Consider the following 135,134-nt stretch of genomic DNA (forward strand, 5'->3'; position numbering starts at 1 on the left):
CCTTGCCGCCTGGCCTTGGCCTTCCAAAGAGTGAGCACTGAGGTCACCGACCCAGCAGACTGCATCCACCTGCCACCCTCTCCACAGTGTTCGCCCAGACTTCCTCTTCAGGGAGGGGCATCTGGATCCCCTTTGCTGTATGCCTCCAGGAAAAGCATATGTTTTCTGTCATCCGGTTTGGTTTAGTTGATCTTATTTGTTCTAAAAAAAAGTTTTTTCTTTGCAATGTCCCATCTTTACAGCTAACTGTATTCATGATTTCTTCATTTACCGCGACTCCTTTATTTTTTTAATTTTAATTTCAATTGCAGTTAATTTAATATATCGTGCCATATTACTTGTCTGTGTTTATAATCATTTTTCAGTTTCAAACAAGTACTTTGTCTCTATATAGCTGCTCTATGCTTAATTCCTATAATCTTTTTAATCCAAGCCACCATCTCATGATGTTAAGACAGTTTTAATAACTAAGATTGTATTTCTTGTTTGTGGTTTGCCTTTTTCCCCTTTGTTAAATTGTTTAGTTACATATGGAAAATCCAAAGGAAAACTCCTTCTTTCATGTTTATTTTTATATAATTAAGGGTTTTATGTACATTGTGTATTAATTTTTTTATGTTTTACTAACTACTTCAAGCTTTATAATTGTCTTATTCTCTTTAACAACTGAAATAGAATAAGTTTAGGCGTATATGTTTTTGATAGAACACATGAGCGCTCTGAAGTTTTATGAGGTGTGATTATGTATTTGTCAACTTTTCAATTTGATTTATTTTTTTATATTATCTTATTAACTATTATCACAAGTCATGGTGGAAGGTTTTACATTTTTGAAATTTTAATTGTTAAAATCTTTTTTTTTACAATGTTAAAAGAATGTCATTTTAATGGATAGAATTGATGCTTTTCTAAGGAATAACTGCAGAGAAGTTAGGGTCTTAATTCAACTGTTTTGTTTTAATTGGAAGTTCTGATCTCTTTTTTTTTTTTTTTTTTATCACAGTGTGACCAGATTGGTACTGGTCATTATAACCACTGGTTTACAATAGACTCTGCATTACAAGAATCATTAATGATGAAAGTGGCAGTGTTGCCTGTTTATGAAGACTAGATGACTTTGGCTTTTCAACCCAAGGCATGAGTGCCTGGTTTAGGGGATGACCTGTTTTGGCTGATGTGGAAAATATCCAGGAATAGTGTGGGCTGACAATGGTAGCAAGTGCCTTTAGACTGGTAAAGCCTATCTGTCTCCAGCTGCCATTTCCAGACACTGGTCTGCACATAACAGCACTGCCAGGAGTCACAGGTTCCTGTGAAGGCAATGGTAGAATTTTGATTAAAGCCACTGTCTTAAATTCTTACTTATTATTAGACTTTGTTAGTTGGAAAAGAGAAAAACTATTCAGAAAATAAAGAGGTCTCAAATAGCTAGCAGCCAATCAATATAATTACCAAATAGATTCTTCTCATAGGAAACTACTGATAATGCCATTGACCGTTAGTCCATAAAGATGGCATTTATAAAGGCAAATTAAGGTTTCAGATATGATGAAATTTAGAAGCCATGTATTAGAATATACAGAATTATATGAAATTCCTAATTTCTATGGACACCACCAAAACAGCATTTCAGTGTGGATAGTTAAGAATAACAAGTGTCAGATAAACCAGAGATTAATAGCATACATTTTTGAGGAAGTTTGTTCTGCAAGTAATTTTGTTTATTCCCACTGAACAAGAACCCAATTTCTTATATTTATAACTTACTAATTGCATGGTCTACATTTTTATATGTAGAAAAATTTATAGTTTCTATGAATTAGAATTAAAAAAGGAACAGGAACTGTTTACCACATTCGTATCAGAGCCTTTCTCCTGAGTAATGAAGCAGATAATAGAACTGCCAATGTCAGGGTGGAGGTGGGCACAGCCTGAAGCTCCCATCACCTGCATCTGTAACATTTCTGGATTCTCATCTGTTTCTCCTAGAAAAACAGGTACAAAATAAGAAGTCCAAGAGATATAGCCTGCATTGTAACACTAACTAATGAGATGATATCATCATCACTTTAAATTATCTCTAAGTTTTAATGCCAAAAAACTTCATTTATTTTGTTATCACCTTCTTACTGCACATATTTATCCATTCTAATAATTTTCTTCACGTTTTAAATGCCATTCCAAATAATTTGCAATTTTATTTTCATTTGTAAAATATATTTCAAGTCATATCTAACTTCATTTTCTTAAGTATAAGTAAAAACAATGACCTATGTTTTTCATTATTATAAAGTTAGCACATTTAGGAAGCAGTCCATGTCTACTTTATTTACTAAACTTGACTGTACACAGAAAGATCTACCTTGTATCATTTTGCACATTTGAAATCTTATGTAGTCATTATCAAAACGATCATTTTATAAAACCAAAACAAATCCCAGAGAATATCTCTGAGTTTGATCAAAACCCAGACACTGAAAATAGAAGAATCACAGGATGATGGAATCCCTGGTTACACAGCCACATTTTCTTTTTACATTTCGGATCATGTTGTTAATCTAGTATTTACTAATGATTTCTTAGGGTCTCCTTGGATAGTAAGTAGCATGCAATTATAAAACTCCTGAAACCCTTGACTAAATTTTTTCACTGTTAATATAAGTCGATAGTTAAATACAAATTTTTCATGTTCCCATTAAAAATTAGTTGAGTTATGAAAAAAAATTAAAATTAATAATGGAGACAATATTGGCTAGAATTCTTACCTGAATTTTAACATCAAACAAATGGATCCCCCATCTCACATATTTTAGAACCACTGTCCTAATAAGCAAATTAACTACTGACCTGGTTTGAGAACTCTTGGCCCAGAAAGCCAGCATTCTGAGCTACTGAGGTTCTTCAGATGTCCCAATGGTGCTAAGAGCTGAATGGGAGTCTGGACCTCTTGAAGGAGCAGCAGTGCTAGATCATTTCTTGCTGCCCCACTCACCAACCGAAATCTCTCATGCAGTAGAATGTTAGACACCTTAATAACTCTCAGAGGTGCTCCAGGGTGCTTCAGGCCTAGTATTACAGCAGTGTCTTCAGGATTCCTAAGTGTGTAGTTAGAGACTAATTAGAATATATTCACTAGGATATATGAGGCCTTAACAGCCATCAGTATTAGGCTTTGTAATGTATTCCATTAGCTATGATGTATAAAGTTCCTACTTTACCTGTAGGGAAATCAGAACACTATGAAAACTCAAAATTCATACACAGTGGAACTAGGGAGGTATTAACTAAAGGAAATATCAATCAAACACGCTGAGGCAAATTTCTTGCCTAGCCTGATGCAAAGATTCTATAGAGATAAGAGATACTGTTCAGGCATAATATGAAGTGAATTAATTCAAAGAAGACTTCAACAAACTAATTTGAAAATACTTTAGCACAGTGTATTATATGAAGCAGGATGCAAACTTACATGTTCCTGACACAGTGGGCAGCAGTGAGAACCCAAGAGCTGCTAACAAGGGAACCACTGCAAATTTGACTGCCACAGCTGATGATCATGGCTTGCCAAGGCATGGCATATCGTAGAGAAATTCGATCTGCTAAAGCTGAGAATAAAAGTAAATTCAGTACAATCGTCATCTGTAGCCCATCTTTAAAGTTTTCATCCTTCCTATCCCTTCTAAACTTATCACGGTTACTAAAATTGACTTGCAAACACACAGTCTGTATTGTTACAAAGATGCTATTTCCCTAAAAGGAATAATTGCCTTATTGTTATGTTTCCAGATCAATCATTTCTTTATGGTCCAGTTTAATTACCTTTCATTTGTCAAACTATTGGGAACTATTATAGGTCTCTTCCCAAGGGGAATTCTTTTTCAGCTGTTAGTTTGCTTAGTTAGGAGTCATTAATATAGTAAGCAATAAAAAAAGAAGCAAAATTTTATTTGACCATTTATTGGAGAAATAAATTTAAAAATTTAAGTGGAACAGAAGGAACTGAGCTTAATTACTTTTTAAATATTCAGTGACACTTAGGAGGGGATGATGGTGGTATAGCAGGAAGACACTATAGTCACCCCATGCAATGAACACAACTATATAACCATCAAATTATCTGAAATGCAACATAATTTGATCTGAAGACTGAGAGAACAAATTATACAGCTAAAGAGACAGAAGCAGCCATATCAAAGAAGGCAGGAAGTGTGGAGATGTTGTTTGGGAGAGAAATGGCTCATGGCCACTGCAGTGGGTAGGGAGCAATGATGTAGAAGAAGGGTGACAGACAGACTAGCACACATAGCAGTGCACAAGGATAACAAACCCCATAGGAATTAGCTTGGAAAGTGAAAGGGGCTGAATTTTGTAGTTTTAAAGGTCAGTAGGCTTGGCTCTGGGAGAGCCCAGAGGCCTTGAGGCTGCTCCTAGAGAAAAGACAGGTAAACAGCCTGGGAACATACAGTGTGGAAACAGCAATCTGAAGAGCACCTGGGCCACACAGCAGAGAGGCTTCAGTTCAGAGAATGTCCCAGAGGCAGTGTTCATAGACAGACCATCTCCAGGAACAAAGGATCTAGAAAGTACCATTTATGTCCCCTGCCCCTCAGAATAAACACAGGGCCACCTGCGGTAACCAGTGCAGCATGGTTGCTTGCTACACAACTTTTTTACACCATGTTCCACCCCTTTGTGCCCTGGCAAGACTGCCCTTCTCAGTCAAATTTGCCTCAGTCTCAGTGTGGTGGATTTTTCACCAGGGTGGCCTTCCCATAACCCTAGTACAGACTCCTGCCTATGTCACATCTCCCAACCTGAGAGTTTTGTGAAGCCTTGCGTCCAGAGGCAGTGGTAACACATCTCATTTCACAAGCAGTCCAGAACACACCTAGTTAAAACCAACCACATTCAGGCCAGAGTTTAAACACTACCCAGAGCAGGTGAAGAGAGCCACTGTAAAAGACTGGCTGAAATGATAAAGTGGCCAGAATGAAACAAAAGAACAAAGGCAGCACACACTGGAAGCATGCCTGGAAGTGGCAGCATTTGGGGAACAGTAACACGATACAGCAGGTCACTACAGGACCTCTTCTTCCTAAGACCATTACTGTCCAAAGAGGAATTGTAGCTAACCTCCCTAACACAGAGAAATAGGCATGGAGACTTAGACAAAATAAAAAGATGGAGAAATCTGTCTTAAATGAAAGACCAAGATAAGGCCAAGGCCAGATGTCTAAGCAAAACTGCTATAAGTGGCATGCTTGATAGAGGATTCAAAATAATGGTCATAAGGATACTCACTGGATTGAGAAAAGACTGGAAGGCATCAGTGAGACTACTAACACAAAAAATAACATAGGAGATAAAGGGCTTAATAAATGAAATGAGAAACATTCTTGATGGCATGAAGAATAGAAGAAATGAGGAACAAATTAATGATCTAGGAGACAGAATAATGGAAAGTAATCAAGCTGAACAAAAGAGAGAAGAGAGAAGTACACAAAATGAGAATAAACTCAGTGACTCCATCAAATGTAATAACATTCATTTCATAGGAGCCAAGAAGTAGAGAGAAAAGGGGGCACAGAAATTATTTAAAGAGATAGTAACTGAAACTCCCCTAATCTGGAGAAGGAAACATATCCAGATGCACGAAGCACAGAAACCCCTCCACAAAATCAACAAAAGTAGACCCACACCAAGATTTAAACTTACACCAAGTAATTAATTTAATTTAATTCCACCAAGTAATTAAACTAGCAAAATACAGTGACAAGACAAAATTTTGAAAGCAGCAAAACAAAAGAAGACAGTTACATACAAGGAAAATGCATAAGGATAAGAGTGGATTTTCAGCAGGAAGGAGTGGCATGATATTTTTAAAGTGCTAAATGCGGAAAATCTGCAGCCAAGAATACTCTATCTAGCAAGGCTATCCTTCAGAACAGAAGGAAAGATAGTTTTCCAGGCAAAAGACAACTAAAGAAGTTGGTGACCAGTAAACCAGTTCTGCAAGAAATATTAAAAGGGGACTCTTTGAGTGGAAACAGGAGACCAAAAGTTATAGTAGGAAGGTAGGAAACATATGAGGAGTAAAAATTAACACTTCTATAAAATGTCATGCAAGGAACTCAGAAAATAAAAGGATTTAAAATATGACAGCATACGGGGACTGGGTGGCTCATTTGGTTAAGCCCCTTGATTTTGGTCTGGTTTATGATCTCAGGGTTTTGAGTTTGAGCCCAAGTCCAGCTCCATGTTGGGCATAGAGTCTGTTTAAGATTCTCTCTCTCCCTTTCCCCCATCCCTCCCCTCCCCTCTTGCTCACGCTTTCTCAAAAAATAAACAAATAGATAAATAAAGAGATAAATAACAGCAGATATTAAAATGAGAGGCGGAAAGGAGTAAAGAATGGTTTCAAGCTTAAATGACCATAAACTTAATATAGACTGCTACATGTAGAAGATATTATATACAAACCTAATGGTAACTACAAATCAAAGACACTAATAAATATGCAAAGAATAAAGAAAAAATAACCAGGTATATCACTAAAGAAAATCAGCAAACCATTAAAGAAAGACAAGAATGTATCAAAGAAAATCTTCATAAACAACCACAAAGCAAATACATTGATATGTATTTAACAATAATTATGTTGAATGTAAATGGAGTGAATATTCCAATCAGAAGACAAAGAGTGACACAATGGATGTGTCCATCCATGGGGAAGACCCAACTGTATGCTGTCTATAATAGACTCATTTGAGACCTAAAGACACCTGCAGATTGAAATGAGGGGATGGAAAAACATTTATCATGCAAATGGCTATAAGAAGAAAGCCGAAGTGGCAATACTTTTATTGTACAAACTAGACTTTAGATTTTTAAAAAAATTTTTATTTGACAGAGAGAGAGAGAGAGAGCACAAGCAGGGGGAGTGGCAGGCAGAGGCAGAGGGAGAAGCAGGCTCCCCACGGAGGAGGGGGAGCCCAATGTGGGACTCCATCCCAGGATCCTGGATCCCAGGATCATGACCTGAGCCGAAGGCAGTCGCCCAACCAACTGAGCCACCCAGGCACCCCAAACTGGACTTTTAAACAAAGACTATTAACAAAAGACAAAGAAGGGCACTATATAATCATAAAGGGGACAATCCAACAAGAAGATCTAAAACTTGTAAATATTTATACACCCAACATGGGAGAACCCAAATACATAAAGCAGTTAATAACATTAAGGAACTCATTGATAATAATGAAATAATAGTAGTGGACTTTAACACCACACTTACATCAATGGACAGATCATCCAAACAGAAAATCAACAAGGAAACAGGGCTTTAAATGACATAATGGACCAGATAAACTTAACATATATAATCATGACATTCCAACCTAAAAGAGCAAAGGACACATTCTTTTCAAGTGCATTTGGGTCATCCTCCAGAATAGATCACATGTAAGCCCACAAAACAGGCCTCAAGAAATTCAAGATGGAAGTCATACCATGCATCTTTTCTGACCACAATGCTATAAAATGAGAAATTAACCACAAGAAAAAAAAAATCTGGAAAGACCACAAATACATGGAAGTTAAACTAAATATAAGTAATGAATAAGTGAACCAGGAAATCAGAGAAGGAATAAAAAAGTACATGGAAATAAATGAAAATGAAAACACAACAGTCCAAAACTGTTGAGTTTCATCAAAAGTGGTCCTAAGAGGGAAGTACATAGCAATACATACCTAGTTCAACCAGCAAGAAAAGTCTCAAATAAGCTCACCTTACACCTAAAGGAGCTAGCGAAAGAACAATAAACAAAGCCTAAAACCAGGAGAAGGAAGGAAATTATAAACATGAAAACAGAAATAAATGATATAGAAACTAAAAACAACAACAGAACAGATCAATGAAACCAAGAGCTGGTTCTCGGAAAAATACTAATAAAATTGATAAGCCTCCAGGCAGATTTATCAAGAAGCAAAGAGGAAGGACTAAAATAAATAAAATTACAAATGAGAGAGAAATAACAACCAACACCACAAAAATACAAACAGATATACAGATAATTATAAGAAAATATGAGAAACTATATGCCAACAAACTGGACAACTTGGAAGCAATTGGTAAATTCCTAGAAAAAGGAACAGAAAATTTGAAAAGATTGATTACCAACCTATAAATTGAATCAGTAATAATAATGATAAAAAAAAAACTCCCAACAAACAAAAGTCCAGGATGAGATGGCTCCCCAGATGAATTCTACCAAACATTCAGAGTTAATACCTATTCTCAAACTATTCCTAAATACAGAAAAGGAAGGATCACTTCCAAATCCATTCTATGAGGAGAGAATTACTCTAAAATCAAAACCAGAGAAACGCTCCACTAAAAAAGACAATAGGCCAATATCTGATGAACACGGATGGAAAAATTCCTGAGAAAATACTAGCAAATCAAATAGAACAATACATTAAATAAATCATTCACCCACTCAAATCGGATTTATTTCTGAGTGGTAGGTGGTTCAATTATCACAAATCAATGTGATATACCATCAATAAAAGGATAAAACCATATGATTATTTCAAGAGACACAGGAAAAGCATTTGACAAAGTACAAATATCCATTCATGATAAAGATCCTCACCAAGGTAGATTTAGAAGGAACATACTGCAACATAATAAAGGCCATATATGAAAACCCCAGACACCATCAACCACAATGGCAAAAAACAGAGCTCTTTCCCTATTTAGGAAAAAAAAAATGATGTCCACTCTCACCACTGTTATTAATCATAGTATTAGAAGTCCTAGCCTCGGCAATCAGATAAGCACTAGAATCAAAGGCATCCAGTCAGCAAGAAAGAAGCAAAACTTTCACTACCTGCAGATGACGTGACACTATATACAGAAAACTGACATGACTCCAACAAAAATTCAGGTAGAACTGATAAAGTCAAGTCTCAGGATACAAAGTAAATGTGCAGAAATCTGTTACATTTCTATACACCAATTAATGAGCAGCAAAAAGAGAAATTAAGAAAGCAATCCCATTTACAGTTTTACCGAAAACAGTAAGATATCTAGGAATAAATGTAACCAGAGGTTTGAAAGACCTGTACTCTGAACTGTAAAACACGGATGAAAGAATTTGTAGAGCACACAAAAAATGATGAACATCCCACAGTCATGCACTGGAAGAAAAATTACTTGAAAATGTCTCTAACCCACAGCAATCTACAAATTTAATGTAATCCTATCAAAACACCACCAGGGTTTTTCATAGAGCTAGAAAAATCCAAAAATTTGTTTGGAACCACAGAAGAACTTTGTTTTTAAATTATTTTACGTATATATTTTTATTATTATGTTCAGTTAGCAAACATATACAGAAGAACTTTAATTGTCAAAGCAATGTTGAAAAAGAAAAGTTAAGCTGGAAGCAGTACATCTAGTCTTCAAGTTATATTACAAAGCTGTAGTGATCAATACAGTATGGTACTGGTACAGAATATACAGATACATAACACACAAAAATAGATCAATGAAACAGAATAGAAAATCCAGAAATAAACACACAATTTTGTGGTCAACTAATCTTTGACAAAGCAGAAAAGAATATCCAATGGCAAAAAGACAGTCTCTTCAACAAATGGTGTTGGGAAAACTGGACAGTCACATGCAGAAGAATGAAACTGGACCACTTTCTTACAGCATACACAAAAATAAACTCAAAATGGATTAAATGTGAAAGCTGAAACCATTAAAATCCTAGAAGAGAGCACCTATAGTAACTTCTCTTGACATCAGCCACAGCAACTTCTTACTAGACACATCTCCTGAGGCAAAGGAAACAAAAGCAAAATTTAACTATTGGGACTTCATCGGGATAAAAAGCTTCTGTACAGAAAAGGAAACAATCAACAAAACTAAAGGCAGCCTGCAGAATGGGGAAAGATATTTGTAAACAATGTATCTGATAAAAGGCTAGTATCGAAAATATAAAAAGCATTTGTTAAACTTAACACCCAAAAGCCCAAACCCCAGTTAGGAAATTTTCAGAAGATATGAACAGATATTTCTGCAAAGAAGACATCCAAATGGCCAACAGACACATGAAAAGATGCTCAACATCACTCATCATCAAGGAACTACAAATCAAAACCACCATGAGTTATCACCCCACACTAGTCAGAATGGCTAAAATTAAAAAAAAAGAAGAAACAACAGATGTTGGCAAGGATGCAGAGAGGAACCCTCTTGCACTGTTGGTGGGAATGAAAACTGGTGCAGCCACTCTGGAGAACAGTATGGAGGTTCCTCAAGACATTAAAATAAAACTGCACTATGACCCAGCAATTGCAGTACCAGGTATTGACCCTCAGAATAAACAATACTGATTCAGAGGGGTACATGCTCCCTGATGTTTATAGTAGCAATGTCCACAATAGCCAAGATATGGAAGCAGCCCATCGACAGATGAATGGATAAAGAAATGTGGTACATATATACTTTGGAATATTACTCAGTCATCAGAAAGGAATGAAATCTTGCCATTTGCAATGACAAGGATGGAACTAGAAGGTATTATTCTAAGCAAAATATGTCATTCAGAGAAAGACAAATACCATATAATTCACTCACATTTGAAATTAAAAAAAAAAAAGCGATGAGCAAAGGGGGAAAAAAAAGAGAGGCAAACCAAGAAACAGACTGTTAATTCTAGAGAACAAACTGATGGTTACCAAGGGGAACTCGGTGGAGGATGGGTGAAACAGGTGATGGGAATGAAGCAATGCACTTGTTGTGATGAGCACATGGTGTTGTATGGAAGTGCAGAATCGCTATATTGTACACCTGAAAGTAATATTACCATGTATGCTAACTGGAATTTAAATAACAACTTTAAGAAATTAAACCTTAGTGTGATGTGCAGTTGTTACTTTAAATATGATTTTCAGGTTTGCCACTTAGGAAAGTGAAGTTTAGAGTTTGTCATAAAAGTTTTGAGTTGAAGTAATACATATATAAATTGAAATATGGTAGAGATAAGAAGATAAGAAGTTCTTTGCTCAGATATTTCAAAGTCCTCATCACTTTGACAATTAACACAGTGTAATTCCCTGGATAGTCTAGATTCTGTCTTCACCTATTCTCTTCCCTTACTCTTTTTATACATCTTATCTCTACCATTATTTCAATTTATATATGTATTAACTACTATTACTTCAACTCAAAACTTTTGGGACAAACTCTAAAATTCACTTTCCTAAGTTGCAAACCTGAAAATCATATTTAAAGTAACAACTGCACATCACACTAAGGTTTAATTTTTTAAAGTTGTTATTTAAATTCCAGTTTGCATACATGGTAATATTACTTTCAGGTGTACAATATAGCGGTTCTACACTTCCATACAACACCATGTGCTCATCACAAGTGCTTTAGAGGGTAGGAATTGGGGGGATGGGTTATTAATACCCTGGTGGTGGGTATTAAGGAGAGCATAATGAAAGGAGCACTGGTTGTTATACACAAACAAGGAATCATGGAACACTACATCAAAAACTAATGATGTGATGTACAGTGATTGACATAACATAATGAAATAAATTTTTTTAAAAAAGCTTTAAAAAAGCACCCATTACTATGGATATGACAGTATGAACATGATAAATAGGTTTAATTCGGTGAAAATATAATATGGAGAAATATGATTTGTTAGAAATAAATTTCTAAGGAAAGAAAAGTGAGGTTGTCATTGATGATAGTATGACAGATTTCATAATAGTAAGGAAAAGAAAGATGGTCACAATGTAACAGATTTCAGTAGAGCATATTAGAGAAATTTTTATATATATTTCTACCAAGAAAGTATATTCTCAACTTAAAATTCTGACATAACTTTTGTTAAGATTCTGTGGTAGTAAAGACGTTCACGTGAGAAGAATAAAAAGTTTGAGTGTCTATGCTAACCTTGTTCCCTCTTTCTATACTGATAATGTGATTAAACCATTCTAGTTCTATGGGTATCACAGTAAATAAGAAAATTATTATAATCACGTCATCTGTATCAGAAAGAAATATTATGGCAGTTAAATAATACACCAAGGATGAAATACCTTTGGAAGTCATAAGGTTAATGATTCCTAATATTTGGTATTAAAAACTCATGCATTTCTCTGGGAAAAAACTCTCCCCCTCCTTTTCTATTTCCATTATCCTTTTCTCTTCATTTTTTTTTCATACCTCCCTGACTACCATTTTCTTGGGCCTTACTCTGAGGCTGTGGCAGAGAGATGAACTGTGGCCGAACAGAAGCAGGAGTGGCAGTAAAAGCTGAGTTGTTTGTAGAGGTAGAGACTGAAAGGGAGATGGAAGCAGAGGTAGTCATGGCCCCTTGCTGGGACCATGGTGCATGGCTGGGCCGTGTAACTCCCTGAAGCCAAAAAAGGAAAGGGCTCACTTGGCTGAAGACGTAGGGCTTTGTGCAATGTTCATCGAAGTGACTCAAAATTCCCACCTGCACCCATGTGTTCTTTTGTTGTAGATGGCATACCAGAGGTGCCCCTAAGTCACCCTGCAAGAAACAAAGAGCAAAATGCCCATGTACACTTTAAAGGAGGCTAGGAAGTAACTTCTGGTTTTGAAGAAGTAACTTTTGCTTTCCACACCCCTCAACTGTATCACCTTACAGCCAGTCTCGCCAAGAGCTTGCTTGGCTTCCACACAGAAAGTGAACTCATTCAGCTTGGGCCAAAACTGGGCACATGTGCTGACTTGCAGTATTTTTAGATGCCTTTTCTGCAGAATTCCAGGACTTCCTAGTGGAAAAGGGAGAACAGAGAGGATTTTAGTTTTACCCTAGTTAGAGGGAGAAATATGGCTGAAGGAAAAGATAATCACAAACCTTCTATTACATGAAAGCATACTACTCCTTCTTTTCAAATATATCATACTTATGCTCATGTAAATATGCTGCATTACTCACCTCTCATGAGGGACCAACTGGGTAGCCAGCAGTCATACAGCTGTATATTTTTCTCTTGCTCCAGGTTCTCCTCTAGACAGATAGGAAGCACCAAGGGTTGAAAATGTAGGGGCTGTTTCAGGAAGATCAGCCCAGGACCCAAAGGTCCCTTGGGACCTAGGTAGGGCATGGCACGGTGAATGCCTACAGTTTGAGCTTGAGCAGGCTCCTGAAGATCAGTAAGCCCCACTTGGACCAGGGCTAGTGCTTCTGAGTTTTTTCTGGGAGGGAAATTTATCAAGCATTTTATTATTACATATTTCAATGTGGAAAAGAACTCTAGAGATAACATGAATAAAATAAAGTCCAGGTGAGCATGAAAGTACTACTATTCCCTTCACTACTTCTGTCTTATTAGGAACACTATGCTTAGACACCTTCAGAAATGAGGAGGTAAGTTTTACAATGCAAACCATTTAATTGTTGAAAATTCCTAACTTGAATTATTAGGCATCCTAATATTTATCGTGAAAGTAAAATACACCAAATACACCAAATAGTGAAATACACCAAAAACTAATGATGTACTGTATGGTGACTAACATAACATAATAAAAAAAAAACACTTAGTGAAATACATTTTGGAAGTTAGGAGTTGAAATATTGTATAGTAATAATATAAATAACTTTGGACAGTTATTCCCTTTCTGGGGGCTTTGTTTTCCTTGTTTGTCCAAAGACTTACTTCACTATGCTAAAAGAAGAAATAAAACTATGCTCAAAAGGATATTTTTCAAAGAGTTATAATTCTTCTACAGATCCATATATTTAAGAGATAACATGGTTGAAGTCAGAAAGTGGAAAACTGTGAACCTTACTATTTAAACTTTCCATCATTTTATTATAGGTAAAATTATACAAAAATAGGGTATCTTTTAACAGTTCTATTGATTTGGATCCTGAAATTATCTCTGAAAAACAGGTAAAGCACCCATTTATGGATACTTGAGATATGACAAGATACAAGTAGAGATGCTTTCTCTTTAGTTAAGAAAATGTAACAGATGTGACTACTGCAAGAAGATACACAAAATTTGATTTCTGTAACAAAGAATATGTACCATCTTTAAAGAATCTTGAAAGGACATACTCAGACTTACATGAAATTTGCACATCTAGCTGAGGTAAGGATCCACTGTTCATTCAGTACAGAGCCAGCACAGAAATGGGAGAAAGAGAGTTGCACGGAAACCATCCAAGGAAATTCACCCACGTCTGCCTCCCAGCAGTTGGGACAGTGGGGCACAAGGCCAGGTCGTAATCCACACTCTGCAGAAGGAATCCATATTTTCAATAGGTGAAGGAAGTATTATTACCTCCTTTACCTGAACAGTTTGATTTCCTATTTTTTGACTTTATCAAAGTGCTTGTAAATTTTCAACTTTAGGAAAGTGCTTGGAAATATAAATTTTAACCCTATATAGTTGGGTATGGGAATAGAGATTGTCTGAATACACCTCTCTGAAAATAACATATGTCTATTCACTCCTCAAATAGAACAGTAAACCATTTCTAAGCACTAAAAGCATTTTTATAATATGCTCTGAAAGGAACTACACTTATAAAAAAACTGTTTCTAGCAAAATTGGTCTTCTCTGAATATGTACATATCTGTTAAGATTTTGTAATCCATTCCCCATTCTCTGATCTAAATAATGGTTTGAATTATGTCCTGCCCAAGTATGAGGGCATGACTTCTGACCTATAGAGAAACTCTTGTAATTAGGCTCTAACAAAGACCTTGGTGCTAAGGATAATAACTCAAATAGATGACTACACTGAACTTGCCTGTGGCTTCATGAGAAATAACAGCTGTCTTGAAGAGCCAGAAAGCCTGGACACTCCCTTTCCAGGCCACACCTAGGTGACACTCAGCCAAAGAAACGTTGAGTTGTGAATACTTGAGAGGATCTTGTTCAGGCTGATGAGACTTGGTTCCAGATTGAGACCCAGGCATCAGAGAAGGTTCTTTTCTTAAAAGGGTGGCTGGAGCAGCAAGCAGATATGAAAAAGTATGAGAAAGAATGTTCTCTTCAGTAAATTTTAAGGAAGACAGTTCCTTGACAGAGCTATCAGAAGAGGAGGCTAAGGCAGGAGAACAGGAGAGAAGGCTGCTGGAGAAAGAATGGAGCAAGAAGGGAAAATATAGAATAAAGGCAATATACCAGAAGAAATGACCAAATAGGAATGGGGCAATGCACATGGTGATGGGAGAGAACAAGGAATAAGAAAGGAAAATGATGGAGAGAGGGGGCTAAGAGATGTAGATGTTACATCAGGGCTTCCATTTGTTTTTGTAATTTGGAATTTGACAACCTTCGGGTAATGAAGTCTTTCAGGAAGCCAAGTACTTGCAAGGGGAAGAAAAGAAAGGGAATGTTTGTGAGCTCACTCAAACGGAGAGAATTGATTTGATATTGGCTTTCTGTTGTACCTATCTCAGTTGACAAAGCTATAAAATACTGATGTGGGGAAGGAATTATTTCTATTGGTTAAAAAAGGTACATGTTTAGACCAGGAACTGAAATGGCTAGTTAAGGGAGTTGCTCTATCTGGCTCAACCTCAGAAGGAACAAATGATATAATTCTATCGGCTTATAATGCCTGTCAGGTCTGATTTCTACTTCAGTATGGATCCATGTTCTGACTTTGTCATGTTTCTGAATAGCAAATGATGCAATCATACCAGTTTCAGGGTGGGCCCCGGATCTCACTGCTTGGGTTTCAGGATGGATCCAAGGGTGAAACATACCAACTTCAGGCTGCAACCCGGAGCTGAAGATCTGAGATTCGGAATTGGTCGATGGTCTGACTTTATTCATTGGAATGTAGAACCAAGATCTAAGTGCATCAGCATCTAGCTTCATCCAGGGTCTGACTGTTTGGATTTCTGAGTAGGGTTGATTCACAGTACCTCTTTGCTGAATCCAGGGGTGATTTATACCGTCAGCCTGACTCCAGGGACTGACAGATTGGGAGTCAGATTTAATCCAGGGTTGAAATGTATCACTGTGAGTCTGTAACCAAGATGTAATTGTATCAAGTTCCAATGAAGTTGGAGGTTTTACTACTTTGCCCTCTGTCTGGGTCCAAATTTGGATTGTTTCAGTTTCAGGTTGAGTCCATGATCTAATTGTATTGGCTTCAGGCTGGTTCCAAGGTTTTATTGAATCCAGTTTAGTCTGGAACCAGTGTCTTATTACTGTACCAGCTTCTAACTGGGTCAGGGGGTATATTTCTATATTTTCAGACTGGGTCCGTGATCTAATTGTAGCAGTTTCAACCTGAATCCAGGGTTGCACTGTACTGATTTCAAGCTTGGTCCAGGATCTGACTGTACTAGTTTCATACTGAGTCCAAGAGCTACTTATACCATTTTGGGTCCCAGAAGATGTCATTTGAGATTCAAGATGGGACCAAGGCCTAACTGCATCATTTTGAGTCAGGTACCAAAATGTGCCTGTATTTCTTTCAGTCCAGATACTGACTGACTGAGACCCAGGCTTGGTCCAGGGTGTGACTGTACTGCTTTTAGACTGGATCCAGAGGTTGAATATACTAGCTTCACTGTGAAACCATGGTCGCAAGGCATCACCTCCAGAAAGGGTCCAGGTTCTTACTTTGTCTTTTTCAGACTTATTCCAGGGGTGGGATATACCAGTTTTTGTTGGAATCCATGGTATGACTGTAGGAGTTTCATGTTGGGCCAAGGGCTCAAATCTATCAGTTTCAAACTGGGTCAAAGTTCTCACTGTTTGAAGTTTTGAGCAGGCCGAGGTACTTACTCTTTCTGTTTCAGTTTTAAACCAATATCGGCTAATATCAGTTTCAGATAGGGGTAAGAGTGTGGCTGCCTGTGACAAAGGCACTCTCCATGATACCAGTGTTTCAAATTCTGGCAAAGGCCATGTATTAACATTATTAATTCCAGGATGTGTCGACAGAAGAGATGCTTGATTTTCTCCTTGAATCAAGGATTGAGTAGAATCACTTTGAGGATGCAATGAAATACTGAATACACCAGCTTCAGGCAGTATCCATGATTTCTTAGACTCAGATATAAGTACAGTCCAAAATATGACCGTATCAGTTACACTCGGTATATAAGAATTTACTGCTTGATATTCAGACTGAGTCCAGGATATAATTGTGGACATTGCAGAATGTGTCCAGGATTTTACTAATGAATATTCATTATGAGTCCATATTTTCACTGTAGAAGCTTTAGTGTCTGTCAAAGGATTTAGAAGAGAGGAGGCCTGGGTCCATGTTGTGACGGTAGAAACAAGTGTCACTGTCCAGGGATTTACTGCTGGAAACACACCTTGGTTCCATGACATGACTCTGGAAGCAAGAGCCTCTGTCCAGGGATTTACTGCTGGAGGTACAGCTTGAGTCCATGATGTGACTCTGGGTGTATCAGTGTCTGTCCAGGGATTTACTGCTGGAGGTACAGCTTGGGTCCATGGAGTGACTCTGGATGCACCAGCCTCTGTCCAGGGATTTACTTCTGAAGGGATAGCTTGGGTCCATGGAGTGACTTTGGATGCATCAGCTTCTGTCCAGGGATTTATTCCTGGAGGTGCAGCTTGGGTCCATGGCATGACTCTGGATGCGCCGGCGTCTGTCCAGGGATTTCCTTCTGGAGATACAGCTTGGGTCCATGATGTGACTCTGGATGTACCAGCCTCTGTCCAGGGATTTATTGCTGGAGGAAGAGCTTTGCTCCATGATGTGACTCTGGATGCACCAGCCTCTGTCCAGGGATTTACTGCTGGAGGTACACCTTGTGTCCATGGAATGACTCTGGATGCACCAGTGCCTGTCCAGGGATTTACTACTGGAAGTACAGCTTGGGTCCCTGGAAAGACTCTGGAAGTGACAGCCTCTGTCCAGGTATTTACTGCTACTGGAAATACTACTTGGATCCATGGTATGTCTCTCAAAGTGACAGCTTCTGTCCCTGGATTTACTGCTACAGATATAGCTTGGGTCCATGATGTGACTCTGGAAGCAACAGCCTCTGTCCAGGGATTTACTGCTGGAAATTCAGCTTGGACCCATGGTGTGACTCTGGAAGTGATAATCTCTGTCCAGGGATTCACAGCAAGAGCCTGACCCTGAGTTAGGGCTGTGACTGTGTCACTCTCAAATTGTGTCCAAGTTTTAACCACTACAGATTGAATAAGGGTGAATTGTGGGAATATTTCAAAAGTAGACCAAGGAATTACTGTTTTGGCTTGGGTCCAAAATATATCTGATGAAGTTAATATCTGTGTCCAAGGTTTTGCTCTTGAAGATTCATCCAGGACCCACACTGTGACTGTATCTGCTACAGACTTTGTCCAGGGATTTAATGCTTGGGATTCGGCCTGAGGCCACAGGATAATTGTATCAGCTACAGCCTGTGTCAATGAACTTACTGCTGGATATTCAGCTTGTGTCCATGGCATGACTAAGGAAGCTACAGGCTCTATCCAAGGATTTACTTCTGGAGATTCAGTCTGAGTCCACAATATGACTATACTAGCCTCAGGCTCAACTGACTGTTTTAGGGCTGGAGATTTGTACTCTGATTCAGACTGTGTCCATGGATTTACTGCCAGAAATTGAACCTGAGTCCAAGTATTTACTGATGGAGATTTAGTCTGTGTCCATTCTGTGACTCTATAAGCTATAGGTTGTGTCCACTGATTTACAGCTAGAGATTCAGCCTGGGTCCATAATGGGACTATGGAAGCTATAGCTTCTGTCCTGGGAATTAAGGGTGGAGATTCAGACTGAGTCCACCTTTTGACGGTACCAGTTTCAGTGTCCAATGTTTTGGGCAACTGTTGTGTCCAAAGTTTTACTTCTGAAAATTGAGATTTGGTGCCTGGTGTGACTTTATCAAATTTAGTCTCTATCCAGGGCTTCATGGTTGGAAAAAATCCCATGGTCCATGGTATGGCTGTTTCAGAAACAGCCTCTGTCCAGGTATTTTCTTCTGGGGATTCATTCTGAGTCCATGGTATGACTGTGTTATTTTCAGTCTGTGTCCAGGTATTTACTGCAAGAGATTCATCCTGGATCCAAGGTGTGACTGTAACATTTTCAGGTTGTGTCCAGAGATTTGCCACTGGCAGTTCAGGCTGAGTCCACTGTGTGACTATACGAGACAAAGGATACATCAAGAGCCTTTGTCCTGGAAATTCAGTCTTTGCCCATGTTGTGACAGTATCAGCTAAAATATCTGTCCGGTGATTAATTGCTGAAGCTTCTCCCTGTTTTGAGAGTATAACTGCTTCGGTTTCAGACTGTGCCCAGGGATTAACTTCTGGAGTCTCAGCCTGTCCCCATGCCCATGGTGTTGATGTATCAGCTTCATTTTGTGCCCTGGGATTGATTATACCCACATCTGGCTGAATCCGACGTCTTATGTGAGATTCAGATTGTGTCCAGAATCTAACCTTATCACCTTCAAGCTCATCCCAGGGCCTTACAGTGTAAATGTCATGTTGTATCCAGGCTCTTAGCTTGTCTGCCACAGGTTGGTTCCAGGGCCTAACTATTTCTGTTTTGGACTGTATCCAGTGGTGGGCTACTTGGGATACTGGCTCTGTCCACATTGTGGGTGTCTCCACTTGAGTCTGGAACCAATGTCTGACACTGTCAGCCTCAGATTTAGTCCTAAGCCTGGGTATATCACCTTCAGGTTGGGTCCAGGAATGGGCTGTTTGAAATTCTGTCTCAATCCAAGGTTTGAATGTATGCATTTGAGTATACAACCAGGGTCTGACTCTATCAGCTTCAAGCTCAGACCAGGAAATGGTTGTCTGAGATTCAAGTTGGTTCCATGTTCTGAATGTATTGGTTTGTATTTGCAACCAAAGTCTAGCTATATCAGCTTCAGGCCCTGTCCAGGGTGTAATTGTATTAACTTTAAACTGCCTCCAGATTCTGAATGTCAATGCTTCAGGCTTCATCCATGGTTGGATGCTACTAGCTTTTGACTGAGTCCATGGTCTCACTATGTCAACTTCAGGCTGAGTCCAAGGGTAGAGTGTTTGCAAGTCTGGCTGAGACCTTGCTCTCATTTGATTAGACTGAGTCCAAAACCAGGATCTGGCTGTACCAGCTTTAGGCCTGTTCCCAAGTCTGAAGGTTTCAATTTCAGTGTGTGTCACGGATCTAATTATATGTGCTTCTGACTGGGTCCAATGTTTGTCTTTACCATTTTCAGTCTGGGCTCTAGGTCTGACTATTTGAAACTTAGGCTGAATCCAGCGTCTGATTCTTTCAGTTTTAATCTGTAACCATGGTCTGATTTCTGCTTTCAGCTGAGTCAGTGGTTTTCTTGCCTGGGTTTCTGGCTGGGTCCAGGTTTGGGTTATGGCAGCTTCAGGTTTACTCCAGGGCCTGGTTGTATCAGCTTTAGACTGAAAAAAAGGCTTAATTACATTTGTAATAATATGTGTCAAAAACCAGGTTGTATCTGCAGTTTGAATCTGGGGTTTGACCATAAAAGATTCACGTTTACTCCATGGACTTATTCTCTCCATTTGACTTGAGGCTTTGCTCAGACTGGTATTATATTGTGCCCAAGACTTAATAGTGTTTCTTGCAGATGGTATCCAAGTGAAAGGCATATTAAGTGCTGAAGAAGTCCACAATTGAGCTGACTTAGATTCAGGAAGAATCCAGTATTCATTAGTCTTTTCTGTAAGTTCTTGGGATCCATCTAAATTTAAGACTGACTGAAACCAGGGTTCCAACGTAAGAGTTACTGTAGGATACTGAGATCCATCTGCATTTAGCGTGGAATGAGTCCAGAATTCATTTTTATTAACTGTTAAAGGAACCCATGCATTCAAGTTATAAGTTACTGGTTTAAAAGCAGTGTGAACTCTACCGACTACATGGTGTATTTGGCTTCCAATATTCTCTTCACTTGATTGTATCTGCATCACTGTTCCAGTTTTATCAGGTACAGAATGTGTCCAAGGTCCAATGTCAGGGGTAATTTCTAGCCAGGGTCTAGCTAGAAGTTGACCATGGAAAGGAACCTTACTAGACTGAACTTGAAACTGTACAGTATTAACCCCAGAAAGAAGGTGGGATCCATCTATGCCACTTGAAAACAAAACCCAGGATATAGCAGAACTAACTAATGGTAGAGTATGAAGCCCAATGATACCAGCTAAAGGATTAACCCAGGGGTTTACTGAATTGGTCATCGTTTGGTATTGATATTTCATTGTATCTTTCTGAGGAAGGCCCCAGGGTATAGATTTATCAGGTGTTGGAGTCTTTGGGGGTCCAGAAAGAACCAAAGTTTCAGAAGTACCAGCTATTGGGGTATTCCAGGGCTCAGAAATATCAGAAGGATCCCGCTGTTTGGTAACAAGAGACGTCCAAGATTGTATCATTGGGAATTTGCTAGTTGAGGAGAGCTGACTAGCTTGAAGGTGTAATTGTCTACTGCCAGGAAAAGAGTCTCTATTATTTAAACGAAAAAATACTGGAGGAGGATTCCGGTGCTGTCTGTTCAGTGGGAAAGTGCCTAATCTTCTCTTCCGTGACTGTACAGAGAATCTGTGGGAGGTCAAAATGGCAGTACCCCTGCTCAGGCTAAGCCTGTCTTGTGGACGATGTTCTACCCCAGGAGTAAAATTGCAGGGTAGGGAAAAAATAGGATCCAGTGGCTTCTGAGATGTCTTGATAAGCCATTTCACCCAAGATAAATATGGGGCTGTCTTGATGACAAGAACAGGGTCATAACAGGCCATTGAGGATTCACTGACCAGGCCTACCAGTTCCCAGTGGTTGCCACAGAGGCAGAGAACAGGACTACCCTGCTGTACCTGAATGAGGAAAAAAGATAAGCCGTATTTATGTGGGACAAACGGGCAGACAAACATAAATCGTAAGAATATATTAAATATATGTAACATAAGTTATATGTAAATATATAATATATAAATTATAAAATGTATGGCTACACTTTTGTCATAAATAATATCTGTATATTATATACATATTATCAATAAATACATTGAAATAGATAAGATTTATATATTTTTCTGCATATATCCATATGACATGGTGAAAAATAATAAATGTTACCTGGTACATACTTCATAAAGCTCCAGAATAACTTACACACACATAATTGTAACTCCATTTAAAGGAGAAAAACTAAATTACAAAGGATATTTAGAGAAAACTCCCACGTTCTAAATAGCAATTACATATTCAACATTCTTTATTTGGATATCACTTATTCCCTTTGCTGAGTATTTCTAGGCAGGGCAAACTTACACAATCATATGTAATGACTGTGTTTATCCTTATCACTCCACGTCATTACTCTGGTTCAAGTTGTCCTCATTTATTTTCAAACCATCGTCATTTCTGCTATTCTCTCATACCCAAACTTATTCCATGCTTTGTTCCTCCTGGCAGGCAGGATGATACTCAGAGTAAAATCCAAAGGTGTTGTTAATTAGTTTCTGATCTCAGCTCAACATTTTTCCTTTGTTCATTTTGCTACCATCATATTTGTTTCATTCTTCACGGAAAATTTTCCACAGTAGTATCCTTTGCCTGGAATTGGCTTCCCTCGTGGGATTTACTTGGGTTGATTTCTCAAGGGCTGTAAGTTTTTGGTCAAATAGAACATTTTTAAAGATCTTCTGCATTTCTCCTATTTTAACAGCCCATCTTCATTATTTTCTTGGGAAACAATTGTTAGCTTTTGAGTAAGCTTCATGTGGATAAGGATAATTATATGCTTTTTTTAAACTGCTGCATCTTAGCATAGCACCAAATCATGTTTAGGCAATCAATATTTGATGAATGAATGATTCCTTATTGTTTTTGCAGTTCATGCCAGACCATTTTGTGGGAATAAATGTGAAGAGTACAAAGGTACTTTAATAGACTTTGTTGGTTAGATTTCTAAATAAATCTGGCTTCTTGAATTTAATTTTAAAAGCCATCTTTCATTCCACCTTCCAGAACAGGAAATATTTGATTCTTCTAAAATACATTTTTTTTTTTTTTTGCATTAAAATCTTTCTGTGACTCCAAGGACTTCTACAACTGAGTCCAGGCACCATTACTTCATAATTGGTCCAAAGCAATTTTCTTTTCTCTTTTTTTAAATATTTTTCTTAGCATCATGTGCCCCTTACAAATTTTACCACTCAAATATTTTCTATGCATTGAATGGTCATTACATTTGCACATCTTATTTCTATTATGAAGAGCTACTTTCCTCTCAAAATTTTAAGTATGCCCTTCTTCTATCCAAATGTAGATATAATTGTTATCTCCACTGTTCACAATAAAGATTTCTATAAGAACATTAACAAAATTATATTTTTACTAAATTACTGCACTACTCTCTCCTATCAAAACATAAACTCTGGTGACCGGGCCCAGAAAATCAGGATTTTCTAAGAACTGGGACCAGGCCTATTTCCTCTATGTACCCTATCAATTTGTAATCTACCACGCGGTGGTTACCTTGTCTTTCTTAATTTCAAATTTCTCAAATATTGGTTTCAACGCTTTGGTCTTTTGGGCTTGACAAAGTTTTGGCAATATGTTTATTAAGAAGAATTTGATATCACCCATATCCCTTTTCCACTACAAATTTTAACATCTTCCTTATTTGTAAATTTCAAACATTTTTATTTTTGCCTCTCACTTTTTTTGCCTTAAATTTCTTTGTAGCCATTTGTGACTTCTTAAATTTTATCTGTTACAAACTAAGTATTACTACATGTAGTATATAACACAAATATTACTACATATCTTCTAGGTTGAGCGTTGGGAAAAAAGTCATGATACTCTTTTAAAATATATATTGGTAGCAGGTACTCCTCATCTCTAACTCAGTTACAATATTTTTGTAGCTTCAGGATGGTGAGATAATAATTACACCTCATAACTGAAGACTTTTAAGTACTCAGTTTGTATTTGTAAAACTGACTTCTATTTGTATTCTAACAAACCAATCCAAGGATAACCTGTTCTTCCCATTGCCTCGAATATATTTTAGCAAATTTTCTAATTCTGAAATTTCATTGATGAAAATATTCCTGCTTTATTTGTGACCTTAAGAATAAATATATCTTTGAATATTTTTTGACATAATGTATGTATGATTATATAATCACATAAACATTACACCTGTGGATTGCATGTGAAAGTAAAGAAACTTTCTTTTTTATTAAGGGAGGAAGAGTCAACATGTTATCGAACGCTCTTAAATTCTTAAGTGTACAGTGTAAGATTGTTAACTATATACACTAGGTTGTTCAGCAGATCTCCAGCACTTATTCATCTTGCATAAATGAACTTGTATCCATTTTACATTTGACATATATTTTTACATCTCCCCCCAATGGTAACTCTGCCCTTATACAGTAAGTACCCAGCAGTCTCCTTGTGGCTGACTCCAGATGCATAAGTTGTTACTTTTAGTTAGGTGGATATATTGATGGTGGCAGAATGAGAGGTCCAGCAGCTTAACTGACAGCTTTTTGATACTGGTTCCAAAGTTATTGTGGTCTGAGGGAATAGAGATAGAAAGGACTATGAGATATGGGTTATTATATTCCTATGATTTACTACTAGGTTGGTACAACTTTCAATCTTTCAATCACAAAAAATTACTGAGATAACTCTGACTTCTCCTTTCCTTCCATCTAATCTCATACATACTTATTTCATACTTTCTTGTATTTTTTAGCTGTTCCTAAATCCTTCAGAATATTATAACCCATGATATTGTCACTTTTCCTTCTTTCCTCCATGTGAAGTGGAGTAATATGGCCTTAATTATTTACAAGATTTTTTAACATCCTATTTTATTTTTGCACTGTTTTGCTTTGTTTTTTTCTATATCATTATATGAGCTACATTTATGATATGACAGAACATGACACTTGAGCTTACTCTGATATTGGTATACCCTGCAGTGTCTGTACTGGCAGTTATAACAGCTCTTCCAGAAGATGTTATAAGTGTGATAAAGTGGTATTCCCCCCACCCTGATAGGGTACTGTAGCAGGATGACTCCTATGTCTCCTTTGACTGGATCCATTCCAACTTGTGGACCAAAACTGGGGTGCAGGCATATTGTATGGCCAAGTAAGATATCTTCTTGGTCAATGACTGCTGAAATGTCAGAGTCCAAATGTTTCCTAAAGGAATAGAAAAGTACAGAAGAGCATAATGAAATTAGACTGAGAAAAACATTTCATTAGCTTCATTTAACCTGAAATGTTAATGTAATCCAACAAATTTCTCTTAACATCCCTGTAAAATGATGCTCTACATTGCAATAGAATTTGACTTTTAGAACTCCAAGCTTCATTTTTAATATGTTATTTTCCAACAACAAAGTCCCTTGAATGCGTCACTAACCAATGCAAATAAAATTAATTTTGACAAAACAAATATAAAGTATATATGTAACTATGATCCCTTTATCGCGATTCTAGATGTACTTACAGTTTATTCAGACAGCTGGCTGTGGAGAGGATCCACCACTGACTCAGAATAATGCCCTGGCAGTTTTCAGTCAGGGACACTAGCCATGGGATGTTGCTGGGTGCTGTCAATGGGGCAACCGTTGGGGTCAATGAGCTTAACCACTGCTTTTGAGAATTGGGTACTAAAAGGCCAGATAGGGAGGAGAGGAGGTAAATATAACATGATAAACAACATCTTGCTGAATGATTATTGATATTTGTCATCCTAACTTTCATTTGTTGAAGATGTGAAATAAGAGAATATAGAGAAGAATGAGAAACATAAATAAAAGTGGCAAAATGTAAGACTAGATGAAAGACAAACATGATAAGAAGTAAGAAATGAAATAAACATCAAGGAGAAAAACAGAAGATATTTTAAAAAGTTAAGGAAAATAAAAAATATTTCCCCAGTAATAACACAAACAGAGGAGAAAAAAATCCCAATTATCTGTAACTTACCACCACAGCAGTGAAAAAACAGTCCCCAAAACTGATAGAAGCAAAGTGGAGATCTCATGTTGGCTCAAGTGGATGTGAATGCAAGATAGGGTTCTAGTCGAGTAGTTGCCAGGGTTGGGATTGAAATTATAGCATATAGAATGTCTGACATCATAATACCTACTTATGAGATAAGTGCCTTCTTCTATTATGTTCACCCAATAAGAAATGTTTCCCATATTTACTCAAGTTAAATGTAACTTAAATATTGAAACAAACTTTTATTTAGTTCAATATTGACTTTCATTTTTGGAGTGAGAAAATGAAATACCCCATTCCCACACTTTGTAAAGAATATAATCTCTCTGGCTTTACCATGTAGCTTTACGTACCTGCCACATATACATACTAATTAAAAGAATTAGTTCCACATGATCTAACACAGAAGTTGATGAAATACTAAACAATGATAGTTTAAAATAACTTACAAATCAGTATGAAAATGATAGAAACTACAATCGTAGAAAATTAACTCAAGAGCTACAAACACTTCTCTCTGATGACAATATTGGGCAAAGAGCAACAATTCAATAATATTTACCTACTCTCATATGGAGTGTGCCATAAGTTGAACACATAAATCTGAGGACAAGAAGCCTTGGCCTGCCTAAGTTTTTTAATTCAGTGGAGGAATATATTAGTTAAGGTTAGTTTCTGCTGGACTGGACAGAAAATATAAATCAATTATATAAGAATAAATATATATTTCATATGATAGGAGTCGTGAGATACCTGTGAAGTCAGCTTCATGAATTTATCTGAGTTCTTTCTATCTTTCTGGTCAGCAATTTTATTATTTGAATTCCATTCTGACAATGCCTAAAAAATGCTTTATCTCTACCATGTCCTTGTTCAAAACACCAATTAAAAACAGAGAAAAGAGGGCAAAGGCAAAATCTAATGTCTTCCATTTAAGTCTTTATTCCATTTTGAGTCTGTTTTTGTGTATGGTATAAGGAAATGGTCCAGTTTCATTCTTCTGCATGTGGCTGCCCAATTCCCCAACACCCTTTAGTGAAGAGACTGTCTTTTTTCCATTGAATATTCTTTCCTGTTTTGTCGAAGAATCGTTGACAACAGAGGTGAGGGTCCATTTCTGGGCTCTCTATCCTGTTCCATTGATCTATGTGTCTGTTTTTGTACCAATAGCATACTGTCTTGGTGACAGCTTTGTAATAGAGCTTGAAGTACGGAATTGTGATGCCGCCAGCTTTGCTTTTCTTTTTCAAGATCGCTTTGGCTACTTGGGAGCCTTTTCTGGTTCCATACAAATTTTAGGTTAGTTTGTTCTAGCTCTGTGAAGAGTGCTGGTGGTATTTTGATAGGGACTGCATTAAATGTGTATGTTGCTTTGGGAACTATGGGCCTTTTAATAATGGTTTTTATTCCTATCCATGAGCATGGAACATTTTTCCATTTATTGGTGTCCCTTTCAATTTTTTTCAGGAGTGTTCAACTTTTGCAGAGTACAGATCTTTTTCCTCTTTGATTAGGTTTATTCATAGGTATCTTATGTTTTTTGGTGTAATTGTAAATGGGATCAATTTCTTTTTTTAAATTTACTTTTTTATTATGTTCAGTTAGCCAACATATAGTACTCATTAGTTTCTGATGTAGTGTTCAATGATTCCTTAGATGCCTATAACGCCAAGTGCTCATCATACCTGCCCTCCTTAGTACTCTAGAGAAGAACACAAGCAGCAACCTCTTGAAACTTGGTCATATCACCTTCTTACTAGACACATTTCTGGGGGCAAGGGAAACAAAACCAAAATGAACTTTTGGGTCTTCATCAAGATACAAAGTTTCTGCACAATGAAGGAAACAATCAACAAGCCAAAAAGGTAACCAATGGAATGGGAGAGGATATTTACAAATGACATATCTGATAAAGGGTTAGTATCCAAAATCTATAAAGAAATGATCAAACTCAACACCCAGAAAATAAGAAATCCAGTTAAGAAATGGGCAGAAGACATGAACAGATATTTTTCCAAAGAAGACATCCAGACGGCCAACAGACACATGAAAAGAACCTCATCATCAGGGAAATACAAATGAAAACTACACTGAGATATCACCTTACACCTCTCAGAATGGCTAACACAAGAAACAGGTGTTGGTGATGATGCAGAGAAAGGGGAACCCTCTTACACTCTTTGTGGGAATGCAAACTGGTACAGCCACTCTGGAAAACAGTACGGAGTTTCCTTAAAAGGTTAAAAATAGAGCTACCTTATGACTTAGCAATTGCACCTCTAGGTACTTATCCGAAAGACATAAAAATACCAATTAACAGAGGCACATCCACCCCAATGTTTATAGCAGCATTAAATTCAAAAGCCTAACTATGGAAAGAGCCCTAATGTCCCCTGAGTAATGAATGGACAGGGAAGATGTGGTATACATACAATGGAATATTATCTGCCATCAAAAATAATGAATCTTGCCGTTTGCAATGATATAAATGGAACTCGAGGGTATTATGCTAAGCAAAATAAGTCAGTCATATGTGGAATTAAGAAACAAAACAGATGAACACAGGGGAAGGGAAAAAAGAGAGGGAGGCAAACATAGTAGTTAAACTATAGAGAACAAACTAGGGTTGTTGGAGGGGAGGTGGGCTGAGGATGAGCTAAAAGGGTGATGAATATTAAGAAGGGACTTGTGATCAACACTGGGTGTTATATGTAAGGGATGAATCACTTCCTGAAACCAATATTACACTGTATGTTAAATAACTAGAATTTAAATAAAAACTTAAAAAAAACTAATGTCTTCCAGCAGATGAAACTCAATAAGTCATCTTTTCCTGTATTTCCACAGCAACCCCACTGTTTGTTTTTCCTTCCCTCTTTCACTATTCTGTGAAAGGCACTACTGTAATAATTTAAGCTTTATGATAGCTCTCAAAATGTTTTAAAGATAATTTTTATATTAACAATTAGTAAAAATGAGAGCACAATGTTTAATAATGAATAATGGATAAATTGATTTTAAAATGCTATTAAACTAATGCTTACATTGAAATCTGCGTGATGAATACAATTAAGCAAACAAAATAGGACAAGGAATAGAGTGCCTACTGTTTGTTTAGATGCCTAAATGAGGAAATAAAACATGCAGTGTCCAAGACATTTAACGAAATCCAGTGTAAATGAGTAAAAATGAGAGTGGAAGCAACATAAAGCTACAGAGGAAGATATTTACCCAATATTAACAAATCTATAATTTGTTTGGTGTGTTTGCAGGTGCACGGGTATGTGTGTTTGTGAGGCCCTGTGTGCGTACCAGTGCGGAGGGACCCTGAGTGTTTATGTGTTGTGTGTGTGTGTTTGCATGCCGACGTATGTGTTGATGTGTGTGTCCAAGTGTGCATGCTTGAGTGCCACAGACCTTGTGAGTTGGTGGGTGTTGCCTGAGTGTGTGTTTGCACATGGATGGGTGTGTGTAGGGGTGACCATTTGCACATACCTGTGTGGAGACACCATGTGTGGTCCTATTTCATTTGTGTGTGTGTTTGCATGCGTGTGTATGTGTGTATGTGTGTGGCGATGTGTGAGTGCCTGTGTGCCGGTTACAGTGTGTGCTTCCCGGTGTTAGGTGTGTGTGTGTGTCATGTGCACGGCCGTGTGTGTTCCTGGCAATTGTGCATGCCTGTGTACTAGAGATCAAATGTGTTGGGTGTGTGTTTCCTGAGTGTCTTTTCCTGTTTGTGTGGCCAAGTGTGCATGCTTGTATGCGGGGACTATGTATTTGTTGTCTTTGATTCCCAGTGCACGTGAATGTGTGTGTGCATGCGAGCAGAAACCTGTCTGGCTGTCTGGGCAAGGCCATGGGTGTATGGTGTGTATGTGTGTTTTCAGGCACACCTCGGTGTGTGACTTTCTGCGGTGCTAGGTATGTATGGACATGTGCCAGAGACCTTTCAAGTGAGTGTTGAGTGTATGTGTGCTTGCATGCGCGAGGGTGTCTGTGTGTTTCTCTGTGTTTGCAGGCCGTTGGGTGTCTGTGTGTGTCTCTGTGTTTGCAGGCCCTGTGTGTGTGTGTGTGTGTGTGTGTGTGTGTGCGCACATCTGTAGCCACCTGTTCATGCCTCTGTGTTGGAGATTGTGTGCGTGTTTGGTGTGTGTGTATTGCATTAGCACGTGTGTGTGTGTTTGCGAGGTCATGTGAGCACACATGTGTCCCGAAAAAACGTATGGGTGTGTGTGATTTGCATGTATGTGTGTTAGCATGAGCTCATGTGTGGGTGTGCGTGTTTGAGGGTGCAGGATCAGAGGTGTATGCCTGTGTACTGAAGATTCTGTGTGTTTCTTGAGTGTCTGTGTGCTGTATGGACCGTGTGTGTGTGTCTGTGTGTGTGTGTCTGTGTGTGTGCGTGTCTGTGTGTGTATGTGTATGTTGTTCTGGGGCCAATTGTGTATTCTTCTGTACTGGAGACCGTTCGTGTATGTTGTGGGTATGGGGTTACATGTGCAAAAGTGTGTGTGTGTATTGGGAAGCTCACTGCACATGCCTGTGAACCAGAGACTTTGTGTCACGTGAGTGTGTGCGTGAGCACGTGCATATGTGTGTGTTGGAGCGGCTCAGTGTGCATTCCTCTGCGACACAGACCGTGTGTTTCTGTTACTTGTGCGTATCCTGAGTGCAGGAGTGTGTAAATGTGTCTGTGTGAGGGCCAATTGTGAATGCATGTGTGCCTAAGACCGTGTGTATTTGCTGTGCGTGTGTGTGTGTGACTTTTTGGGTGGAGGGGGGTGTGTGTGCTAGTGCCGGGCCAAGCATGTATGGCTGAGCTAGATACCGTTTGTGAGTGTTGCGCATGTGCTTGCGAGTGCAGCCGGGTGTGTTTGCACGGGCAAGTGTGCATGCCTGTGAGCAGGACACGTGTGTTTGTGTCTTATGTGATCTCAGTGTGTGTCCATGCACAGGTGTGTGTGGGAGTGGACATGTGCAGCCAACATGCATTCCTGCGGGTTGCAGATTGTGTATTTCTGCACATGTGTGTGTGAGAGAGAGAGTGGTGCCTGTCTGCATGGGTTTGTGTCTGTGCGTGTGTGCGGCCATCTTCTATCTGCTGTGTCAAGCCTGGGTGTGTGGGTGAGTGTCCTGTGTGTGTGTTTCCATGGGCTTGTGTCTGTGGTGCCTGTCTCTGTGTGTTTCCAGGCACAGGTGATTGTGAGTGTGAGCGGCCACTGGCACATACCTGTGTGTCGAGACTATATGCGTGTATGTTGTGTGTCCAAGCGTTTGCATGTGCACACGTGTGTATATGTGCGTGTGTAGGCCCCAGTCAGAAAAGGAGAGGGACTGCGGGATTTCCAGCTCTGCGGATTATGGAGAAAGGGGCAAGAGGCCGAGGGTAGCCATGTCCCTCCGGACACACAGGCCTCGTGTGCATTTGTGTTTCTTCAGGAATCTGTCTCCCCTCTCGAAGCCCAGATGCACAGGGCCCAAGGCAAGGAGGGAGGGGCTGGAGTTGTCAGGCGGGTGTTAGGCACACCACCCATCTGTGCTGATTGCACAGATGGTTTCAGGTGTGGGCAATAGCTAGGGGTTTCAGTCTCCTTCCTGGGCCGCACACCTCTTGTTGTGTGTGTGTGTGTGTGTGTGTGTGTGTGTGTGTGTATGTTGTTCTGGGGCCAATTGTGTATTCTTCTGTACTGGAGACCTCTCACCTTCCCGCCCCGACAAGGGCAATGCCAGAAGTCTGTCATTGCACAAATGTCACCTGGGACTGGGAGTGGACATGGACAGCATCCACATGAAGGGCGAACAGATAAAAACCAGGGTCCAAAGACCGTGGGTGCGCATATGAAATCCACTCTGGTGGAAACGTTTGGAGACCCAGTCGGGTACTGTACCTGTAGATATGTGCACGCTTCTCCCGCCTGAGACGGGGGGAGGGGGGCTGTGTGAGGAGCCCCTTCTTGTCGGTGATGCCTGGAGCCAGGCTTCCATTGGCACCGGACCCACGGCCCCAAGCCTACTTTGCAGGCTCGAAACCACACTTGGACATCTCTCACTACATTTGTCGGCCAGCTCTGGGGTTGTGATGGCCCGGCTTGATGTTCCACTCACGGTCTGACCCGGCGGACCCAGAGAGGGGAAGGCTAGGGAGGATGCATTCTCCTCTGCAGTCCAGACGAGTCGGGAACCCCTGCCCTGGGCATTCTTGCAGTTGGCAGAATGCAACGGAAGACAGTCCGTTGCTGGTGGTGGAGGCGTTTGTGCTGCCTGTCGCCTGGGAGCCGTCCTCAACTCCTTGCCGCCGGGCCTTCCAAAGAGTGGGCACTGAGGTCACCAGGGGGATGGATGGTGGACAGCATCCCTCTGCCGTCCTCTCCACAGGGATGTTGCAGACTTCCTCTTCATAGAGGGGCATCTGGGTCCCCTTTGCTGTATGCTCTTGGCTCCAGGAAAAGGCATGCGTCCCTCTGTCCCCCATGGCAAACACACTGTGTGTCTGTGAGACTGTGTGAGGGTGTGTTTGTGTGGGCACTCAACCTGGCACCTTTTCGAGGATCACCGGACTGGCTGCCGGTCCCAGAGGGGGAGATGACTTTGATTTCCTGGGAAAGGAGCTGCTCCGAGACTCATCTGCATCTTTCTTCCTGAAGCCTTTAGGTTCCAGAGGCCGTGTGGCCAGAGGGGTCAGAGAAAGAGCACCGGAAGCCAAAGTCAGAGAGGAGGACGGAGAGGAGAGCGTGAGGAAAGGACAGGCGGACCGGTGGACAGAGAGCTCTTCCTCGCTCGTCTCCTGACCAGCAAAGGACATGCACTGGGACAAACTGTAGCCGCACATTTCCCCCGAGCAGGCAGACGGTTTCGGGGCCTCTGTCTCCTGGAATCGCACGATGACTACTCCAGGGCCTGGGCTGACCATTTCCACGCACACTGGACCAGGCTTCCCGGTGGTGCACACAGTGTCCCGAGTCTCAGAGGAGTCTATTCGGGAAGGGCGAGGGACAGCTTCGCATTGTTGGTAGAAAATCCAGGCAGAGGGCGCGCCCGACGAGGCCGCGGCAGGGGCGTGGGCGGGGTGGTGGGGTGCGGATGGTGTTGGGGGGCGGCGTGGGGGTGCGAGGGTTGGGGTCGGTGCAGCTGGGACCCCGAGGCCACCCCCGAGGAGGCGCACCGGCGGGCTCCCTTGCTGGATGGCTGTCTCCCGTGGGGGCGAGAGGCGGGGCCGGCGGCGGCCACGCCCACCACCGTGAGACTACTTGGACCCGGGGGCCGGCCCGCGTCCTGGGCGTGGCTCAGGGACTCCATCCCGCCAGGGCCGCACGGGTGCCCCGGCCAGGTCGGCCCCTTGGACACCCGGCCCCAGGCCCTTGTGCGCATGCGTCCCAGAGTCCGGCAGCCTCGGGGAAGAGACCGTTATCGGTCGCCGCCCCTGGGCGCCGGACGGAGCCCCACCTGCCGAGCCGCTTGCGGAGGCCTGCGCTCACACCTCCAGCCTTTCCCTCGCAGCTGCCCCAGCGAGGCAGGGTCCGGGGGTAGCGAGGCGGGGTCCGGGGGAGGCGGGGCGGTCCCCAGAATCCTGAACCCGCCTCAGTCGGGGAAGGGGCCGGTCACGAGGTGTCTGTGCCCGGGGATAGAGGCCCCCGGGGCGCGCCGGGGGCGCTGAAGGCCCTAGGTGTGGGGATGGCCGACGAGGCTGTGCGGGAAGGGGAGGAGCGATGGGAGAGAGAGGATGCCATCCTGGTGGTGGAGCTGGTCCTAGTGGGGGCTGACCTGAGGTTGGTGCTGCAACTGGCCGTGTTGGAGGGGGAGGACGGAGAGGACGAGGAGGACACGGAGGAGGACACGGAGGAGGTAGACGAGGCTGACACGGAGGAGGAAGACGAGTCTAGGGAGGTTGAGGAGTCGGAGGAGGAGGGGGAGGGGGATGGTGAGGGAGAGGAGGCGGAGGAGGAGGGGGAGGGGGAGGAGGAGGAGGAGGAGGCTGACAAGGCTGTGGAGGAAGAGGGCGACGAGGCTGTAGTGGCTGAGCAGGAGCAGGGGGAGGAGGAGGAGGATGTGGACAGGGAGGAGGAGGGGGAGCCTGAGCATGCTGAGAAGGAGGAGGCTGAGGAGGCTGAGGAGGCTGAGCAGGAGCCAAGGGCGGAGGAGAAGCCCGAGGAAGAGGAGGAGGTGGAGGGGCCTGAAGAGGCTGAGCAAGAGGAGGGGGAGGAACAGGCTGAGGAGCAGGCTGTTGTGGAAGAGGCTGAGGTGGAGGAGGCTAAGGAGGAGCATGTTGGAGAGGAGGTGGCTGAGGCAGAGGAGGCTGGGGAGTGCGAGGAGCCTGAGGAGGGAGAGGAGGCTCAAGAGGCTGAGGAGGAGGCTGAGCACGAGGACCAGAGGGAGGAGGGCCAGAAGGAGGAAGAAGGGGCGCAGGAGCTGCAGGAGAAGCAGAAAGGGGAAGAACAGCCACAGGGGCGGCGGGGTCCGATCCCGTCCCCGCTCGAGGCTCTAGAGGCCTTGCAGTCAGAGCTGGAGCCCGAGAATAAACAAGCCAGCAGGTCCTCCTCTCGGCTCAGACTGAGCTATTGTCGGAGGCGGCAGCGTCACCTGGAACACCGAAGCGCCCTTATCCGGGGCATCCCTGGCTTCTGGGCCAAGGCTGTATCCTTGACGCTGTCATGGAGGAACCCGGATGTGGCCGGGCTAGAGCAAGAGGAACTGAAGGGAGGGGGCCGTTGAGTATCCAAATACATCGGTTGGAGAACCCCCCTCAACCCCAGCCACACCCCCGGCCGCGCCGCGGTGTGGGGGCCACGCTCATGCCCTGGTGATCCCGACAGCCTCAACATCCTCGTTCTGGTGGGGGTGGGGCCTGTGGGCCTCAGAGTGCTCTTGATGTCGCAAGAGGCACTGGAAGACCAGTGGGGGAGTAGGAGCAGAAGTCCAGCTGAGAATTAGGAATTAGGAGTCGCTGCAGGGCTTCTTCTCACAAAACAGCTGCAGGCAAAGCTCGGGTTCCCCTCGGGGTAACGCAGCAGGCCAGTGGCTGTGAGTGCCCACCTGCTCAGCCTGAGGAAGGAACGTGTGCTTGTCCGGAGATGAGCTAGTTGTGTCTGGCCGTCAGCACAGGAGGATGAGCTGGGGAGGGGGGTGTGGGGCGGGAGGGGTGGTCTCTCAGGATGCACAGCTTCCTGTGTGAGTGCCGAGATCTGCAGCATCCCCTGTGGGGACCCAGCGGGCCTTGACGCAGCCCGTGGGGAGGGAATGCAACCCGGGGAAGCAGACGGGAGGCCGTGCCCGGCCGCTGTCCAGACTTGCTCTGTTGTTGTAGCTCTTTCATCTCCAGCCCTCGGAGGGTCCTTGACTCACAGCAGTTTGTGAACCACCCCCAGATGTCAGCCGTGATCAGTAAGGAAGATGAAGGCCTCCTTGGCTACATGACGGATTTGAAGGTGTGGCGTGGCAGACTGAGACCGGGGCGGGGGACGGGAGTGGGGAGCGTGCTGAAGTGATCCATCTCTGAAGTCAGGACGGGGAGGTTCTGCTGGACAGAGATTTCACCCCCGTCTCCCCCACTCTGCCACCCGGCAGGTGGAGGATCTCAGGTTTCCCCGTGATTGCCGCCAGATCCTGCTCTTCTTTCGCAAGAACCCCTACTTCCGGAATGAAGTCATTGTGAAGGAGTATGTCCTCAGCGCTGCTGGTAAGAGGCCGCCGCCTGGATGGGCGGCCACAGGGACAGGAGGGGGGTCGAACCCGATTCTTTACCCGGTGCCTTCTCACATCCTTGTCTTCCGGCAGGGTACGGGCCTTTTCATTCCACTCCCATCCAGTGGCACCAGGATTATGAACAGGAGGCCTACAGTCGCAGGGACCACAACACCAGTCTTAACTTCTTCAACTGGTTCTCTGACCCCAGCTTTGCCAGCTCTAGCAGGATAGCCGAGGTGGGGCCCTGTGACAAAGAGCGGGAAGGACCCTGCTGGGCTCCCCGGCTGCTTGGGATGGGCCTCTGAGCCCTGCCCCGTTTCCCCTGCCAGATCATCATCGACGACCTGTGGCCCAACCCCCTGCAGTACTACATGAGGAAGAAGGCCCCAGGAGAGGGAACCGAGAGGAGGACAGGTGAGGGACCCAGGGTGTGGATGCCGAAATGTGCGCCATGGGGCTCCGTGGAACCATGGCTCCACCAATGGAGAACCTGAGGCTCAGAGGAACTCTCCAACGCAGGGGCCCCGGGTCAAAAGGGCATCACCGTCAGAGAGGGAGATTGGACAAGTGCAGTGCCAAACGGCTTCTGCCTGGGGAATCTTGAGGCAGGCGGGGCCAGGCAGCATCCATGAGCAGAGCTGGAGAGGCAAAGGCGGCTCGGCAGCTGCACTTGGGGGAATTGTCATTCCGGGGCCATGAGCCCCAACCTCAGGTCTCCTAGCACCGCCTTACACTTAGGCCCACCAAAGTTGCCTCCCGTCATGCTTGGCAGAGACGTGTGGGTATCCTGGCGCAAAGGCTCACCCCGCCGCCCCGTCACCTTTCTGTGTTGGTCTGGACACCACCGTTGAACCCTTCATTTCCATAGGCAGCTCCTTTCCTCCCGCCCCCAGGCACACCGAAAGCACTGGCCAGGGTGCACAGATTAGTTGAATACATGGGTGGAGGAAAGGTAAGGCGATCACAGTCAGCAGCAGGGAGTGGCATGGGAGAGGGACCGCCGTTCCCAGGGAGGGCCTTCAAACCCTGAAGCAACCTTACCTATGGCCCAGAGAAGGTACACACGGGTCTCCTCCTGAGTGCGTGTGTATCTGTCTGCGTCTCGGTGTGTCTGACCCTCCCAGGGAGCATCAAGAATTTGAGATGAATATGAGGGAGCATCGCACTTGACCGAAGCCAGTCCAGAAGCTTCAGATGCTCAGGCCAGTTCCTCTGCGCAGGAAGTAACCGAAGACTGGTGCGGGGGCGAAACATGGGGCAGATTGAGGCCCCAGGAGCCCTGGAAAAACATTGAAAGGTTGATAAACAAGGTCAAGTGTGCTTTGTGTGTGTGAACGCGCGTGTGCGCTGGCGCTCGGGTGTGCGCGCTCCCCTTTGGGGATGGGGGTCGGGGGAGGGCCTGAGCACATCGGCCTCATGTGGGTGTTTGACTTCTCTGCCTGGGCATTGCCGGCCCGTGGAATGGCTCGGCCTGTATGCTTGCCCAGAGGGCTAGGTCACACATGCGTGGGGACTGCATCCCAGGGGGCAGAGGTCCTTCCCCTGGAGGTGCGGGGGTGCTGGGCAGGGAGCGGAAATGAGACCAAGGCCCGCTCCCTGGGGCTCATCTCTTCCCTGGAGAAATGAGGACGTTCAAGGAAAGGGAGCGACGAGCCAGGGCCAATGTGTGTAGGACCCAGGTTCAGTGGATGGAGATGACAGTCGTCCAGGGATGCTCCCTGGTGGGTGACCTCAGACACATTCACTGCAAACGCCACGGGGGAGGCGGGGGGAGAACCCAAGGTTCATTACTCAGTTGAGCGGGCGCTGGAGCTCTTCCTGGGCCTAGGAATGCGCACAGGCTCTTGCTGACACGGTCAGCCTCTCAGAAGCAGCAACGATGATAGTGAGTGTGGGTCAGGCCTGATGGCGGGACGCTGGGAGAGGGGACAGAGTGAGGTGGGAAGGTAGGAAGGATGGCACTCTCAGTCGGGCACAGGAGCCAGGGCGAGCGTCTAATCTGTGGGGAAAGACACGCATACACACACACACACGCACAGATGCACACTCAGGGGCACAATCACTCACCCCCCATACGGACACACTCTTTCAGGCACTCCCACACACTGACACCCACACTCACTCTCACTCACCGCCCCACCCACACTCCTTCACTGACCCACATCCCCTGACATACGCCCACTCGGTCCCTCACTCAGGCACCCACTCACTCAGGCCCCTCCCCCAGAGGCTCCTTCAGTCACATGTCCTGACACTCACACACTGACGCACCCAAGCTCCCCCAGAATCCCTAGGCCCCTGTTTCCCTAGGGCCCTCGTTTGGGGTCCGCCAGAGTGCAGAGAGTCAGAGGGGAGGGGCGGGGGTAGCACGATTGGTAAGTGCAAGGGACGGGCCACTCACCCGTGTGCTTTCTGTCCCATGATGACTCTGGGGCTGATATCCCTTAGCCTTCTGTGCGTCGGTCCATGGAAAGACCTGGAGCATACAGAGCAGCTGTCTAACGCCACACCCAGGAGGCGGTGAGGTGAGCCACTGGGGTGGTCTTCCCCCAAGCGGACGTCTGCTTTCCTGAGATGCCTCTGCCTGGGGAAGCTGGCAGACGACCGAGTCCGCTGCCAGTAGAGTGGGGAGATGTGAGCGTTTGCCCCACGAGGCTCTTCTCCATCCCCAGCTAAAGTGGCTGCAAGGCAGCAGCCCTGAGGGTGACGGACGATACTAATATTCCTGCCCCCCACCGCGCCGCACCCTGTGAAGCTCCCCGCTCCACAACTTCCGGGAAGTACGGCGGCTCTTTCCCAGAGGAGGGTTTGGCAGTCAAACAGCACGGATGCTGCTTGTCCCTTTCAGTATGCAGGACAGATCGCCTATCCAGCGTCAGGTTGTGGATTTGATGATCTGTAGGACCTAGCCTTGCCCCTTCCAGGGTGGGAAGAGGCGCCTGAGGCTCTAGGAGGGAAGGCTTGGCTCTCTCAGACTACGGGGAGACTGGCCTTCTCAGCTTCTTGGTCTGTAAATGCCGGGGTACCCGCCAGCTGGCCATTGGCTCCGCTTGTGCAGGTCAGATGAAAGTGTGACCTCAAAATCCGCAGCGGGACCAGGATAGCTCCCATGTTGGCGCACGGTCTGAGGGTTGTCCTAGGCTGGGCCGTTTTGGTGGACCGCAGGGTGTTCCTCTACACTTGTGCGGTTTGCTCGGGTGTTGCTGAGGACGTAAAGATTGGGGGGAGAGTTGGGCATAGGGGCCCCCACCTCTCAGCATCTCTGGCCAGCGCTCGGGCAACGGCGTGACGTTGAGGCCCGGCCCGGAGAGAAGGGTGAGGCGGGGGTGGGGGGGCGGATGCTTTGGGAGATCAGGGAGCCCCAGATGTCAGGAGTCAATTGGATGCTGAGGGCGTCAGGGCCAGGGTCCCCAACAGGAAAGCGGGGAGCCGGGACAGCTCAGACAAAGCTGTGCTGGCGTCCCGTTTGACCGCTTGGATAAGACCATGAGAGCATCCTGTCTAGCAGGCTCTGCAGGGGTGACCTTTCCAGCACGACCCAAAACCAAGCCACTAACCATGACACATCCGTCGCCGTCACGAGCTGAGGCACTTAGTCTCGAGATGTCGGCCCACAAGACCCATCATCACGGTAGACGGGGGCGTGATCCAAGCCCTGATTGGCAACACTTTGGCAACAAATCCACAGGCGGTCCACACTCAAGGTCCTGGAAAGAGCTTATAAGAAACCCTAAGTCTGAACGGGAACCCAGCAGCCTTCTCAGGGACTTTTGTACTCTGGCTCAATAAACTTTCCCTGCTGCCCAGTGCTCTTCGTCTGGTCTACCTCTTCCTTCCTCGAAGCAGCGCGGCCAAGACCCCAGGCACTAAGGGAACAAAACTCCTGTAACCCAGAGTGCAGTCTGATCGGAGAGGACCGCCTCAGGAATTCATGAGCGTTCTGGCTCCATGGTTCTGAAGCACGTGCTTCAGTCCCTGGCCTCTCTGGGTCTTCGAGTTCTTCTCTGCGTAAAGGGTGGATCGCGGGCGTCCCACTTTGCCCGTGTTTCTGTGTCTTCCTGAGCGTGCCTTGCCTTGGTGTGTCTTGGCCTGGCTCTGCCTGTGCCGTCATGTCTCGGTTCTCGCATCCGCGCCTGAGCCCCGGACGGGCACACCTGCGCCCCCATAAGTGCCTTGGGCTTTGCGAGTCTCGCTGCTTTGCTCCAGCTGCCGGGCTGTTGACCTGACTTGGGTCTGTTGTGAGAGTTCCTGTCTCTGAGTCTGTCTGCCTGTGGATTGGACCCCGTTCCTTCCATTTCGGGATCGGAATCCTGGCCTCCTCAAAACAGGCAGGAGGGGTGGGGTGGGGGTGGTGCTTTACTAATCACTGGTGAGCCCTGTGTAGTCCTTTGCTGCCTGTAGCCTATTGGGCGCTGTGACACCTCCTTCAGTACAGATGAGCAGCCACGCACCGAACCACCAGTCAGCGAGCGGCAGGGATCAGAGTGGCCTCGCTTAGGGCGTAAGGTCACTCTTCTTACTCCGTCCACCCTCTTCCAACTGCTCTCTGGCCTCGGGCCTAAAAGGTCAGTCTCTTGCACGGAGCATAGACTTGGGCAGCTTTTCAAAGGCAGAACGTTCTGCTGTTGTGCACATTGAGCGGGTTGCTGCCTACCCTCTTTACTGACCAGGGCAGATTGGCGTCCGCTGATGCACTACTTGGTTTCTGCGTACCCCGCGACATTTCCCATCCTCAATGCCTCCGTTACTTCCTCCTCTGGTGTCTCATTCATGTTTTAGGTACATGTGAACACTGACATCTTTGACACCGCAGGATGGAGCTCTGCTCGGCCTAGGAGAAGTTTGAGTTGCAGTGTGTGTGAGGGAGGTACGCAGGGTCGCGTCAGGGACGTGCGGGTGTCCGTCACGTCCACGGGGTCCTTCCTGCCCCCTTCGTTCTGAAATCTCTCTGCAAACGCTTGGCTTATCCATACGCTAGGGACACAGCCAAGTACGGTTTCCTGCAGGCCTCGGGCACCTTGGGTCTGCAGAACTCCTGCACCTGGCCGACCTGAGTCTTCATACCCTCGGGCCGACACGTCCCCCTTGTGCCCTCCCCACAGCCCTCCCCCACCCTGTTCACCACGTAACCTCAACTTTCCCCTCTGGTTGCTTGCACACCTCGGACTTAACTTTCAGCTTCCGCATTCATGGGTGGTTCCATCCAGTAGGCCCCCTTCTGGGGCTGGCTTCTTTCACTTTAGCACAGTGCTTTACCGCATCTACGTTGAACGCACCTTTTCGGTGCTCTCCCCTCTCACATTGCAGCAAACACCTTAGCCGGGGGGGACCCAGGTCGGCCAATAATACGGACTTGGTTGGCGTAAGGCGCGAGGGGCCTGCTCCCGGCTGTCTGTCATGACTCCACGGAAGGGCATCAAACAGCATACAAGATACAGCTCTGTGCGTGCTCAGCTGAGGAATGCAGACGGATGCCTGCTTGGACGGATTTGTCTTTGGGGCCAGATAGGCAGCCCAGAGTACTTCCATACTCAAATCCTGCTCTGGTGTTTCTTATGCATGTACTCTACGGGGTGCCTTATTTCAGGCCAGCAGCTTGACTTAATGGACACATGGACGCGCTTCATTTCGGCAGGCCCGACTCTCCTTAGCATAGAGCCCCGCCTCCCACCTCCATCCCAGCCCCACCCCTCCGGACCCACGGGCTCATCCTCCCACTCCTTCTCCTTTTGTCTTGTGAACATTTTCTGGGTCATTGGTGCCGAACATCGCCTGCACGTTACAGTAGTTTATCTCTGAACCTGTCGAACGTATCACGTACCGTGTTCTGGCCTCCGTGCATCCGTAGGGGAAGCTGGCTCTTCCTCTCCCTGAGGCTCCCTGGTGTGTGATCGGTCAGTCCCAACTCTGTAGGCTGCCAAGAGACATGTCTCTGCCTCGCTGGTCCACTGGCCTGGGCATCTCTTGGGAGCGTGCCTTCCGCTAGGAGCGCACCGGGCTCCTTGGATGTGCAGAGTGAGTATTCTGGGCCAAAGTGCAAAGCCCTGTCACCTTAGGTCTTCGTGCAACTGCTGCGTGACTAACTCCCTCCCACCTGACTCTGGCGTTCCCGACTCGTGCCTGCCGGTGGTGGGCATGAGGGTTTCCCGCAGACCTCTGAGAAGCCTTCACTTCATTGCTTTGGGGCTTTGCCTCTCCATCTCACCCCGCATGACCTCGTGGGATCTGTCTGCAGGTCCACAGGTGCCTTCAGATCTCCTCTTGACGTCCAGGGAGGAATGTTTCCTTTCAGGCTGTAGGCTTTGCAATGTACAGAATTCAGCCTCCCTCCCTGCCTCCGGCCGTCCTCGCTTCCTCCCTCTCTCCCCCCCCCCCTCCCTGTCCCCATGCCTCCCTCCTCCTCTGCCCTCCTCTCTCCCTCGCACCCCCTCCTCTCACTCCCTGTTCCTCTCCCTGGGCCCACCCTCCCTCCTCCTCTCCTTCTCCGCGCTGCTCTGCGTTGTTATCCGTGCAGGGTCCCCCGTTTGCGTCGACAAGTAGAGTTTGAAACGGTGACGCGCTACCGCCCAGAACCGGGCACTTCACCCCAAGGGGGCTCCTCCGGCCTCTTTCCGGTCAAATACCCCCTCCTGCCACGGGCGGGCCGACCCATTTCTCTTATGGACGGGAGGCCCTCCCACGGTGCAACACCAACACCCTTAGCCTTGCCATCACCCACTGGGCCTTCCTCCAACCTCATGCATCGTGCATCGTACACATTCCAGAATGCCTCCCTGCAGCGGACCGGCATGAGGTGTGGGACTGTCACCAAGGACATGCTGAGTACCGGAGAAAGGGCAGGTTGTGCTGCAAGTACTCACTTTGCCATCTGCTCCCTGGGTGGCACTCCACTGAGTGAGAGACAGACCAAGGAAGAACTTGCAGCAGAGCTGGGGCAGCCAAGACAGCCAAAGCTCCTCAGCAAGGCGATTTAAAGCAGGCTCTGTGGACCATTATGCTGGAACTCGGACATCCCTGGCAGTTAGGGTGAGGCGGGAAGGCAGACACAGGGAAAGGGAGCGCGGAAGTCAGACAAGGAGGGAGAAAGCAAAGATGAAGGGCCCAGCAGAGGAAAGTATGATAGGAGCGAGAACTACCAGTGGCTTTAACGAAAGAACACACCCAGAGTTACTCTTTAGGCTTCGTGGGCGGCCCATTAGCATGCCACCGAGTCCCAATCGCGGACCTCACCGGGGCTGTGCCGGTGGTTGTGTAAGCACAGAGGTGACCTCGGACCTTGGCTCCTTGTTAATTTCAGGCCAAATATCTGTGTGTGGTTCCTCTCTTTGTAGGAGAGGCAGGCCGTTGGGGCGGGGAGGTCCCTGCGTTCGTGATCCTCCTGGGCAGCCTCCTGACACCCTCGCGCACCGGTCGGGGAAAAGGGGGAGTGCCATGTGGACAGCCATGTGGCGGTGGTAGGAGCACCGGCTGATGACTTCAGGGCTTCGCCCCGGCGTGACTAAGAAGGGGCCGGGTGAGGTTTCCGGGCGGCGGGCAGTCACCCTATTGAGCCGCTGGGTTTGAATTCCCCGGTGCCAGTAGCGTGTTCCCAGGGGAACTGATGAGAAGGTGAACACGAGGTTTGTGATAGCAGGGACCTCCCAGGAATGGCCTGGGAGGTGTCAGTGAAGAAAATGGGCAGGGACCCGTCACGGACGCCAAAGCTGAGCAGATGCACTTGCGCACTGGCTCCCACGGGGGCGAGGGGCGGGGCCAGGTGCTGCCACGCCCACCGCAGTGCATCTGGTGGGTTCCCGGGGCCGGTGAGCGTCCTGGGCGTGAGGCCGGGGTTCCTTCCCGCGAAGGCCACATGCGCCCCCCCGCCCCGCCACCCAGACGCCACCAATCCCCAAGGCTTTGTGCGCATGCGTTCCCCAGGCCCGAGGCCTCTGCTAGGTACGGGCCTCCAGCCGTGGGCGCCAGAGCTCCACCTGCCGGCCGCTTGTGGGAGCCGCGTGCTCGCCCCTCCAGCTCCTTCCCTCGGTGGCTGCGGTGGTTCGTTCCAGGGCCCCATGGAGAGCGAGGCGGGGTCCGGGGATGCCGGGGCTGCCCCGGCATCCTTGGACCAGCTTAGTCCGCTGCCGCTGAGGGGGTCGTGGGGAGGAGGGGGCCCGTGGGGAGGCAGATGCCTGGAGCGAGGCTGGGGTGCCAGAGGCCCTGGGGCGGGGGGCATGGCGGCAGAGGCTGTGCGGGAGGCTGAGAACCGGCACCGCAGAGGCGAGGCCGGCCCGGGGGAGAATTTGGTGGCCCTGGGGGAGGATATCATGGCGGCGGTGGGGGTCGTGGCGGTGGAAGACGAGGAGGTGGCACAAGCAGAGCAGGACGAGAAGCTGCAGGAGCTGCGGCAGAAGGGCCAGTGCTGGGTCCCGATCAAGCCGGGGACCCCACTGGCCGCGCTGGAGGTTGTTCAGTTAGCGCTGAGCTCTGTGGATGCCCAAGCTACCGGGGCCTACTTGCGGCCCAAGCGCAGGATGAATCAGAAGCGGAGTTCTCACCTGGCTCGCCGGAGGGACATCATATCCAGTGCATCCCAGGCCGTATCCTGCCTCCGGCTGGTGGGGCTCGGCTGCTGTGGAGGATCACCGAGAGGAGGGCAGCAGCATAGCCACGGCCACGGCCATGAGCGCTGGGGGAAGGGCTCTTCGCCCCCTTCCCTGGTGGGAGTGGGCCCACGATCCCTACAATGCACAGCAGAGGAAGCCGGGGCGTGGCAGGGTTGAGAACGCTGGGGCTGCGCCCTGTCCAGACCCTGTCTGTGCAGAAGCTGCGGGCGGAAGCTTTGGACTCCCAACAGCCTTGCAGGGTTCAGGGAACACGGGTCAACACGCTTCGACAAGTAGTGTGAAGCCCGCTTGGCTCAGAGTAGATATTGGAAGGAAACGTTTGCATGGGGCAGACGGAGAGGCTGCCCTCCCCCCTTCCCTGTCCTTCAGAGCCTGCGTGGTTTTCCAAATTTCCAAAGTTCAGGGCTGACCCACAATGTCGTCCGCTCTCGGGTTGCCAAGCCAGTCAGCCGGCCGCCTCGCTTCGGCCGCCCGCGGGAACCCAGACACGGCGCTGCCGGGATGCTGCAAACTCTGTCTCCACAGGCCCCACACAGCCAGGCCGGGACCCCAGGCCCAGGCGCCTACCCGCACCTTTCCTCCCTGCCTGTCGCTCCCTCTCTGTGTCCTCGCCCGCCCTCTCCCCCTGTCCTCTCTGCCCTCCCTCTTTGTCCCTTCCTCCCGGTGTGCGGTCTCTCTGTCCCTCTCTCTCTTTTGCTTTCCCCCTGCCCCCACCTACCGCTTTCCCTCCCTCCCTCGCTGACTCTGCCAGGACCACGCTTTGGGCCGTGGGTGCGCAGCCATGCTCCAGGTGACACGAGCGGCCCCCTCCTGGGCACAGGAGGCCCCTCAAAGTCACGGGGCTTCAGGCAAACACACAAGCAATCCCGGCCGTGACAGTGGGACGGGGCACACCCAGCCGTCCAAAGCAGTGACTGCCTGCAGGCCACACGCACAGGCCAGGGGGACGTGGGAACAGAGAGCAGTCAGGCCCTCGGCCTTGCCCTGTCGCGGGCAGGCAGCCTCAGAGGTGCTGGAAGCCAAGGGACTACCCAGGGTGAAGCAGGTGGGAAGAAAGTGCAGGTGCTGACGAGGTTGGGAGGGCGGCAGTGCTTGGCGTTTCTGCACTTTTGCAACTTCCGTCACTCCTCTCAGCCGGGAAGGTCCGGGTGGCTCCTGCCTCTCTTTCCGTAGCACGTGCCGGCGAGGCTCCTTGACCCAAGGCAGATCCTGAAACACCCCAAGATATCGGCCGTGACGGGTGACCAGGACAGAGACGTGCTCAGCTACATGACCAATTTGGAGGTCAGTCCTGGGAGACGGAGGCTGGGGGAGGACCGGTGGGCGTGGGGTTTGAGCAGGAGGGGGCCGGGCAACGTGGTTCAGTGCCGCAGCCAGGCAAACAGCTCGGGGCACCTAGAAGACACGTTCCCCCTTCCCGTCCTCTTTCTTCGGCGGGGCAGGTGGAGGTACTGGGCCATCCCAAATACCGCTTCAGTTTGATGTTTTCCATTGGAAGCAACCCCTACTTCCAGAACAAAGTGATCATTAGGGTGTATCGCCTTAGCATTGCCGGTGGGAGTGAGCTTGAGCTTCGAGGATGTTCGGGGCGGGCGGGGGGGGTGCACTTGGGAACGGGAGGGGTGGTGCGTGAGGTCTCCAGCATGGGGTGGACCAGGCCCAGGAGGGAGACCGGCTGGGAGGTTGAGAGGAAGAGAAGGCGAGAGGGCGTGGGTCCTAGGCCGTGGAGAGCCTCTCCTAAATTTTCCCTTCCTGCAGGATATAGGGCGTGTCGTTCCACACCTGTCCAGTGTTTTGGGACTATGAACATGGATCTGGCTGCCACAGGCACGACACCACCAGCCTTAACTTCTTCAACTGGTTGTGTGACCCCAGCGTCCCAGGTTCTAACAGGATCGCCGAGGCGGGGCCCCTGGCGGCCTTCGTCGGCCGGGCTGATGCCCGAGCCCCGGCTGCTTGGAACGGGGTCCAGGGCCTGTGCTCAGCTGGCCTGTTTCGCCTACCAGGTCGTCATCGAAGACCTGTGGCCCAATCCTCTGCTGTACTACCCGAGTTAGGAAGGCATCCGAAGGGAATGAACTGCGAGGAGTGCCTGTCGGTGAGAAGCCAGGGCTGCTGGGTCCTGACTTGTGTGTGTGGAAGTTGCCGTGGGACAGGCAGATTAGTGGTGGGGAAACTGAGGCTCAGAGGAGACTGGGCCCCAGCTCACCCAGGGAGCGGGTAGCAGGGTGAGAAGTGAACCTAGGGGAACTCAGCACACATCCAGGTGGGTGCGTCCATGCGGGCAAGTTCAGGCCCCCCATGCTGGCAGCCGGAACGTCCCAGGTCACACGGGAGAAGCAAGGTTTCTCCACCCCGTTATTCTGAACTGACACCTGTGCGCATCAGCCCCTTTCTCAGGACCCCGGCCTCTCGTTCAGTTGGGGATGTTCTGCCAGTCTTTTCGATTGGAGCTCCTTTTCCCAGCCCGCTCCTTGCCAAAATTCCCCCACTTCCCTCCATGTTCCGGACCCCCCCGTGGCTTCCCACGGCCTCATGGCCATTCTTGGGAATGGCACTGGGCCATGGGCTGGAGGCTCCTGAGTCTCTAGGTGAGGAGGAACAGGATCTCACGAGGACAGAGGACACCCTCATCCCGCCTTGGCTATCCTTGGCATTATGCAATTTCACGAATCCCTAACGTGTGTGTGTGTGTGTGTGTGTGTGTGTGTGTGTGCGCACGCGCGCGTGCGCCCAGGTCACGGTAGCTGTGTGGACGTGGACCACACAGAGATCAGAGTCTGACCAACCAGAAGATGTCAAGGAGATATTCACCACTGTGAACGATGGGAGGATGAGTTAGGTGGTGCTTTGCCTGCACAGGACAGAAATGGGGGAAAGGATCACGTGTGGCAGCTCTGGAGAGTATCCAGCACGTATCTGAACAGATGGCGAGAGACATAAGTTAAGAAGGGCTGTGCATCTGTGTGTGGGTTTGTCCTTGGAGCCAGGACAGGGCGAGGAGGCTATCTGCCTCATGAGACCCTCCAACCCCCGCCGTGTGGAATTGCCTATGTGGCGGTGATGTTCAGCATGGGCACAGGGCAGGCCAGGGCATGGCATGAGGACATCCGAGGCAGGCTCAAGAGGAGGGCGGAAAAGGCAGACCTCTGTTCATTAGTGTCTGATACTTCAGGGCAGGGCACACAGGTGGGGAATTGTCCTGGAGAGCAGGACCCTCGTGGCTTGGTGGCTCCTCGTCCCGCCCATTGACACCACTTAGGGAGCTTGGCCCAGTACCCTTGTTCCTGGAAGCATGCCCCGCACGGCTGTGATGCGTTCCCATGCATGCATCTGTCAGGAGCACTGCAAAACCCCTGTGTCCTGGGAGGACGAAGGAGGAGGCTGTCTCTCGTGGTCCCTGTGGACCCACGCTGTCCCGCGACGCAAAACCCGCCCACAGGGGACAGTTAGAAGGACGCATGAGGGAAGTCAGGTGTGAGTGGTGGAAGATAATGCGGCTTTGTGAGTGGGCTGTGTGAGGGAGGTCTGCGTTTGGCTGTCTGTGTGTGCGTGTGCGTGCATGTGTGTACTTGCACGTGCAGCCACCTGAGCATGCCTCTATGCCGGGGATCGTGTATGTTTGTGTGGTGTGTGTGAGTTTTAATGTGCACATGTGTGCATGGGAAGAGTGCATGCCTGTGGACCGGAGACCATGTGTCTTAGTGTGTGTATCGGGAGGGTGTTTTTGCAGGTGTACGGTTGTGTGTTTGCGAGGCCACGTGTGTGTGCTTTGTGTTGGGACCCTGGGTGTTTATGTGTTGTGTGGTTGCATGCCCATGTATGTGTTGGTGTGTGTGGCCAAGTGTACATGTTTGTGTGCCACAGACCTTGTGAGTTGGCGTGTGTTCCCTGAGTGTGTTTGCACACGAATAGGCGTGTGTGTGCGCGCGTGTACAGCCAAGTGCACATACCTGTGTCTGGGCACTGTGTGTGTTTCTATTTCATGTGTGTTTGCATGTGTGTGTATGTGTGTATGTGTGCGGCCATACGTGCATGCCTGTGTGCCGGTGATACAGTGTGTTTCCCAGGGTTGTGTGAGTGTGTGTTTGTGTGTGTTTCTTGTGCACCTTAATATGTGTTCCTATCAAGGCCTTGCCTGTGCACTGGAGATCATATGCGTTTGGTTTGTGTTTCCTGAGTGGCTCTTTGCCTGCACACAGTGGACTGTGTTTGTGGCCAAGTTGAATGCCTGTGTACGGGGACCATGTGTGTGTTGCGTGGTCCGTGGGTTTCCCAGGCATATGAATGTGTGTGTGCATGCTAGCAGAAATCTGCCTGGCTGTGTGTGCTAGTCCCTGGGTGTATGGTGTGTGCATGTGTTTTCAGGCGCACCTGGGTGTGTGACTTTCTGTGGGGCTTTGTATGTATGGACGTGTGCCAGGGACCTTCCGTGTGAGTGTTGAGTATTTGTGTGCTTTCATGTGTCTGTTGTGTGTCTGTGTGTTTGCAGGCCTTTGACTGATTGTGTGTGTGTGTGTGTGTGCGCACTTCTGTAGCCACCAGTTCATGCCTGTGTTGGAGATTGTGTGTGTGATTGGTGTGTGTGTGTGTGTGTTGCATTAGCATGTGTGTATTTGGGTGGTCATGTGTGCAGACCTGTGTGCCGAAAACATGCGTGGCTGTGTGTGCGTTGCTTATATATGTGTTGGCATGAGCGCGTGTGTGTATGTGTGTGTGTCTGTGGTTGCGGGACCAGCAGTGTATGCCTGTGTACTGAAGACCGTGTGTGTTCCTTGAGTCTCTGTGTGTTGTACGGGCTGTGTGTGTGTGTGTGTGTGTGTGTGTGTGTGTGTGTTTGTGTGTGTGTGTGTGTTCCCGGGGCCAATTGTGTATTCTTCTGTGCTGGAGGTTTGTGTATGTTGTGTGCATGGAATTACACGTGCAAAAGTGTGTGTGTGTGTGTTGGGTAGCTCAGCACACATGCCTGTGTGCCAGAGACTGTGTGGGGTGCATGTGTGCATGTTTGCATTAACACGTGCATGTGTGTATGTTGGTATGGCTCGTGCATTCCTGTGTGACGCAGACCGTGTGTATCTGTTCCCTGTGGGTATCCTGAGGGCAGGTGTGTGTGTGTGTGTGTCTGGGTGAGGGCCAGTTGTTTATGCATGTGTGCCTAAGACCATGTGTATTTGTTGCACCTGTGTCTATGGGAGTTCTTGGGCAGAGGGGGTTGTGTGTGTGTGTGCCAGGCCAAGCGTTTATGGCTATGCCAGAGACCTTGTGTGAGTGTTGTGTGTGTGTTTGCGAGTGCAGCTGTGTGTGTTTGCATGGGCAAGTGCGCATGGGTTTGTGCAGCACGTGTGTGGTTGTGTGTTATGTGATCTGAGTGTGTGTGCATGCACTGGTGTGAGTATAAGTGGGTGTGTGCAGCCACATGCATGCCTGTGGGCCTCAGATTGTGTGTGTGTGTGCACGCCTGTGTGAGAGAGAGAGAGAGAGTGGTGCCTGTCAGCATGGGTTTGTGTCTGCGTGCATGCGTGTGGCCATCTTCTTTCCCATGTGCTGAGCCCGGGTGTGTGGGTGTGTGTCATGTGTGTGTGTTTGCGTGTGCCTGTGTGTGTTGTGTCTCTGTGTGTTTCCAGGCATGTGTGTGTGTGTGTGTGTTTGTGTGTCCACAGGCGCATGCCTGTGTAGACCGTATGTGTGTGTGTTGCGTGTCTAAGTGTTTGCATGTGCACACGTGTGTATGAGTGCATGTGTAGGCCCCGGGCAGGAAAGGAGAGGTCCTGTGGGATTTCCAGCTCTGCCGATGATGGAGAAAGAGGCAAGAGGCCAAGTGCAGCCACGTCCCTCCAGACACACAGGTCTTGTTTGTATTCCGTGGTTATTCAGGGGTCTGTCTCCCCTCTCGATGAACAGACACACAGAGGTGAAGGCAAGGAGGATGCAGTGAGAGTTGGCAGGCGGGTGTGAGGCACACCACCCATCTGTGCTGCTTGCACGGATGGTCCCAGGTGTGGGAAATAGCTAGGGGTTTCCGTCTCCTTCCCAGGACGCACACCTCTTGTCATTGGCCCTTCTCACCTTCCCTCCCCGGCAAGGACAATGCCAGCGTCTGTCATTGAACAAATGTCACTCGGGAGTGCCAGTGGACTTGGACAGCATCCACATGAAGGGCGAACAGATGGAAAACATGGTCCAAGACCGTGGGGGCGCATATGAAATCCACTCTGGAGGAAACGTGTGGAGACCCGGTCGGGGACTAGGCCTGGATCTATGTGCATGCTTCCCCCAACTGAGACGGGGGGAGGGGGAGTACAAGGAGCCCCTGCTTGTCAGTGATGCCTGGATAGACTGGCTTGCATTGGTGCCAGACCAACGGCCCCAAGCCTACTTTGCTGGCTCAAAACCACTCGTGGGCATTCTCTCACCACATTTGTGGGCCAGCTCTGGGGACGTGATGGCCCGGCTTGATATTCTGCTCACGGTCTCACCCGGCTGGCCCGGAGCGGGGAAGTCGAGAGTGGATGCGTTCTCCTCTGCAGGCCAGATGACCCGGGAACCCCTTCCTGGGGCATTCATGCTGTTGGCAGAATGCAACACAAGATGCTCCATCTCTGGTGGTGAAGGCGTTCGTGCTGCCTGTCACCTGGGTGCCATGTTCAGCTCCTTGCCGCCTGACCTTGGCCTTCCAAAGAGTGAGCACTGAGGTCACCGACCCAGCAGACTGCATCCACCTGCCACCCTCTCCACAGTGTTCGCCCAGACTTCCTCTTCAGGGAGGGGCATCTGGATCCCCTTTGCTGTATGCCTCCAGGAAAAGCATATGTTTTCTGTCATCCGGTTTGGTTTAGTTGATCTTATTTGTTCTAAAAAAAAGTTTTTTCTTTGCAATGTCCCATCTTTACAGCTAACTGTATTCATGATTTCTTCATTTACCGCGACTCCTTTATTTTTTTAATTTTAATTTCAATTGCAGTTAATTTAATATATTGTGCCATATTACTTGTCTGTGTTTATAATCATTTTTCAGTTTCAAACAAGTACTTTGTCTCTATATAGCTGCTCTATGTTTAATTCCTATAATCTTTTTAATCCAAGCCACCATCTCATGATGTTAAGACAGTTTTAATAACTAAGATTGTATTTCTTGTTTGTGGTTTGCCTTTTTCCCCTTTGTTAACTTGTTTAGTTACATATGGAAAAATCCAAAGGAAAACTCCTTCTTTCATGTTTATTTTTATATAATTAAGGGTTTTATGTACATTGTGTATTAATTTTTTTATGTTTTACTAACTACTTCAAGCTTTATAATTGTCTTATTCTCTTTAACAACTGAAATAGAATAAGTTTAGGCGTATATGTTTTTGATAGAACACATGAGCGCTCTGAAGTTTTATGAGGTGTGATTATGTATTTGTCAACTTTTCAATGTGATTTATTTTTTTATATTATCTTATTAACTATTATCACAAGTCATGGTGGAAGGTTTTACATTTTTGAAATTTTAATTGTTAAAATATTTTTTTTTACAATGTTAAAAGACTGTCATTTTAATGGATAGAATTGATGCTTTTCTAAGGAATAACTGCAGAGAAGTTAGGGTCTTAATACAACTGTTTTGTTTTAATTGGAAGTTCTGATCTCTTTTTTTTTTTTTTTTATCACAGTGTGACCAGATTGGTACTGGTCATTATAACCACTGGTTTACAATAGACTCTGCATTACAAGAATCATTAATGATGAAAGTGGTAGTGTTGCCTGTTTATGAAGACTAGATGACTTTGGCTTTTCCACCCAAGGCATGAGTGCCTGGTTTAGGGGATGACCTGTTTTGGCTGATGTGGAAAATATCCAGGAATAGTGTGGGCTGACAATGGTAGCAAGTGCCTTTAGACTGGTAAAGCCTATCTGTCTCCAGCTGCCATTTCCAGACACTGGTCTGCACATAACAGCACTGCCAGGAGTCACAGGTTCCTGTGAAGGCAATGGTAGAATTTTGATTAAAGCCACTGTCTTAAATTCTTACTTATTATTAGACTTTGTTAGTTGGAAAAGAGAAAAACTATTCAGAAAATAAAGAGGTCTCAAATAGCTAGCAGCCAATCAATATAATTACCAAATAGATTCTTCTCATAGGAAACTACTGATAATGCCATTGACCGTTAGTCCATAAAGATGGCATTTATAAAGGCAAATTAAGGTTTCAGATATGATGAAATTTAGAAGCCATGTATTAGAATATACAGAATTATATGAAATTCCTAATTTCTATGGACACCACCAAAACAGCATTTCAGTGTGGATAGTTAAGAATAACAAGTGTCAGATAAACCAGAGATTAATAGCATACATTTTTGAGGAAGTTTGTTCTGTAAGTAATTTTGTTTATTCCCACTGAACAAAAACCCAATTTCTTATATTTATAACTTACTAATTGCATGGTCTACATTTTTATATGTAGAAAAATTTATAGTTTCTATGAATTAGAATTAAAAAATGAACAGGAACTGTTTACCACATTCGTATCAGAGCCTTTCTCCTGAGTAATGAAGCAGATAATAGAACTGCCAATGTCAGGGTGGAGGTGGGCACAGCCTGAAGCTCCCATCACCTGCATCTGTAACATTTCTGGATTCTCATCTGTTTCTCCTAGAAAAACAGGTATAAAATAAGAAGTCCAAGAGATATAGCCTGCATTGTAACACTAACTAATGAGATGATATCATCATCACTTTAAATTATCTCTAAGTTTTAATGCCAAAAAACTTCATTTATTTTGTTATCACCTTCTTACTGCACATATTTATCCATTCTAATAATTTTCTTCACGTTTTAAATGCCATTCCAAATAATTTGCAATTTTATTTTCATTTGTAAAATATATTTCAAGTCATATCTAACTTCATTTTCTTAAGTATAAGTAAAAACAATGACCTATGTTTTTCATTATTATAAAGTTAGCACATTTAGGAAGCAGTCCATGTCTACTTTATTTACTAAACTTGACTGTACACAGAAAGATCTACCTTGTATCATTTTGCACATTTGAAATCTTATGTAGTCATTATCAAAACTATCATTTTATAAAACCAAAACAAATCCCAGAGAATATCTCTTATTTTGATCAAAACCCAGACACTGAAAATAGAAGAATCACAGGATGATGGAATCCCTGGTTACACAGCCACATTTTCTTTTTACATTTCGGATCATGTTGTTAATCTAGTATTTACTAATGATTTCTTAGGGTCTCCTTGGATAGTAAGTAGCATGCAATTATAAAACTCCTGAAACCCTTGACTAAATTTTTTCACTGTTAATATAAGTCGATAGTTAAATACAAATTTTTCATGTTCCCATTAAAAATTAGTTGAGTTATGAAAAAAAATTAAAATTAATAATGGAGACAATATTGGCTAGAATTCTTACCTGAATTTTAACATCAAACAAATGGATCCCCCATCTCACATATTTTAGAACCACTGTCCTAATAAGCAAATTAACTACTGACCTGGTTTGAGAACTCTTGGCCCAGAAAGCCGGCATTCTGAGCTACTGAGGTTCTTCAGATGTCCCAATGGTGCTAAGAGCTGAATGGGAGTCTGGACCTCTTGAAGGAGCAGCAGTGCTAGATCATTTCTTGCTGCCCCACTCACCAACCGAAATCTCTCATGCAGTAGAATGTTAGACACCTTAATAACTCTCAGAGGTGCTCCAGGGTGCTTCAGGCCTAGTATTACAGCAGTGTCTTCAGGATTCCTAAGTGTGTAGTTAGAGACTAATTAGAATATATTCACTAGGATATATGAGGCCTTAACAGCCATCAGTATTAGGCTTTGTAATGTATTCCATTAGCTATGATGTATAAAGTTCCTACTTTACCTGTAGGGAAATCAGAACACTATGAAAACTCAAAATTCATACACAGTGGAACTAGGGAGGTATTAACTAAAGGAAATATCAATCAAACACGCTGAGGCAAATTTCTTGCCTAGCCTGATGCAAAGATTCTATAGAGATAAGAGATACTGTTCAGGCATAATATGAAGTGAATTAATTCAAAGAAGACTTCAACAAACTAATTTGAAAATACTTTAGCACAGTGTATTATATGAAGCAGGATGCAAACTTACATGTTCCTGACACAGTGGGCAGCAGTGAGAACCCAAGAGCTGCTAACAAGGGAACCACTGCAAATTTGACTGCCACAGCTGATGATCATGGCTTGCCAAGGCATGGCATATCGTAGAGAAATTCGATCTGCTAAAGCTGAGAATAAAAGTAAATTCAGTAGAATCGTCATCTGTAGCCCATCTTTAAAGTTTTTCATCCTTCCTATCCCTTCTAAACTTATCACGGTTACTAAAATTGACTTGCAAACACACAGTCTGTATTGTTACATATATGCTATTTCCCTAAAAGGAATAATTGCCTTATTGTTATGTTTCCAGATCAATCATTTCTTTATGGTCCAGTTTAATTACCTTTCATTTGTCAAACTATTGGGAACTATTATAGGTCTCTTCCCAAGGGGAATTCTTTTTCAGCTGTTAGTTTGCTTAGTTAGGAGTCATTAATATAGTAAGCAATAAAAAAAGAAGCAAAATTTTATTTGACCATTTATTGGAGAAATAAATTTAAAAATTTCAGTGGAACAGAAGGAACTGAGCTTAATTACTTTTTAAATATTCAGTGACACTTAGGAGGGGATGATGGTGGTATAGCAGGAAGACACTATAGTCACCCCATGCAATGAACACAACTATATAACCATCAAATTATCTGAAATGCAACATAATTTGATCTGAAGACTGAGAGAACATACATGTTCAGCTAAAGAGACAGAAGCAGCCATATCAAAGAAGGCAGGAAGTGTGGAGATGTTGTTTGGGAGAGAAATGGCTCATGGCCACTGCAGTGGGTAGGGAGCAATGATGTAGAAGAAGGGTGACAGACAGACTAGCACACATAGCAGTGCACAAGGATAACAAACCCCATAGGAATTAGCTTGGAAAGTGAAAGGGGCTGAATTTTGTAGTTTTAAAGGTCAGTAGGCTTGGCTCTGGGAGAGCCCAGAGGCCTTGAGGCTGCTCCTAGAGAAAAGACAGGTAAACAGCCTGGGAACATACAGTGTGGAAACAGCAATCTGAAGAGCACCTGGGCCACACAGCAGAGAGGCTTCAGTTCAGAGAATGTCCCAGAGGCAGTGTTCATAGACAGACCGTCTCCAGGAACAAAGGATCTAGAAAGTACCATTTATGTCCCCTGCCCCTCAGAATAAACACAGGGCCACCTGCGGTAACCAGTGCAGCATGGTTGCTTGCTACACAACTTTTTTACACCATGTTCCACCCCTTTGTGCCCTGGCAAGACTGCCCTTCTCAGTCAAATTTGCCTCAGTCTCAGTGTGGTGGATTTTTCACCAGGGTGGCCTTCCCATAACCCTAGTACAAACTCCTGCCTATGTCACATCTCCCAACCTGAGAGTTTTGTGAAGCCTTGCGTCCAGAGGCAGTGGTAACACATCTCATTTCACAAGCAGTCCAGAACACACCTAGTTAAAACCAACCACATTCAGGCCAGAGTTTAAACACTACCCAGAGCAGGTGAAGAGAGCCACTGTAAAAGACTGGCTGAAATGATAAAGTGGCCAGAATGAAACAAAAGAACAAAGGCAGCACACACTGGAAGCATGCCTGGAAGTGGCAGCATTTGGGGAACAGTAACACGATACAGCAGGTCACTACAGGACCTCTTCTTCCTAAGACCATTACTGTCCAAAGAGGAATTGTAGCTAACCTCCCTAACACAGAGAAATAGGCATGGAGACTTAGACAAAATAAAAAGATGGAGAAATCTGTCTTAAATGAAAGACCAAGATAAGGCCAAGGCCAGATGTCTAAGCAAAACTGCTATAAGTGGCATGCTTGATAGAGGATTCAAAATAATGGTCATAAGGATACTCACTGGATTGAGAAAAGACTGGAAGGCATCAGTGAGACTACTAACACAAAAAATAACATAGGAGATAAAGGGCTTAATAAATGAAATGAGAAACATTCTTGATGGCATGAAGAATAGAAGAAATGAGGAACAAATTAATGATCTAGGAGACAGAATAATGGAAAGTAATCAAGCTGAACAAAAGAGAGAAGAGAGAAGTACACAAAATGAGAATAAACTCAGTGACTCCATCAAATGTAATAACATTCATTTCATAGGAGCCAAGAAGTAGAGAGAAAAGGGGGCACAGAAATTATTTAAAGAGATAGTAACTGAAACTCCCCTAATCTGGAGAAGGAAACATATCCAGATGCACGAAGCACAGAAACCCCTCCACAAAATCAACAAAAGTAGACCCACACCAAGATTTAAACTTACACCAAGTAATTAATTTAATTTAATTCCACCAAGTAATTAAACTAGCAAAATACAGTGACAAGACAAAATTTTGAAAGCAGCAAAACAAAAGAAGGCAGTTACATACAAGGAAAATGCATAAGGATAAGAGTGGATTTTCAGCAGGAAGGAGTGGCATGATATTTTTAAAGTGCTAAATGCGGAAAATCTGCAGCCAAGAATACTCTATCTAGCAAGGCTATCCTTCAGAACAGAAGGAAAGATAGTTTTCCAGGCAAAAGACAACTAAAGAAGTTGGTGACCAGTAAACCAGTTCTGCAAGAAATATTAAAAGGGGACTCTTTGAGTGGAAACAGGAGACCAAAAGTTATAGTAGGAAGGTAGGAAACATATGAGGAGTAAAAATTAACACTTCTATAAAATGTCATGCAAGGAACTCAGAAAATAAAAGGATTTAAAATATGACAGCATACGGGGACTGGGTGGCTCATTTGGTTAAGCCCCTTGATTTTGGTCTGGTTTATGATCTCAGGGTTTTGAGTTTGAGCCCAAGTCCAGCTCCATGTTGGTCATAGAGTCTGTTTAAGATTCTCTCTCTCCCTTTCCCCCATCCCTCCCCTCCCCTCTTGCTCACGCTTTCTCAAAAAATAAACAAATAGATAAATAAAGAGATAAATAACAGCAGATATTAAAATGAGAGGCGGAAAGGAGTAAAGAATGGTTTCAAGCTTAAATGACCATAAACTTAATATAGACTGCTACATGTAGAAGATATTATATACAAACCTAATGGTAACTACAAATCAAAGACACTAATAAATATGCAAAGAATAAAGAAAAAATAACCAGGTATATCACTAAAGAAAATCAGCAAACCATTAAAGAAAGACAAGAATGTATCAAAGAAAATCTTCATAAACAACCACAAAGCAAATACATTGATATGTATTTAACAATAATTATGTTGAATGTAAATGGAGTGAATATTCCAATCAGAAGACAAAGAGTGACACAATGGATGTGTCCATCCATGGGGAAGACCCATCTGTATGCTGTCTATAATAGACTCATTTGAGACCTAAAGACACCTGCAGATTGAAATGAGGGGATGGAAAAACATTTATCATGCAAATGGCTATAAAAAGAAAGCCGAAGTGGCAATACTTTTATTGTACAAACTAGACTTTAGATTTTTAAAAAAATTTTTATTTGACAGAGAGAGAGAGAGAGAGCACAAGCAGGGGGAGTGGCAGGCAGAGGCAGAGGGAGAAGCAGGCTCCCCACGGAGGAGGGGGAGCCCAATGTGGGACTCCATCCCAGGATCCTGGATCCCAGGATCATGACCTGAGCCGAAGGCAGTCGCCCAACCAACTGAGCCACCCAGGCACCCCAAACTGGACTTTTAAACAAAGACTATTAACAAAAGACAAAGAAGGGCACTATATAATCATAAAAGGGACAATCCAACAAGAAGATCTAAAACTTGTAAATATTTCTACACCCAACATGGGAGAACCCAAATACATAAAGCAGTTAATAACATTAAGGAACTCATTGATAATAATGAAATAATAGTAGTGGACTTTAACACCACACTTACATCAATGGACAGATCATCCAAACAGAAAATCAACAAGGAAACAGGGCTTTAAATGACATAATGGACCAGATAAACTTAACATATATAATCATGACATTCCAACCTAAAAGAGCAAAGGACACATTCTTTTCAAGTGCATTTGGGTCATTCTCCAGAATAGATCACATGTAAGCCCACAAAACAGGCCTCAAGAAATTCAAGATGGAAGTCATACCATGCATCTTTTCTGACCACAATGCTATAAAATGAGAAATTAACCACAAGAAAAAAAAATCTGGAAAGACCACAAATACATGGAAGTTAAACTAAATATAAGTAATGAATAAGTGAACCAGGAAATCAGAGAAGGAATAAAAAAGTACATGGAAATAAATGAAAATGAAAACACAACAGTCCAAAACTGTTGAGTTTCATCAAAAGTGGTCCTAAGAGGGAAGTACATAGCAATACATACCTAGTTCAACCAGCAAGAAAAGTCTCAAATAAGCTCACCTTACACCTAAAGGAGCTAGCGAAAGAACAATAAACAAAGCCTAAAACCAGGAGAAGGAAGGAAATTATAAACATGAAAACAGAAATAAATGATATAGAAACTAAAAACAACAACAGAACAGATCAATGAAACCAAGAGCTGGTTCTTGGAAAAATACTAATAAAATTGATAAGCCTCCAGGCAGATTTATCAAGAAGCAAAGAGGAAGGACTAAAATAAATAAAATTACAAATGAGAGAGAAATAACAACCAACACCACAAAAATACAAACAGATATACAGATAATTATAAGAAAATATGAGAAACTATATGCCAACAAACTGGACAACTTGGAAGCAATTGGTAAATTCCTAGAAAAAGGAATAGAAAATTTGAAAAGATTGATTACCAACCTATAAATTGAATCAGTAATAATAATGATAAAAAAAACTCCCAACAAACAAAAGTCCAGGATGAGATGGCTCCCCAGATGAATTCTACCAAACATTCAGAGTTAATACCTATTCTCAAACTATTCCTAAATACAGAAAAGGAAGGATCACTTCCAAATCCATTCTATGAGGAGAGAATTACTCTAAAATCAAAACCAGAGAAACGCTCCACTAAAAAAGACAATAGGCCAATATCTGATGAACACGGATGGAAAAATTCCTGAGAAAATACTAGCAAATCAAATAGAACAATACATTAAATAAATCATTCACCCACTCAAATCGGATTTATTTCTGAGTGGTAGGTGGTTCAGTTATCACAAATCAATGTGATATACCATCAATAAAAGGATAAAACCATATGATTATTTCAAGAGACACAGAAAAAGCATTTGACAAAGTACAAATATCCATTCATGATAAAGATCCTCACCAAGGTAGATTTAGAAGGAACATACTGCAACATAATAAAGGCCATATATGAAAACCCCAGACACCATCAACCACAATGGCAAAAAACAGAGCTCTTTCCCTATTTAGGAAAAAAAAAATGATGTCCACTCTCACCACTGTTATTAATCATAGTATTAGAAGTCCTAGCCTCGGCAATCAGATAAGCACTAGAATCAAAGGCATCCAGTCAGCAAGAAAGAAGCAAAACTTTCACTACCTGCAGATGACGTGACACTATATACAGAAAACTGACATGACTCCAACAAAAATTCAGGTAGAACTGATAAAGTCAAGTCTCAGGATACAAAGTAAATGTGCAGAAATCTGTTACATTTCTATACACCAATTAATGAGCAGCAAAAAGAGAAATTAAGAAAGCAATCCCATTTACAGTTTTACCGAAAACAATAAGATATCTAGGAATAAATGTAACCAGAGGTTTGAAAGACCTGTACTCTGAACTGTAAAACACGGATGAAAGAATTTGTAGAGCACACAAAAAATGTTGAACATCCCACAGTCATGCACTGGAAGAAAAATTACTTGAAAAGGTCTCTAACCCACAGCAATCTACAAATTTAATGTAATCCTATCAAAACACCACCCGGGTTTTTCATAGAGCTAGAAAAATCCAAAAATTTGTTTGGAACCACAGAAGAACTTTGTTTTTAAATTATTTTACGTATATATTTTTATTATTATGTTCAGTTAGCGAACATATACAGAAGAACTTTAATTGTCAAAGCAATGTTGAAAAAGAAAAGTTAAGCTGGAAGCAGTACATCTAGTCTTCAAGTTATATTACAAAGCTGTAGTGATCAATACAGTGTGGTACTGGTACAGAATATACAGATACATAACACACAAAAATAGATCAATGAAACAGAATAGAAAATCCAGAAATAATTTTGTGGTCAACTAATCTTTGACAAAGCAGAAAAGAATATCCAATGGCAAAAAGACAGTCTCTTCAACAAATGGTGTTGGGAAAACTGGACAGTCACATGCAGAAGAATGAAACTGGACCACTTTCTTACAGCATACACAAAAATAAACTCAAAATGGATTAAATGTGAAAGCTGAAACCATTAAAATCCTAGAAGAGAGCACCTATAGTAACTTCTCTTGACATCAGCCACAGCAACTTCTTACTAGACACATCTCCTGAGGCAAAGGAAACAAAAGCAAAATTTAACTATTGGGACTTCATCGGGATAAAAAGCTTCTGTACAGAAAAGGAAACAATCAACAAAACTAAAGGCAGCCTGCAGAATGGGGAAAGATATTTGTAAACAATATATCTGATAAAAGGCTAGTATCGAAAATATAAAAAGCATTTGTTAAACTTAACACCCAAAAGCCCAAACCCCAGTTAGGAAATTTTCAGAAGATATGAACAGATATTCCTGCAAAGAAGACATCCAAATGGCCAACAGACACATGAAAAGATGCTCAACATCACTCATCATCAAGGAACGACAAATCAAAACCACCATGAGTTATCACCCCACACTAGTCAGAATGGCTAAAATTAAAAAAAAAAAAGAAGAAACAACAGATGTTGGCAAGGATGCAGAGAGGAACCCTCTTGCACTGTTGGTGGGAATGAAAACTGGTGCAGCCACTCTGGAGAACAGTATGGAGGTTCCTCAAGACATTAAAATAAAACTGCACTATGACCCAGCAATTGCAGTACCAGGTATTGACCCTCAGAATAAACAATAACGATTCAGAGGGGTACATGCTCCCTGATGTTTATAGTAGCAATGTCCACAATAGCCAATATATGGAAGCAGCCCATCGACAGATGAATGGATAAAGAAATGTGGTACATATATACTTTGGAATATTACTCAGTCATCAGAAAGGAATGAAATCTTGCCATTTGCAATGACAAGGATGGAACTAGAAGGTATTATTCTAAGCAAAATATGTCATTCAGAGAAAGACAAATACCATATAATTCACTCACATTTGAAATTAAAAAAAAAAAAAAAGAGATGAGCAAAGGGGGAAAAAAAAGAGAGGCAAACCAAGAAACAGAAATTCTATTCTCAAGAAATTCTAGAGAACAAACTGATGGTTACCAAGGGGAACTCGGTGGAGGACGGGTGAAACAGGTGATGGGAATGAAGCAATGCACTTGTTGTGATGAGCACATGGTGTTGTATGGAAGTGCAGAATCGCTATATTGTACACCTGAAAGTCATATTACCATGTATGCTAACTGGAATTTAAATAACAACTTTAAAAAATTAAACCTTAGTGTGATGTGCAGTTGTTACTTTAAATATGATTTTCAGGTTTGCCACTTAGGAAAGTGAAGTTTAGAGTTTGTCATAAAAGTTTTGAGTTGAAGTAATACATATATAAATTGAAATATGGTAGAGATAAGAAGATAAGAAGTTCTTTGCTCAGATATTTCAAAGTCCTCATCACTTTGACAATTAACACAGTGTAATTCCCTGGATAGTCTAGATTCTGTCTTCACCTATTCTCTTCCCTTACTCTTTTTATACATCTTATCTCTACCATTATTTCAATTTATATATGTATTAACTACTATTACTTCAACTCAAAACTTTTGGGACAAACTCTAAAATTCACTTTCCTAAGTTGCAAACCTGAAAATCATATTTAAAGTAACAACTGCACATCACACTAAGGTTTAATTTTTTAAAGTTGTTATTTAAATTCCAGTTTGCATACATGGTGATATTACTTTCAGGTGTACAATATAGCGGTTCTACACTTCCATACAACACCATGTGCTCATCACAAGTGCTTTAGAGGGTAGGAATTGGGGGGATGGGTTATTAATACCCTGGTGGTGGGTATTAAGGAGAGCATAATGAAAGGAGCACTGGTTGTTATACACAAACAATGAATCATGGAACACTACTTCAAAAACTAATGATGTGATGTACAGTGATTGACATAACATAATGAAATAAATTTTTTTAAAAAAGCTTTAAAAAAGCACCCATTACTATGGATAGGACAGTATGAACATGATAAATAAGTTTAATTAGGTGAAAATATAATATGGAGAAATATGATTTGTTAGAAATAATTTTCTAAGGAAAGAAAAGTGAGGTTGTCATTGATGATAGTATGACAGATTTCATAATAGTAAGGAAAAGAAAGATGGTCACAATGTAACAGATTTCAGTAGAGCATATTAGAGAAATTTATATATATATTTCTACCAAGAAAGTATATTCTCAACTTAAAATTCTGACATAACTTTTGTTAAGATTCTGTGGTAGTAAAGACGTTCACGTGAGAAGAATAAAAAGTTTGAGTGTCTATGCTAACCTTGTTCCCTCTTTCTATACTGATAATGTGATTAAACCATTCTAGTTCCATGGGTATCACAGTAAATAAGAAAATTATTATAATCACGTCATCTGTATCAGAAAGAAATATTATGGCAGTTAAATAATACACCAAGGATGAAATACCTTTGGAAGTCATAAGGTTAATGATTCCTAATATTTGGTATTAAAAACTCATGCATTTCTCTGGGAAAAAACTCTCCCCCTCCTTTTCTATTTCCATTATCCTTTTCTCTTCATTTTTTTTTCATACCTCCCTGACTACCATTTTCTTGGGCCTTACTCTGAGGCTGTGGCAGAGAGATGAACTGTGGCCGAACAGAAGCAGGAGTGGCAGTAAAAGCTGAGTTGTTTGTAGAGGTAGAGACTGAAAGGGAGATGGAAGCAGAGGTAGTCATGGCCCCTTGCTGGGACCATGGTGCATGGCTGGGCCGTGTAACTCCCTGAAGCCAAAAAAGGAAAGGGCTCACTTGGCTGAAGACGTAGGGCTTTGTGCAATGTTCATCGAAGTAACTCAAAATTCCCACCTGCACCCATGTGTTCTTTTGTTGTAGATGGCATACCAGAGGTGCCCCTAAGTCACCCTGCAAGAAACAAAGAGCAAAATGTCCATGTGCACTTTAAAGGAGGCTAGGAAGTAACTTCTGGTTTTGAAGAAGTAACTTTTGCTTTCCACACCCCTCAGCTGTATCACCTTACAGCCAGTCTCGCCAAGAGCTTGCTTGGCTTCCACACAGAAAGTGAACTCATTCAGCTTGGGCCAAAACTGGGCACATGTGCTGACTTGCAGTATTTTTAGATGCCTTTTCTGCAGAATTCCAGGACTTCCTAGTGGAAAAGGGAGAACAGAGAGGATTTTAGTTTTACCCTAGTTAGAGGGAGAAATATGGCTGAAGGAAAAGATAATCACAAACCTTCTATTACATGAAAGCATACTACTCCTTCTTTTCAAATATATCATACTTATGCTCATGTAAATATGCTGCATTACTCACCTCTCATGAGGGACCAACTGGGTAGCCAGCAGTCATACAGCTGTATATTTTTCTCTTGCTCCAGGTTCTCCTCTAGACAGATAGGAAGCACCAAGGGTTGAAAATGTAGGGGCTGTTTCAGGAAGATCAGCCCAGGACCCAAAGGTCCCTTGGGACCTAGGTAGGGCATGGCACGGGGAATGCCTACAGTTTGAGCTTGAGCAGGCTCCTGAAGATCAGTAAGCCCAACTTGGACCAGGGCTAGTGCTTCTGAGTTTTTTTCTGGGAGGGAAATTTATCAAGCATTTTATTATTACATATTTCAATGTGGAAAAGAACTCTAGAGTTAACATGAATAAAATAAAGTCCAGGTGAGCATTAAAGTACTACCATTCCCTTCACTACTCCTGTCTTATTAGGAACACTATGTTTAGACACCTTCAGAAATGAGGAGGTAAGTTTTACAATGCAAACCATTTAATTGTTGAAAATTCCTAACTTGAATTATTAGGCATCCTAATATTTATCGTGAAAGTAAAATACACCAAATACACCAAATAGTGAAATACACCAAAAACTAATGATGTACTGTATGGTGACTAACATAACATAATAAAAAAAAACACTTATTGAAATACATTTTGAAAGTTAGGAGTTGAAATATTGTATAGTAATAATATAAATAACTTTGGACAGTTATTCCCTTTCTGGGGGCTTTGTTTTCCTTGTTTGTCCAAAGACTTACTTCACTATGCTAAAAGAAGAAATAAAACTATGCTCAAAAGGATATTTTTCAAAGAGTTATAATTCTTCTACAGATCCATATATTTAAGAGATAACATGGTTGAAGTCAGAAAGTGGAAAACTGTGAACCTTACTATTTAAACTTTCCATCATTTTGTTATAGGTAAAATTATACAAAAATAGGGTATCTTTTAACAGTTCTATTGATTTGGATCCTGAAATTATCTCTGAAAAACAGGTAAAGCACCCATTTATGGATATTTGAGATATGACAAGATACAAGTAGAGATGCTTTCTCTTTAGTTAAGGGAATGTAACAGATGTGACTACTGCAAGAAGATACACAAAATTTGATTTCTGTAACAAAGAATATGCACCATCTTTAAAGAATCTTGAAATGACATACTCAGACTTACATGAAATTTGCACATCTAGCTGAGGTAAGGATCCACTGTTCATTCAATACAGAGCCAGCACAGAAATGGGAGAAAGAGAGTTGCACGGAAACCATCCAAGGAAATTCACCCATGTCTGCCTCCCAGCAGTTGGGACAGTGGGGCACAAGGCCAGGTGGTAATCCACACTCTGCAGAAGGAATCCATATTTTCAATAGGTGAAGGAAGTATTATTACCTCCTTTACCTGAACAGTTTGATTTCCTATTTTTTGACTTTATCAAAGTGCTTGTAAATTTTCAACTTTAGGAAAATGCTTGGAAATATAAATTTTAACCCTATATAGTTGGGTATGGGAATAGAGATTGTCTGAATACACCTCTCTGAAAATAACATATGTCTATTCACTCCTCAAATAGAAGAGTAAACCATTTCTAAGCACTAAAAGCATTTTTATAATATGCTCTGAAAGGAACTACACTTATAAAAAAACTGTTTCTAGCAAAATTGGTCTTCTCTGAATATGTACATATCTGTTAAGATTTTGTTATCCATTCCCCATTCTCTGATCTAAATAATGGTTTGAATTATGTCCTGCCCAAGTATGAGGGCATGACTTCTGACCTATAGAGAAACTCTTGTAATTAGGCTCTAACAAAGACCTTGGTGCTAAGGATAATAACTCAAATAGATGACTACCCTGAACTTGCCTGTGGCTTCATGAGAAATAACAGCTGTCTTGAAGAGCCAGAAAGCCTGGACACTCCCTTTCCAGGCCACACCTAGGTGACACTCAGCCAAAGAAACGTTGAGTTGTGAATACTTGAGAGGATCTTGTTCAGGCTGATGAGACTTGGTTCCAGATTGAGACCCAGGCATCAGAGAAGGTTCTTTTCTTAAAAGGGTGGCTGGAGCAGCAAGCAGATATGAAAAAGTATGAGAAAGAATGTTCTCTTCAGTAAATTTTAAGGAAGACAGTTCCTTGACAGAGCTATCAGAAGAGGAGGCTAAGGCAGGAGAACAGGAGAGAAGGCTGCTGGAGAAAGAATGGAGCAAGAAGGGAAAATATAGAATAAAGGCAATATACCAGAAGAAATGACCAAATAGGAATGGGGCAATGCACATGGTGATGGGAGAGAACAAGGAATAAGAAAGGAAAATGATGGAGAGAGGGGGCTAAGAGATGTAGATGTTACATCAGGGCTTCCATTTGTTTTTGTAATTTGGAATTTGACAACCTTCGGGTAATGAAGTCTTTCAGGAAGCCAAGTACTTGCAAGGGGAAGAAAAGAAAGGGAATGTTTGTGAGCTCACTCAAACGGAGAGAATTGATTTGATATTGGCTTTCTGTTGTACCTATCTCAGTTGACAAAGCTATAAAATACTGATGTGGGGAAGGAATTATTTCTATTGGTTAAAAAAGGTACATGTTTAGACCAGGAACTGAAATGGCTAGTTAAGGGAGTTGCTCTATCTGGCTCAACCTCAGAAGGAACAAATGATATAATTCTATCGGCTTATAATGCCTGTCAGGTCTGATTTCTACTTCAGTATGGATCCATGTTCTGACTTTGTCATGTTTATGAATAGCAAATGATGCAATCATACCAGTTTCAGGGTGGGCCCAGGATCTCACTGCTTGGGTTTCAGGATGGATCCAAGGGTGAAACATACCAACTTCAGGCTGCAACCCGGAGCTGAAGATCTGAGATTCGGAATTGGTCGATGGTCTGACTTTATTCATTGGAATGTAGAACCAAGATCTAAGTGCATCAGCATCTACCTTCATCCAGGGTCTGACTGTTTGGATTTCTGAGTAGGGTTGATTCACAGTACCTCTTTGCTGAATCCAGGGGTGATTTATACCGTCAGCCTGACTCCAGGGACTGACAGATTGGGAGTCAGATTTAATCCAGGGTTGAAATGTATCACTTTGAGTCTGTAACCAAGATGTAATTGTATCAAGTTCCAATGAAGTTGGAGGTTTTACTACTTTGCCCTCTGTCTGGGTCCAAATTTGGATTGTTTCAGTTTCAGGTTGAGTCCATGATCTAACTGTATTGGCTTCAGGCTGGTTCCAAGGTTTTATTGAATCCAGTTTAGTCTGGAACCAGTGTCTTATTACTGTACCAGCTTCTAACTGGGTCAGGGGGTATATTTCTATATTTTCAGACTGGGTCCGTGATCTAATTGTAGCAGTTTCAACCTGAATCCAGGGTTGCACTGTACTGATTTCAAGCTTGGTCCAGGATCTGACTGTACTAGTTTCATACTGAGTCCAAGAGCTACTTATACCATTTTGGGTCCCAGAAGATGTCATTTGAGATTCAAGATGGGACCAAGGCCTAACTGCATCATTTTGAGTCAGGTACCAAAATGTGCCTGTATTTCTTTCAGTCCAGATACTGACTGACTGAGACCCAGGCTTGGTCCAGGGTGTGACTGTACTGCTTTTAGACTGGATCCAGAGGTTGAATATACTAGCTTCACTGTGAATCCATGGTCGCAAGGCATCACCTCCAGAAAGGGTCCAGGTTCTTACTTTGTCTTTTTCAGACTTATTCCAGGGGTGGGATATACCAGTTTTTGTTGGAATCCATGGTATGACTGTAGGAGTTTCATGTTGGGCCAAGGGCTCAAATCTATCAGTTTCAAACTGGGTCAAAGTTCTCACTGTTTGAAGTTTTGAGCAGGCCGAGGTACTTACTCTTTCTGTTTCAGGTTTAAACCAATATCTGCTAATATCAGTTTCAGATAGGGGTAAGAGTGTGGCTGCTTGTGACAAAGGCACTCTCCATGATACCAGTGTTTCAAATTCTGGCAAAGGCCATGTATTAACATTATTAATTCCAGGATGTGTCGACAGAAGAGATGCTTGATTTTCTCCTTGAATCAAGGATTGAGTAGAATCACTTTGAGGATGCAATGAAATACTGAATACACCAGCTTCAGGCAGTATCCATGATTTCTTAGACTCAGATATAAGTACAGTCCAAAATATGACCGTATCAGTTACACTCGGTATATAAGAATTTACTGCTTGATATTCAGACTGAGTCCAGGATATAATTGTGGACATTGCAGAATGTGTCCAGGATTTTACTAATGAATATTCATTATGAGTCCATATTTTCACTGTAGAAGCTTTAGTGTCTGTCAAAGGATTTAGAAGAGAGGAGGCCTGGGTCCATGTTGTGACGGTAGAAACAAGTGTCACTGTCCAGGGATTTACTGCTGGAAACACACCTTGGTTCCATGACATGACTCTGGAAGCAAGAGCCTCTGTCCAGGGATTTACTGCTGGAGGTACAGCTTGAGTCCATGATGTGACTCTGGATGTATCAGTGTCTGTCCAGGGATTTACTGCTGGAGGTACAGCTTGGGTCCGTGGAGTGACTCTGGATGCACCAGCCTCTGTCCAGGGATTTACTTCTGAAGGGATAGCTTGGGTCCATGGAGTGACTTTGGATGCATCAGCTTCTGTCCAGGGATTTATTCCTGGAGGTGCAGCTTGGGTCCATGGCATGACTCTGGATGCACCGGCGTCTGTCCAGGGATTTCCTTCTGGAGATACAGCTTGGGTCCATGATGTGACTCTGGATGTACCAGCCTCTGTCCAGGGATTTATTGCTGGAGGAAGAGCTTTGTTCCATGATGTGACTCTGGATGCACCAGCCTCTGTCCAGGGATTTATTGCTGGAGGTACACCTTGTGTCCATGGAATGACTCTGGATGCACCAGTGTCTGTCCAGGGATTTACTACTGGAAGTACAGCTTGGGTCCCTGGAAAGACTCTGGAAGTGACAGCCTCTGTCCAGGTATTTACTGCTACTGGAAATACTACTTGGATCCATGGTATGTCTCTCAAAGTGACAGCTTCTGTCCCTGGATTTACTGCTACAGATATAGCTTGGGTCCATGATGTGACTCTGGAAGCAACAGCCTCTGTCCAGGGATTTACTGCTGGAAATTCAGCTTGGATCCATGGTGTGACGCTGGAAGTGATAATCTCTGTCCAGGGATTCACAGCAAGAGCCTGACCCTGAGTTAGGGCTGTGACTGTGTCACTCTCAAATTGTGTCCAAGTTTTAACCACTACAGATTGAATAAGGGTGAATTGTGGGAATATTTCAAAAGTAGACCAAGGAATTACTGTTTTGGCTTGGGTCCAAAATATATCTGATGAAGTTAATATCTGTGTCCAAGGTTTTGCTCTTGAAGATTCATCCAGGGCCCACACTGTGACTGTATCTGCTACAGACTTTGTCCAGGGATTTAATGCTTGGGATTCGGCCTGAGGCCACAGGATAATTGTATCAGCTACAGCCTGTGTCAATGAACTTACTGCTGGATATTCAGCTTGTGTCCATGGCATGACTAAGGAAGCTACAGGCTCTATCCAAGGATTTACTTCTGGAGATTCAGTCTGAGTCCACAATATGACTATACTAGCCTCATGCTCAACTGACTGTTTTAGGGCTGGAGATTTGTACTCTGATTCAGACTGTGTCCGTGGATTTACTGCCAGAAATTGAACCTGAGTCCAAGTATTTACTGATGGAGATTTAGTCTGTGTCCATTCTGTGACTCTATAAGCTATAGGTTGTGTCCACTGATTTACAGCTAGAGATTCAGCCTGGGTCCATAATGGGACTATGGAAGCTATAGCTTCTATCCTGGGAATTAAGGGTGGAGATTCAGACTGAGTCCACCTTTTGACGGTACCAGTTTCAGTGTCCAATGTTTTGGGCAACTGTTGTGTCCAAAGTTTTACTTCTGAAAATTGAGATTTGGTGCCTGGTGTGACTTTATCAAATTTAGTCTCTATCCAGGGCTTCATGGTTGGAAAAAATCCCATGGTCCATGGTATGGCTGTTTCAGAAACAGCCTCTGTCCAGGTATTTTCTTCTGGGGATTCATTCTGAGTCCATGGTATGACTGTGTTATTTTCAGTCTGTGTCCAGGTATTTACTGCAAGAGATTCATCCTGGATCCAAGGTGTGACTGTAACATTTTCAGGTTGTGTCCAGAGATTTGCCACTGGCAGTTCAGGCTGAGTCCACTGTGTGACTATACGAGACAAAGGATACATCAAGAGCCTTTGTCCTGGAAATTCAGTCTTTGCCCATGTTGTGACAGTATCAGCTAAAATATCTGTCCGGTGATTAATTGCTGAAGCTTCTCCCTGTTTTGAGAGTATAACTGCTTCGGTTTCAGACTGTGCCCAGGGATTAACTTCTGGAGTCTCAGCCTGTCCCCATGCCCATGGTGTTGATGTATCAGCTTCATTTCGTGCCCTGGGATTGATTATACCCACATCTGGCTGAATCCAACGTCTTATGTCAGATTCAGATTGTGTCCAGAATCTAACCTTATCACCTTCAAGCTCATCCCAGGGCCTTACAGTGTAAATGTCATGTTGTATCCAGGCTCTTAGCTTGTCTGCCACAGGTTGGTTCCAGGGCCTAACTATTTCTGTTTTGGACTGTATCCAGTGGTGGGCTACTTGGGATACTGGCTCTGTCCACATTGTGGGTGTCTCCACTTGAGTCTGGAACCAATGTCTGACATTGTCAGCCTCAGATTTAGTCCTAAGCCTGGGTATATCACCTTCAGGTTGGGTCCAGGAATGGGCTGTTTGAAATTCTGTCTCAATCCAAGGTTTGAATGTATGCATTTGAGTATACAACCAGGGTCTGACTCTATCAGCTTCAAGCTCAGACCAGGAAATGGTTGTCTGAGATTCAAGTTGGTTCCATGTTCTGAATGTATTGGTTTGTATTTGCAACCAAAGTCTAGCTATATCAGCTTCAGGCCCTGTCCAGGGTGTAATTGTATTAACTTTAAACTGCCTCCAGATTCTGAATGTCAATGCTTCAGGCTTCATCCATGGTTGGATGCTACTAGCTTTTGACTGAGTCCATGGTCTCACTATGTCAACCTCAGGCTGAGTCCAAGGGTAGAGTGTTTGCAAGTCTGGCTGAGACCTTGCTCTCATTTGATTAGACTGAGTCCAAAACCAGGATCTGGCTGTACCAGCTTTAGGCTTGTTCCCAAGTCTGAAGGTTTCAATTTCAGTGTGTGTCACGGATCTAATTATATGTGCTTCTGACTGGGTCCAATGTTTGTCTTTACCATTTTCAGTCTGGGCTCTAGGTCTGACTATTTGAAACTTAGGCTGAATCCAGCGTCTGATTCTTTCAGTTTTAATCTGTAACCATGGTCTGATTTCTGCTTTCAGCTGAGTCAGTGGTTTTCTTGCCTGGGTTTCTGGCTGGGTCCAGGTTTGGGTTATGGCAGCTTCAGGTTTACTCCAGGGCCTGGTTGTATCAGCTTTAGACTGAAAAAAAGGCTTAATTACATTTGTAATAATATGTGCCAAAAACCAGGTTGTATCTGCAGTTTGAATCTGGGGTTTGACCATAAAAGATTCACGTTTACTCCATGGACTTATTCTCTCCATTTGACTTGAGGCTTTGCTCAGACTGGTATTATATTGTGCCCAAGACTTAATAGTGTTGCTTGCAGATGGTATCCAAGTGAAAGGCATATTAAGTGCTGAAGAAGTCCACAGTTGAGCTGACTTAGATTCAGGAAGAATCCAGTATTCATTAGTCTTTTCTGTAAGTTCTTGGGATCCATCTAAATTTAAGACTGACTGAAACCAGGGTTCCAACGTAAGAGTTAATGTAGGATACTGAGATCCATCTGCATTTAGCGTGGAATGAGTCCAGAATTCATTTTTATTAACTGTTAAAGGAACCCATGCATTCAAGTTATAAGTTACTGGTTTAAAAGCAGTGTGAACTCTATCGACTACATGGTGTATTTGGCTTCCAATATTCTCTTCACTTGATTGTATCTGCATCACTGTTCCAGTTTTATCAGGTACAGAATGTGTCCAAGGTCCAATGTCAGGGGTAATTTCTAGCCAGGGTCTAGCTAGAAGTTGACCATGGAAAGGAACCTTACTAGACTGAACTTGAAACTGTACGGTATTAACCCCAGAAAGAAGGTGGGATCCATCTATGCCACTTGAAAACAAAACCCAGGATATAGCAGAACTAACTAATGGTAGAGTATGAAGCCCAATGATACCAGCTAAAGGATTAACCCAGGGGTTTACTGAATTGGTCATCGTTTGGTATTGATATTTCATTGTATCTTTCTGAGGAAGGCCCCAGGGTATAGATTTATCAGGTGTTGGAGTCTTTGGGGGTCCAGAAAGAACCAAAGTTTCAGAAGTACCAGCTATTGGGGTATTCCAGGGCTCAGAAATATCAGAAGGATCCCGCTGTTTGGTAACAAGAGACGTCCAAGATTGTATCATTGGGAATTTGCTAGTTGAGGAGAGCTGACTAGCTTGAAGGTGTAACTGTCTACTGCCAGGAAAAGAGTCTCTATTATTTAAACGAAAAAATACTGGAGGAGGATTCCGGTGCTGTCTGTTCAGTGGGAAAGTGCCTAATCTTCTCTTCCGTGACTGTACAGAGAGTCTGTGGGAGGTCAAAATGGCAGTACCCCTGCTCAGGCTAAGCCTGTCTTGTGGACGATGTTCTACCCCAGGAGTAAAATTGCAGGGTAGGGAAAAAATAGGATCCAGTGGCTTCTGAGATGTCTTGATAAGCCATTTCACCCAAGATAAATATGGGGCTGTCTTGATGACAAGAACAGGGTCATAACAGGCCATTGAGGATTCACTGACCAGGCCTACCAGTTCCCAGTGGTTGCCACAGAGGCAGAGAACAGGACTACCCTGCTGTACCTGAATGAGGAAAAAAGATAAGCCGTATTTATGTGGGACAAACGGGCAGACAAACATAAATCGTAAGAATATATTAAATATATGTAACATAAGTTATATGTAAATATATAATATATAAATTATAAAATGTATGGCTACACTTTTGTCATAAATAATATCTGTATATTATATACATATTATCAATAAATACATTGAAATAGATAAGATTTATATATTTTTCTGCATATATCCATATGACATGGTGAAAAATAATAAATGTTACCTGGTACATACTTCATAAAGCTCCAGAATAACTTACACACACATAATTGTAACTCCATTTAAAGGAGAAAAACTAAATTACAAAGGATATTTAGAGAAAACTCCCACGTTCTAAATAGCAATTACATATTCAACATTCTTTATTTGGATATCACTTATTCCCTTTGCTGAGTATTTCTAGGCAGGGCAAACTTACACAATCATATGTAATGACTGTGTTTATCCTTATCACTCCACGTCATTACTCTGGTTCAAGTTGTCCTCATTTATTTTCAAACCATCGTCATTTCTGCTATTCTCTCATACCCAAACTTATTCCATGCTTTGTTCCTCCTGGCAGGCAGGATGATACTCAGAGTAAAATCCAAAGGTGTTGTTAATTAGTTTCTGATCTCAGCTCAACATTTTTCCTTTGTTCATTTTGCTACCATCATATTTGTTTCATTCTTCACGGAAATTTTTCCACAGTAGTATCCTTTGCCTGGAATTGGCTTCCCTCATGGGATTTACTTGGGTTGATTTCTCAAGGGCTGTAAGTTTTTGGTCAAATAGAACATTTTTAAAGATCTTCTGCATTTCTCCTATTTTAACAGCCCATCTTCATTATTTTCTTGGGAAACAATTGTTAGCTTTTGAGTAAGCTTCATGTGGATAAGGATAATTATATGTTTTTTTTAAACTGCTGCATCTTAGTATAGCACCAAATCATGTTTAGGCAATCAATATTTGATGAATGAATGATTCCTTATTGTTTTTGCAGTTCATGCCAGACCATTTTGTGGGAATAAATGTGAAGAGTACAAAGGTACTTTAATAGACTTTGTTGGTTAGATTTCTAAATAAATCTGGCCTCTTGAATTTAATTTTAAAAGCCATCTTTCATTCCACCTTCCAGAACAGGAAATATTTGATTCTTCTAAAATACATTTTTTTTTTTTTTGCATTAAAATCTTTCTGTGACTCCAAGGACTTCTACAACTGAGTCCAGGCACCATTACTTCATAATTGGTCCAAAGCAATTTTCTTTTCTCTTTTTTTAAATATTTTTCTTAGCATCATGTGCCCCTTACAAATTTTACCACTCAAATATTTTCTATGCATTGAATGGTCATTACATTTGCACATCTTATTTCTATTATGAAGAGCTACTTTCCTCTCAAAATTTTAAGTATGCCCTTCTTCTATCCAAATGTAGATATAATTGTTATCTCCACTGTTCACAATAAAGATTTCTATAAGAACATTAACAAAATTATATTTTTACTAAATTACTGCACTACTCTCTCCTATCAAAACATAAACTCTGGTGACCGGGCCCAGAAAATCAGGATTTTCTAAGAACTGGGACCAGGCCTATTTCCTCTATGTACCCTATCAATTTGTAATCTACCACGCGGTGGTTACCTTGTCTTTCTTAATTTCAAATTTCTCAAATATTGGTTTCAACGCTTTGGTCTTTTGGGCTTGACAAAGTTTTGGCAATATGTTTATTAAGAAGAATTTGATATCACCCATATCCCTTTTCCACTACAAATTTTAACATCTTCCTTATTTGTAAATTTCAAACATTTTTATTTTTGCCTCTCACTTTTTTTGCCTTAAATTTCTTTGTAGCCATTTGTGACTTCTTAAATTTTATCTGTTACAAACTAAGTATTACTACATGTAGTATATAACACAAATATTACTACATATCTTCTAGGTTGAGCGTTGGGAAAAAAGTCATGATACTCTTTTAAAATATATATTGGTAGCAGGTACTCCTCATCTCTAACTCAGTTACAATATTTTTGTAGCTTCAGGATGGTGAGATAATAATTACACCTCATAACTGAAGACTTTTAAGTACTCAGTTTGTATTTGTAAAACTGACTTCCATTTGTATTCTAACAAACCAATCCAAGGATAACCTGTTCTTCCCATTGCCTCGAATATATTTTAGCAAATTTTCTAATTCTGAAATTTCATTGATGAAAATATTCCTGCTTTATTTGTGACCTTAAGAATAAATATATCTTTGAATATTTTTTGACATAATGTATGTATGATTATATAATCACATAAACATTACACCTGTGGATTGCATGTGAAAGTAAAGAAACTTTCTTTTTTATTAAGGGAGGAAGAGTCAACATGTTATCGAACGCTCTTAAATTTTTAAGTGTACAGTGTAAGATTGTTAACTATATACACTAGGTTGTTCAGCAGATCTCCAGCACTTATTCATCTTGCATAAATGAACTTGTATCCATTTTACATTTGACATATATTTTTACATCTCCCCCCAATGGTAACTCTGCCCTTATACAGTAAGTACCCAGCAGTCTCCTTGTGGCTGACTCCAGATGCATAAGTTGTTACTTTTAGTTAGGTGGATATATTGATGGTGGCAGAATGAGAGGTCCAGCAGCTTAACTGACAGCTTTTTGATACTGGTTCCAAAGTTATTGTGGTCTGAGGGAATAGAGATAGAAAGGACTATGAGATATGGGTTATTATATTCCTATGATTTACTACTAGGTTGGTACAACTTTCAATCTTTCAATCACAAAAAATTACTGAGATAACTCTGACTTCTCCTTTCCTTCCATCTAATCTCATACATACTTATTTCATACTTTCTTGTATTTTTTAGCTGTTCCTAAATCCCTCTTAATAGAACACAGAATATTATAACCCATGATATTGTCACTTTTCCTTCTTTCCTCCATGTGAAGTGGAGTAATATGGCCTTAATTATTTACAAGATTTTTTAACATCCTATTTTTGCACTGTTTTGCTTTGTTTTTTCTATATCATTATATGAGCTACATTTATGATATGACAGAACATGACACTTGAGCTTACTCTGATATTGGTATACCCTGCAGTGTCTGTACTGGCAGTTATAACAGCTCTTCCAGAAGATGTTATAAGTGTGATAAAGTGGTATTCCCCCCACCCTGATAGGGTACTGTAGCAGGATGACTCCTATGTCTCCTTTGACTGGATCCATTCCAACTTGTGGACCAAAACTGGGGTGCAGGCATATTGTATGGCCAAGTAAGATATCTTCTTGGTCAATGACTGCTGAAATGTCAGAGTCCAAATGTTTCCTAAAGGAATAGAAAAGTACAGAAGAGCATAATGAAATTAGACTGAGAAAAACATTTCATTAGCTTCATTTAACCTGAAATGTTAATGTAATCCAACAAATTTCTCTTAACATCCCTGTAAAATGATGCTCTACATTGCAATAGAATTTGACTTTTAGAACTCCAAGCTTCATTTTTAATATGTTATTTTCCAACAACAAAGTCCCTTGAATGCGTCACTAACCAATGCAAATAAAATTAATTTTGACAAAACAAATATAAAGTATATATGTAACTATGATCCCTTTATCGCGATTCTAGATGTACTTACAGTTTATTCAGACAGCTGGCTGTGGAGAGGATCCACCACTGACTCAGAATAATGCCCTGGCAGTTTTCAGCCAGGGACACTAGCCATGGGATGTTGCTGGATGCTGTCAATGGGGCAACCGTTGGGGTCAATGAGCTTAACCACTGCTTTTGAGAATTGGGTACTAAAAGGCCAGATAGGGAGGAGAGGAGGTAAATATAACATGATAAACAACATCTTGCTGAATGATTATTGATATTTGTCATCCTAACTTTCATTTGTTGAAGATGTGAAATAAGAGAATATAGAGAAGAATGAGAAACATAAATAAAAGTGGCAAAATGTAAGACTAGATGAAAGACAAACATGATAAGAAGTAAGAAATGAAATAAACATCAAGGAGAAAAACAGAAGATATTTTAAAAAGTTAAGGAAAATAAAAAATATTTCCCCAGTAATCACACAAACAGAGGAGAAAAAAATCCCAATTATCTGTAACTTACCACCACAGCAGTGAAAAAACAGTCCCCAAAACTGATAGAAGCAAAGTGGAGATCTCATGTTGGCTCAAGTGGATGTGAATGCAAGATAGGGTTCTAGTCGAGTAGTTGCCAGGGTTGGGATTGAAATTATAGCATATAGAATGTCTGACATCGTAATACCTACTTATGAGATAAGTGCCTTCTTCTATTATGTTCACCCAACAAGAAATGTTTCCCATATTTACTCAAGTTAAATGTAACTTAAATATTGAAACAAACTTTTATTTAGTTCAATATTGACTTTCATTTTTGGAGTGAGAAAATGAAATACCCCATTCCCACACTTTGTAAAGAATATAATCTCTCTGGCTTTACCATGTAGCTTTACGTACCTGCCACATATACATACTAATTAAAAGAATTAGTTCCACATGATCTAACACAGAAGTTGATGAAATACTAAACAATGATAGTTTAAAATAACTTACAAATCAGTATGAAAATGATAGAAACTACAATCGTAGAAAATTAACTCAAGAGCTACAAACACTTCTCTCTGATGACAATATTGGGCAAAGAGCAACAATTCAATAATATTTACCTACTCTCATATGGAGTGTGCCATAAGTTGAACACATAAATCTGAGGACAAGAAGCCTTGGCCTGCCTAAGTTTTTTAATTCAGTGGAGGAATATATTAGTTAAGGTTAGTTTCTGCTGGACTGGACAGAAAATATAAATCAATTATATAAGAATAAATATATATTTCATATGATAGGAGTCGTGAGATACCTGTGAAGTCAGCTTCATGAATTTATCTGAGTTCTTTCTATCTTTCTGGTCAGCAATTTTATTATTTGAATTCCATTCTGACAATGCCTAAAAAATGCTTTATCTCTACCATGTCCTTGTTCAAAACACCAATTAAAAACAGAGAAAAGAGGGCAAAGGCAAAATCTAATGTCTTCCATTTAAGTCTTTATTCCATTTTGAGTCTGTTTTTGTGTATGGTATAAGGAAATGGTCCAGTTTCATTCTTCTGCATGTGGCTGCCCAATTCCCCAACACCCTTTAGTGAAGAGACTGTCTTTTTTCCATTGAATATTCTTTCCTGTTTTGTCGAAGAATCGTTGACAACAGAGGTGAGGGTCCATTTCTGGGCTCTCTATCCTGTTCCATTGATCTATGTGTCTGTTTTTGTGCCAATAGCGTACTGTCTTGGTGACAGCTTTGTAATAGAGCTTGAAGTACGGAATTGTGATGCCGCCAGCTTTGCTTTTCTTTTTCAAGATCGCTTTGGCTACTTGGGAGCCTTTTCTGGTTCCATACAAATTTTAGGTTAGTTTGTTCTAGCTCTGTGAAGAGTGCTGGTGGTATTTTGATAGGGACTGCATTAAATGTGTATGTTGCTTTGGGAACTATGGGCCTTTTAATAATGGTTTTTATTCCTATCCATGAGCATGGAACATTTTTCCATTTATTGGTGTCCCTTTCAATTTTTTTCAGGAGTGTTCAACTTTTGCAGAGTACAGATCTTTTTCCTCTTTGATTAGGTTTATTCATGGGTATCTTATGTTTTTTGGTGTAATTGTAAATGGGATCAATTTCTTTTTTTAAATTTACTTTTTTATTATGTTCAGTTAGCCAACATATAGTACTCATTAGTTTCTGATGTAGTGTTCAATGATTCCTTAGATGCCTATAACGCCAAGTGCTCATCATACCTGCCCTCCTTAGTACTCTAGAGAAGAACACAAGCAGCAACCTCTTGAAACTTGGTCATATCACCTTCTTACTAGACACATTTCTGGGGGCAAGGGAAACAAAACCAAAATGAACTTTTGGGTCTTCATCAAGATACAAAGTTTCTGCACAATGAAGGAAACAATCAACAAGCCAAAAAGGTAACCAATGGAATGGGAGAGGATATTTACAAATGACATATCTGATAAAGGGTTAGTATCCAAAATCTATAAAGAAATGATCAAACTCAACACCCAGAAAATAAGAAATCCAGTTAAGAAATGGGCAGAAGACATGAACAGATATTTTTCCAAAGAAGACATCCAGACGGCCAACAGACACATGAAAAGAACCTCATCATCAGGGAAATACAAATGAAAACTACACTGAGATATCACCTTACACCTCTCAGAATGGCTAACACAAGAAACAGGTGTTGGTGATGATGCAGAGAAAGGGGAACCCTCTTACACTCTTTGTGGGAATGCAAACTGGTACAGCCACTCTGGAAAACAGTACGGAGTTTCCTTAAAAGGTTAAAAATAGAGCTACCTTATGACTTAGCAATTGCACCTCTAGGTACTTATCCGAAAGACATAAAAATACCAATTAACAGAGGCACATCCACCCCAATGTTTATAGCAGCATTAAATTCAAAAGCCTAACTATGGAAAGAGCCCTAATGTCCCCTGAGTAATGAATGGACAGGGAAGATGTGGTATACATACAATGGAATATTATCTGCCATCAAAAATAATGAATCTTGCCGTTTGCAATGATATAAATGGAACTCGAGGGTATTATGCTAAGCAAAATAAGTCAGTCATATGTGGAATTAAGAAACAAAACAGATGAACACAGGGGAAGGGAAAAAAGAGAGGGAGGCAAACATAGTAGTTAAACTATAGAGAACAAACTAGGGTTGTTGGAGGGGAGGTGGGCTGAGGATGAGCTAAAAGGGTGATGAATATTAAGAAGGGACTTGTGATCAACACTGGGTGTTATATGTAAGGGATGAATCACTTCCTGAAACCAATATTACACTCTATGTTAAATAACTAGAATTTAAATAAAAACTTAAAAAAAACTAATGTCTTCCAGCAGATGAAACTCAATAAGTCATCTTTTCCTGTATTTCCACAGCAACCCCACTGTTTGTTTTTCCTTCCCTCTTTCACTATTCTGTGAAAGGCACTACTGTAATAATTTAAGCTTTATGATAGCTCTCAAAATGTTTTAAAGATAACTTTTATATTAACAATTAGTAAAAATGAGAGCACAATGTTTAATAATGAATAATGGATAAATTGATTTTAAAATGCTATTAAACTAATGCTTACATTGAAATCTGCGTGAGGAATACAATTAAGCAAACAAAATAGGACAAGGAATAGAGTGCCTACTGTTTGTTTAGATGCCTAAATGAGGAAATAAAACATGCAGTGTCCAAGACATTTAACGAAATCCAGTGTAAATGAGTAAAAATGAGAGTGGAAGCAACATAAAGCTACAGAGGAAGATATTTACCCAATATTAACAAATCTATAATTTGTTTGGTGTGTTTGCAGGTGCCCGGGTATGTGTGTTTGTGAGGCCCTGTGTGCGTACCAGTGCGGAGGGACCCTGAGTGTTTATGTGTTGTGTGTGTGTGTTTGCATGCCGACGTATGTGTTGATGTGTGTGTCCAAGTGTGCATGCTTGAGTGCCACAGACCTTGTGAGTTGGTGGGTGTTGCCTGAGTGTGTGTTTGCACATGGATGGGTGTGTGTAGGGGTGACCATTTGCACATACCTGTGTGGAGACACCATGTGTGGTCCTATTTCATTTGTGTGTGTGTTTGCATGCGTGTGTATGTGTGTATGTGTGTGGCGATGTGTGAGTGCCTGTGTGCCGGTTACAGTGTGTGCTTCCCGGTGTTAGGTGTGTGTGTGTGTCATGTGCACGGCCGTGTGTGTTCCTGGCAATTGTGCATGCCTGTGTACTAGAGATCAAATGTGTTGGGTGTGTGTTTCCTGAGTGTCTTTTCCTGTTTGTGTGGCCAAGTGTGCATGCTTGTATGCGGGGACTATGTATTTGTTGTCTTTGATTCCCAGTGCACGTGAATGTGTGTGTGCATTGGAGCAGAAACCTGTCTGGCTGTCTGGGCAAGGCCATGGGTGTATGGTGTGTATGTGTGTTTTCAGGCACACCTCGGTGTGTGACTTTCTGCGGTGCTAGGTATGTATGGACATGTGCCAGAGACCTTTCAAGTGAGTGTTGAGTGTATGTGTGCTTGCATGCGCGAGGGTGTCTGTGTGTTTCTCTGTGTTTGCAGGCCGTTGGGTGTCTGTGTGTGTCTCTGTGTTTGCAGGCCCTGTGTGTGTGTGTGTGTGTGTGTGTGTGCGCACATCTGTAGCCACCTGTTCATGCCTCTGTGTTGGAGATTGTGTGCGTGTTTGGTGTGTGTGTATTGCATTAGCACGTGTGTGTGTGTTTGCGAGGTCATGTGAGCACACATGTGTCCCGAAAAAACGTATGGGTGTGTGTGATTTGCATGTATGTGTGTTAGCATGAGCTCATGTGTGGGTGTGCGTGTTTGAGGGTGCACGATCAGAGGTGTATGCCTGTGTGCTGAAGATTCTGTGTGTTTCTTGAGTGTCTGTGTGCTGTATGGACCGTGTGTGTGTGTCTGTGTGTGTGTGTGTCTGTGTGTGTGCGTGTCTGTGTGTGTGTGTGTGTATGTTGTTCTGGGGCCAATTGTGTATTCTTCTGTACTGGAGACCGTTCGTGTATGTTGTGGGTATGGGGTTACATGTGCAAAAGTGTGTGTGTGTATTGGGAAGCTCACTGCACATGCCTGTGAACCAGAGACTTTGTGTCACGTGAGTGTGTGCGTGTGCGTGAGCACGTGCATATGTGTGTGTTGGAGCGGCTCAGTGTGCATTCCTCTGCGACACAAAACGTGTGTTTCTGTTACTTGTGCGTATCCTGAGTGCAGGAGTGTGTAAATGTGTCTGTGTGAGGGCCAATTGTGAATGCATGTGTGCCTAAGACCGTGTGTATTTGCTGTGCGTGTGTGTGTGTGACTTTTTGGGTGGAGGGGGGTGTGTGTGCTAGTGCCGGGCCAAGCATGTATGGCTGAGCTAGATACCGTTTGTGAGTGTTGCGCATGTGCTTGCGAGTGCAGCCGGGTGTGTTTGCACGGGCAAGTGTGCATGCCTGTGAGCAGGACACGTGTGTTTGTGTCTTATGTGATCTCAGTGTGTGTCCATGCACAGGTGTGTGTGGGAGTGGACATGTGCAGCCAACATGCATTCCTGCGGGTTGCAGATTGTGTATTTCTGCACATGTGTGTGTGAGAGAGAGAGTGGTGCCTGTCTGCATGGGTTTGTGTCTGTGCGTGTGTGCGGCCATCTTCTATCTGCTGGGTCAAGCCCGGGTGTGTGGGTGAGTGTCCTGTGTGTGTGTTTCCATGGGCTTGTGTCTGTGGTGCCTGTCTCTGTGTGTTTCCAGGCACATGTGATTATGAGTGTGAGCGGCCAGTGGCACATACCTGTGTGTCGAGACTATATGCGTGTATGTTGTGTGTCCAAGCGTTTGCATGTGCACACGTGTGTATATGTGCGTGTGTAGGCCCCAGTCAGAAAAGGAGAGGGACTGCGGGATTTCCAGCTCTGCGGATTATGGAGAAAGGGGCAAGAGGCCGAGGGTAGCCATGTCCCTCCGGACACACAGGCCTCGTGTGCATTTGTGTTTCTTCAGGAATCTGTCTCCCCTCTCGATGCCCAGATGCACAGGGCCCAAGGCAAGGAGGGAGGGGCTGGAGTTGTCAGGCGGGTGTTAGGCACACCACCCATCCGTGCTGATTGCACAGATGGTTTCAGGTGTGGGCAATAGCTAGGGGTTTCAGTCTCCTTCCTGGGCCGCACACCTCTTGTTGTGTGTGTGTGTGTGTGTGTGTGTGTGTGTATGTTGTTCTGGGGCCAATTGTGTATTCTTCTGTACTGGAGACCTCTCACCTTCCCGCCCCGACAAGGGCAATGCCAGAAGTCTGTCATTGCACAAATGTCACCTGGGACTGGGAGTGGACATGGACAGCATCCACATGAAGGGCGAACAGATAAAAACTAGGGTCCAAAGACCATGGGTGCGCATATGAAATCCACTCTGGTGGAAACGTGTGGAGACCCAGTCGGGCACTGTACCTGTAGATATGTGCACGCTTCTCCCACCTGAGACGGGGGGAGGGGGGCTGTGTGAGGAGCCCCTTCTTGTCGGTGATGCCTGGAGCCAGGCTTCCATTGGCACCGGACCCACGGCCCCAAGCCTACTTTGCAGGCTCGAAACCACACTTGGACATCTCTCACTACATTTGTCGGCCAGCTCTGGGGTTGTGATGGCCCGGCTTGATGTTCCACTCACGGTCTGACCCGGCGGACCCAGAGAGGGGAAGGCTAGGGAGGATGCATTCTCCTCTGCAGTCCAGACGAGTCGGGAACCCCTGCCCTGGGCATTCTTGCAGTTGGCAGAATGCAACGGAAGACAGTCCGTTGCTGGTGGTGGAGGCGTTTGTGCTGCCTGTCGCCTGGGAGCCGTCCTCAACTCCTTGCCGCCGGGCCTTCCAAAGAGTGGGCACTGAGGTCACCAAACGGGCAGACAGCATCCACCTGGGGATGGATGGTGGACAACATCCCTCTGCCGTCCTCTCCACAGGGATGTTGCAGACTTCCTCTTCATAGAGGGGCATCTGGGTCCCCTTTGCTGTATGCTCTTGGCTCCAGGAAAAGGCATGCGTCCCTCTGTCCTTCATGGCAAACACACTGTGTGTCTGTGAGACTGTGTGAGGGTGTGTTTGTGTGGGCACTCAACCTGGCACCTTTTCGAGGATCACCGGACTGGCTGCCGGTCCCAGAGGGGGAGATGACTTTGATTTCCTGGGAAAGGAGCTGCTCCGAGACTCATCTGCATCTTTCTTCCTGAAGCCTTTAGGTTCCAGAGGCCGTGTGGCCAGAGGGGTCAGAGAAAGAGCACCGGAAGCCAAAGTCAGAGAGGAGGACGGAGAGGAGAGCGTGAGGAAAGGACAGGCGGACCGGTGGACAGAGAGCTCTTCCTCGCTCGTCTCCTGACCAGCAAAGGACATGCACTGGGACAAACTGTAGCCGCACATTTCCCCCGAGCAGGCAGACGGTTTCGGGGCCTCTGTCTCCTGGAATCGCACGATGACTACTCCAGGGCCTGGGCTGACCATTTCCACGCACACTGGACCAGGCTTCCCGGTGGTGCACACAGTGTCCCGAGTCTCAGAGGAGTCTATTCGGGAAGGGCGAGGGACAGCTTCGCATTGTTGGTAGAAAATCCAGGCAGAGGGCGCGCCCGACGAGGCCGCGGCAGGGGCGTGGGCGGGGTGGTGGGGTGCGGATGGTGTTGGGGGGCGGCGTGGGGGTGCGAGGGTTGGGGTCGGTGCAGCTGGGACCCCGAGGCCACCCCCGAGGAGGCGCACCGGCGGGCTCCCTTGCTGGATGGCTGTCTCCCGTGGGGGCGAGAGGCGGGGCCGGCGGCGGCCACGCCCACCACCGTGAGACTACTTGGACCCGGGGGCCGGCCCGCGTCCTGGGCGTGGCTCAGGGACTCCATCCCGCCAGGGCCGCACGGGTGCCCCGGCCAGGTCGGCCCCTTGGACACCCGGCCCCAGGCCCTTGTGCGCATGCGTCCCAGAGTCCGGCAGCCTCGGGGAAGAGACCGTTATCGGTCGCCGCCCCTGGGCGCCGGACGGAGCCCCACCTGCCGAGCCGCTTGCGGAGGCCTGCGCTCACACCTCCAGCCTTTCCCTCGCAGCTGCCCCAGCGAGGCAGGGTCCGGGGGTAGCGAGGTGGGGTCCGGGGGAGGCGGGGCGATCCCCAGAATCCTGAACCCGCCTCAGTCGGGGAAGGGGCCGGTCACGAGGTGTCTGTGCCCGGGGATAGAGGCCCCCGGGGCGAGCCGGGGGCGCAGAAGGCCCTAGGTGTGGGGATGGCCGACGAGGCTGTGCGGGAAGGGGAAGAGCGATGGGAGAGAGAGGATGCCATCCTGGTGGTGGAGCTGGTCCTAGTGGGGGCTGACCTGAGGTTGGTGCTGCAACTGGCCGTGTTGGAGGGGGAGGACGGAGAGGACGAGGAGGACACGGAGGAGGACACGGAGGAGGTAGACGAGGCTGACACGGAGGAGGAAGACGAGGCTAGGGAGGTTGAGGAGTCGGAGGAGGAGGGGGAGGGGGAGGGGGAGGAGGAGGAGGCTGACAAGGCTGTGGAGGAAGAGGGCGACGAGGCTGTAGTGGCTGAGCAGGAGCAGGGGGAGGAGGAGGAGGATGTGGACAGGGAGGAGGAGGGGGAGCCTGAGCATGCTGAGAAGGAGGAGGCTGAGGAGGCTGAGGAGGCTGAGCAGGAGCCAAGGGCGGAGGAGAAGCCCGAGGAAGAGGAGGAGGTGGAGGGGCCTGAAGAGGCTGAGCAAGAGGAGGGGGAGGAACAGGCTGAGGAGCAGGCTGTTGTGGAAGAGGCTGAGGTGGAGGAGGCTAAGGAGGAGCATGTTGGAGAGGAGGTGGCTGAGGCAGAGGAGGCTGGGGAGTGCGAGGAGCCTGAGGAGGGAGAGGAGGCTCAAGAGGCTGAGGAGGAGGCTGAGCACGAGGACCAGAGGGAGGAGGGCCAGAAGGAGGAAGAAGGGGCGCAGGAGCTGCAGGAGAAGCAGAAAGGGGAAGAACAGCCACAGGGGCGGCGGGGTCCGATCCCGTCCCCGCTCGAGGCTCTAGAGGCCTTGCAGTCAGAGCTGGAGCCCGAGAATAAACAAGCCAGCAGGTCCTCCTCTCGGCTCAGACTGAGCTATTGTCGGAGGCGGCAGCGTCACCTGGAACACCGAAGCGCCCTTATCCGGGGCATCCCTGGCTTCTGGGCCAAGGCTGTATCCTTGACGCTGTCATGGAGGAACCCGGATGTGGCCGGGCTAGAGCAAGAGGAACTGAAGGGAGGGGGCCGTTGAGTATCCAAATACATCGGTTGGAGAACCCCCCTCAACCCCAGCCACACCCCCGGCCGCGCCGCGGTGTGGGGGCCACGCTCATGCCCTGGTGATCCCGACAGCCTCAACATCCTCGTTCTGGTGGGGGTGGGGCCTGTGGGCCTCAGAGTGCTCTTGATGTCGCAAGAGGCACTGGAAGACCAGTGGGGGAGTAGGAGCAGAAGTCCAGCTGAGAATTAGGAATTAGGAGTCGCTGCAGGGCTTCTTCTCACAAAACAGCTGCAGGCAAAGCTCGGGTTCCCCTCGGGGTAACGCAGCAGGCCAGTGGCTGTGAGTGCCCACCTGCTCAGCCTGAGGCAGGAACGTGTGCTTGTCCGGAGATGAGCTAGTTGTGTCTGGCTGTCAGCACAGGAGGATGAGCTGGGGAGGGGGGTGTGGGGCGGGAGGGGTGGTCTCTCAGGATGCACAGCTTCCTGTGTGAGTGCCGAGATCTGCAGCATCCCCTGTGGGGACCCAGCGGGCCTTGACGCAGCCCGTGGGGAGGGAATGCAACCCGGGGAAGCAGACGGGAGGCCGTGCCCGGCCGCTGTCCAGACTTGCTCTGTTGTTGTAGCTCTTTCATCTCCAGCCCTCGGAGGGTCCTTGACTCACAGCAGTTTGTGAACCACCCCCAGATGTCAGCCGTGATCAGTAAGGAAGATGAAGGCCTCCTTGGCTACATGACGGATTTGAAGGTGTGGCGTGGCAGACTGAGACCGGGGCGGGGGACGGGAGTGGGGAGCGTGCTGAAGTGATCCATCTCTGAAGTCAGGACGGGGAGGTTCTGCTGGACAGAGATTTCACCCCCGTCTCCCCCACTCTGCCACCCGGCAGGTGGAGGATCTCAGGTTTCCCCGTGATTGCCGCCAGATCCTGCTCTTCTTTCGCAAGAACCCCTACTTCCGGAATGAAGTCATTGTGAAGGAGTATGTCCTCAGCGCTGCTGGTAAGAGGCCGCCGCCTGGATGGGCGGCCACAGGGACAGGAGGGGGGTCGAACCCGATTCTTTACCCGGTGCCTTCTCACATCCTTGTCTTCCGGCAGGGTACGGGCCTTTTCATTCCACTCCCATCCAGTGGCACCAGGATTATGAACAGGAGGCCTACAGTCGCAGGGACCACAACACCAGTCTTAACTTCTTCAACTGGTTCTCTGACCCCAGCTTTGCCAGCTCTAGCAGGATAGCCGAGGTGGGGCCCTGTGACAAAGAGCGGGAAGGACCCTGCTGGGCTCCCCGGCTGCTTGGGATGGGCCTCTGAGCCCTGCCCCGTTTCCCCTGCCAGATCATCATCGACGACCTGTGGCCCAACCCCCTGCAGTACTACATGAGGAAGAAGGCCCCAGGAGAGGGAACCGAGAGGAGGACAGGTGAGGGACCCAGGGTGTGGATGCCGAAATGTGCGCCATGGGGCTCCGTGGAACCATGGCTCCACCAATGGAGAACCTGAGGCTCAGAGGAACTCTCCAACGCAGGGGCCCCGGGTCAAAAGGGCATCACCGTCAGAGAGGGAGATTGGACAAGTGCAGTGCCAAACGGCTTCTGCCTGGGGAATCTTGAGGCAGGCGGGGCCAGGCAGCATCCATGAGCAGAGCTGGAGAGGCAAAGGCGGCTCGGCAGCTGCACTTGGGGGAATTGTCATTCCGGGGCCATGAGCCCCAACCTCAGGTCTCCTAGCACCGCCTTACACTTAGGCCCACCAAAGTTGCCTCCCGTCATGCTTGGCAGAGACGTGTGGGTATCCTGGCGCAAAGGCTCACCCCGCCGCCCCGTCACCTTTCTGTGTTGGTCTGGACACCACCGTTGAACCCTTCATTTCCATAGGCAGCTCCTTTCCTCCCGCCCCCAGGCACACCGAAAGCACTGGCCAGGGTGCACAGATTAGTTGAATACATGGGTGGAGGAAAGGTAAGGCGATCACAGTCAGCAGCAGGGAGTGGCATGGGAGAGGGACCGCCGTTCCCAGGGAGGGCCTTCAAACCCTGAAGCAACCTTACCTATGGCCCAGAGAAGGTACACACGGGTCTCCTCCTGAGTGCGTGTGTATCTGTCTGCGTCTCGGTGTGTCTGACCCTCCCAGGGAGCATCAAGAATTTGAGATGAATATGAGGGAGCATCGCACTTGACCGAAGCCAGTCCAGAAGCTTCAGATGCTCAGGCCAGTTCCTCTGCGCAGGAAGTAACCGAAGACTGGTGCGGGGGCGAAACATGGGGCAGATTGAGGCCCCAGGAGCCCTGGAAAAACATTGAAAGGTTGATAAACAAGGTCAAGTGTGCTTTGTGTGTGTGAACGCGCGTGTGCGCTGGCGCTCGGGTGTGCGCGCTCCCCTTTGGGGATGGGGGTCGGGGGAGGGCCTGAGCACATCGGCCTCATGTGGGTGTTTGACTTCTCTGCCTGGGCATTGCCGGCCCGTGGAATGGCTCGGCCTGTATGCTTGCCCAGAGGGCTAGGTCACACATGCGTGGGGACTGCATCCCAGGGGGCAGAGGTCCTTCCCCTGGAGGTGCGGGGGTGCTGGGCAGGGAGCGGAAATGAGACCAAGGCCCGCTCCCTGGGGCTCATCTCTTCCCTGGAGAAATGAGGACGTTCAAGGAAAGGGAGCGACGAGCCAGGGCCAATGTGTGTAGGACCCAGGTTCAGTGGATGGAGATGACAGTCGTCCAGGGATGCTCCCTGGTGGGTGACCTCAGACACATTCACTGCAAACGCCACGGGGGAGGCGGGGGGAGAACCCAAGGTTCATTACTCAGTTGAGCGGGCGCTGGAGCTCTTCCTGGGCCTAGGAATGCGCACAGGCTCTTGCTGACACGGTCAGCCTCTCAGAAGCAGCAACGATGATAGTGAGTGTGGGTCAGGCCTGATGGCGGGACGCTGGGAGAGGGGACAGAGTGAGGTGGGAAGGTAGGAAGGATGGCACTCTCAGTCGGGCACAGGAGCCAGGGCGAGCGTCTAATCTGTGGGGAAAGACACGCATACACACACACACACGCACAGATGCACACTCAGGGGCACAATCACTCACCCCCCATACGGACACACTCTTTCAGGCACTCCCACACACTGACACCCACACTCACTCTCACTCACCGCCCCACCCACACTCCTTCACTGACCCACATCCCCTGACATACGCCCACTCGGTCCCTCACTCAGGCACCCACTCACTCAGGCCCCTCCCCCACAGGCTCCTTCAGTCACATGTCCTGACACTCACACACTGACGCACCCAAGCTCCCCCAGAATCCCTAGGCCCCTGTTTCCCTAGGGCCCTCGTTTGGGGTCCGCCAGAGTGCAGAGAGTCAGAGGGGAGGGGCGGGGGTAGCACGATTGGTAAGTGCAAGGGACGGGCCACTCACCCGTGTGCTTTCTGTCCCATGATGACTCTGGGGCTGATATCCCTTAGCCTTCTGTGCGTCGGTCCATGGAAAGACCTGGAGCATACAGAGCAGCTGTCTAACGCCACACCCAGGAGGCGGTGAGGTGAGCCACTGGGGTGGTCTTCCCCCAAGCGGACGTCTGCTTTCCTGAGATGCCTCTGCCTGGGGAAGCTGGCAGACGACCGAGTCCGCTGCCAGTAGAGTGGGGAGATGTGAGCGTTTGCCCCACGAGGCTCTTCTCCATCCCCAGCTAAAGTGGCTGCAAGGCAGCAGCCCTGAGGGTGACGGACGATACTAATATTCCTGCCCCCCACCGCGCCGCACCCTGTGAAGCTCCCCGCTCCACAACTTCCGGGAAGTACGGCGGCTCTTTCCCAGAGGAGGGTTTGGCAGTCAAACAGCACGGATGCTGCTTGTCCCTTTCAGTATGCAGGACAGATCGCCTATCCAGCGTCAGGTTGTGGATTTGATGATCTGTAGGACCTAGCCTTGCCCCTTCCAGGGTGGGAAGAGGCGCCTGAGGCTCTAGGAGGGAAGGCTTGGCTCTCTCAGACTACGGGGAGACTGGCCTTCTCAGCTTCTTGGTCTGTAAATGCCGGGGTACCCGCCAGCTGGCCATTGGCTCCGCTTGTGCAGGTCAGATGAAAGTGTGACCTCAAAATCCGCAGCGGGACCAGGATAGCTCCCATGTTGGCGCACGGTCTGAGGGTTGTCCTAGGCTGGGCCGTTTTGGTGGACCGCAGGGTGTTCCTCTACACTTGTGCGGTTTGCTCGGGTGTTGCTGAGGACGTAAAGATTGGGGGGAGAGTTGGGCATAGGGGCCCCCACCTCTCAGCATCTCTGGCCAGCGCTCGGGCAACGGCGTGACGTTGAGGCCCGGCCCGGAGAGAAGGGTGAGGCGGGGGTGGGGGGGCGGATGCTTTGGGAGATCAGGGAGCCCCAGATGTCAGGAGTCAATTGGATGCTGAGGGCGTCAGGGCCAGGGTCCCCAACAGGAAAGCGGGGAGCCGGGACAGCTCAGACAAAACTGTGCTGGCGTCCCGTTTGACCGCTTGGATAAGACCATGAGAGCATCCTGTCTAGCAGGCTCTGCAGGGGTGACCTTTCCAGCACGACCCAAAACCAAGCCACTAACCATGACACATCCGTCGCCGTCACGAGCTGAGGCACTTAGTCTCGAGATGTCGGCCCACAAGACCCATCATCACGGTAGACGGGGGCGTGATCCAAGCCCTGATTGGCAACACTTTGGCAACAAATCCACAGGCGGTCCACACTCAAGGTCCTGGAAAGAGCTTATAAGAAACCCTAAGTCTGAACGGGAACCCAGCAGCCTTCTCAGGGACTTTTGTACTCTGGCTCAATAAACTTTCCCTGCTGCCCAGTGCTCTTCGTCTGGTCTACCTCTTCCTTCCTCGAAGCAGCGCGGCCAAGACCCCAGGCACTAAGGGAACAAAACTCCTGTAACCCAGAGTGCAGTCTGATCGGAGAGGACCGCCTCAGGAATTCATGAGCGTTCTGGCTCCATGGTTCTGAAGCACGTGCTTCAGTCCCTGGCCTCTCTGGGTCTTCGAGTTCTTCTCTGCGTAAAGGGTGGATCGCGGGCGTCCCACTTTGCCCGTGTTTCTGTGTCTTCCTGAGCGTGCCTTGCCTTGGTGTGTCTTGGCCTGGCTCTGCCTGTGCCGTCATGTCTCGGTTCTCGCATCCGCGCCTGAGCCCCGGACGGGCACACCTGCGCCCCCATAAGTGCCTTGGGCTTTGCGAGTCTCGCTGCTTTGCTCCAGCTGCCGGGCTGTTGACCTGACTTGGGTCTGTTGTGAGAGTTCCTGTCTCTGAGTCTGTCTGCCTGTGGATTGGACCCCGTTCCTTCCATTTCGGGATCGGAATCCTGGCCTCCTCAAAACGGGCAGGAGGGGTGGGGTGGGGGTGGTGCTTTACTAATCACTGGTGAGCCCTGTGTAGTCCTTTGCTGCCTGTAGCCTATTGGGCGCTGTGACACCTCCTTCAGTACAGATGAGCAGCCACGCACCGAACCACCAGTCAGCGAGCGGCAGGGATCAGAGTGGCCTCGCTTAGGGCGTAAGGTCACTCTTCTTACTCCGTCCACCCTCTTCCAACTGCTCTCTGGCCTCGGGCCTAAAAGGTCAGTCTCTTGCACGGAGCATAGACTTGGGCAGCTTTTCAAAGGCAGAACGTTCTGCTGTTGTGCACATTGAGCGGGTTGCTGCCTACCCTCTTTACTGACCAGGGCAGATTGGCGTCCGCTGATGCACTACTTGGTTTCTGCGTACCCTGCGACATTTCCCATCCTCAATGCCTCCGTTACTTCCTCCTCTGGTGTCTCATTCATGTTTTAGGTACATGTGAACACTGACATCTTTGACACCGCAGGATGGAGCTCTGCTCGGCCTAGGAGAAGTTTGAGTTGCAGTGTGTGTGAGGGAGGTACGCAGGGTCGCGTCAGGGACGTGCGGGTGTCCGTCACGTCCACGGGGTCCTTCCTGCCCCCTTCGTTCTGAAATCTCTCTGCAAACGCTTGGCTTATCCATACGCTAGGGACACAGCCAAGTACGGTTTCCTGCAGGCCTCGGGCACCTTGGGTCTGCAGAACTCCTGCACCTGGCCGACCTGAGTCTTCATACCCTCGGGCCGACACGTCCCCCTTGTGCCCTCCCCACAGCCCTCCCCCACCCTGTTCACCACGTAACCTCAACTTTCCCCTCTGGTTGCTTGCACACCTCGGACTTAACTTTCAGCTTCCGCATTCATGGGTGGTTCCATCCAGTAGGCCCCCTTCTGGGGCTGGCTTCTTTCACTTTAGCACAGTGCTTTACCGCATCTACGTTGAACGCACCTTTTCGGTGCTCTCCCCTCTCACATTGCAGCAAACACCTTAGCCGGGGGGGACCCAGGTCGGCCAATAATACGGACTTGGTTGGCGTAAGGCGCGAGGGGCCTGCTCCCGGCTGTCTGTCATGACTCCACGGAAGGGCATCAAACAGCATACAAGATACAGCTCTGTGCGTGCTCAGCTGAGGAATGCAGACGGATGCCTGCTTGGACGGATTTGTCTTTGGGGCCAGATAGGCAGCCCAGAGTACTTCCATACTCAAATCCTGCTCTGGTGTTTCTTATGCATGTACTCTACGGGGTGCCTTATTTCAGGCCAGCAGCTTGACTTAATGGACACATGGACGCGCTTCATTTCGGCAGGCCCGACTCTCCTTAGCATAGAGCCCCGCCTCCCACCTCCATCCCAGCCCCACCCCTCCGGACCCACGGGCTCATCCTCCCACTCCTTCTCCTTTTGTCTTGTGAACATTTTCTGGGTCATTGGTGCCGAACATCGCCTGCACGTTACAGTAGTTTATCTCTGAACCTGTCGAACGTATCACGTACCGTGTTCTGGCCTCCGTGCATCCGTAGGGGAAGCTGGCTCTTCCTCTCCCTGAGGCTCCCTGGTGTGTGATCGGTCAGTCCCAACTCTGTAGGCTGCCAAGAGACATGTCTCTGCCTCGCTGGTCCACTGGCCTGGGCATCTCTTGGGAGCGTGCCTTCCGCTAGGAGCGCACCGGGCTCCTTGGATGTGCAGAGTGAGTATTCTGGGCCAAAGTGCAAAGCCCTGTCACCTTAGGTCTTCGTGCAACTGCTGCGTGACTAACTCCCTCCCACCTGACTCTGGCGTTCCCGACTCGTGCCTGCCGGTGGTGGGCATGAGGGTTTCCCGCAGACCTCTGAGAAGCCTTCACTTCATTGCTTTGGGGCTTTGCCTCTCCATCTCACCCCGCATGACCTCGTGGGATCTGTCTGCAGGTCCACAGGTGCCTTCAGATCTCCTCTTGACGTCCAGGGAGGAATGTTTCCTTTCAGGCTGTAGGCTTTGCAATGTACAGAATTCAGCCTCCCTCCCTGCCTCCGGCCGTCCTCGCTTCCTCCCTCTCTCCCCCCCCCCCTCCCTGTCCCCATGCCTCCCTCCTCCTCTGCCCTCCTCTCTCCCTCGCACCCCCTCCTCTCACTCCCTGTTCCTCTCCCTGGGCCCACCCTCCCTCCTCCTCTCCTTCTCCGCGCTGCTCTGCGTTGTTATCCGTGCAGGGTCCCCCGTTTGCGTCGACAAGTAGAGTTTGAAACGGTGACGCGCTACCGCCCAGAACCGGGCACTTCACCCCAAGGGGGCTCCTCCGGCCTCTTTCCGGTCAAATACCCCCTCCTGCCACGGGCGGGCCGACCCATTTCTCTTATGGACGGGAGGCCCTCCCACGGTGCAACACCAACACCCTTAGCCTTGCCATCACCCACTGGGCCTTCCTCCAACCTCATGCATCGTGCATCGTACACATTCCAGAATGCCTCCCTGCAGCGGACCGGCATGAGGTGTGGGACTGTCACCAAGGACATGCTGAGTACCGGAGAAAGGGCAGGTTGTGCTGCAAGTACTCACTTTGCCATCTGCTCCCTGGGTGGCACTCCACTGAGTGAGAGACAGACCAAGGAAGAACTTGCAGCAGAGCTGGGGCAGCCAAGACAGCCAAAGCTCCTCAGCAAGGCGATTTAAAGCAGGCTCTGTGGACCATTATGCTGGAACTCGGACATCCCTGGCAGTTAGGGTGAGGCGGGAAGGCAGACACAGGGAAAGGGAGCGCGGAAGTCAGACAAGGAGGGAGAAAGCAAAGATGAAGGGCCCAGCAGAGGAAAGTATGATAGGAGCGAGAACTACCAGTGGCTTTAACGAAAGAACACACCCAGAGTTACTCTTTAGGCTTCGTGGGCGGCCCATTAGCATGCCACCGAGTCCCAATCGCGGACCTCACCGGGGCTGTGCCGGTGGTTGTGTAAGCACAGAGGTGACCTCGGACCTTGGCTCCTTGTTAATTTCAGGCCAAATATCTGTGTGTGGTTCCTCTCTTTGTAGGAGAGGCAGGCCGTTGGGGCGGGGAGGTCCCTGCGTTCGTGATCCTCCTGGGCAGCCTCCTGACACCCTCGCGCACCGGTCGGGGAAAAGGGGGAGTGCCATGTGGACAGCCATGTGGCGGTGGTAGGAGCACCGGCTGATGACTTCAGGGCTTCGCCCCGGCGTGACTAAGAAGGGGCCGGGTGAGGTTTCCGGGCGGCGGGCAGTCACCCTATTGAGCCGCTGGGTTTGAATTCCCCGGTGCCAGTAGCGTGTTCCCAGGGGAACTGATGAGAAGGTGAACACGAGGTTTGTGATAGCAGGGACCTCCCAGGAATGGCCTGGGAGGTGTCAGTGAAGAAAATGGGCAGGGACCCGTCACGGACGCCAAAGCTGAGCAGATGCACTTGCGCACTGGCTCCCACGGGGGCGAGGGGCGGGGCCAGGTGCTGCCACGCCCACCGCAGTGCATCTGGTGGGTTCCCGGGGCCGGTGAGCGTCCTGGGCGTGAGGCCGGGGTTCCTTCCCGCGAAGGCCACATGCGCCCCCCCGCCCCGCCACCCAGACGCCACCAATCCCCAAGGCTTTGTGCGCATGCGTTCCCCAGGCCCGAGGCCTCTGCTAGGTACGGGCCTCCAGCCGTGGGCGCCAGAGCTCCACCTGCCGGCCGCTTGTGGGAGCCGCGTGCTCGCCCCTCCAGCTCCTTCCCTCGGTGGCTGCGGTGGTTCGTTCCAGGGCCCCATGGAGAGCGAGGCGGGGTCCGGGGATGCCGGGGCTGCCCCGGCATCCTTGGACCAGCTTAGTCCGCTGCCGCTGAGGGGGTCGTGGGGAGGAGGGGGCCCGTGGGGAGGCAGATGCCTGGAGCGAGGCTGGGGTGCCAGAGGCCCTGGGGCGGGGGGCATGGCGGCAGAGGCTGTGCGGGAGGCTGAGAACCGGCACCGCAGAGGCGAGGCCGGCCCGGGGGAGAATTTGGTGGCCCTGGGGGAGGATATCATGGCGGCGGTGGGGGTCGTGGCGGTGGAAGACGAGGAGGTGGCACAAGCAGAGCAGGACGAGAAGCTGCAGGAGCTGCGGCAGAAGGGCCAGTGCTGGGTCCCGATCAAGCCGGGGACCCCACTGGCCGCGCTGGAGGTTGTTCAGTTAGCGCTGAGCTCTGTGGATGCCCAAGCTACCGGGGCCTACTTGCGGCCCAAGCGCAGGATGAATCAGAAGCGGAGTTCTCACCTGGCTCGCCGGAGGGACATCATATCCAGTGCATCCCAGGCCGTATCCTGCCTCCGGCTGGTGGGGCTCGGCTGCTGTGGAGGATCACCGAGAGGAGGGCAGCAGCATAGCCACGGCCACGGCCATGAGCGCTGGGGGAAGGGCTCTTCGCCCCCTTCCCTGGTGGGAGTGGGCCCACGATCCCTACAATGCACAGCAGAGGAAGCCGGGGCGTGGCAGGGTTGAGAACGCTGGGGCTGCGCCCTGTCCAGACCCTGTCTGTGCAGAAGCTGCGGGCGGAAGCTTTGGACTCCCAACAGCCTTGCAGGGTTCAGGGAACACGGGTCAACACGCTTCGACAAGTAGTGTGAAGCCCGCTTGGCTCAGAGTAGATATTGGAAGGAAACGTTTGCATGGGGCAGACGGAGAGGCTGCCCTCCCCCCTTCCCTGTCCTTCAGAGCCTGCGTGGTTTTCCAAATTTCCAAAGTTCAGGGCTGACCCACAATGTCGTCCGCTCTCGGGTTGCCAAGCCAGTCAGCCGGCCGCCTCGCTTCGGCCGCCCGCGGGAACCCAGACACGGCGCTGCCGGGATGCTGCAAACTCTGTCTCCACAGGCCCCACACAGCCAGGCCGGGACCCCAGGCCCAGGCGCCTACCCGCACCTTTCCTCCCTGCCTGTCGCTCCCTCTCTGTGTCCTCGCCCGCCCTCTCCCCCTGTCCTCTCTGCCCTCCCTCTTTGTCCCTTCCTCCCGGTGTGCGGTCTCTCTGTCCCTCTCTCTCTTTTGCTTTCCCCCTGCCCCCACCTACCGCTTTCCCTCCCTCCCTCGCTGACTCTGCCAGGACCACGCTTTGGGCCGTGGGTGCGCAGCCATGCTCCAGGTGACACGAGCGGCCCCCTCCTGGGCACAGGAGGCCCCTCAAAGTCACGGGGCTTCAGGCAAACACACAAGCAATCCCGGCCGTGACAGTGGGACGGGGCACACCCAGCCGTCCAAAGCAGTGACTGCCTGCAGGCCACACGCACAGGCCAGGGGGACGTGGGAACAGAGAGCAGTCAGGCCCTCGGCCTTGCCCTGTCGCGGGCAGGCAGCCTCAGAGGTGCTGGAAGCCAAGGGACTACCCAGGGTGAAGCAGGTGGGAAGAAAGTGCAGGTGCTGACGAGGTTGGGAGGGCGGCAGTGCTTGGCGTTTCTGCACTTTTGCAACTTCCGTCACTCCTCTCAGCCGGGAAGGTCCGGGTGGCTCCTGCCTCTCTTTCCGTAGCACGTGCCGGCGAGGCTCCTTGACCCAAGGCAGATCCTGAAACACCCCAAGATATCGGCCGTGACGGGTGACCAGGACAGAGACGTGCTCAGCTACATGACCAATTTGGAGGTCAGTCCTGGGAGACGGAGGCTGGGGGAGGACCGGTGGGCGTGGGGTTTGAGCAGGAGGGGGCCGGGCAACGTGGTTCAGTGCCGCAGCCAGGCAAACAGCTCGGGGCACCTAGAAGACACGTTCCCCCTTCCCGTCCTCTTTCTTCGGCGGGGCAGGTGGAGGTACTGGGCCATCCCAAATACCGCTTCAGTTTGATGTTTTCCATTGGAAGCAACCCCTACTTCCAGAACAAAGTGATCATTAGGGTGTATCGCCTTAGCATTGCCGGTGGGAGTGAGCTTGAGCTTCGAGGATGTTCGGGGCGGGCGGGGGGGGTGCACTTGGGAACGGGAGGGGTGGTGCGTGAGGTCTCCAGCATGGGGTGGACCAGGCCCAGGAGGGAGACCGGCTGGGAGGTTGAGAGGAAGAGAAGGCGAGAGGGCGTGGGTCCTAGGCCGTGGAGAGCCTCTCCTAAATTTTCCCTTCCTGCAGGATATAGGGCGTGTCGTTCCACACCTGTCCAGTGTTTTGGGACTATGAACATGGATCTGGCTGCCACAGGCACGACACCACCAGCCTTAACTTCTTCAACTGGTTGTGTGACCCCAGCGTCCCAGGTTCTAACAGGATCGCCGAGGCGGGGCCCCTGGCGGCCTTCGTCGGCCGGGCTGATGCCCGAGCCCCGGCTGCTTGGAACGGGGTCCAGGGCCTGTGCTCAGCTGGCCTGTTTCGCCTACCAGGTCGTCATCGAAGACCTGTGGCCCAATCCTCTGCTGTACTACCCGAGTTAGGAAGGCATCCGAAGGGAATGAACTGCGAGGAGTGCCTGTCGGTGAGAAGCCAGGGCTGCTGGGTCCTGACTTGTGTGTGTGGAAGTTGCCGTGGGACAGGCAGATTAGTGGTGGGGAAACTGAGGCTCAGAGGAGACTGGGCCCCAGCTCACCCAGGGAGCGGGTAGCAGGGTGAGAAGTGAACCTAGGGGAACTCAGCACACATCCAGGTGGGTGCGTCCATGCGGGCAAGTTCAGGCCCCCCATGCTGGCAGCCGGAACGTCCCAGGTCACACGGGAGAAGCAAGGTTTCTCCACCCCGTTATTCTGAACTGACACCTGTGCGCATCAGCCCCTTTCTCAGGACCCCGGCCTCTCGTTCAGTTGGGGATGTTCTGCCAGTCTTTTCGATTGGAGCTCCTTTTCCCAGCCCGCTCCTTGCCAAAATTCCCCCACTTCCCTCCATGTTCCGGACCCCCCCGTGGCTTCCCACGGCCTCATGGCCATTCTTGGGAATGGCACTGGGCCATGGGCTGGAGGCTCCTGAGTCTCTAGGTGAGGAGGAACAGGATCTCACGAGGACAGAGGACACCCTCATCCCGCCTTGGCTATCCTTGGCATTATGCAATTTCACGAATCCCTAACGTGTGTGTGTGTGTGTGTGTGTGTGTGTGTGTGTGCGCACGCGCGCGTGCGCCCAGGTCACGGTAGCTGTGTGGACGTGGACCACACAGAGATCAGAGTCTGACCAACCAGAAGATGTCAAGGAGATATTCACCACTGTGAACGATGGGAGGATGAGTTAGGTGGTGCTTTGCCTGCACAGGACAGAAATGGGGGAAAGGATCACGTGTGGCAGCTCTGGAGAGTATCCAGCACGTATCTGAACAGATGGCGAGAGACATAAGTTAAGAAGGGCTGTGCATCTGTGTGTGGGTTTGTCCTTGGAGCCAGGACAGGGCGAGGAGGCTATCTGCCTCATGAGACCCTCCAACCCCCGCCGTGTGGAATTGCCTATGTGGCGGTGATGTTCAGCATGGGCACAGGGCAGGCCAGGGCATGGCATGAGGACATCCGAGGCAGGCTCAAGAGGAGGGCGGAAAAGGCAGACCTCTGTTCATTAGTGTCTGATACTTCAGGGCAGGGCACACAGGTGGGGAATTGTCCTGGAGAGCAGGACCCTCGTGGCTTGGTGGCTCCTCGTCCCGCCCATTGACACCACTTAGGGAGCTTGGCCCAGTACCCTTGTTCCTGGAAGCATGCCCCGCACGGCTGTGATGCGTTCCCATGCATGCATCTGTCAGGAGCACTGCAAAACCCCTGTGTCCTGGGAGGACGAAGGAGGAGGCTGTCTCTCGTGGTCCCTGTGGACCCACGCTGTCCCGCGACGCAAAACCCGCCCACAGGGGACAGTTAGAAGGACGCATGAGGGAAGTCAGGTGTGAGTGGTGGAAGATAATGCGGCTTTGTGAGTGGGCTGTGTGAGGGAGGTCTGCGTTTGGCTGTCTGTGTGTGCGTGTGCGTGCATGTGTGTACTTGCACGTGCAGCCACCTGAGCATGCCTCTATGCCGGGGATCGTGTATGTTTGTGTGGTGTGTGTGAGTTTTAATGTGCACATGTGTGCATGGGAAGAGTGCATGCCTGTGGACCGGAGACCATGTGTCTTAGTGTGTGTATCGGGAGGGTGTTTTTGCAGGTGTACGGTTGTGTGTTTGCGAGGCCACGTGTGTGTGCTTTGTGTTGGGACCCTGGGTGTTTATGTGTTGTGTGGTTGCATGCCCATGTATGTGTTGGTGTGTGTGGCCAAGTGTACATGTTTGTGTGCCACAGACCTTGTGAGTTGGCGTGTGTTCCCTGAGTGTGTTTGCACACGAATAGGCGTGTGTGTGCGCGCGTGTACAGCCAAGTGCACATACCTGTGTCTGGGCACTGTGTGTGTTTCTATTTCATGTGTGTTTGCATGTGTGTGTATGTGTGTATGTGTGCGGCCATACGTGCATGCCTGTGTGCCGGTGATACAGTGTGTTTCCCAGGGTTGTGTGAGTGTGTGTTTGTGTGTGTTTCTTGTGCACCTTAATATGTGTTCCTATCAAGGCCTTGCCTGTGCACTGGAGATCATATGCGTTTGGTTTGTGTTTCCTGAGTGGCTCTTTGCCTGCACACAGTGGACTGTGTTTGTGGCCAAGTTGAATGCCTGTGTACGGGGACCATGTGTGTGTTGCGTGGTCCGTGGGTTTCCCAGGCATATGAATGTGTGTGTGCATGCTAGCAGAAATCTGCCTGGCTGTGTGTGCTAGTCCCTGGGTGTATGGTGTGTGCATGTGTTTTCAGGCGCACCTGGGTGTGTGACTTTCTGTGGGGCTTTGTATGTATGGACGTGTGCCAGGGACCTTCCGTGTGAGTGTTGAGTATTTGTGTGCTTTCATGTGTCTGTTGTGTGTCTGTGTGTTTGCAGGCCTTTGACTGATTGTGTGTGTGTGTGTGTGTGCGCACTTCTGTAGCCACCAGTTCATGCCTGTGTTGGAGATTGTGTGTGTGATTGGTGTGTGTGTGTGTGTGTTGCATTAGCATGTGTGTATTTGGGTGGTCATGTGTGCAGACCTGTGTGCCGAAAACATGCGTGGCTGTGTGTGCGTTGCTTATATATGTGTTGGCATGAGCGCGTGTGTGTATGTGTGTGTGTCTGTGGTTGCGGGACCAGCAGTGTATGCCTGTGTACTGAAGACCGTGTGTGTTCCTTGAGTCTCTGTGTGTTGTACGGGCTGTGTGTGTGTGTGTGTGTGTGTGTGTGTGTGTGTGTTGTGTGTGTGTGTGTGTTCCCGGGGCCAATTGTGTATTCTTCTGTGCTGGAGGTTTGTGTATGTTGTGTGCATGGAATTACACGTGCAAAAGTGTGTGTGTGTGTGTTGGGTAGCTCAGCACACATGCCTGTGTGCCAGAGACTGTGTGGGGTGCATGTGTGCATGTTTGCATTAACACGTGCATGTGTGTATGTTGGTATGGCTCGTGCATTCCTGTGTGACGCAGACCGTGTGTATCTGTTCCCTGTGGGTATCCTGAGGGCAGGTGTGTGTGTGTGTGTGTCTGGGTGAGGGCCAGTTGTTTATGCATGTGTGCCTAAGACCATGTGTATTTGTTGCACCTGTGTCTATGGGAGTTCTTGGGCAGAGGGGGTTGTGTGTGTGTGTGCCAGGCCAAGCGTTTATGGCTATGCCAGAGACCTTGTGTGAGTGTTGTGTGTGTGTTTGCGAGTGCAGCTGTGTGTGTTTGCATGGGCAAGTGCGCATGGGTTTGTGCAGCACGTGTGTGGTTGTGTGTTATGTGATCTGAGTGTGTGTGCATGCACTGGTGTGAGTATAAGTGGGTGTGTGCAGCCACATGCATGCCTGTGGGCCTCAGATTGTGTGTGTGTGTGCACGCCTGTGTGAGAGAGAGAGAGAGAGTGGTGCCTGTCAGCATGGGTTTGTGTCTGCGTGCATGCGTGTGGCCATCTTCTTTCCCATGTGCTGAGCCCGGGTGTGTGGGTGTGTGTCATGTGTGTGTGTTTGCGTGTGCCTGTGTGTGTTGTGTCTCTGTGTGTTTCCAGGCATGTGTGTGTGTGTGTGTGTTTGTGTGTCCACAGGCGCATGCCTGTGTAGACCGTATGTGTGTGTGTTGCGTGTCTAAGTGTTTGCATGTGCACACGTGTGTATGAGTGCATGTGTAGGCCCCGGGCAGGAAAGGAGAGGTCCTGTGGGATTTCCAGCTCTGCCGATGATGGAGAAAGAGGCAAGAGGCCAAGTGCAGCCACGTCCCTCCAGACACACAGGTCTTGTTTGTATTCCGTGGTTATTCAGGGGTCTGTCTCCCCTCTCGATGAACAGACACACAGAGGTGAAGGCAAGGAGGATGCAGTGAGAGTTGGCAGGCGGGTGTGAGGCACACCACCCATCTGTGCTGCTTGCACGGATGGTCCCAGGTGTGGGAAATAGCTAGGGGTTTCCGTCTCCTTCCCAGGACGCACACCTCTTGTCATTGGCCCTTCTCACCTTCCCTCCCCGGCAAGGACAATGCCAGCGTCTGTCATTGAACAAATGTCACTCGGGAGTGCCAGTGGACTTGGACAGCATCCACATGAAGGGCGAACAGATGGAAAACATGGTCCAAGACCGTGGGGGCGCATATGAAATCCACTCTGGAGGAAACGTGTGGAGACCCGGTCGGGGACTAGGCCTGGATCTATGTGCATGCTTCCCCCAACTGAGACGGGGGGAGGGGGAGTACAAGGAGCCCCTGCTTGTCAGTGATGCCTGGATAGACTGGCTTGCATTGGTGCCAGACCAACGGCCCCAAGCCTACTTTGCTGGCTCAAAACCACTCGTGGGCATTCTCTCACCACATTTGTGGGCCAGCTCTGGGGACGTGATGGCCCGGCTTGATATTCTGCTCACGGTCTCACCCGGCTGGCCCGGAGCGGGGAAGTCGAGAGTGGATGCGTTCTCCTCTGCAGGCCAGATGACCCGGGAACCCCTTCCTGGGGCATTCATGCTGTTGGCAGAATGCAACACAAGATGCTCCATCTCTGGTGGTGAAGGCGTTCGTGCTGCCTGTCACCTGGGTGCCATGTTCAGCTCCTTGCCGCCTGACCTTGGCCTTCCAAAGAGTGAGCACTGAGGTCACCGACCCAGCAGACTGCATCCACCTGCCACCCTCTCCACAGTGTTCGCCCAGACTTCCTCTTCAGGGAGGGGCATCTGGATCCCCTTTGCTGTATGCCTCCAGGAAAAGCATATGTTTTCTGTCATCCGGTTTGGTTTAGTTGATCTTATTTGTTCTAAAAAAAAGTTTTTTCTTTGCAATGTCCCATCTTTACAGCTAACTGTATTCATGATTTCTTCATTTACCGCGACTCCTTTATTTTTTTAATTTTAATTTCAATTGCAGTTAATTTAATATATTGTGCCATATTACTTGTCTGTGTTTATAATCATTTTTCAGTTTCAAACAAGTACTTTGTCTCTATATAGCTGCTCTATGTTTAATTCCTATAATCTTTTTAATCCAAGCCACCATCTCATGATGTTAAGACAGTTTTAATAACTAAGATTGTATTTCTTGTTTGTGGTTTGCCTTTTTCCCCTTTGTTAACTTGTTTAGTTACATATGGAAAAATCCAAAGGAAAACTCCTTCTTTCATGTTTATTTTTATATAATTAAGGGTTTTATGTACATTGTGTATTAATTTTTTTATGTTTTACTAACTACTTCAAGCTTTATAATTGTCTTATTCTCTTTAACAACTGAAATAGAATAAGTTTAGGCGTATATGTTTTTGATAGAACACATGAGCGCTCTGAAGTTTTATGAGGTGTGATTATGTATTTGTCAACTTTTCAATGTGATTTATTTTTTTATATTATCTTATTAACTATTATCACAAGTCATGGTGGAAGGTTTTACATTTTTGAAATTTTAATTGTTAAAATATTTTTTTTTACAATGTTAAAAGACTGTCATTTTAATGGATAGAATTGATGCTTTTCTAAGGAATAACTGCAGAGAAGTTAGGGTCTTAATACAACTGTTTTGTTTTAATTGGAAGTTCTGATCTCTTTTTTTTTTTTTTTTATCACAGTGTGACCAGATTGGTACTGGTCATTATAACCACTGGTTTACAATAGACTCTGCATTACAAGAATCATTAATGATGAAAGTGGTAGTGTTGCCTGTTTATGAAGACTAGATGACTTTGGCTTTTCCACCCAAGGCATGAGTGCCTGGTTTAGGGGATGACCTGTTTTGGCTGATGTGGAAAATATCCAGGAATAGTGTGGGCTGACAATGGTAGCAAGTGCCTTTAGACTGGTAAAGCCTATCTGTCTCCAGCTGCCATTTCCAGACACTGGTCTGCACATAACAGCACTGCCAGGAGTCACAGGTTCCTGTGAAGGCAATGGTAGAATTTTGATTAAAGCCACTGTCTTAAATTCTTACTTATTATTAGACTTTGTTAGTTGGAAAAGAGAAAAACTATTCAGAAAATAAAGAGGTCTCAAATAGCTAGCAGCCAATCAATATAATTACCAAATAGATTCTTCTCATAGGAAACTACTGATAATGCCATTGACCGTTAGTCCATAAAGATGGCATTTATAAAGGCAAATTAAGGTTTCAGATATGATGAAATTTAGAAGCCATGTATTAGAATATACAGAATTATATGAAATTCCTAATTTCTATGGACACCACCAAAACAGCATTTCAGTGTGGATAGTTAAGAATAACAAGTGTCAGATAAACCAGAGATTAATAGCATACATTTTTGAGGAAGTTTGTTCTGTAAGTAATTTTGTTTATTCCCACTGAACAAAAACCCAATTTCTTATATTTATAACTTACTAATTGCATGGTCTACATTTTTATATGTAGAAAAATTTATAGTTTCTATGAATTAGAATTAAAAAATGAACAGGAACTGTTTACCACATTCGTATCAGAGCCTTTCTCCTGAGTAATGAAGCAGATAATAGAACTGCCAATGTCAGGGTGGAGGTGGGCACAGCCTGAAGCTCCCATCACCTGCATCTGTAACATTTCTGGATTCTCATCTGTTTCTCCTAGAAAAACAGGTATAAAATAAGAAGTCCAAGAGATATAGCCTGCATTGTAACACTAACTAATGAGATGATATCATCATCACTTTAAATTATCTCTAAGTTTTAATGCCAAAAAACTTCATTTATTTTGTTATCACCTTCTTACTGCACATATTTATCCATTCTAATAATTTTCTTCACGTTTTAAATGCCATTCCAAATAATTTGCAATTTTATTTTCATTTGTAAAATATATTTCAAGTCATATCTAACTTCATTTTCTTAAGTATAAGTAAAAACAATGACCTATGTTTTTCATTATTATAAAGTTAGCACATTTAGGAAGCAGTCCATGTCTACTTTATTTACTAAACTTGACTGTACACAGAAAGATCTACCTTGTATCATTTTGCACATTTGAAATCTTATGTAGTCATTATCAAAACTATCATTTTATAAAACCAAAACAAATCCCAGAGAATATCTCTTATTTTGATCAAAACCCAGACACTGAAAATAGAAGAATCACAGGATGATGGAATCCCTGGTTACACAGCCACATTTTCTTTTTACATTTCGGATCATGTTGTTAATCTAGTATTTACTAATGATTTCTTAGGGTCTCCTTGGATAGTAAGTAGCATGCAATTATAAAACTCCTGAAACCCTTGACTAAATTTTTTCACTGTTAATATAAGTCGATAGTTAAATACAAATTTTTCATGTTCCCATTAAAAATTAGTTGAGTTATGAAAAAAAATTAAAATTAATAATGGAGACAATATTGGCTAGAATTCTTACCTGAATTTTAACATCAAACAAATGGATCCCCCATCTCACATATTTTAGAACCACTGTCCTAATAAGCAAATTAACTACTGACCTGGTTTGAGAACTCTTGGCCCAGAAAGCCGGCATTCTGAGCTACTGAGGTTCTTCAGATGTCCCAATGGTGCTAAGAGCTGAATGGGAGTCTGGACCTCTTGAAGGAGCAGCAGTGCTAGATCATTTCTTGCTGCCCCACTCACCAACCGAAATCTCTCATGCAGTAGAATGTTAGACACCTTAATAACTCTCAGAGGTGCTCCAGGGTGCTTCAGGCCTAGTATTACAGCAGTGTCTTCAGGATTCCTAAGTGTGTAGTTAGAGACTAATTAGAATATATTCACTAGGATATATGAGGCCTTAACAGCCATCAGTATTAGGCTTTGTAATGTATTCCATTAGCTATGATGTATAAAGTTCCTACTTTACCTGTAGGGAAATCAGAACACTATGAAAACTCAAAATTCATACACAGTGGAACTAGGGAGGTATTAACTAAAGGAAATATCAATCAAACACGCTGAGGCAAATTTCTTGCCTAGCCTGATGCAAAGATTCTATAGAGATAAGAGATACTGTTCAGGCATAATATGAAGTGAATTAATTCAAAGAAGACTTCAACAAACTAATTTGAAAATACTTTAGCACAGTGTATTATATGAAGCAGGATGCAAACTTACATGTTCCTGACACAGTGGGCAGCAGTGAGAACCCAAGAGCTGCTAACAAGGGAACCACTGCAAATTTGACTGCCACAGCTGATGATCATGGCTTGCCAAGGCATGGCATATCGTAGAGAAATTCGATCTGCTAAAGCTGAGAATAAAAGTAAATTCAGTAGAATCGTCATCTGTAGCCCATCTTTAAAGTTTTTCATCCTTCCTATCCCTTCTAAACTTATCACGGTTACTAAAATTGACTTGCAAACACACAGTCTGTATTGTTACATATATGCTATTTCCCTAAAAGGAATAATTGCCTTATTGTTATGTTTCCAGATCAATCATTTCTTTATGGTCCAGTTTAATTACCTTTCATTTGTCAAACTATTGGGAACTATTATAGGTCTCTTCCCAAGGGGAATTCTTTTTCAGCTGTTAGTTTGCTTAGTTAGGAGTCATTAATATAGTAAGCAATAAAAAAAGAAGCAAAATTTTATTTGACCATTTATTGGAGAAATAAATTTAAAAATTTCAGTGGAACAGAAGGAACTGAGCTTAATTACTTTTTAAATATTCAGTGACACTTAGGAGGGGATGATGGTGGTATAGCAGGAAGACACTATAGTCACCCCATGCAATGAACACAACTATATAACCATCAAATTATCTGAAATGCAACATAATTTGATCTGAAGACTGAGAGAACATACATGTTCAGCTAAAGAGACAGAAGCAGCCATATCAAAGAAGGCAGGAAGTGTGGAGATGTTGTTTGGGAGAGAAATGGCTCATGGCCACTGCAGTGGGTAGGGAGCAATGATGTAGAAGAAGGGTGACAGACAGACTAGCACACATAGCAGTGCACAAGGATAACAAACCCCATAGGAATTAGCTTGGAAAGTGAAAGGGGCTGAATTTTGTAGTTTTAAAGGTCAGTAGGCTTGGCTCTGGGAGAGCCCAGAGGCCTTGAGGCTGCTCCTAGAGAAAAGACAGGTAAACAGCCTGGGAACATACAGTGTGGAAACAGCAATCTGAAGAGCACCTGGGCCACACAGCAGAGAGGCTTCAGTTCAGAGAATGTCCCAGAGGCAGTGTTCATAGACAGACCGTCTCCAGGAACAAAGGATCTAGAAAGTACCATTTATGTCCCCTGCCCCTCAGAATAAACACAGGGCCACCTGCGGTAACCAGTGCAGCATGGTTGCTTGCTACACAACTTTTTTACACCATGTTCCACCCCTTTGTGCCCTGGCAAGACTGCCCTTCTCAGTCAAATTTGCCTCAGTCTCAGTGTGGTGGATTTTTCACCAGGGTGGCCTTCCCATAACCCTAGTACAAACTCCTGCCTATGTCACATCTCCCAACCTGAGAGTTTTGTGAAGCCTTGCGTCCAGAGGCAGTGGTAACACATCTCATTTCACAAGCAGTCCAGAACACACCTAGTTAAAACCAACCACATTCAGGCCAGAGTTTAAACACTACCCAGAGCAGGTGAAGAGAGCCACTGTAAAAGACTGGCTGAAATGATAAAGTGGCCAGAATGAAACAAAAGAACAAAGGCAGCACACACTGGAAGCATGCCTGGAAGTGGCAGCATTTGGGGAACAGTAACACGATACAGCAGGTCACTACAGGACCTCTTCTTCCTAAGACCATTACTGTCCAAAGAGGAATTGTAGCTAACCTCCCTAACACAGAGAAATAGGCATGGAGACTTAGACAAAATAAAAAGATGGAGAAATCTGTCTTAAATGAAAGACCAAGATAAGGCCAAGGCCAGATGTCTAAGCAAAACTGCTATAAGTGGCATGCTTGATAGAGGATTCAAAATAATGGTCATAAGGATACTCACTGGATTGAGAAAAGACTGGAAGGCATCAGTGAGACTACTAACACAAAAAATAACATAGGAGATAAAGGGCTTAATAAATGAAATGAGAAACATTCTTGATGGCATGAAGAATAGAAGAAATGAGGAACAAATTAATGATCTAGGAGACAGAATAATGGAAAGTAATCAAGCTGAACAAAAGAGAGAAGAGAGAAGTACACAAAATGAGAATAAACTCAGTGACTCCATCAAATGTAATAACATTCATTTCATAGGAGCCAAGAAGTAGAGAGAAAAGGGGGCACAGAAATTATTTAAAGAGATAGTAACTGAAACTCCCCTAATCTGGAGAAGGAAACATATCCAGATGCACGAAGCACAGAAACCCCTCCACAAAATCAACAAAAGTAGACCCACACCAAGATTTAAACTTACACCAAGTAATTAATTTAATTTAATTCCACCAAGTAATTAAACTAGCAAAATACAGTGACAAGACAAAATTTTGAAAGCAGCAAAACAAAAGAAGGCAGTTACATACAAGGAAAATGCATAAGGATAAGAGTGGATTTTCAGCAGGAAGGAGTGGCATGATATTTTTAAAGTGCTAAATGCGGAAAATCTGCAGCCAAGAATACTCTATCTAGCAAGGCTATCCTTCAGAACAGAAGGAAAGATAGTTTTCCAGGCAAAAGACAACTAAAGAAGTTGGTGACCAGTAAACCAGTTCTGCAAGAAATATTAAAAGGGGACTCTTTGAGTGGAAACAGGAGACCAAAAGTTATAGTAGGAAGGTAGGAAACATATGAGGAGTAAAAATTAACACTTCTATAAAATGTCATGCAAGGAACTCAGAAAATAAAAGGATTTAAAATATGACAGCATACGGGGACTGGGTGGCTCATTTGGTTAAGCCCCTTGATTTTGGTCTGGTTTATGATCTCAGGGTTTTGAGTTTGAGCCCAAGTCCAGCTCCATGTTGGTCATAGAGTCTGTTTAAGATTCTCTCTCTCCCTTTCCCCCATCCCTCCCCTCCCCTCTTGCTCACGCTTTCTCAAAAAATAAACAAATAGATAAATAAAGAGATAAATAACAGCAGATATTAAAATGAGAGGCGGAAAGGAGTAAAGAATGGTTTCAAGCTTAAATGACCATAAACTTAATATAGACTGCTACATGTAGAAGATATTATATACAAACCTAATGGTAACTACAAATCAAAGACACTAATAAATATGCAAAGAATAAAGAAAAAATAACCAGGTATATCACTAAAGAAAATCAGCAAACCATTAAAGAAAGACAAGAATGTATCAAAGAAAATCTTCATAAACAACCACAAAGCAAATACATTGATATGTATTTAACAATAATTATGTTGAATGTAAATGGAGTGAATATTCCAATCAGAAGACAAAGAGTGACACAATGGATGTGTCCATCCATGGGGAAGACCCATCTGTATGCTGTCTATAATAGACTCATTTGAGACCTAAAGACACCTGCAGATTGAAATGAGGGGATGGAAAAACATTTATCATGCAAATGGCTATAAAAAGAAAGCCGAAGTGGCAATACTTTTATTGTACAAACTAGACTTTAGATTTTTAAAAAAATTTTTATTTGACAGAGAGAGAGAGAGAGAGCACAAGCAGGGGGAGTGGCAGGCAGAGGCAGAGGGAGAAGCAGGCTCCCCACGGAGGAGGGGGAGCCCAATGTGGGACTCCATCCCAGGATCCTGGATCCCAGGATCATGACCTGAGCCGAAGGCAGTCGCCCAACCAACTGAGCCACCCAGGCACCCCAAACTGGACTTTTAAACAAAGACTATTAACAAAAGACAAAGAAGGGCACTATATAATCATAAAAGGGACAATCCAACAAGAAGATCTAAAACTTGTAAATATTTCTACACCCAACATGGGAGAACCCAAATACATAAAGCAGTTAATAACATTAAGGAACTCATTGATAATAATGAAATAATAGTAGTGGACTTTAACACCACACTTACATCAATGGACAGATCATCCAAACAGAAAATCAACAAGGAAACAGGGCTTTAAATGACATAATGGACCAGATAAACTTAACATATATAATCATGACATTCCAACCTAAAAGAGCAAAGGACACATTCTTTTCAAGTGCATTTGGGTCATTCTCCAGAATAGATCACATGTAAGCCCACAAAACAGGCCTCAAGAAATTCAAGATGGAAGTCATACCATGCATCTTTTCTGACCACAATGCTATAAAATGAGAAATTAACCACAAGAAAAAAAAATCTGGAAAGACCACAAATACATGGAAGTTAAACTAAATATAAGTAATGAATAAGTGAACCAGGAAATCAGAGAAGGAATAAAAAAGTACATGGAAATAAATGAAAATGAAAACACAACAGTCCAAAACTGTTGAGTTTCATCAAAAGTGGTCCTAAGAGGGAAGTACATAGCAATACATACCTAGTTCAACCAGCAAGAAAAGTCTCAAATAAGCTCACCTTACACCTAAAGGAGCTAGCGAAAGAACAATAAACAAAGCCTAAAACCAGGAGAAGGAAGGAAATTATAAACATGAAAACAGAAATAAATGATATAGAAACTAAAAACAACAACAGAACAGATCAATGAAACCAAGAGCTGGTTCTTGGAAAAATACTAATAAAATTGATAAGCCTCCAGGCAGATTTATCAAGAAGCAAAGAGGAAGGACTAAAATAAATAAAATTACAAATGAGAGAGAAATAACAACCAACACCACAAAAATACAAACAGATATACAGATAATTATAAGAAAATATGAGAAACTATATGCCAACAAACTGGACAACTTGGAAGCAATTGGTAAATTCCTAGAAAAAGGAATAGAAAATTTGAAAAGATTGATTACCAACCTATAAATTGAATCAGTAATAATAATGATAAAAAAAACTCCCAACAAACAAAAGTCCAGGATGAGATGGCTCCCCAGATGAATTCTACCAAACATTCAGAGTTAATACCTATTCTCAAACTATTCCTAAATACAGAAAAGGAAGGATCACTTCCAAATCCATTCTATGAGGAGAGAATTACTCTAAAATCAAAACCAGAGAAACGCTCCACTAAAAAAGACAATAGGCCAATATCTGATGAACACGGATGGAAAAATTCCTGAGAAAATACTAGCAAATCAAATAGAACAATACATTAAATAAATCATTCACCCACTCAAATCGGATTTATTTCTGAGTGGTAGGTGGTTCAGTTATCACAAATCAATGTGATATACCATCAATAAAAGGATAAAACCATATGATTATTTCAAGAGACACAGAAAAAGCATTTGACAAAGTACAAATATCCATTCATGATAAAGATCCTCACCAAGGTAGATTTAGAAGGAACATACTGCAACATAATAAAGGCCATATATGAAAACCCCAGACACCATCAACCACAATGGCAAAAAACAGAGCTCTTTCCCTATTTAGGAAAAAAAAAATGATGTCCACTCTCACCACTGTTATTAATCATAGTATTAGAAGTCCTAGCCTCGGCAATCAGATAAGCACTAGAATCAAAGGCATCCAGTCAGCAAGAAAGAAGCAAAACTTTCACTACCTGCAGATGACGTGACACTATATACAGAAAACTGACATGACTCCAACAAAAATTCAGGTAGAACTGATAAAGTCAAGTCTCAGGATACAAAGTAAATGTGCAGAAATCTGTTACATTTCTATACACCAATTAATGAGCAGCAAAAAGAGAAATTAAGAAAGCAATCCCATTTACAGTTTTACCGAAAACAATAAGATATCTAGGAATAAATGTAACCAGAGGTTTGAAAGACCTGTACTCTGAACTGTAAAACACGGATGAAAGAATTTGTAGAGCACACAAAAAATGTTGAACATCCCACAGTCATGCACTGGAAGAAAAATTACTTGAAAAGGTCTCTAACCCACAGCAATCTACAAATTTAATGTAATCCTATCAAAACACCACCCGGGTTTTTCATAGAGCTAGAAAAATCCAAAAATTTGTTTGGAACCACAGAAGAACTTTGTTTTTAAATTATTTTACGTATATATTTTTATTATTATGTTCAGTTAGCGAACATATACAGAAGAACTTTAATTGTCAAAGCAATGTTGAAAAAGAAAAGTTAAGCTGGAAGCAGTACATCTAGTCTTCAAGTTATATTACAAAGCTGTAGTGATCAATACAGTGTGGTACTGGTACAGAATATACAGATACATAACACACAAAAATAGATCAATGAAACAGAATAGAAAATCCAGAAATAATTTTGTGGTCAACTAATCTTTGACAAAGCAGAAAAGAATATCCAATGGCAAAAAGACAGTCTCTTCAACAAATGGTGTTGGGAAAACTGGACAGTCACATGCAGAAGAATGAAACTGGACCACTTTCTTACAGCATACACAAAAATAAACTCAAAATGGATTAAATGTGAAAGCTGAAACCATTAAAATCCTAGAAGAGAGCACCTATAGTAACTTCTCTTGACATCAGCCACAGCAACTTCTTACTAGACACATCTCCTGAGGCAAAGGAAACAAAAGCAAAATTTAACTATTGGGACTTCATCGGGATAAAAAGCTTCTGTACAGAAAAGGAAACAATCAACAAAACTAAAGGCAGCCTGCAGAATGGGGAAAGATATTTGTAAACAATATATCTGATAAAAGGCTAGTATCGAAAATATAAAAAGCATTTGTTAAACTTAACACCCAAAAGCCCAAACCCCAGTTAGGAAATTTTCAGAAGATATGAACAGATATTCCTGCAAAGAAGACATCCAAATGGCCAACAGACACATGAAAAGATGCTCAACATCACTCATCATCAAGGAACGACAAATCAAAACCACCATGAGTTATCACCCCACACTAGTCAGAATGGCTAAAATTAAAAAAAAAAAAGAAGAAACAACAGATGTTGGCAAGGATGCAGAGAGGAACCCTCTTGCACTGTTGGTGGGAATGAAAACTGGTGCAGCCACTCTGGAGAACAGTATGGAGGTTCCTCAAGACATTAAAATAAAACTGCACTATGACCCAGCAATTGCAGTACCAGGTATTGACCCTCAGAATAAACAATAACGATTCAGAGGGGTACATGCTCCCTGATGTTTATAGTAGCAATGTCCACAATAGCCAATATATGGAAGCAGCCCATCGACAGATGAATGGATAAAGAAATGTGGTACATATATACTTTGGAATATTACTCAGTCATCAGAAAGGAATGAAATCTTGCCATTTGCAATGACAAGGATGGAACTAGAAGGTATTATTCTAAGCAAAATATGTCATTCAGAGAAAGACAAATACCATATAATTCACTCACATTTGAAATTAAAAAAAAAAAAAAAGAGATGAGCAAAGGGGGAAAAAAAAGAGAGGCAAACCAAGAAACAGAAATTCTATTCTCAAGAAATTCTAGAGAACAAACTGATGGTTACCAAGGGGAACTCGGTGGAGGACGGGTGAAACAGGTGATGGGAATGAAGCAATGCACTTGTTGTGATGAGCACATGGTGTTGTATGGAAGTGCAGAATCGCTATATTGTACACCTGAAAGTCATATTACCATGTATGCTAACTGGAATTTAAATAACAACTTTAAAAAATTAAACCTTAGTGTGATGTGCAGTTGTTACTTTAAATATGATTTTCAGGTTTGCCACTTAGGAAAGTGAAGTTTAGAGTTTGTCATAAAAGTTTTGAGTTGAAGTAATACATATATAAATTGAAATATGGTAGAGATAAGAAGATAAGAAGTTCTTTGCTCAGATATTTCAAAGTCCTCATCACTTTGACAATTAACACAGTGTAATTCCCTGGATAGTCTAGATTCTGTCTTCACCTATTCTCTTCCCTTACTCTTTTTATACATCTTATCTCTACCATTATTTCAATTTATATATGTATTAACTACTATTACTTCAACTCAAAACTTTTGGGACAAACTCTAAAATTCACTTTCCTAAGTTGCAAACCTGAAAATCATATTTAAAGTAACAACTGCACATCACACTAAGGTTTAATTTTTTAAAGTTGTTATTTAAATTCCAGTTTGCATACATGGTGATATTACTTTCAGGTGTACAATATAGCGGTTCTACACTTCCATACAACACCATGTGCTCATCACAAGTGCTTTAGAGGGTAGGAATTGGGGGGATGGGTTATTAATACCCTGGTGGTGGGTATTAAGGAGAGCATAATGAAAGGAGCACTGGTTGTTATACACAAACAATGAATCATGGAACACTACTTCAAAAACTAATGATGTGATGTACAGTGATTGACATAACATAATGAAATAAATTTTTTTAAAAAAGCTTTAAAAAAGCACCCATTACTATGGATAGGACAGTATGAACATGATAAATAAGTTTAATTAGGTGAAAATATAATATGGAGAAATATGATTTGTTAGAAATAATTTTCTAAGGAAAGAAAAGTGAGGTTGTCATTGATGATAGTATGACAGATTTCATAATAGTAAGGAAAAGAAAGATGGTCACAATGTAACAGATTTCAGTAGAGCATATTAGAGAAATTTATATATATATTTCTACCAAGAAAGTATATTCTCAACTTAAAATTCTGACATAACTTTTGTTAAGATTCTGTGGTAGTAAAGACGTTCACGTGAGAAGAATAAAAAGTTTGAGTGTCTATGCTAACCTTGTTCCCTCTTTCTATACTGATAATGTGATTAAACCATTCTAGTTCCATGGGTATCACAGTAAATAAGAAAATTATTATAATCACGTCATCTGTATCAGAAAGAAATATTATGGCAGTTAAATAATACACCAAGGATGAAATACCTTTGGAAGTCATAAGGTTAATGATTCCTAATATTTGGTATTAAAAACTCATGCATTTCTCTGGGAAAAAACTCTCCCCCTCCTTTTCTATTTCCATTATCCTTTTCTCTTCATTTTTTTTTCATACCTCCCTGACTACCATTTTCTTGGGCCTTACTCTGAGGCTGTGGCAGAGAGATGAACTGTGGCCGAACAGAAGCAGGAGTGGCAGTAAAAGCTGAGTTGTTTGTAGAGGTAGAGACTGAAAGGGAGATGGAAGCAGAGGTAGTCATGGCCCCTTGCTGGGACCATGGTGCATGGCTGGGCCGTGTAACTCCCTGAAGCCAAAAAAGGAAAGGGCTCACTTGGCTGAAGACGTAGGGCTTTGTGCAATGTTCATCGAAGTAACTCAAAATTCCCACCTGCACCCATGTGTTCTTTTGTTGTAGATGGCATACCAGAGGTGCCCCTAAGTCACCCTGCAAGAAACAAAGAGCAAAATGTCCATGTGCACTTTAAAGGAGGCTAGGAAGTAACTTCTGGTTTTGAAGAAGTAACTTTTGCTTTCCACACCCCTCAGCTGTATCACCTTACAGCCAGTCTCGCCAAGAGCTTGCTTGGCTTCCACACAGAAAGTGAACTCATTCAGCTTGGGCCAAAACTGGGCACATGTGCTGACTTGCAGTATTTTTAGATGCCTTTTCTGCAGAATTCCAGGACTTCCTAGTGGAAAAGGGAGAACAGAGAGGATTTTAGTTTTACCCTAGTTAGAGGGAGAAATATGGCTGAAGGAAAAGATAATCACAAACCTTCTATTACATGAAAGCATACTACTCCTTCTTTTCAAATATATCATACTTATGCTCATGTAAATATGCTGCATTACTCACCTCTCATGAGGGACCAACTGGGTAGCCAGCAGTCATACAGCTGTATATTTTTCTCTTGCTCCAGGTTCTCCTCTAGACAGATAGGAAGCACCAAGGGTTGAAAATGTAGGGGCTGTTTCAGGAAGATCAGCCCAGGACCCAAAGGTCCCTTGGGACCTAGGTAGGGCATGGCACGGGGAATGCCTACAGTTTGAGCTTGAGCAGGCTCCTGAAGATCAGTAAGCCCAACTTGGACCAGGGCTAGTGCTTCTGAGTTTTTTTCTGGGAGGGAAATTTATCAAGCATTTTATTATTACATATTTCAATGTGGAAAAGAACTCTAGAGTTAACATGAATAAAATAAAGTCCAGGTGAGCATTAAAGTACTACCATTCCCTTCACTACTCCTGTCTTATTAGGAACACTATGTTTAGACACCTTCAGAAATGAGGAGGTAAGTTTTACAATGCAAACCATTTAATTGTTGAAAATTCCTAACTTGAATTATTAGGCATCCTAATATTTATCGTGAAAGTAAAATACACCAAATACACCAAATAGTGAAATACACCAAAAACTAATGATGTACTGTATGGTGACTAACATAACATAATAAAAAAAAACACTTATTGAAATACATTTTGAAAGTTAGGAGTTGAAATATTGTATAGTAATAATATAAATAACTTTGGACAGTTATTCCCTTTCTGGGGGCTTTGTTTTCCTTGTTTGTCCAAAGACTTACTTCACTATGCTAAAAGAAGAAATAAAACTATGCTCAAAAGGATATTTTTCAAAGAGTTATAATTCTTCTACAGATCCATATATTTAAGAGATAACATGGTTGAAGTCAGAAAGTGGAAAACTGTGAACCTTACTATTTAAACTTTCCATCATTTTATTATAGGTAAAATTATACAAAAATAGGGTATCTTTTAACAGTTCTATTGATTTGGATCCTGAAATTATCTCTGAAAAACAGGTAAAGCACCCATTTATGGATATTTGAGATATGACAAGATACAAGTAGAGATGCTTTCTCTTTAGTTAAGGGAATGTAACAGATGTGACTACTGCAAGAAGATACACAAAATTTGATTTCTGTAACAAAGAATATGCACCATCTTTAAAGAATCTTGAAATGACATACTCAGACTTACATGAAATTTGCACATCTAGCTGAGGTAAGGATCCACTGTTCATTCAATACAGAGCCAGCACAGAAATGGGAGAAAGAGAGTTGCACGGAAACCATCCAAGGAAATTCACCCATGTCTGCCTCCCAGCAGTTGGGACAGTGGGGCACAAGGCCAGGTGGTAATCCACACTCTGCAGAAGGAATCCATATTTTCAATAGGTGAAGGAAGTATTATTACCTCCTTTACCTGAACAGTTTGATTTCCTATTTTTTGACTTTATCAAAGTGCTTGTAAATTTTCAACTTTAGGAAAATGCTTGGAAATATAAATTTTAACCCTATATAGTTGGGTATGGGAATAGAGATTGTCTGAATACACCTCTCTGAAAATAACATATGTCTATTCACTCCTCAAATAGAAGAGTAAACCATTTCTAAGCACTAAAAGCATTTTTATAATATGCTCTGAAAGGAACTACACTTATAAAAAAACTGTTTCTAGCAAAATTGGTCTTCTCTGAATATGTACATATCTGTTAAGATTTTGTTATCCATTCCCCATTCTCTGATCTAAATAATGGTTTGAATTATGTCCTGCCCAAGTATGAGGGCATGACTTCTGACCTATAGAGAAACTCTTGTAATTAGGCTCTAACAAAGACCTTGGTGCTAAGGATAATAACTCAAATAGATGACTACCCTGAACTTGCCTGTGGCTTCATGAGAAATAACAGCTGTCTTGAAGAGCCAGAAAGCCTGGACACTCCCTTTCCAGGCCACACCTAGGTGACACTCAGCCAAAGAAACGTTGAGTTGTGAATACTTGAGAGGATCTTGTTCAGGCTGATGAGACTTGGTTCCAGATTGAGACCCAGGCATCAGAGAAGGTTCTTTTCTTAAAAGGGTGGCTGGAGCAGCAAGCAGATATGAAAAAGTATGAGAAAGAATGTTCTCTTCAGTAAATTTTAAGGAAGACAGTTCCTTGACAGAGCTATCAGAAGAGGAGGCTAAGGCAGGAGAACAGGAGAGAAGGCTGCTGGAGAAAGAATGGAGCAAGAAGGGAAAATATAGAATAAAGGCAATATACCAGAAGAAATGACCAAATAGGAATGGGGCAATGCACATGGTGATGGGAGAGAACAAGGAATAAGAAAGGAAAATGATGGAGAGAGGGGGCTAAGAGATGTAGATGTTACATCAGGGCTTCCATTTGTTTTTGTAATTTGGAATTTGACAACCTTCGGGTAATGAAGTCTTTCAGGAAGCCAAGTACTTGCAAGGGGAAGAAAAGAAAGGGAATGTTTGTGAGCTCACTCAAACGGAGAGAATTGATTTGATATTGGCTTTCTGTTGTACCTATCTCAGTTGACAAAGCTATAAAATACTGATGTGGGGAAGGAATTATTTCTATTGGTTAAAAAAGGTACATGTTTAGACCAGGAACTGAAATGGCTAGTTAAGGGAGTTGCTCTATCTGGCTCAACCTCAGAAGGAACAAATGATATAATTCTATCGGCTTATAATGCCTGTCAGGTCTGATTTCTACTTCAGTATGGATCCATGTTCTGACTTTGTCATGTTTATGAATAGCAAATGATGCAATCATACCAGTTTCAGGGTGGGCCCAGGATCTCACTGCTTGGGTTTCAGGATGGATCCAAGGGTGAAACATACCAACTTCAGGCTGCAACCCGGAGCTGAAGATCTGAGATTCGGAATTGGTCGATGGTCTGACTTTATTCATTGGAATGTAGAACCAAGATCTAAGTGCATCAGCATCTACCTTCATCCAGGGTCTGACTGTTTGGATTTCTGAGTAGGGTTGATTCACAGTACCTCTTTGCTGAATCCAGGGGTGATTTATACCGTCAGCCTGACTCCAGGGACTGACAGATTGGGAGTCAGATTTAATCCAGGGTTGAAATGTATCACTTTGAGTCTGTAACCAAGATGTAATTGTATCAAGTTCCAATGAAGTTGGAGGTTTTACTACTTTGCCCTCTGTCTGGGTCCAAATTTGGATTGTTTCAGTTTCAGGTTGAGTCCATGATCTAACTGTATTGGCTTCAGGCTGGTTCCAAGGTTTTATTGAATCCAGTTTAGTCTGGAACCAGTGTCTTATTACTGTACCAGCTTCTAACTGGGTCAGGGGGTATATTTCTATATTTTCAGACTGGGTCCGTGATCTAATTGTAGCAGTTTCAACCTGAATCCAGGGTTGCACTGTACTGATTTCAAGCTTGGTCCAGGATCTGACTGTACTAGTTTCATACTGAGTCCAAGAGCTACTTATACCATTTTGGGTCCCAGAAGATGTCATTTGAGATTCAAGATGGGACCAAGGCCTAACTGCATCATTTTGAGTCAGGTACCAAAATGTGCCTGTATTTCTTTCAGTCCAGATACTGACTGACTGAGACCCAGGCTTGGTCCAGGGTGTGACTGTACTGCTTTTAGACTGGATCCAGAGGTTGAATATACTAGCTTCACTGTGAATCCATGGTCGCAAGGCATCACCTCCAGAAAGGGTCCAGGTTCTTACTTTGTCTTTTTCAGACTTATTCCAGGGGTGGGATATACCAGTTTTTGTTGGAATCCATGGTATGACTGTAGGAGTTTCATGTTGGGCCAAGGGCTCAAATCTATCAGTTTCAAACTGGGTCAAAGTTCTCACTGTTTGAAGTTTTGAGCAGGCCGAGGTACTTACTCTTTCTGTTTCAGGTTTAAACCAATATCTGCTAATATCAGTTTCAGATAGGGGTAAGAGTGTGGCTGCTTGTGACAAAGGCACTCTCCATGATACCAGTGTTTCAAATTCTGGCAAAGGCCATGTATTAACATTATTAATTCCAGGATGTGTCGACAGAAGAGATGCTTGATTTTCTCCTTGAATCAAGGATTGAGTAGAATCACTTTGAGGATGCAATGAAATACTGAATACACCAGCTTCAGGCAGTATCCATGATTTCTTAGACTCAGATATAAGTACAGTCCAAAATATGACCGTATCAGTTACACTCGGTATATAAGAATTTACTGCTTGATATTCAGACTGAGTCCAGGATATAATTGTGGACATTGCAGAATGTGTCCAGGATTTTACTAATGAATATTCATTATGAGTCCATATTTTCACTGTAGAAGCTTTAGTGTCTGTCAAAGGATTTAGAAGAGAGGAGGCCTGGGTCCATGTTGTGACGGTAGAAACAAGTGTCACTGTCCAGGGATTTACTGCTGGAAACACACCTTGGTTCCATGACATGACTCTGGAAGCAAGAGCCTCTGTCCAGGGATTTACTGCTGGAGGTACAGCTTGAGTCCATGATGTGACTCTGGATGTATCAGTGTCTGTCCAGGGATTTACTGCTGGAGGTACAGCTTGGGTCCGTGGAGTGACTCTGGATGCACCAGCCTCTGTCCAGGGATTTACTTCTGAAGGGATAGCTTGGGTCCATGGAGTGACTTTGGATGCATCAGCTTCTGTCCAGGGATTTATTCCTGGAGGTGCAGCTTGGGTCCATGGCATGACTCTGGATGCACCGGCGTCTGTCCAGGGATTTCCTTCTGGAGATACAGCTTGGGTCCATGATGTGACTCTGGATGTACCAGCCTCTGTCCAGGGATTTATTGCTGGAGGAAGAGCTTTGTTCCATGATGTGACTCTGGATGCACCAGCCTCTGTCCAGGGATTTATTGCTGGAGGTACACCTTGTGTCCATGGAATGACTCTGGATGCACCAGTGTCTGTCCAGGGATTTACTACTGGAAGTACAGCTTGGGTCCCTGGAAAGACTCTGGAAGTGACAGCCTCTGTCCAGGTATTTACTGCTACTGGAAATACTACTTGGATCCATGGTATGTCTCTCAAAGTGACAGCTTCTGTCCCTGGATTTACTGCTACAGATATAGCTTGGGTCCATGATGTGACTCTGGAAGCAACAGCCTCTGTCCAGGGATTTACTGCTGGAAATTCAGCTTGGATCCATGGTGTGACGCTGGAAGTGATAATCTCTGTCCAGGGATTCACAGCAAGAGCCTGACCCTGAGTTAGGGCTGTGACTGTGTCACTCTCAAATTGTGTCCAAGTTTTAACCACTACAGATTGAATAAGGGTGAATTGTGGGAATATTTCAAAAGTAGACCAAGGAATTACTGTTTTGGCTTGGGTCCAAAATATATCTGATGAAGTTAATATCTGTGTCCAAGGTTTTGCTCTTGAAGATTCATCCAGGGCCCACACTGTGACTGTATCTGCTACAGACTTTGTCCAGGGATTTAATGCTTGGGATTCGGCCTGAGGCCACAGGATAATTGTATCAGCTACAGCCTGTGTCAATGAACTTACTGCTGGATATTCAGCTTGTGTCCATGGCATGACTAAGGAAGCTACAGGCTCTATCCAAGGATTTACTTCTGGAGATTCAGTCTGAGTCCACAATATGACTATACTAGCCTCATGCTCAACTGACTGTTTTAGGGCTGGAGATTTGTACTCTGATTCAGACTGTGTCCGTGGATTTACTGCCAGAAATTGAACCTGAGTCCAAGTATTTACTGATGGAGATTTAGTCTGTGTCCATTCTGTGACTCTATAAGCTATAGGTTGTGTCCACTGATTTACAGCTAGAGATTCAGCCTGGGTCCATAATGGGACTATGGAAGCTATAGCTTCTATCCTGGGAATTAAGGGTGGAGATTCAGACTGAGTCCACCTTTTGACGGTACCAGTTTCAGTGTCCAATGTTTTGGGCAACTGTTGTGTCCAAAGTTTTACTTCTGAAAATTGAGATTTGGTGCCTGGTGTGACTTTATCAAATTTAGTCTCTATCCAGGGCTTCATGGTTGGAAAAAATCCCATGGTCCATGGTATGGCTGTTTCAGAAACAGCCTCTGTCCAGGTATTTTCTTCTGGGGATTCATTCTGAGTCCATGGTATGACTGTGTTATTTTCAGTCTGTGTCCAGGTATTTACTGCAAGAGATTCATCCTGGATCCAAGGTGTGACTGTAACATTTTCAGGTTGTGTCCAGAGATTTGCCACTGGCAGTTCAGGCTGAGTCCACTGTGTGACTATACGAGACAAAGGATACATCAAGAGCCTTTGTCCTGGAAATTCAGTCTTTGCCCATGTTGTGACAGTATCAGCTAAAATATCTGTCCGGTGATTAATTGCTGAAGCTTCTCCCTGTTTTGAGAGTATAACTGCTTCGGTTTCAGACTGTGCCCAGGGATTAACTTCTGGAGTCTCAGCCTGTCCCCATGCCCATGGTGTTGATGTATCAGCTTCATTTCGTGCCCTGGGATTGATTATACCCACATCTGGCTGAATCCAACGTCTTATGTCAGATTCAGATTGTGTCCAGAATCTAACCTTATCACCTTCAAGCTCATCCCAGGGCCTTACAGTGTAAATGTCATGTTGTATCCAGGCTCTTAGCTTGTCTGCCACAGGTTGGTTCCAGGGCCTAACTATTTCTGTTTTGGACTGTATCCAGTGGTGGGCTACTTGGGATACTGGCTCTGTCCACATTGTGGGTGTCTCCACTTGAGTCTGGAACCAATGTCTGACATTGTCAGCCTCAGATTTAGTCCTAAGCCTGGGTATATCACCTTCAGGTTGGGTCCAGGAATGGGCTGTTTGAAATTCTGTCTCAATCCAAGGTTTGAATGTATGCATTTGAGTATACAACCAGGGTCTGACTCTATCAGCTTCAAGCTCAGACCAGGAAATGGTTGTCTGAGATTCAAGTTGGTTCCATGTTCTGAATGTATTGGTTTGTATTTGCAACCAAAGTCTAGCTATATCAGCTTCAGGCCCTGTCCAGGGTGTAATTGTATTAACTTTAAACTGCCTCCAGATTCTGAATGTCAATGCTTCAGGCTTCATCCATGGTTGGATGCTACTAGCTTTTGACTGAGTCCATGGTCTCACTATGTCAACCTCAGGCTGAGTCCAAGGGTAGAGTGTTTGCAAGTCTGGCTGAGACCTTGCTCTCATTTGATTAGACTGAGTCCAAAACCAGGATCTGGCTGTACCAGCTTTAGGCTTGTTCCCAAGTCTGAAGGTTTCAATTTCAGTGTGTGTCACGGATCTAATTATATGTGCTTCTGACTGGGTCCAATGTTTGTCTTTACCATTTTCAGTCTGGGCTCTAGGTCTGACTATTTGAAACTTAGGCTGAATCCAGCGTCTGATTCTTTCAGTTTTAATCTGTAACCATGGTCTGATTTCTGCTTTCAGCTGAGTCAGTGGTTTTCTTGCCTGGGTTTCTGGCTGGGTCCAGGTTTGGGTTATGGCAGCTTCAGGTTTACTCCAGGGCCTGGTTGTATCAGCTTTAGACTGAAAAAAAGGCTTAATTACATTTGTAATAATATGTGCCAAAAACCAGGTTGTATCTGCAGTTTGAATCTGGGGTTTGACCATAAAAGATTCACGTTTACTCCATGGACTTATTCTCTCCATTTGACTTGAGGCTTTGCTCAGACTGGTATTATATTGTGCCCAAGACTTAATAGTGTTGCTTGCAGATGGTATCCAAGTGAAAGGCATATTAAGTGCTGAAGAAGTCCACAGTTGAGCTGACTTAGATTCAGGAAGAATCCAGTATTCATTAGTCTTTTCTGTAAGTTCTTGGGATCCATCTAAATTTAAGACTGACTGAAACCAGGGTTCCAACGTAAGAGTTAATGTAGGATACTGAGATCCATCTGCATTTAGCGTGGAATGAGTCCAGAATTCATTTTTATTAACTGTTAAAGGAACCCATGCATTCAAGTTATAAGTTACTGGTTTAAAAGCAGTGTGAACTCTATCGACTACATGGTGTATTTGGCTTCCAATATTCTCTTCACTTGATTGTATCTGCATCACTGTTCCAGTTTTATCAGGTACAGAATGTGTCCAAGGTCCAATGTCAGGGGTAATTTCTAGCCAGGGTCTAGCTAGAAGTTGACCATGGAAAGGAACCTTACTAGACTGAACTTGAAACTGTACGGTATTAACCCCAGAAAGAAGGTGGGATCCATCTATGCCACTTGAAAACAAAACCCAGGATATAGCAGAACTAACTAATGGTAGAGTATGAAGCCCAATGATACCAGCTAAAGGATTAACCCAGGGGTTTACTGAATTGGTCATCGTTTGGTATTGATATTTCATTGTATCTTTCTGAGGAAGGCCCCAGGGTATAGATTTATCAGGTGTTGGAGTCTTTGGGGGTCCAGAAAGAACCAAAGTTTCAGAAGTACCAGCTATTGGGGTATTCCAGGGCTCAGAAATATCAGAAGGATCCCGCTGTTTGGTAACAAGAGACGTCCAAGATTGTATCATTGGGAATTTGCTAGTTGAGGAGAGCTGACTAGCTTGAAGGTGTAACTGTCTACTGCCAGGAAAAGAGTCTCTATTATTTAAACGAAAAAATACTGGAGGAGGATTCCGGTGCTGTCTGTTCAGTGGGAAAGTGCCTAATCTTCTCTTCCGTGACTGTACAGAGAGTCTGTGGGAGGTCAAAATGGCAGTACCCCTGCTCAGGCTAAGCCTGTCTTGTGGACGATGTTCTACCCCAGGAGTAAAATTGCAGGGTAGGGAAAAAATAGGATCCAGTGGCTTCTGAGATGTCTTGATAAGCCATTTCACCCAAGATAAATATGGGGCTGTCTTGATGACAAGAACAGGGTCATAACAGGCCATTGAGGATTCACTGACCAGGCCTACCAGTTCCCAGTGGTTGCCACAGAGGCAGAGAACAGGACTACCCTGCTGTACCTGAATGAGGAAAAAAGATAAGCCGTATTTATGTGGGACAAACGGGCAGACAAACATAAATCGTAAGAATATATTAAATATATGTAACATAAGTTATATGTAAATATATAATATATAAATTATAAAATGTATGGCTACACTTTTGTCATAAATAATATCTGTATATTATATACATATTATCAATAAATACATTGAAATAGATAAGATTTATATATTTTTCTGCATATATCCATATGACATGGTGAAAAATAATAAATGTTACCTGGTACATACTTCATAAAGCTCCAGAATAACTTACACACACATAATTGTAACTCCATTTAAAGGAGAAAAACTAAATTACAAAGGATATTTAGAGAAAACTCCCACGTTCTAAATAGCAATTACATATTCAACATTCTTTATTTGGATATCACTTATTCCCTTTGCTGAGTATTTCTAGGCAGGGCAAACTTACACAATCATATGTAATGACTGTGTTTATCCTTATCACTCCACGTCATTACTCTGGTTCAAGTTGTCCTCATTTATTTTCAAACCATCGTCATTTCTGCTATTCTCTCATACCCAAACTTATTCCATGCTTTGTTCCTCCTGGCAGGCAGGATGATACTCAGAGTAAAATCCAAAGGTGTTGTTAATTAGTTTCTGATCTCAGCTCAACATTTTTCCTTTGTTCATTTTGCTACCATCATATTTGTTTCATTCTTCACGGAAATTTTTCCACAGTAGTATCCTTTGCCTGGAATTGGCTTCCCTCATGGGATTTACTTGGGTTGATTTCTCAAGGGCTGTAAGTTTTTGGTCAAATAGAACATTTTTAAAGATCTTCTGCATTTCTCCTATTTTAACAGCCCATCTTCATTATTTTCTTGGGAAACAATTGTTAGCTTTTGAGTAAGCTTCATGTGGATAAGGATAATTATATGTTTTTTTTAAACTGCTGCATCTTAGTATAGCACCAAATCATGTTTAGGCAATCAATATTTGATGAATGAATGATTCCTTATTGTTTTTGCAGTTCATGCCAGACCATTTTGTGGGAATAAATGTGAAGAGTACAAAGGTACTTTAATAGACTTTGTTGGTTAGATTTCTAAATAAATCTGGCCTCTTGAATTTAATTTTAAAAGCCATCTTTCATTCCACCTTCCAGAACAGGAAATATTTGATTCTTCTAAAATACATTTTTTTTTTTTTTGCATTAAAATCTTTCTGTGACTCCAAGGACTTCTACAACTGAGTCCAGGCACCATTACTTCATAATTGGTCCAAAGCAATTTTCTTTTCTCTTTTTTTAAATATTTTTCTTAGCATCATGTGCCCCTTACAAATTTTACCACTCAAATATTTTCTATGCATTGAATGGTCATTACATTTGCACATCTTATTTCTATTATGAAGAGCTACTTTCCTCTCAAAATTTTAAGTATGCCCTTCTTCTATCCAAATGTAGATATAATTGTTATCTCCACTGTTCACAATAAAGATTTCTATAAGAACATTAACAAAATTATATTTTTACTAAATTACTGCACTACTCTCTCCTATCAAAACATAAACTCTGGTGACCGGGCCCAGAAAATCAGGATTTTCTAAGAACTGGGACCAGGCCTATTTCCTCTATGTACCCTATCAATTTGTAATCTACCACGCGGTGGTTACCTTGTCTTTCTTAATTTCAAATTTCTCAAATATTGGTTTCAACGCTTTGGTCTTTTGGGCTTGACAAAGTTTTGGCAATATGTTTATTAAGAAGAATTTGATATCACCCATATCCCTTTTCCACTACAAATTTTAACATCTTCCTTATTTGTAAATTTCAAACATTTTTATTTTTGCCTCTCACTTTTTTTGCCTTAAATTTCTTTGTAGCCATTTGTGACTTCTTAAATTTTATCTGTTACAAACTAAGTATTACTACATGTAGTATATAACACAAATATTACTACATATCTTCTAGGTTGAGCGTTGGGAAAAAAGTCATGATACTCTTTTAAAATATATATTGGTAGCAGGTACTCCTCATCTCTAACTCAGTTACAATATTTTTGTAGCTTCAGGATGGTGAGATAATAATTACACCTCATAACTGAAGACTTTTAAGTACTCAGTTTGTATTTGTAAAACTGACTTCCATTTGTATTCTAACAAACCAATCCAAGGATAACCTGTTCTTCCCATTGCCTCGAATATATTTTAGCAAATTTTCTAATTCTGAAATTTCATTGATGAAAATATTCCTGCTTTATTTGTGACCTTAAGAATAAATATATCTTTGAATATTTTTTGACATAATGTATGTATGATTATATAATCACATAAACATTACACCTGTGGATTGCATGTGAAAGTAAAGAAACTTTCTTTTTTATTAAGGGAGGAAGAGTCAACATGTTATCGAACGCTCTTAAATTTTTAAGTGTACAGTGTAAGATTGTTAACTATATACACTAGGTTGTTCAGCAGATCTCCAGCACTTATTCATCTTGCATAAATGAACTTGTATCCATTTTACATTTGACATATATTTTTACATCTCCCCCCAATGGTAACTCTGCCCTTATACAGTAAGTACCCAGCAGTCTCCTTGTGGCTGACTCCAGATGCATAAGTTGTTACTTTTAGTTAGGTGGATATATTGATGGTGGCAGAATGAGAGGTCCAGCAGCTTAACTGACAGCTTTTTGATACTGGTTCCAAAGTTATTGTGGTCTGAGGGAATAGAGATAGAAAGGACTATGAGATATGGGTTATTATATTCCTATGATTTACTACTAGGTTGGTACAACTTTCAATCTTTCAATCACAAAAAATTACTGAGATAACTCTGACTTCTCCTTTCCTTCCATCTAATCTCATACATACTTATTTCATACTTTCTTGTATTTTTTAGCTGTTCCTAAATCCCTCTTAATAGAACACAGAATATTATAACCCATGATATTGTCACTTTTCCTTCTTTCCTCCATGTGAAGTGGAGTAATATGGCCTTAATTATTTACAAGATTTTTTAACATCCTATTTTTGCACTGTTTTGCTTTGTTTTTTCTATATCATTATATGAGCTACATTTATGATATGACAGAACATGACACTTGAGCTTACTCTGATATTGGTATACCCTGCAGTGTCTGTACTGGCAGTTATAACAGCTCTTCCAGAAGATGTTATAAGTGTGATAAAGTGGTATTCCCCCCACCCTGATAGGGTACTGTAGCAGGATGACTCCTATGTCTCCTTTGACTGGATCCATTCCAACTTGTGGACCAAAACTGGGGTGCAGGCATATTGTATGGCCAAGTAAGATATCTTCTTGGTCAATGACTGCTGAAATGTCAGAGTCCAAATGTTTCCTAAAGGAATAGAAAAGTACAGAAGAGCATAATGAAATTAGACTGAGAAAAACATTTCATTAGCTTCATTTAACCTGAAATGTTAATGTAATCCAACAAATTTCTCTTAACATCCCTGTAAAATGATGCTCTACATTGCAATAGAATTTGACTTTTAGAACTCCAAGCTTCATTTTTAATATGTTATTTTCCAACAACAAAGTCCCTTGAATGCGTCACTAACCAATGCAAATAAAATTAATTTTGACAAAACAAATATAAAGTATATATGTAACTATGATCCCTTTATCGCGATTCTAGATGTACTTACAGTTTATTCAGACAGCTGGCTGTGGAGAGGATCCACCACTGACTCAGAATAATGCCCTGGCAGTTTTCAGCCAGGGACACTAGCCATGGGATGTTGCTGGATGCTGTCAATGGGGCAACCGTTGGGGTCAATGAGCTTAACCACTGCTTTTGAGAATTGGGTACTAAAAGGCCAGATAGGGAGGAGAGGAGGTAAATATAACATGATAAACAACATCTTGCTGAATGATTATTGATATTTGTCATCCTAACTTTCATTTGTTGAAGATGTGAAATAAGAGAATATAGAGAAGAATGAGAAACATAAATAAAAGTGGCAAAATGTAAGACTAGATGAAAGACAAACATGATAAGAAGTAAGAAATGAAATAAACATCAAGGAGAAAAACAGAAGATATTTTAAAAAGTTAAGGAAAATAAAAAATATTTCCCCAGTAATAACACAAACAGAGGAGAAAAAAATCCCAATTATCTGTAACTTACCACCACAGCAGTGAAAAAACAGTCCCCAAAACTGATAGAAGCAAAGTGGAGATCTCATGTTGGCTCAAGTGGATGTGAATGCAAGATAGGGTTCTAGTCGAGTAGTTGCCAGGGTTGGGATTGAAATTATAGCATATAGAATGTCTGACATCGTAATACCTACTTATGAGATAAGTGCCTTCTTCTATTATGTTCACCCAACAAGAAATGTTTCCCATATTTACTCAAGTTAAATGTAACTTAAATATTGAAACAAACTTTTATTTAGTTCAATATTGACTTTCATTTTTGGAGTGAGAAAATGAAATACCCCATTCCCACACTTTGTAAAGAATATAATCTCTCTGGCTTTACCATGTAGCTTTACGTACCTGCCACATATACATACTAATTAAAAGAATTAGTTCCACATGATCTAACACAGAAGTTGATGAAATACTAAACAATGATAGTTTAAAATAACTTACAAATCAGTATGAAAATGATAGAAACTACAATCGTAGAAAATTAACTCAAGAGCTACAAACACTTCTCTCTGATGACAATATTGGGCAAAGAGCAACAATTCAATAATATTTACCTACTCTCATATGGAGTGTGCCATAAGTTGAACACATAAATCTGAGGACAAGAAGCCTTGGCCTGCCTAAGTTTTTTAATTCAGTGGAGGAATATATTAGTTAAGGTTAGTTTCTGCTGGACTGGACAGAAAATATAAATCAATTATATAAGAATAAATATATATTTCATATGATAGGAGTCGTGAGATACCTGTGAAGTCAGCTTCATGAATTTATCTGAGTTCTTTCTATCTTTCTGGTCAGCAATTTTATTATTTGAATTCCATTCTGACAATGCCTAAAAAATGCTTTATCTCTACCATGTCCTTGTTCAAAACACCAATTAAAAACAGAGAAAAGAGGGCAAAGGCAAAATCTAATGTCTTCCATTTAAGTCTTTATTCCATTTTGAGTCTGTTTTTGTGTATGGTATAAGGAAATGGTCCAGTTTCATTCTTCTGCATGTGGCTGCCCAATTCCCCAACACCCTTTAGTGAAGAGACTGTCTTTTTTCCATTGAATATTCTTTCCTGTTTTGTCGAAGAATCGTTGACAACAGAGGTGAGGGTCCATTTCTGGGCTCTCTATCCTGTTCCATTGATCTATGTGTCTGTTTTTGTGCCAATAGCGTACTGTCTTGGTGACAGCTTTGTAATAGAGCTTGAAGTACGGAATTGTGATGCCGCCAGCTTTGCTTTTCTTTTTCAAGATCGCTTTGGCTACTTGGGAGCCTTTTCTGGTTCCATACAAATTTTAGGTTAGTTTGTTCTAGCTCTGTGAAGAGTGCTGGTGGTATTTTGATAGGGACTGCATTAAATGTGTATGTTGCTTTGGGAACTATGGGCCTTTTAATAATGGTTTTTATTCCTATCCATGAGCATGGAACATTTTTCCATTTATTGGTGTCCCTTTCAATTTTTTTCAGGAGTGTTCAACTTTTGCAGAGTACAGATCTTTTTCCTCTTTGATTAGGTTTATTCATGGGTATCTTATGTTTTTTGGTGTAATTGTAAATGGGATCAATTTCTTTTTTTAAATTTACTTTTTTATTATGTTCAGTTAGCCAACATATAGTACTCATTAGTTTCTGATGTAGTGTTCAATGATTCCTTAGATGCCTATAACGCCAAGTGCTCATCATACCTGCCCTCCTTAGTACTCTAGAGAAGAACACAAGCAGCAACCTCTTGAAACTTGGTCATATCACCTTCTTACTAGACACATTTCTGGGGGCAAGGGAAACAAAACCAAAATGAACTTTTGGGTCTTCATCAAGATACAAAGTTTCTGCACAATGAAGGAAACAATCAACAAGCCAAAAAGGTAACCAATGGAATGGGAGAGGATATTTACAAATGACATATCTGATAAAGGGTTAGTATCCAAAATCTATAAAGAAATGATCAAACTCAACACCCAGAAAATAAGAAATCCAGTTAAGAAATGGGCAGAAGACATGAACAGATATTTTTCCAAAGAAGACATCCAGACGGCCAACAGACACATGAAAAGAACCTCATCATCAGGGAAATACAAATGAAAACTACACTGAGATATCACCTTACACCTCTCAGAATGGCTAACACAAGAAACAGGTGTTGGTGATGATGCAGAGAAAGGGGAACCCTCTTACACTCTTTGTGGGAATGCAAACTGGTACAGCCACTCTGGAAAACAGTACGGAGTTTCCTTAAAAGGTTAAAAATAGAGCTACCTTATGACTTAGCAATTGCACCTCTAGGTACTTATCCGAAAGACATAAAAATACCAATTAACAGAGGCACATCCACCCCAATGTTTATAGCAGCATTAAATTCAAAAGCCTAACTATGGAAAGAGCCCTAATGTCCCCTGAGTAATGAATGGACAGGGAAGATGTGGTATACATACAATGGAATATTATCTGCCATCAAAAATAATGAATCTTGCCGTTTGCAATGATATAAATGGAACTCGAGGGTATTATGCTAAGCAAAATAAGTCAGTCATATGTGGAATTAAGAAACAAAACAGATGAACACAGGGGAAGGGAAAAAAGAGAGGGAGGCAAACATAGTAGTTAAACTATAGAGAACAAACTAGGGTTGTTGGAGGGGAGGTGGGCTGAGGATGAGCTAAAAGGGTGATGAATATTAAGAAGGGACTTGTGATCAACACTGGGTGTTATATGTAAGGGATGAATCACTTCCTGAAACCAATATTACACTCTATGTTAAATAACTAGAATTTAAATAAAAACTTAAAAAAAACTAATGTCTTCCAGCAGATGAAACTCAATAAGTCATCTTTTCCTGTATTTCCACAGCAACCCCACTGTTTGTTTTTCCTTCCCTCTTTCACTATTCTGTGAAAGGCACTACTGTAATAATTTAAGCTTTATGATAGCTCTCAAAATGTTTTAAAGATAACTTTTATATTAACAATTAGTAAAAATGAGAGCACAATGTTTAATAATGAATAATGGATAAATTGATTTTAAAATGCTATTAAACTAATGCTTACATTGAAATCTGCGTGAGGAATACAATTAAGCAAACAAAATAGGACAAGGAATAGAGTGCCTACTGTTTGTTTAGATGCCTAAATGAGGAAATAAAACATGCAGTGTCCAAGACATTTAACGAAATCCAGTGTAAATGAGTAAAAATGAGAGTGGAAGCAACATAAAGCTACAGAGGAAGATATTTACCCAATATTAACAAATCTATAATTTGTTTGGTGTGTTTGCAGGTGCCCGGGTATGTGTGTTTGTGAGGCCCTGTGTGCGTACCAGTGCGGAGGGACCCTGAGTGTTTATGTGTTGTGTGTGTGTGTTTGCATGCCGACGTATGTGTTGATGTGTGTGTCCAAGTGTGCATGCTTGAGTGCCACAGACCTTGTGAGTTGGTGGGTGTTGCCTGAGTGTGTGTTTGCACATGGATGGGTGTGTGTAGGGGTGACCATTTGCACATACCTGTGTGGAGACACCATGTGTGGTCCTATTTCATTTGTGTGTGTGTTTGCATGCGTGTGTATGTGTGTATGTGTGTGGCGATGTGTGAGTGCCTGTGTGCCGGTTACAGTGTGTGCTTCCCGGTGTTAGGTGTGTGTGTGTGTCATGTGCACGGCCGTGTGTGTTCCTGGCAATTGTGCATGCCTGTGTACTAGAGATCAAATGTGTTGGGTGTGTGTTTCCTGAGTGTCTTTTCCTGTTTGTGTGGCCAAGTGTGCATGCTTGTATGCGGGGACTATGTATTTGTTGTCTTTGATTCCCAGTGCACGTGAATGTGTGTGTGCATTGGAGCAGAAACCTGTCTGGCTGTCTGGGCAAGGCCATGGGTGTATGGTGTGTATGTGTGTTTTCAGGCACACCTCGGTGTGTGACTTTCTGCGGTGCTAGGTATGTATGGACATGTGCCAGAGACCTTTCAAGTGAGTGTTGAGTGTATGTGTGCTTGCATGCGCGAGGGTGTCTGTGTGTTTCTCTGTGTTTGCAGGCCGTTGGGTGTCTGTGTGTGTCTCTGTGTTTGCAGGCCCTGTGTGTGTGTGTGTGTGTGTGTGTGTGCGCACATCTGTAGCCACCTGTTCATGCCTCTGTGTTGGAGATTGTGTGCGTGTTTGGTGTGTGTGTATTGCATTAGCACGTGTGTGTGTGTTTGCGAGGTCATGTGAGCACACATGTGTCCCGAAAAAACGTATGGGTGTGTGTGATTTGCATGTATGTGTGTTAGCATGAGCTCATGTGTGGGTGTGCGTGTTTGAGGGTGCACGATCAGAGGTGTATGCCTGTGTGCTGAAGATTCTGTGTGTTTCTTGAGTGTCTGTGTGCTGTATGGACCGTGTGTGTGTGTCTGTGTGTGTGTGTGTCTGTGTGTGTGCGTGTCTGTGTGTGTGTGTGTATGTTGTTCTGGGGCCAATTGTGTATTCTTCTGTACTGGAGACCGTTCGTGTATGTTGTGGGTATGGGGTTACATGTGCAAAAGTGTGTGTGTGTATTGGGAAGCTCACTGCACATGCCTGTGAACCAGAGACTTTGTGTCACGTGAGTGTGTGCGTGTGCGTGAGCACGTGCATATGTGTGTGTTGGAGCGGCTCAGTGTGCATTCCTCTGCGACACAAAACGTGTGTTTCTGTTACTTGTGCGTATCCTGAGTGCAGGAGTGTGTAAATGTGTCTGTGTGAGGGCCAATTGTGAATGCATGTGTGCCTAAGACCGTGTGTATTTGCTGTGCGTGTGTGTGTGTGACTTTTTGGGTGGAGGGGGGTGTGTGTGCTAGTGCCGGGCCAAGCATGTATGGCTGAGCTAGATACCGTTTGTGAGTGTTGCGCATGTGCTTGCGAGTGCAGCCGGGTGTGTTTGCACGGGCAAGTGTGCATGCCTGTGAGCAGGACACGTGTGTTTGTGTCTTATGTGATCTCAGTGTGTGTCCATGCACAGGTGTGTGTGGGAGTGGACATGTGCAGCCAACATGCATTCCTGCGGGTTGCAGATTGTGTATTTCTGCACATGTGTGTGTGAGAGAGAGAGTGGTGCCTGTCTGCATGGGTTTGTGTCTGTGCGTGTGTGCGGCCATCTTCTATCTGCTGGGTCAAGCCCGGGTGTGTGGGTGAGTGTCCTGTGTGTGTGTTTCCATGGGCTTGTGTCTGTGGTGCCTGTCTCTGTGTGTTTCCAGGCACATGTGATTATGAGTGTGAGCGGCCAGTGGCACATACCTGTGTGTCGAGACTATATGCGTGTATGTTGTGTGTCCAAGCGTTTGCATGTGCACACGTGTGTATATGTGCGTGTGTAGGCCCCAGTCAGAAAAGGAGAGGGACTGCGGGATTTCCAGCTCTGCGGATTATGGAGAAAGGGGCAAGAGGCCGAGGGTAGCCATGTCCCTCCGGACACACAGGCCTCGTGTGCATTTGTGTTTCTTCAGGAATCTGTCTCCCCTCTCGATGCCCAGATGCACAGGGCCCAAGGCAAGGAGGGAGGGGCTGGAGTTGTCAGGCGGGTGTTAGGCACACCACCCATCCGTGCTGATTGCACAGATGGTTTCAGGTGTGGGCAATAGCTAGGGGTTTCAGTCTCCTTCCTGGGCCGCACACCTCTTGTTGTGTGTGTGTGTGTGTGTGTGTGTGTGTATGTTGTTCTGGGGCCAATTGTGTATTCTTCTGTACTGGAGACCTCTCACCTTCCCGCCCCGACAAGGGCAATGCCAGAAGTCTGTCATTGCACAAATGTCACCTGGGACTGGGAGTGGACATGGACAGCATCCACATGAAGGGCGAACAGATAAAAACTAGGGTCCAAAGACCATGGGTGCGCATATGAAATCCACTCTGGTGGAAACGTGTGGAGACCCAGTCGGGCACTGTACCTGTAGATATGTGCACGCTTCTCCCACCTGAGACGGGGGGAGGGGGGCTGTGTGAGGAGCCCCTTCTTGTCGGTGATGCCTGGAGCCAGGCTTCCATTGGCACCGGACCCACGGCCCCAAGCCTACTTTGCAGGCTCGAAACCACACTTGGACATCTCTCACTACATTTGTCGGCCAGCTCTGGGGTTGTGATGGCCCGGCTTGATGTTCCACTCACGGTCTGACCCGGCGGACCCAGAGAGGGGAAGGCTAGGGAGGATGCATTCTCCTCTGCAGTCCAGACGAGTCGGGAACCCCTGCCCTGGGCATTCTTGCAGTTGGCAGAATGCAACGGAAGACAGTCCGTTGCTGGTGGTGGAGGCGTTTGTGCTGCCTGTCGCCTGGGAGCCGTCCTCAACTCCTTGCCGCCGGGCCTTCCAAAGAGTGGGCACTGAGGTCACCAAACGGGCAGACAGCATCCACCTGGGGATGGATGGTGGACAACATCCCTCTGCCGTCCTCTCCACAGGGATGTTGCAGACTTCCTCTTCATAGAGGGGCATCTGGGTCCCCTTTGCTGTATGCTCTTGGCTCCAGGAAAAGGCATGCGTCCCTCTGTCCCCCATGGCAAACACACTGTGTGTCTGTGAGACTGTGTGAGGGTGTGTTTGTGTGGGCACTCAACCTGGCACCTTTTCGAGGATCACCGGACTGGCTGCCGGTCCCAGAGGGGGAGATGACTTTGATTTCCTGGGAAAGGAGCTGCTCCGAGACTCATCTGCATCTTTCTTCCTGAAGCCTTTAGGTTCCAGAGGCCGTGTGGCCAGAGGGGTCAGAGAAAGAGCACCGGAAGCCAAAGTCAGAGAGGAGGACGGAGAGGAGAGCGTGAGGAAAGGACAGGCGGACCGGTGGACAGAGAGCTCTTCCTCGCTCGTCTCCTGACCAGCAAAGGACATGCACTGGGACAAACTGTAGCCGCACATTTCCCCCGAGCAGGCAGACGGTTTCGGGGCCTCTGTCTCCTGGAATCGCACGATGACTACTCCAGGGCCTGGGCTGACCATTTCCACGCACACTGGACCAGGCTTCCCGGTGGTGCACACAGTGTCCCGAGTCTCAGAGGAGTCTATTCGGGAAGGGCGAGGGACAGCTTCGCATTGTTGGTAGAAAATCCAGGCAGAGGGCGCGCCCGACGAGGCCGCGGCAGGGGCGTGGGCGGGGTGGTGGGGTGCGGATGGTGTTGGGGGGCGGCGTGGGGGTGCGAGGGTTGGGGTC

The 135,134-nt window shown here is 44.8% G+C and overlaps 8 protein-coding genes across 8 annotated transcripts; 2 read left to right on the forward strand and 6 right to left on the reverse strand.

Annotated features, from left to right (window-relative positions):
* Nucleotides 1-1,040: 1,040 nt before the first annotated feature.
* LOC148161533 (serine protease 53-like) lies at nucleotides 1,041-16,477 on the reverse strand. The gene is made up of 9 exons (XM_088020802.1): nucleotides 14,826-16,477; nucleotides 14,138-14,306; nucleotides 12,999-13,258; nucleotides 12,698-12,831; nucleotides 12,287-12,587; nucleotides 3,470-3,605; nucleotides 2,848-3,095; nucleotides 1,852-1,985; nucleotides 1,041-1,310 (listed from the first exon to the last, which is right to left on the reverse strand). Exons 1-9 carry the CDS (start codon nucleotides 15,238-15,240, stop codon nucleotides 1,041-1,043), a joined length of 2,067 nt encoding a protein of 688 aa, XP_087876928.1. The 5' UTR covers nucleotides 15,241-16,477.
* A 2,300-nt stretch (nucleotides 16,478-18,777) lies between these two features.
* LOC148161534 (uncharacterized) lies at nucleotides 18,778-26,081 on the reverse strand. Its single transcript, XM_088020792.1, has 7 exons — nucleotides 26,024-26,081; nucleotides 25,542-25,704; nucleotides 24,984-25,231; nucleotides 24,460-24,596; nucleotides 20,020-21,880; nucleotides 18,913-19,956; nucleotides 18,778-18,791 (listed from the first exon to the last, which is right to left on the reverse strand). Exons 1-7 carry the CDS (start codon nucleotides 26,079-26,081, stop codon nucleotides 18,778-18,780), a joined length of 3,525 nt encoding a protein of 1,174 aa, XP_087876918.1.
* A 7,326-nt stretch (nucleotides 26,082-33,407) lies between these two features.
* LOC148161535 (testis-specific Y-encoded protein 3-like) lies at nucleotides 33,408-36,316 on the forward strand. The gene is made up of 6 exons (XM_088020793.1): nucleotides 33,408-33,551; nucleotides 34,352-34,672; nucleotides 35,386-35,463; nucleotides 35,603-35,714; nucleotides 35,813-35,958; nucleotides 36,052-36,316. The coding sequence occupies exons 1-6, from the start codon at nucleotides 33,408-33,410 to the stop codon at nucleotides 36,214-36,216; spliced, it is 966 nt and encodes a 321-aa protein (XP_087876919.1). The 3' UTR covers nucleotides 36,217-36,316.
* Nucleotides 36,317-52,014: 15,698 nt separating this feature from the next.
* On the reverse strand, nucleotides 52,015-67,459 carry LOC148161536 (polyserase-2-like). Its single transcript, XM_088020803.1, has 9 exons — nucleotides 65,808-67,459; nucleotides 65,106-65,288; nucleotides 63,981-64,241; nucleotides 63,680-63,813; nucleotides 63,269-63,569; nucleotides 54,444-54,579; nucleotides 53,822-54,069; nucleotides 52,826-52,959; nucleotides 52,015-52,284 (listed from the first exon to the last, which is right to left on the reverse strand). Exons 3-9 carry the CDS (start codon nucleotides 64,147-64,149, stop codon nucleotides 52,015-52,017), a joined length of 1,392 nt encoding a protein of 463 aa, XP_087876929.1. The 5' UTR covers nucleotides 64,150-64,241; nucleotides 65,106-65,288; nucleotides 65,808-67,459.
* A 2,309-nt stretch (nucleotides 67,460-69,768) lies between these two features.
* On the reverse strand, nucleotides 69,769-77,068 carry LOC148161537 (uncharacterized). The gene is made up of 7 exons (XM_088020795.1): nucleotides 77,011-77,068; nucleotides 76,529-76,691; nucleotides 75,971-76,218; nucleotides 75,441-75,577; nucleotides 71,002-72,862; nucleotides 69,895-70,938; nucleotides 69,769-69,773 (listed from the first exon to the last, which is right to left on the reverse strand). Exons 1-7 carry the CDS (start codon nucleotides 77,066-77,068, stop codon nucleotides 69,769-69,771), a joined length of 3,516 nt encoding a protein of 1,171 aa, XP_087876921.1.
* Nucleotides 77,069-84,415: 7,347 nt separating this feature from the next.
* Nucleotides 84,416-87,285, forward strand: LOC148161538 (testis-specific Y-encoded protein 3-like). Its single transcript, XM_088020796.1, has 7 exons — nucleotides 84,416-84,580; nucleotides 85,033-85,170; nucleotides 85,432-85,641; nucleotides 86,355-86,432; nucleotides 86,572-86,683; nucleotides 86,782-86,927; nucleotides 87,021-87,285. Exons 1-7 carry the CDS (start codon nucleotides 84,416-84,418, stop codon nucleotides 87,183-87,185), a joined length of 1,014 nt encoding a protein of 337 aa, XP_087876922.1. The 3' UTR covers nucleotides 87,186-87,285.
* Nucleotides 87,286-102,982: 15,697 nt separating this feature from the next.
* LOC148161539 (polyserase-2-like) lies at nucleotides 102,983-118,427 on the reverse strand. Its single transcript, XM_088020804.1, has 9 exons — nucleotides 116,776-118,427; nucleotides 116,074-116,256; nucleotides 114,949-115,209; nucleotides 114,648-114,781; nucleotides 114,237-114,537; nucleotides 105,412-105,547; nucleotides 104,790-105,037; nucleotides 103,794-103,927; nucleotides 102,983-103,252 (listed from the first exon to the last, which is right to left on the reverse strand). Exons 3-9 carry the CDS (start codon nucleotides 115,115-115,117, stop codon nucleotides 102,983-102,985), a joined length of 1,392 nt encoding a protein of 463 aa, XP_087876930.1. The 5' UTR covers nucleotides 115,118-115,209; nucleotides 116,074-116,256; nucleotides 116,776-118,427.
* Nucleotides 118,428-120,736: 2,309 nt separating this feature from the next.
* On the reverse strand, nucleotides 120,737-128,036 carry LOC148161540 (uncharacterized). Its single transcript, XM_088020797.1, has 7 exons — nucleotides 127,979-128,036; nucleotides 127,497-127,659; nucleotides 126,939-127,186; nucleotides 126,409-126,545; nucleotides 121,970-123,830; nucleotides 120,863-121,906; nucleotides 120,737-120,741 (listed from the first exon to the last, which is right to left on the reverse strand). Exons 1-7 carry the CDS (start codon nucleotides 128,034-128,036, stop codon nucleotides 120,737-120,739), a joined length of 3,516 nt encoding a protein of 1,171 aa, XP_087876923.1.
* Between the last annotated feature and the right edge of the window lie 7,098 nt (nucleotides 128,037-135,134).

Source organism: Eumetopias jubatus, unplaced genomic scaffold, assembly GCF_037043125.1.
Source record: "Eumetopias jubatus isolate StellerSeaLion01/CBP00866 unplaced genomic scaffold, mEumJub1_p1.0 scaffold_172, whole genome shotgun sequence".
Lineage (NCBI taxonomy): Eukaryota > Metazoa > Chordata > Mammalia > Carnivora > Otariidae > Eumetopias > Eumetopias jubatus.

What these genes read in the sequence shown, in the direction of transcription:
- LOC148161533 (XM_088020802.1), bottom strand. Translation starts at nt 15,240, where the DNA reads ATGTGCATTGCCCCATTCCTATTTGGTCATTTCTTCTGGTATATTGCC. An exon ending in GCTAGATGTGCAAATTTCAT is followed by an intron (nt 13,259 to 14,137) that starts GTAAGTCTGAGT and finishes TTTCCCTCCCAG; the next exon opens with AAAAAACTCAGAAGCACTAG. An exon ending in GCCAAGAGTTCTCAAACCAG is followed by an intron (nt 1,986 to 2,847) that starts GTCAGTAGTTAA and finishes CTGTTTTTCTAG; the next exon opens with GAGAAACAGATGAGAATCCA.
- LOC148161534 (XM_088020792.1), bottom strand. Translation starts at nt 26,081, where the DNA reads ATGAGATCTCCACTTTGCTTCTATCAGTTTTGGGGACTGTTTTTTCAC. An exon ending in GCCAGCTGTCTGAATAAACT is followed by an intron (nt 25,232 to 25,541) that starts GTAAGTACATCT and finishes CTATTCCTTTAG; the next exon opens with GAAACATTTGGACTCTGACA. An exon ending in CAGGGTATACCAATATCAGA is followed by an intron (nt 24,597 to 24,983) that starts GTAAGCTCAAGT and finishes CTATTCCCTCAG; the next exon opens with ACCACAATAACTTTGGAACC.
- LOC148161535 (XM_088020793.1), top strand. Translation starts at nt 33,408, where the DNA reads ATGCGTCCCAGAGTCCGGCAGCCTCGGGGAAGAGACCGTTATCGGTCG. An exon ending in CTCGCAGCTGCCCCAGCGAG is followed by an intron (nt 33,552 to 34,351) that starts GCAGGGTCCGGG and finishes GAGTGCGAGGAG; the next exon opens with CCTGAGGAGGGAGAGGAGGC. An exon ending in GCTACATGACGGATTTGAAG is followed by an intron (nt 35,464 to 35,602) that starts GTGTGGCGTGGC and finishes GCCACCCGGCAG; the next exon opens with GTGGAGGATCTCAGGTTTCC.
- LOC148161536 (XM_088020803.1), bottom strand. Translation starts at nt 64,149, where the DNA reads ATGCCCTACCTAGGTCCCAAGGGACCTTTGGGTCCTGGGCTGATCTTC. An exon ending in CAGTTGGTCCCTCATGAGAG is followed by an intron (nt 63,814 to 63,980) that starts GTGAGTAATGCA and finishes CTTTTCCACTAG; the next exon opens with GAAGTCCTGGAATTCTGCAG. An exon ending in CTCTCTGCCACAGCCTCAGA is followed by an intron (nt 54,580 to 63,268) that starts GTAAGGCCCAAG and finishes TTTTATTCTCAG; the next exon opens with CTTTAGCAGATCGAATTTCT.
- LOC148161537 (XM_088020795.1), bottom strand. Translation starts at nt 77,068, where the DNA reads ATGAGATCTCCACTTTGCTTCTATCAGTTTTGGGGACTGTTTTTTCAC. An exon ending in GTTTTTTCACTGCTGTGGTG is followed by an intron (nt 76,692 to 77,010) that starts GTAAGTTACAGA and finishes CTGGCCTTTTAG; the next exon opens with TACCCAATTCTCAAAAGCAG. An exon ending in GCCAGCTGTCTGAATAAACT is followed by an intron (nt 76,219 to 76,528) that starts GTAAGTACATCT and finishes CTATTCCTTTAG; the next exon opens with GAAACATTTGGACTCTGACA.
- LOC148161538 (XM_088020796.1), top strand. Translation starts at nt 84,416, where the DNA reads ATGCGTCCCAGAGTCCGGCAGCCTCGGGGAAGAGACCGTTATCGGTCG. An exon ending in CAGGGTCCGGGGGTAGCGAG is followed by an intron (nt 84,581 to 85,032) that starts GTGGGGTCCGGG and finishes GTGGCTGAGCAG; the next exon opens with GAGCAGGGGGAGGAGGAGGA. An exon ending in CTGGCTTCTGGGCCAAGGCT is followed by an intron (nt 85,642 to 86,354) that starts GTATCCTTGACG and finishes GACTCACAGCAG; the next exon opens with TTTGTGAACCACCCCCAGAT.
- LOC148161539 (XM_088020804.1), bottom strand. Translation starts at nt 115,117, where the DNA reads ATGCCCTACCTAGGTCCCAAGGGACCTTTGGGTCCTGGGCTGATCTTC. An exon ending in CAGTTGGTCCCTCATGAGAG is followed by an intron (nt 114,782 to 114,948) that starts GTGAGTAATGCA and finishes CTTTTCCACTAG; the next exon opens with GAAGTCCTGGAATTCTGCAG. An exon ending in CTCTCTGCCACAGCCTCAGA is followed by an intron (nt 105,548 to 114,236) that starts GTAAGGCCCAAG and finishes TTTTATTCTCAG; the next exon opens with CTTTAGCAGATCGAATTTCT.
- LOC148161540 (XM_088020797.1), bottom strand. Translation starts at nt 128,036, where the DNA reads ATGAGATCTCCACTTTGCTTCTATCAGTTTTGGGGACTGTTTTTTCAC. An exon ending in GCCAGCTGTCTGAATAAACT is followed by an intron (nt 127,187 to 127,496) that starts GTAAGTACATCT and finishes CTATTCCTTTAG; the next exon opens with GAAACATTTGGACTCTGACA. An exon ending in AGCCACAAGGAGACTGCTGG is followed by an intron (nt 123,831 to 126,408) that starts GTACTTACTGTA and finishes TTCCTCATTCAG; the next exon opens with GTACAGCAGGGTAGTCCTGT.